Source organism: Onychostruthus taczanowskii, unplaced genomic scaffold (genome assembly GCF_017590055.1).
Source record: "Onychostruthus taczanowskii isolate IOZ18803 unplaced genomic scaffold, ASM1759005v1 scaffold29, whole genome shotgun sequence".
Classification (NCBI taxonomy): Eukaryota; Metazoa; Chordata; class Aves; order Passeriformes; family Passeridae; genus Onychostruthus; species Onychostruthus taczanowskii.
The window spans coordinates 5,585,731-5,729,909 of NW_024500239.1; the positions used below are offsets into that span (position 1 = coordinate 5,585,731).

The following is a 144,179-nucleotide window of genomic DNA, read 5'->3' on the forward strand; positions in this document are numbered from 1 at the left end:
TCAAACAGTCCTCAGGTTTACACTTGCCATGAAGTATTACCAGAAGGAACCCAGAACCCTTTGTTCTTCTTTTATGACTCTTTGTGTCACCACATATAGATGTGTTTTTATCAGGTCTTTCACGGATCACCCTATTTTTCCCATTCTAGTGGTGACTTGCTTTGTTAAACTCTAAAACCAGAGAGGCAAGACACGGATTTGTAAAAATTAAAATTTTAACGGGACAAGTATATGAGGAGAAATGAATCATATTATCATAGCCAGAAAATAAAGGCAAACCCCTTTTTTAACATAAGAAATAGATTTTGTCTGCTGAAGTTCCATAAGACTGGAGTGTTTCCATTTCTAGGATGGAGCAGTAGCTTCTGTGCTTATACAGTACAGCTGCAGAGTCAGTGTAACATCCTTGGGTGGGCTATGGGCCTTCCCTCTGACAGTGAGATTGTGTGTGATAAAAGGTTAAGAGATGAAATTTAGAGGCTTAGAGTTTTACAAAACTGGTTTGGTGTGAAAGTCTCAGGAGACAATATTTGCAGATGATGTTAAAAGTAGGCAGAAATTATTAACGACTATAGCACATCTATTTGTATCTTTGAAAAGAACTTTTCTTTCTTACTTCATTAAATATGTACTAAAAAAAAGGTATAAAAACTTAAGAAGATGTTTCCAGCCTATTTTACAAAGTCACCTGAACCACAATAATATCTGAATTTTTATGACTGTCTGCTCTTACCTCTGTAGTTAACAAAGAAACAGTCAAGGAGAAAGAGTATCTTACTCTCATGGGTCTATCTGTACTGAGAATTTAGATTATCATACTTACTGGAGCACAAGACAGACTTACCTTCTCTTTACAAGACAATAAGGAAAAGATGCACCTGAATTGGAGGTAAGCCTGCACAATCTTGTTAAGTCAATGGTCATATTAAGAAGCACAGATTCATTTCCTTGGTGGTGATCCTGTGAATAAAATATCAGTTTATTAGACTTGTGCTATACCTGTATGTTAGGTATAATGCTGTTGTTTAGGTATTTATAAAAAGTTACGGGCCTTGATACTCAAGATGGATATCAAGGGCAAACTTTTCATTTTACTTACTGATTCTCATGTCTGATTGTAATGCTGTGACATTCAAATGCAAATCCATGTGGGAATACAGTCTCTCAAACACAAAATGTGTTGCTGAAGTGATTTTTAATGCATAAGAACAACTGCAATGGCCCTGACTCCCAGGGCGTATTTTTCTAGTGGTCATATTGGTATGAATCCCAAACTGGAAGCAGAGCTGTTTCTATTAAACAGGCAGTCCTGCGAACACCTGATCTCAGGAGTCCTGCTTGCTTTCAGAGGGATCTCCCTGCCAAGGTGCAATCAACAGAGACACACTCTGATGGAAAACTGGGTTCCCTGGCATCTAATAAAGTACGAATTCCAGATGAAATTTCCCTAAAGTTGTATCTCTCTCCTTTCTCACCTGCTTTCTTCAAATGTACTGAAAACTTGCACATTTGAAACATCTTCTTCTTGAGATACAGTGGCACAGAGTCCTTGGCTGTGACGTGTATTTAGAGGTCGTTAGGGAGAAGGTGAAATGTGTACTCAAGCAGTGTCACATACTCTGTATTCATTCACTGGAGGCAGTGTAGAGTGACATGGGCTTTGCTGTCACACATGTGAGCGCAAGAGTTAGCTCTTAGGGCCAGGATGTCAATGTATTTAAATGTTCACTGACTTCACAGTACATGTGGTGTTTCATACAAGTCAGAAACTTCGACCCCTGTATTTACAAAGTGCAAACTCATTTAATTCAGTTGATCTGAGAAACACTCCAGATTAAAAAGACTTTATTAGGGATAGCTGTTCATTATGCATATCCACAGCTTCCCAGAGAAACTCATTCTCAGCATCCTGCTGTGACAGAGATTAGTCATTATGCAGTAAAGCTGTACTGCTGGGACCACATTTGCATTATTAAATGAATTAGAGTATTACTTACAAAAAAAGCAGTCCCATAGCAGTGATCACCACCCCCAAACCTAGGCAAATGTGTCCAGGAAATGTTACAGGACACATCTCACCATTTGGGAGGAGGACTGCGTCCTCAGTCATCTGTCACAGTCAACCAGACTTACACTGGCATCTATAAAACACAATAGAAGGGAAACCTCATAGAAACTTCACATTAATAGCCAAGTGCCTACTATCAAAAGCAAAGCTTCAGTAGATACAGCTCGTAAAATACTGCAAGAGTGAGGGGGGGTTTCTCCCTCACTGCACAAAGCCTGCAGCACCACTGAAACACAGCTACATCCAAGCTTTACACAGACCTTTCTTCCAGGGCACTGCCTGACCCACTGCTGCCCTGGCCACTTCAGCAGAGAACTGGGTATGGCTCAGCCAGCCAGGAGCAGCTAGCAGCTGAGAAGCAGGCAAGAAAAGCTTTTAAGTGACCATTTTCCAGGCATCTCCTCTCTCTGAAGTTCCCTTCTCACCTTAGAGCAAGTTTAAGTAGGTGTGTGGAAAGCATCTTTTTGAGTTTTAACTAAAGTGAACTAGAAGGACTCATGCAGTCCAGCTTTGTTGTGGGAGAACACAAAAATGAGCTGAGGGCATTTCACTTTTTTGAATGGCCTCCTGACCATCCTAGGACACCTAAGCTTTTTCCAGCCCTTTTCAAGGCAATTTTAAACACAGCTTTATTAAGGTAATGTGTTTCACTTTGAACCTTGGTGAATTAGGAAACTCCACATGTGGTGCAATTAAAAATAAATCCTTATTTCTGTGCAGCTATAGACTGCCAACTTTTAGCTTCTGTTTCTGCCTGACTTATTCAAGCCACACAGCATGCAGAGCCTGGGTCCTGGCCATCTTTAGAAATGGGGCTGCTCTTTCCTCTGCTCTGAACCACATCCTCAAGGAGCTAAGCCAGTGTGCACCACGGTTCAGGGCTGGTAATGTAGCTGGATAGTAAATGAGGGTATATGCTTCTATTTAGGTAAAGGTCTAGCAGTTCAGACATCATGTGCCACAATTCAGGCAGCCTGGAAAACCACGTGAGAAAAACCAGGAAGGAAAATTGACCTGCCAGCACGTCCTGGCCATCCAACTGAATGAGAAATGGATGGTAGCCAAATGCAACGAGCTGGTGCACTTTAGAGTACAAATACCAAACTCAGTAACATTTTGGAAAAAAAGGCCAAAATCATGCACTCTGGAAGCACACAGTCCCTCTCTGAAATGAAGACAGCTTTTTACCCCCTGCAGTAGCTATTACTGCAAGCTGTGAGCAAACTGGTGTCTTGAACTCGGTTTGTATTTGCAAAGTTATCACCACAATCATAATTCCACAGAACCAAACACAATAAAGTGTAGATCCTAGCTGTTACCAAACTCTTTGAAAAGCAAATCAAAAAGGAACTTACCAGTCTAGAAGAAAAAAAATCACAAGCCTAAACATTTTATTAAATTTGTGCCCAAAACCTTGGACTCTGGAGGCTTTGGGCTGTTGCGAATCTATTGTAGGACTCCAAGGGTCCAGTCAGACTACACAGGCTGAACTGATCCATCAGCCCAGGGCTGCTAAAAGAAACAGTTCTTCTCCCTCCCCTCCTTTTTGTCACCTTCTTAACCTCCTTCTTACTCTTACTTCACTGATCCCCAGCACTTCCCTGGGGTAACCTAACCTTTCAAGGAGGCGGCTGAGCTCATGAAAGTGGTAGAAATTGAGATTGAAAAAAAACCCAAAAAACGAGAGAGAGAAGGAATTATTTTTTAGACATAGCAAGCTATGAAGTGAAGTCAGCTCAGTCAGCTCAGCCATCTCATCTGATTGTACCTTCAGACCTGCTGAGTATAAAACAAGAAAACACTGGCTGCTCTTGAAAAAAATCTGCTGAGTTTTTCAAATACCAACATATGGCCTTATTCATCCTACAAAATTTTATGAAGGTGCCAGACAATAGAGTCTGACTCAAAGTCTGTAGAGTTCCTTTGTGCTAATTAGAAGTGGCTTTTCGTTGTACCAGTTCCAAGATGTTGCCTGAATTTTCAAGTGTTTCTGGAGACAGCTGCAATTTCTCTACTTGAAAGTTAGGGTCAACAGCTTAATATTTAACCTGTAGCTATTGTCAGCTATTTAACCTTGTCCAGAAGTGAAAGAGTAATTCCCTTTTGCTAACAAAAGTGTAAAAAATACCTTAAAATGACCTTGTGCTGAGTTTATAGTGAAAAGTCACACTTCAGTAAAGCCACACAGTGAGTAACAGTGTTGACCTTTTGTTCTTGGCCATCTGAGGACATTAAAACATGACTGAAACCTGATTATACCATCTTAGACTCAAAGTGCTTAAATAAAACAAGGGACAGTGGTAGGGAGGACCAGCCAGGCTGAGGCAGAGCGAGCTGAGCCCTGCTCCAGGCAGCGTTGAGGAAGAGCTGTACTAATTTTACCTCACTGATTCTTGGCTGGTTTTAAAAATTTTGTTATCAGAATAGACTTCTTTATTTGGACAAAAGCTGACTAAGAAGGGGGGATTTATTCACATTAACAGGCAGTCAGTATTAATGACTCATTAGCATATGATCAGAGAGGGTTTATAACCCTGCAGGCCTGTGAGCGGGGCTGAGAGAATCAATAGAAGGAGAATAAACAATGATGAGTTAGCATTTGAAAGTTTTAGGAAAATAATCCAGATAAGAGGGTCATCAGTTATTAAGAAACTAGACTGGCTAGTGGATATTCCTATTCAAGGAATGAACATATTAAGATTTCTCAAACTGTAGTGTCTGTGTAGTCTTATGAAACTTAGACTAAGCTGCCAGCAAAAGGCAAAGAACCTTACTCATGATCCATAGAGCAGTCTGGGGCTCTTGATGTCTTGGAGATGTCAGCCTAGTTACTCACACATCTGGAAGAAACAGAAGATTTTGTAAAAATCTTCTCAAGCTCATCAAGCTTGGTTCACATCCCTGAAGGGTGAAACATGTCTTTTCATTTCATTCTGTGAGAGTGGGATCTACCTGATGTAGCCCTGTGAAAGCTAAAAGGGGAAATTTGGACATTAGCCCACTGCTCTGCTACAGCCTCTTGGTACTCTTTAGCACAATCAGGCTCATCTGGAGAAGAAATCCCACTTCTTATGAGTCTTAGTAATGAACTTTCCACTCAATGCCAACCATGCAACACCTTGCTTCTCCAAAGAAAAAGCTGTGCAGCTCTCTACAGGGAAAATCCCGCTGCCTTCTGACTCAGCCATCTTAAAAAAAAAAACCCAAACATTTGCTTTGATGCAAAATTGTTCCTGAATGCACATAAACAGGCAGGGTTTGAAATTTCGGTGCAGAATTTGTCTTCTGGGTGCAGTTTACTGTCTCTGCCATAATTATGTTTTGAAATGCTTGATTTCATTTGTACTTCTTCCAAATGAGCTCCTATCCTCTTCCCCTGTAACCAAGCGGATCTCACAATAATTGTCACCAGAGTGGTGGCTTCTCATTTTGAAAAGAGAGAAGGTGTACATCACCCTGCATGTCAGAGATTTCCACTGCAGTCTCTTCAAAAGTTTCCAGCAGCCAGAAGCAGGATTACACTGCAATTCCTTCTCCTCCCTGTCACTCATCCAGGGGAAGGACTGCTACAGAAAACAATGTCCCACTCAGCACTGGGGGATGAAGTCTTGGCTCTTTTGCCATGGGCAGCACAAGCTCTCCTGAGTAATAGTCCCAGCCCTGCATTCAGCATTGCCTTTGCAGGCAGCCTGGCTGCCTCCCACCCCTGAGAGAGAGCTGTGGTGCCTCTGCCCACACAGGCACAGCGGGATGGACTGGAAATCAGCGGTCACGGTCCGTTCCACAGGCGCGCTAAATAAACAGAAAATAATGGCTGGGAGTTTTCATCTGCGCATGGGAGATTGAGCGTGGCCTGCTTTGTTTTCAGAGTGCTGGGAGAAATCTGTTCTGATTGCTCAGACTTCAGAGCAGCTGCTGTAAACATGACGTGTCTGAATGTTTCTTCTGGGCAAATGCTGGCAACAATGCAGCTCACAAATTCTGCTAAAACAGATTATCCTCCATCCTCCTGCTCACCCGTTTTAGGGCTAAATGACAAGTCATTAATCCTTGAAAATTTAAGACAGCTATGGGTCTCTTTAATTTGCACCTAGCTTCCTCTAATCTAAACTGATTTTTCCAGCAGCCAAAAATAACTGCTGCACATATCCAGCTGTTCCTTTATTCTGCCAAGGGTGGCCTAAATACCAATGGGGACAAGAGCATGATTTTCTCTTAAATACCTGTGTCCCATCCCATTCCTGCCCCATTGATATGATTTTCTTGGAGCCCATGACTGGCTTTGAAGCTCCTTGTGGCAATGGAGAAAAAATCCCGAATCACAGCAGAAGGGAAAATCAAAACCTACAGGGCACAAGATTGACACTGACCTCAGCTGTTTACTTTAAACTTTCCCAAGGAGGGAAATGCAAAGCTGTTACTGATGATAACATTGCAGTCCAGAAGGTATGTTTTTATCCCATTTCTGGAAGGTCAGCTGTGTTCTAGTTTCCAAGTGAAGACAATGATTCACAGCAAAGATGAGCAGGTGCAAATATACACCAGCAATGATCCATTTTGTAAAACAAAATTTTAATTTGCAGGTCTTTTACAAGCGCCCAGCATTCAGTCTGAAAGCATGTGCCTGTAGACATCATGACTTAATCACAGCCTCATTAAAGACAAAATCAAGCAGCTTTGGTCTTTTGGACACCTCAAGGCTGTAGAACTGTCCTCCCAATTTGCTGTGCCCAAAATCCCCTTTTTATTTTCAAAACCTATTATGCAAATGCAGGAAGCATGCTAACTAGAACAATGAGCTCTGAACATAGGACTTTGCCACCCAGAAGACATTTCCCTGTGACCTCTGAAAAATAAAAGTCTCCCCAGTTCTTTTCTGCCAAGGCAATGCCTGCATTAACAAGTTGTGCAACACCAGTGGAGCAAATCCAACTTTGCAGCCCGCAGTCTGGGGCTGTGGTGATGATCCAGCGTTAACATTTAGTGTTTCAGCTTTGCTCTGCTCTACTGGACTGACAGCCCAGTAGTGGCTGGCACACACAGAGTGCAGTCCTGAAGCATACTGTGTGCTGGAACCAAATGCTTGGTGTGCTTCCATGCTAAAGGAAGGGCTTTTCTAGGGATCTGAGGAAGACCTCATCTACCCGTGTCAAAGATCTCTCTGTGATACAAATAAAAGTGTGGTAAGTGAACAGAATAAGGAGAATCACTTAAAAAGCATAATTTTGATCCAAATGACATCATTAATGACAACATGTTGTGACTGGGCCAATATCTGCCTGGGCTTAGCTAACCACAGGAAGGTTTTAAGGACGATGTCAAAAGAGGGGCAGCTTCTGATGTGCTCAAGTCTGTGAAGACTGATGAGACCCCACAAGGGTCAGCACTCCCTGCTGGCAGAAGAACATTTTTCACTATGGGTGCACTTCATCCTTAATTGTAAGGGACACAGGTTTTTTTTCATTCACTTTTCCAAAGGATAAGGGGAAGGTTGAACCATTCAGTCAAATGCTACAACCATAAGTTTTGCCGGGCAACACCAGTAGGTCAAATCACTTTTTCCAGGCTGTAGTTCAGCCTGAGGAAATGAAATATTAAAAAAAAAAAAAATCTAAACACAAAGCCTAAGAAAAATATGACTTTCTGTTATTCTGAGACTATCCTGAATTACTAGCTTGAAACATAAAGTCATGGGTGTGGAATTGTATTTGAGCCATTGGCTATTGAAGTGTGATGTTTATGCATTTGTAACCCAGTTAGGGAAATGGCATGCAAAAAAAAGGAACCATTCAAAGGCTTCAGGCTTCATGTAGGGCTATATGAACAGAAAATACTTCATGTTATTTGAAGTCTGGCATGTTTTATTGCACATGTTTAGTGAGAACTGTGGGAAGGGCAGAAACATGAAACAAACTGGCCCATATGGATTCCATAATTTCTTTCTTTTTTTCTTTTTTTTTAAGTAGAAGTTTTGCTAGTGCTTTATAGGAGTTTCATAACAGGCTCAGCATCCTATAAATAAAGGAGACCTCCAGCAACTGGGGGTTTTATTGTGTCACTGATATTTTCATCCCCACAGACTACCACACTGAACAAATAAAAGTTACAGCCTTTTTGAGGGAACTGTAAGCAAGCTGGGACCCTTCTGATATTAGAAGACCATATGAGCATTCCAGAGGCCAGACATCCTCTAAAAAACAAACTGACATGGAGCTTTTTGAGGGAACTGTAAACAAGCTGGGACCCTTCTGATATTAGGAGAAAGACCATATGAGCATTCCAGAGGCCAGACATCCTCTAAAAAACAAACTGACATGGAAATTTCTTCTGTTTTCTGAAGACTCAAAACAGTTGAAGGAAGTATGATGAGTGCTCACTCCTAGAGAGACTCCCGAGTAATTTAATTAAATCCTGAACCCCAAATTTCATCTGCTCCTTCATAAACTTCATATGGAAAGGATTTCAGCTGCTTCCTAAGTGTAAGATGTTACCTTATGTGTCTTCCAGAAAAGCTCTAGCTGACTCCCAAGATCTCTAGCTAGAATTGCCTTCTCTAAATTCATTGCTATCCTACCTGTTTAAAATGCCATACACAGTCAAACATGACACCTGTCTGTGGACAGGCACTGAAGATGTGAGTAATTGATTGCTGGTTAAGGTTCCTATGGCCCTCATGAATTGCTGATTTATTGAATTATCTGTATATAATATACAATGGCCAATATATATAATGGCCATGACTTTAAAGATTAAAATAACTCATCTGCAAAACAAGAGGTACCAGCTCACTGTAGAAGAATTCTGCACATATCAAAAAGGGTAAGAGCTTTCCAGTTTTTAATGATGGATTGTCAGACACAGAAGAAAATGTTGAAAAATTCTAGAATTTCTGCTAAGTAACAGCTTATTTTGTTGGTAAGAAAAATGTTGAAGAGACTGTACAACAAGCAATAAAAGTGTGCCAATCAAATAAATCATAATTGTGACATTAGATTATTTAAGATGAAGTGGGTGGCTCATTCTCTAATAACTTGAAAAAAAAAAAGTTTAAAGTAATTTAAAAACAATAATAGCTACTTCTTTTAAAGGACAAAATAAAAACTGATAAAAAGGACATCTTTTTCTCAGTGGCCTCTGATACTTTTGATATCTGTAATTAAATGGTTGCCATAGTATTGCTAATATCAGTTTACAAGGGGGATATTCTACTAGGAATAACAAGAATATATGTTTCTATCTAACTGCTGAAATCATATGGTACATATAACAACATGTATAACATAACCTTTGATTTTAAAGGTATGTAACAAAACTTTCTTGTCACGCTTATTTATGCCCCAAAAAAGCTAGGATTTTCAGGATATGTTTAATTTTGTCAGCAAAATATAAAAGTATTCTGAGGTTTATTTACCAACAATACATTTTATCACTAAAAGGCTTTTAAAAGCTTTCCAGCTTCTGTAAGTCACCTCTGTATGTTAGGTGAAAATTTATCAAATGCAGTCTGTTAATTGGTTCAAGATGGCAAAGGTGTGGATGATGGTAAACCACTTTTGGCAACTGATATGCTGCTTATATTCTTTTATACTGAGCTAAAAGTGTTTTAATGATGTTTAACTTGGAGCAGTTTAATTTTATATACTGAGGTTTCTGAAATGATGTGTTCTCGGCAGAGTAATGACAAAGAACCAATGACAAATTCTTTTGTCATAGCAGTAACTTTTATCTAAGAAATGCATCAAAGAAAAGCACAAGGTGTGCAAGAAGGGATAAATTCAGTAGTATATGTCAGCTCTCAGAAACCTGAGTTTTCAGTTTTGTATAAGTAAACAAATTTTCAGCCACCTCCTATAGAAAAATATCACTTTTTGACATAAGTAGGACTGAAGGGCTGAAATATGACAAAAGGCTGGAATTGGACTGTTTAATAATAATATGTATGAAGAATAATATGTGTTGAGAGATTCAGTAGAGAATTATTCTTCTGAGGAAACTGTGCATGTGCACCTAAAGCTTACAGCATTCCTACTTAAAACACTCCCTGATATTTTTACATTATCCTCTTTCCTTCCACCTCAAGATGATCACATAATTTCAGTTGATCTTCTTAAGTCCAGAGTTTTTAACTCTTGCCTGACAGTTCTACCTACACCATTAAATACAGAATCATCAAAGTTGGAAGAAACCTTCAAGATCATCCAACCATCAACCCAGCACCAGCATAATCACCCATGAACCATAGCCTCAAGTGCCTCATCCAGAAGCCTCTTGAACACTTCCAGAGACAGGGACTCCCCCGCCTCCCTGGGCAACTTATTCCAATATCTAACTAGTCTTTCAGTGAAAAACTTATTTTTCTAATATCCAATCGAAACCTTATCTGGTGCAGTTTAAGGTCCTTCTTCAAATACCCACCACAATGAGCTACTGTTGCATTCCTATTAAATATGGTACTCTGAACTTTGAAGAGATTAGAGGTGGCACACAGAATGGACACAGGGCTCCACCAGTGAGTGGCTCCCTGAATTCTTCCTCAGCAGTATCACCTACCAAGGGCTCTTCAGAAAGTCTGGTGACTATTTCTTGCATATATTTTCCATAGAAAATGTGCTGTCTTCTCTCAACCCAGTGGAATTGCTCTCCAGGCAGCTCATCACAACAAAGCAGGAAACCTTCTTGTCACTCAGGGATGCTCAACCCACCCCATACCCATAAAATAATGCTTGTCCTAAGAAGCTGTTCTCAAATACCAGAAAACCAAAACATGCATATCCAAGAGAAAGAGCATGAGACAGCTGTAAAAAAATAATTCTGCAGCTGTTGGTGTCAGTTCCCAGCTCTCTACCATTCCCCAGCTTACAACAGCTGCTGCATAGACCTTGTGGGCAATTTCCAAAATATTTAACCAAAGCTGTTTTGCCTTATGAGAAAATCACAATTTCATTCCTGTTTCCAGTTTTAGAAGAAAACAGCACCATGTTCTGGGGGATTTAACCCAGAGCCACCTAAATCCTGAGAAAGCTTTCCAAAACCACTTGGAATTTGCCATGGAGGAGGCTGTGTGTTAAGTACAGTGCAACCGCAGCCGTGCAACCCTGAGCAGTGAGGATACAAAGTATAGTGCAGCTAAAACTGCTCAGTTGCATCAATATTGCATTTCCCATACTCTCATGGATGGCAGCCCTTCAAACTACTCAAGTGGGAGGCAAAGTCTGAATACAGGTCAACAGCAATGAACACGGAGTGGAGGACCACTGGATTTCTCTTCGCTGTGCCCTTCATGCAGGCATCTCAGCTAACATGCCTCAGGTTTATCAGGATGGGACAAGAGCAATAGCACTCTCCAGTGATGAGTGATTTCACACTTATTTGCCCTGGTACTTTGAATAGTTCTGTCATCCATTTAACTGACAGCAGCATCAGTCATCAGGGGAAGGAACAACTTAACTGAATCCATAAATTAGTGAGTGCTTGGAAACAGTTGTTTTCTCCTAAGTGTCCCACTGTCTTTGAAATATTTTAAATAACTGGTATCATCTCCCACATCTTAGTACCAAAAAATATTTAAAAAATAATTAAAAAAAGATAGTACCCAGCTGTCTGCTGTAAGGTCTGATTAACTCCTATTCTGTCCCCCCCATGCTCTGTTATGCCTTGTTCTGAGGTTCTCTTCAAATCCACATAACTATTTACATGGGAAAAATAAAGGGGACTGAGAGCAGAGAGAGTGAGTGGAATTTGTTTTGTGAGCTTGAGAACAATAATCTGCCAGTGGCAAATTATGCTCAGATAAAACACTGTAAATTTCAAGTAATGAAGTGACCAGGTCCAAAATACTTGAAAAATAAAATGCTACTGAACAATAGCAAACAGAAGAATGGCAAAATAATCAGTGTAACGAATATTTATTGAACCAATCAACCAATAACACACCCCAAACATGCAAATGAAGGCAACTTTTCTGACTTAACACTGTGCCAGTTCCTAATGTGATGGTTCATTTTAACCTCAAATTTACAGAACATCATACCTGATGAGTGAAACATGGATTCATGAGCTTACTAGGTAGTATCACACAGCACAGAAGTAAAATTCTTCAGAATAGGATTTTACCCATATCTATTAAGGTTTTTCTTGTTTCATGTTGTGGGCTGTGCTCTGTTTCACTGTGAAAAGTGAAAAAAACACTGTGAAAATACACTATCCCCACCCCAAAATGCAAATGCTCTGGAATAACACAGTGTCCTGACTATACCAGCACAGGAAAATGTAGAAACTGGGAAGACTTTGAAGAAAATGAAGAAAATTTAAAAAGCAAAGATAAATACTCTAAACTGAAGAATGATTGGGATGGAATTCTTTTGCTTGCAGCAATGAGAGTGCTGCTTTGCCCAGGCACTGATCCTAAATGTTCTGGGCCCCTTGGGGAGCAGCTTTATACAGAGTACTGCTAGCTTGTTCCAATAGACAAGGCATACTGGCTGCCACAGTCACGGATATGAAATTTATCTTTCTGTAAATTAATTACAGGCTTAGGAAGCCAGCAAGCAGCCAAGCTTCAGAAGACAAAACTGGAATTCAGATTGTCTGAATCATAGAGGACCATTTTGCAAGGTGACCTGCCATTTTATCTCAGACCAAGTGTTCTTACAACATCCCAGCCCAGCTGCTCAGGACCCAGAACTTTCACAAATCTGAAAAATATCTTCTGAAACAGGACTAGCAGTTGAGTGATTCAGAAAGCTATTACTGTTGTGCCCCTACAACCTGTAAAGCTGAAGTCTAAATGAGAGGAAGGTTTTAGGTAGCTGTTCCTGTAAGATATATTTGAGGCCCGAAAGTATTTTATTTTCCAGGAGTATTTCTTAAAACTAAAAATTTGTAGTTCCTGGGAATTCTAATGCTGAAAAATGGATGATAACCAAAATACTGATTTATTAATTTTCAATTAGCAAATTTCAGTTGAGAAATGCAAAACTCCATCATTTTGTCTTGGTTTGAAATCAGCTTGTCCCTCCTCCTTCATTTGGTACTTCAGATGCAAATCATAATCTCATTCTTCTCAGCAGCCTGGGGTTCCCAGGCAAGTTTCTTGTGCCGTTGCCCATGGCCCCTACGTGCACTGTATCCCTTTAATGATGGGAGACACTGCCTTACTTACAATAATTGGAATTAAAAAAAAAAAAAAAAAAGGATTCCAAACTAAGCTGCTTCAATTCAAGACAGACACCCTTGAAATCTCCTAATAAAATAATACATTTTTTTTGGCCTATATATCTTTTATTAAGAAAAGAAATCATGTACAATTTTACTACCCTGGCCTACACTGAGAATGAAATGCATTTCCAGATAGGTGTTTCATTACTGGAGCTTAACAGGAAAGTAAATCTGATAATTTTCCCTTACTCCACTTCCTTTTTCTTTTTTTTCAAAAAGTTATTCAAAGAAATTATAATTTTATTAAGCAGTGGAAATCCAATAATTTAAATATTATCTTTGGAGAATGAATATTTTGTTAAAAATTAGTGATTTAGATCAACTCTGACATAGTTCATATTCATATCCACTGCCTGTTAATTTTTCTCTTTTCATTTTTCTGTCATGTATATTACCCAGTGCAGCTGCCAAGTTCAGCTTAGAGTGTGCTCAACTTTCATGAATTTTTCCTTTTATGTTCCTGCTGAATTTATAAAGCAGTTTATAATGAAAATTCACCATAAGAGAAAAATTTACAAGATATTTTTATGGAGCAGTCATAAGTTTTACAATTTAAACTGGGAAGCATAACTGTGAAGTCATTGCCATACCCATGGTATATTTTAATCATCTGTCTACAATATACATAAGCTGGAAAAAATTTTTTAGAAACTGAAGGAGATTTGCCCCTTCTCAAGAAACAACAGAAACAGGAACAGAACTCTGAGCTTTGGAGACTGTCATTGATACCTACACTCTGTAAAGATAGCAGCAATGGAATGTTACTGAAAGAATTGATTGAAAAGAGTTTGTTGACTCTTTTGTTTTGTACACATGGATAGAAAGGAACCATAATACAAGGACGTAACTGATGACAGTTTCCCCCATGCTCAGAAATCCCTTTCCAAACAGATAACAAAGGCATAGAGAGCACTGCCTCGAGATCCTTCAGCTGAAGTCTCTCACTTGCACATGTCAGTTGAGAGGCAGCATAGTACAGGAGAAAATAACAATCTCATGAATATAAGTTATGGGCCAGCTAGAAATTTGCATATCTAAAGCAACACTTCTGAATCCCCAGGTGTAATCCTCAGCTAGCTGTTGAAAAACAGACAGCACTAGTACACTGGTTCACAGTAAAATATTCCAATTCATGAAGCCTTCCATCTTGTACCAATTTCAGTCTGTCAGTGGCTTGGATTTTGCTGTAGTCCAGCTCTAAGGTGCACAGGCAATATGTAGACGTGCTGGAGGGGATCACCATCACCATTTGATCTGTCCCTAGTTTTACCCAGTACCTAAACCAGCAGATAGGAGAGCAGAAAGCTCAGTCTCACTTGGAAGGACACCTAAAGGAGCAGGGCTCTCAGAAGGAGGAGGGAGAAGGGGAAGCCTTTTTTCTGGGTAACTGCAGGACAGTTATATTGTAAGGACAGTGGTATTCCAGAGAAACACAGGCTGTGGGTGTACTTGCAGTATTTTTTCCAGTGCTTCAAGTTTGAGGAGAACAAGAAGAAAGGGATGCAATTTGCAGAGGTAGAGGTCCAACTTAGAATCATAGAATATCTTGATTTTGAAGGAAATCGCAATGATCATTGAGTCCAAGTGCCAAAACTTACAGAACTAGGATCAAAGGAGAGGTCTGCTGCAGACCTGAATACAGCCTGTGTGACCTGGAAGGAGGGCTGACAGTGAAGTTTGTGCTGCAAAGGGCCAGTACACATCAGGAGCTGAATTCATGCTTTTCCTGGAACCTAATTACAGCAGAACTGAGAGTGTGCCCTTCAATTTAACTTCTTCTGTGAGTGTTTGGGAGACCAGTAAGCCAGAACTGAAGGTTAGGTTTGGGAAGGCTAGCATGGATCCTTGTCCACAGTCTCAGACTCCACAACCATATTCAATGCTTTTAATCAGTTACACCATTTTTGGAACCCTTAACAGAGTGCATTTAAGATAAACTGAACAATAAAAGTTCTCACTATGCTGACATTTTTGGTAATGTGCCAAAATGTAATAGCAAATTAACTAAAGTACTAGTCAGTAACATTTTGTTTTATGTTAATAATTTATCACCCAAAAAGACAACACTTACAAAAATATTTGAAGCCCTCTTGTGAGCCCTTTTGAATGCCTGCACAGAAGAGCAAGGAGCTGCTGTTCTGAATGAGATGGCAAGGAGCTGTTGGTGGACTGATTTATCCTTTTTCTGGGGTGGGCAGAGCAATAAAACACCATGGGCTCATGGGTCAGCGGGCTGGGCTGCATCTCACAGCAGGAGAGGAGGAAATGGACTGTGCCAGGAAAAAGGGTGGTGCAAACCACTTCCCCTCTGCAACAAGGAGGAGGCTTGACCCCGTGAGTCAGAGTTCCCAGGTTGGTTTAGCTGTGCTTCTCCTTTACGTGGCTTGAATTGCTTGGTGGAAAGTCAATGTTCTGGTTTGTTTTAGAGAGAAACAGTTAAATCCTTTTGTAAAAAGTATCTGCCCAGGGTTTCCTTTGGTTTAGGGTGGTAAAGCTTATTCATTGTGTTATACAAGGATTGGTGTGGTTCCCCATGAGATTCAACAATACCAATGTTTGAAGGGTGGTTTCCCATTTAGCACAGTATTACAAAAAGTATAACTAGTATATTAGTCAACTTTCCAATTTCCCTGACGGCGTTTTTTCCCTGAAAAAATGCTGCCAGATCTCAGCCTCTGCGCTTCTTTCCTTGTTATCTGACTCTGCAGAGATCCTCCTTTTTGTAGTTGTGAAATTTTATTAAATGTCTTGGAACTGGTAACTTCTCAAGTATTATGGTTGGTACAGTTTCTCACGTCATTTATGGTAACAATAGTCTGTGTGAAAGTAAACTTGAAGGATCCTCAAGCTTTACTATAAAAAATACACCTGTTAAGGAGACATCTGCTATCTTTGTGTGTATGTAGTGTTTGACATATTTTGCCTCTACAATCAGAATTGTACTCTAGATGTAAACAAAGCCTAACTGTTTCTCATGTAGTGCTCAGGTTCCTAGCTTCACTGAAGCAGTACATTATAATAACTGAAGGGATTTGCTTAAGTGGCAGAGTGTACTGCAGAGCAGCTGAGAAATGCTTTCTGGCAGGACTGGAGTAAAAGGAAATAGGTGGTATGCACAGAAGTACACAGCCAAACTGATGCTGGGTAGAATGGGTGGTGAGATTATGACAACACTTAAAAATACAATCACCAATGACTCAGCTTCTACTTGAGCAGCTCCCTAACTATCCAGAATGCTATCGGTTCAAAACCCATGAGCTATCACATATGTATTGGCAAAAACACACAGTGAGTCTCATGGTTAAAGCAGAGGACAGAAGAACCCAGGCATCTGTTTATGACTTAGCTACAGATTTGCTGTGGAAGTCCAAGTACATTTAACTCTTTATATTCCCCTAACTCAGTTTGCAAACTAGAGAAAGAAAAAAAATTCAGCTAGATATGTTGTAAAACTAAAATCCTGTCTTTAAGGAGTTAAAAGAAAAGCAAATATGTCAAAGTTAGTCCTAAATCACTAACTAATTTTGCTGTAGCTACTAGTAAATTCCTCCCAGTAAGAAATGCCAAAAGGAATTTAAAGTTCAGTCTCTCCTGGAAGTCTCTTGCTTTTGAGAAGGAAGGGAAAGGAAAGGCACCAGCCACATAAAGGCATTCACTTTAGAACTGCAAATGAGCCTGCACAATGTTTTATCCTTCACCAGTCCTCTTTGTCGCCTTCTCTTCTGACTGCATTCTCAGAACATCTTGTACAAGAATTTATAAGACTATTTGTTTTATTGCCGCCTTTTTAACTGCATAGACCACATTGCAGTCTGAGAAATAGATTTGAAAAGAATGATGAACTGTGTTATTTTGGTTAAAAACAGTTCTTGGTAAAACCAAAAGCCATGTTTTTCTCACATTAGAATTAAAAAAAAATACTTTGTCAGAATTAGGACATGAAAGGTACCTGAAAATTTGAACTGTGTAAACACTGAAATGCTATCAAGAAGAGTTTCATTAGAAAATATGGGATGCAGCATCACTTATAAGTACTCATGTGTTTTGCATATTTAAAATACACAAAAGTCACCTCAGTTTTGTGGCATTAGCAGCTTTTCTGACTTGATTAAAATACTTGAACACAGTATACCTGTTGACAAACAGAATTAAAATCAATCAGAAGTATTTAGAATTTGAGTACTGTTTTTATTAAAGCCAAGCTGGAAGCCATAAGCTGTGCCTGGAAGAGAGTGCATATGGGAATCAGCCCTACACCACGGTGCAAATAGCCCTTTGCAGGTAAGATCCCTTCAGGTGTCTAACTTCAGAAGGAAGCAGCACGGCTCATCTGCCAGAAGTGAGGGATGTGCTGCTTTCCTGATTATCAGAGCAGTGGCAGGGGATGGAAGGGCTGCAGATCCTGCTCCTCCAGCCATTATTTTGCACCAGCTAATATTTCAGATAAAATGGGTAAATTTCATTTCATGGAAAAGGTGACAAATGTCAGCAAACTAATCTGAGTACAGAGATTTCATCAGCAGGCTTTTGGTTACTGCAGAGTGTGTTATTGGATGACTGGATCCGTGAACTATATGGTAAATATTAAAGAAATGTTCAAAATTATATCATTAAAATGATGACAAAATAGAGTCTGCTTGTTTCAATCATTCAAAGTCCCTTGAGATAAATGACATAGACAATGACTACAGGGAAGTAATACAGGCTAGACACATGTGATGAAAGAAAGTAAGTTAAGGGGTGTTAAAATACATTTAGGAAAAATTAATAGGGAAGGCAAGCTTAGAGGCTACAGGCTTATACTTCATTACATAAAGACATATTTATTTAACAACGTCATTCCTAATCTGTAACAAAAAAAAGTCCATGGGAATGGCATTTTTTAATGAGAGGATACAAAATCTGTTGAAAATAGTATCGGATACATTTTTTTCCCCATAAGTATTTAAAATAATTCAATGAATCAATTTTATGCATTACTTTCTACACTCATTCATTTGAATGGTACCATCTGTGATATGTTTGCATAAAATGAATTTCAGTTTCACTACCAAACATTTGTTGAAAAATAATTCTGAATTTACTTTGGAAAATATTCACTGTAGAAATCTGATGAAAGCTCTGTATTCAACCAAGTAAAAGAAATTACCAGTGAATCTATAACCAATGATGTTGGCCTCATTTTTAGCTTTCTAATAACAAATAACACAATATGAGAAATAAAAGAACATTTTGTTTTACGTTTTCCAGTAAAGCCTACACTGGAAAAAAAAATTGAATTAAATTATGCTCGTTGCATCAGGCTGTTAGAAATTATATGAAAAGCTGTCAGAAAACAAGACTAGTGCTCTTTATAGCTGTCTCCAAGAGATCACAGCTGCCTGGAACATATTACTGGTGCACAAGTAAATGCTGCTGCACAAGGACTCTTCCAGTTTTATGTAATTGCTCATTCAGGTTTTCCTTACGATGACTAATATATGGTTCCTGAGTCTTTCAAATGCAAAGGCATTTTCAGGAACTACCAGTGTTGTGACAGATATTGTAGCTTAATCCAGTATCCCTTTATTTTGTTGAACTAAGATCTGCTACATACCTATGAACATTAGGGAACAACATTCAAGGAGTATCTTCAAGCTTAGCTTGTTAAAGGATTTCAGATTCCTGTTCTAATCTCTGATTTAGTGATCAACAGCTTTCTCCAAGTATTTCAGTATTAGGTCAGAAACAGCTGAAGGTTCCAAGCTCTGCATTATAATAGAGCAACAGGTTCCACCTATACTCAACTTGGAGTTTAGCAAAATGTGTTAGAGAAATTGTCCTAAAAAAGAAAGCTGTGTCTAACAAGCCTGCTGAGCCTGTCAGCCTCGCCTGCCCCCTGTGCTTTAGTGCTGTGGAACAGAGGAGGCTCAGCCATCTCCATTTGCCAACAGGCTTTGATTTTAAACGTTCCTCTGAAAACATGGAACGTCTCCACGAAGTTATATTAAAGTTGGCTGAAGAATTCCTTCTCAGATGGAACGGCTATGAATGTACTAGTTAGTGCCTAACAGCTGCATGGTTGGAAAATTATGAATTGAAATGCCCATGTACGGGTATTTTTTATATGGGACCTAAACTGAATGACTTAGCACAAAGAGAGGCAGCCTATGAATTGAAATGCCCATGTTGGATTGTACTGGTATTTTTTATATGGGACCTAAACTGAATGACTTAGCACAAAGAGAGGCAGCTATTAACAATAAGAGTTTGACCTCAAATAAAAAAAATTGAAAGGAGTGGCCTAAACTTAGCCTTTTTATCCTTGATTATAGTTCCTGGCATTGTCTTCTTTCAAGGCTGAACTTAATACAGTCCTACTTTCCCACCTAAAAAATCTCTTCTAAGCTACCCTTCAATTAACAGTTTCAAAATTTTGTCTGTCATCCACTGGAAAGGGATAAAAGTTTACACAGCAACATGTCTCATCAAGAAATCATTAAAACACCTACTCAGCTAAATCATGCAAATAATTTTTTTTTTTTTTTGGAGTAGTATGAGGTCCTGTGGAACAATAAGACCCCTTGTTACTTTGTTACTTTTTCTGCTTCTCCAAGATGCTCTCCAAGGCTGGGATCTATAGAAAGTAAAAGCCAGGGAATTTAATACACCAATTCTCCTAGCAGCCTCACATAAATAATCCAGAAAAGAGAACACTAACTATGGTTGGATCATCTCTCGGTACATTCTTAGGATCAAAGGGAAATCTCTTACAAAAATCCCCAGAAAAATCAGTGACTGATTCTTCTGAAGGAAAATTGCCAAGGAAGAAAAAGAAGGCAGTACCTTCTTGCTGGGAACAAATGTAATTCTGCTCTGAGTTTGTCACTGATCTTTGACTAGAGAAGTCTGTATCTCTGAAAAACAGAGGAATAACTAATGATAGGTATCATTAGAAGGTGAATTCACCATTAGAAGGTGAATTCAACTACTGGGATACTTGATGATCACTACTGTTCAGGGTCACCTTATCAAAGATCAGGGAAGGAATTCCTCCCCTTCCTCCTCCCCTCCCTCCCAATTTGCATCTGTCACATTAGACAGGAAATAAATGTAAAAAGAGATGAGTAAATAGGGATAAACTGTCTCTGACTATCAACTCTAGAACAGGACAAAAATAGAGTCATGACAACTATAAATATTGTAAGGTTTAATAGGTGCATGTTCCTTGAGCCTAATTCCTGCTAGAAATATTTCCACATTAGTCTGCCAAAAACTGAGAACATTCATAGTGCTGAGCATAGGATAAGTAAGAAAAGTTATCAGGTGGTGGGAAGCCAGAACACAACCTTCTTCTGGCCAGAGCTTGGGCTGTGTAAGTGGGAATTCACAAACGTGCCTTTTATTGACCTGCGCCTGACCCAGAGGATGCAGGAGATGACAGCTGACTTCCACTGGAACAGTTTTAGGCCAGTGTCTGAAGGGTTTTGACTATCACCAATGAATTTCCTTCAGTGAAATCCTAATAGTAGTATAAGGCAACAAAACAGTTCGTAGGGTTTTATCCTTCCTTGCTAGAGGATTGTGACCAAGTATAACAGAACCAACTATAAGCAGGCTTGCTGTATTCAAATGAGGAATATGACAAACTACTGATTCTAATCTTATGAATATTTTGATCTGTAAAAATTGGGGGAAAATATCCTAAGGGATTAAAAATGCAGGATTTAAATGAGGAGAATGTTAACTGGAAAGGAGTTGTGAAAAGAGATATAAAAGTAACAGACTAATTCAAATTGCATGGCTATAGTACAGTTCCATCATGAACATTAAGTCTATTGGGATCAGCACATATACACAAAATCCCTGTCTGAATACAGCTGCTTATGCCTTTTATAAAGTGCCCTTGGAACACTGAACTTTCTCTGAAACTCGTATTTAATATGTGACTTCTTTTTAAGAAAGTTGTAAGAGGAAGAAGCAAAATGATGCATGATTTAGGAGTCAAATGTATTAATTCATTTTCCATGATGAAGGCTTTGGAGGGAAATGTCTTAAAGCACCTTCAGATACTGAAAAGAACATTAAGAAGAACAAAAGAAACTTATGTTTAAAACTTTTAAGTGGACTCTACCGTTCTTTGTTTGGGATGAAAGGTAAACCGTCAGGAACATTGCTAAACATAGTATGAATTGCTCCAGATGACACTTTTAAGTCCTAACTCTACTTTGAAATAAAAAGAGCAGTAAATCATAAGTAAAATGTTAAGACTGAAGAGATACTATTGGTTTTTTTTCTCCTGAATTTAGGTTAAGAATTAATTGTGGGGAACATAGCAGTTTCTGTTTTGTATCCGAATGAAGATGAAGCCTGACTGAGATTTTCTTCAAAAAAAAGACACCACTTTGAATCATCCATAGCTAAACACACAGGTGGGAAGTGGGAATTTAGTTTCAAGACCACGATCTGAAGCTGGCTAAGCAGGGATTTAAATTGGGTTATGAAAGCTACATGTGTGACCTGTACACCAGGCTACACTAATCTAAGTGGATTTTCACTTTATGTCTTGCCTCTGCTGTGCCCATTTTTTTTAAAAATGTGAATCTTAATCATCTATCTTTCAAAGTCAAGGATAAGTTCTGCTAGAGCTAAAAGAATATAATCATTTGCTGTATTCCCTCAGCACCTTGATCATAACTTTTGAGAAGGACACAGAGATAAAATACACTTGCTGCAGTTTCTGCTGGAAGGGCTGAGATTTCCTACCTGATGTGTACCAGTATTTGAGCATGACAGACAGAGTAGGGAGCAATTCCATCAGGATGCAATTATAAATTATATATCACTCTATAATATTTTAAGTCTCAAAAGGTACACTGTTTTAAAGTAGAGTGATATTTTTCTAATTATGCTGCTTGGTAAGATACACAGTACTGTGAGAAATCAAAAAGGGTACATATAGAGGCATAGACAGTAAATGAGGTCTTGAGAATCCTGAAGCAACTTGTAGGCTAAACACCTGGCATGAATCCTGGAACTGAAAACACAAACTGTCTCCCATTGATTGGTTTCTCCTCTTTTCAGAAAAGCAGGGGTTTTGCCAACCTTTATGGCAGGATCAAAGAAACATTGATTAGGAAACCATTTTCTCCTTATCCAAAGCCCACAATTAGATTTCACATTCTGATTGCTAGAATAGACCAACTGTCAAAGAAGAAAGCTTGAACTTTTAAGTGCTTTCCACCTGTGATCTGCAAACTTTCTCCTGCTGAGGAACACGAACAGTGTCCTGAGCACACCTGAACGTGCAGTCCTCAGGTGGCACCACTCCAAAGTACGTCAATGGAAGAGTTGCCAGGTCAGGACTACTGTTAGGAAGTACAGCAAAAATCCATTCTGTCAATGTTCTCCTTGCACTGCAGCACCTCATTTTGCTTTCAAAACTTTTGCCTATTAGGACCTGTCTACAGTAGGATGTTTTCCAAAAATGGCTGATATTGCCCTGGCAATTCAGTACAGATGTCAGGTTCTAAGAAATGCTTTTAGTACTTTGAACATGACTGAAAAAGAGAGACTTCTAAATGTTCAGTTATTTACATTATGCTTTCTGGAACTTTTAGTATTTAGTATAAACTCACTGAATGTACTTATTTCAAAAATCCTTTTGCTCCCTTGGCAATAGCTTGCTGCTTCCCCTTCCATTTCAGCTGCACTTACAATTTTCTGCTCCAATTCTGATACTTCAGCATGTACTCTCCTGCTGCCAGAAACAGAATTGAATCCTACCAGCTGCCTGCAAGGGGTTAGCAACAATATCTTTTAGCATTGGAAGTATTTTGTTAGTAATCTGTATTAGTAATGTCTTCATTGGGCTTAAGTTGGTTTGTTAACTGAGAAACTACAACCCATGTTTTAAAAAGAACATACACTGAAACAAAGTGGGGTTTAGTACCCTGTTAATAAGGAATTTTAATGCTATGAACACAAGTTATAAGCTGCTCATTATTTTAGAACAGATCCAGGTTAATTTAACAATTCCTTAACAGATGATAATGGTTTGGAGGTTAGGGCGGTCTGGAAGATGCAGTGTCCTTAGATATCCCCAGGTTCTTTCCTTTAAGGAGATTTAAAAAAAAGGAGGAAAACAGCAACTGGGATAACTGATACTCAATAAAGTATATTCTTAGATGTTGCAAAGACTTACGCATGATAATCATCTAAATAGAACCCATGTGCATTAGCATCTGTGTAATTTTCCCCTACTATCTCATTAACATCACAAAATGCAGACCAACAGGCTTTTGATAGCCAGCCAGCTCATGCATGTTGCAATTATGCTTCCTCTCACATAATTCCCATACTTTCCTCACATATCTGAGCAAACTAACACAGTATCTGTGGTTTAAATCATTAACATCTATAAGCAGTATCTATATTATCACACTTTTCAAGGAGTGTGGTATTTATTGCAGGACTAAGTTAGCAAATGCACATTTGAAAAAGAAAATAGCTTCTAATCTAAGTATTCATTTGCTGATGAATTAAAATCACCAAGTTATTCAGCACAATTCAAAATGAAAAAGCTGACATATCATTTATTGCAAAGGCCACAGCTATAATGGGAACATCATTGTTTCCCTTTCTGCTGGTCTCACACATTCTTTTTAATCTTCATTATTTGTCACCCTGTTAGGGACTTCTTATGGTAATGAAATCTTTTGTCAGTGATGTAACCAGAGCCTTTTGCTGCATTTTTCCTTCCTACATAAGTTACAATTGCAGTTATAAACACTGTGGAGGTTTTTTCTGAATCACACAATTGCAGATTGTTTGAAGGAAACACACATTCCTGGCTGTTGCTAGGTGGCAAATGCTCTTAAAGACTTTGCAGGCTAGAGATTTCTTCAAACCTTTAATCCTCCATATTGATTTTATAACCCATAGGAACTGTTAAAAAAACCAACAAAATAGCACTGAGTGCTAGGATGATTGTAGATTTGAAAGCGATAAGAGATTTGGCATCAAAAGCTTATTCCCAATCCTAGCTACAGGTCAGTTTAAAGCTTTCATGAGGGCTGATTATCCTGTATCTGCATAGTGCAAGGCTGCTCATGCCTCCTTCTAAAACTGGTGTTAGCTCCTGTTTAGAACAAGGTTCTTGATGTAATGAATAAGACTCAGCCACAGTCCTTTGAAAAATATGTACATGCAAAAGAAGAACTTCACAGACTGCAAGGAAAGAAGGTAAAACTTTTGCTTAACATCTGGGAACTGATCATCTGGGGGATTTTGCCTGATGTTACAGCAGCACTGCGTTTCAAAGAGTATAGCAATGCATTGATAAATCTATATGTGCTTGTCTGAAAAGAATCCTTCACTCTACTGTTCCTAGGGTATGATTTAAAAAAATTGCACATTCATTCCTACTTACAGGTCATGTTGAAACTGTATTTTCAGATGTCCTTTTGAAATAAGGCCAAATTCACAGCTGAAGCTAAACTGATGAGACTTTCCACCTCCAAAAGCTGTCACACCAATGTCACTGTTAGACTCAAGTCTATATATCAGTAATATGTATTAAAGGAGAGCACAAGGAAGCTCTAAATACAGGGAAAAAAACCAACAAAACTCCCCCAGGCTTTATTACAGAGCAGCTTCAGCTTCTTCTGCAGTATATACTACCTATTTTAAGGCTCAGCATATTCATATTCAACCAAAAGCATGGGTCTTACAATGGAAATTGTGGGTAACTTTAGCAGTATCCATTAGATATTATCCACTACATCTTTCCTTGCCAATAAAGTCTCATATTCTCATTAAAAAAGCAAATTTTTGCAGGATTGAAAATTGTTCCCTTGCTCTTCCCTACCTCAGACACACATCTACCACTGCAGGTGGCTGTGGTAGGAAACACCAGTGAAAATGTGGGATACAGCCTTCAGATCCTGACTTTAATGTTCTTTCTTTAATTTTGATTTGTTGATTAAAGCTTCTGTGCTCTTTGTGTTCAGCATGATACAGGAAACATGTTTTGTGCCTAGATGTGTTTTCAAAAACTGCTACTTATTACAGAAGTCTCTTGATGGAGCTGGGATAGATGAAAAATACTGAGTTCTTAGACTTCCTGGAGAACTAGCACAGGTGACTGTATTCTTTTGAGCCATATAAAAGAGGCAGTGAAGCCATGGTGGGCTTTCAGCCTCTGACCATCAAACAAGGTTCCTCATTTTCCTCAGACAAAGGGGACAGAAGCGTTTTGGAGGTGTATCACATTTGGTAGCATGGCCAAATAGCTGTTACTTGCTGAAGATTTTGACAACTACCACCTTGTAAATGCAAAGGAAAAGAGAGCTTGAAATCACCCTCTGGCTGTATGGGCACAGATATTATATATATATTGAATATATATATTATTATTATTATTATTATATCAGTACTCTGGAAAACCTTCAGATAAAAATAGACACGTGCTTGTAGTCCTTTAGATACATCTATCCATTATTTTTATATCCCCTCTTCTTCATAGTTTTTGTAATAACTGTTGCAATCCCACTGTGAAACTAGTAAATTCACAAAATGACAAATATAGTTATTGTAGAGTCACATAAAATGCTCTCTATGTAAAGAAAAAAAGAAAAGCAGTCTTTTTCCTATGGGGCATGAAGCAAGCATAAAAGATTGATTGTTTTTATAAAGAAGTAATGCACTTTGGAGTTAATAACCACTAATAATCAGGATTAGACATTTCACGCAATGCTTGTCTCCCATCTTTTGACATTTCTCAAAAGCCTAAATTTTTTAGCCGTCTTTAAAATTACTGATTTCACAAGCTGCCTGCAAAACATCCCCACTGAAAAAAAAAAGAAATATGACTTTGTCAAATTTTAGAGGAAACTAGAGGCAATCGAGGGAAAAGCTTAATCTTAAAGTGGATTTCTAAATTTCATCTGGAAGGATGATTGATGTGCTTTCCCCTCCCACACTGTTATAACTTTAATCTCACCTGGAGGAAAAAGAAAGGGAGCAATCTGACACTTAGCCCACTCAGCTCTGCTTCCCAGACTGCAGCTGGGAGATAAGGAAGCAATGGAGGCACTGCTTCCTCTCACCTCTGGATATTTGGGATGCTCTCTGTGGGAGGATAAAGACCAATTACCCTTTGGAATTCATCCTCAAAGTGTTAATAATTTAGCTAATTCCTATGTCTTATTCATTATAAGTATGTGTTGAAAAGCACTCATTATTAAAATTGACTAAAAAGCCCTCTGATCCCATCAGCTGGCCTTTGCTATTATTTCCCGGTTCTCCCTGCAGTTTGTGCTTCCTAGGCCAACTGCTCTGTGTGGACAGAAACTGCTAAGCTCCTCTTCGCAGCTCACAAGTTCAAACCCGTCTTCGCTGGTTAAATGGCATCTGCTTTGCTGCATGTGCCTCAACAGCACATATGGAACAGCTATAACCTGCTTCCCAAGGAAGGTTTCTCCATGTGGAAAAGGCTTCTGTGTTCACTGCTGAACCTTATGCTGGTCAAAATCACCAGATTAGCAAGAGCATAATTTAAACCGTTTAAGTGTTTCTGATCTCGTTTTGCTTTGAACAGGCCAGGGAACACACACATCTTAGCTAAGGTGCCAGCTGCTCCATCAAACTGAGGCTGACTGACAGCTTCTTCAAGCAAGCCATGGCACAGGTAGTGTAAGATGTGCTTAGTATGCTCATTAGAATGTTTCATATAATTCTCATCAAAGCTAAGAGGTCAGCATCCACAGTGAGAGGCTTAACTACACATAAAGGCTCAAAACAGCCATCCCTGACAGAATGTCAGAGTGTGGGGAGCAGCACTTTTGTCTGAGAACTTTGGCACAGCACCGTGCTAGGTAGTAATGCTGTCTCCCACAAAAGCTACCTCAGGAACAATTAAAGTGAAGAGCTGGATGAGGGAAAGCTGGTTTATATTCTGTGTAGGAACCTGTCACCAGTCATAGGACCTAAGCTCATGGGAGATCATGGACAGAGAAGCAAGTGTCACCTCCTCGAGTGAAGTCTGGAAACAACACAAGGAGGACCAAATTGACATGTTCATAATGCTGTGAGGATATGAATCACTTCCTTCCCCTTGGCCACTGACTAAGTTATGAAGTTAGAAATACAGTGCATTAGGCATTTCTCCTGTCCTCCATACTTCAAGTGCTTTACAGGTTCAAAGGCAGAGTTGAACAGTGGTAACTGAAGTGATAACTCAAGTGGGAACATGAGACTGCCATGGCCAGTGGGTGGTCCTCACGCCCTGCAGCCACCAGGGATGTTCTTTGTGGGGTGATGGGCTACTGCTTTTGCGGGCTGATGATGATTGTACACAAAATGTTCTACTGCTGTGGATTGCACAGTGCGCTCCCTCAGAGGTATGTGTTGGCGTGCCAAAGGTGTGGTTGCAATCTATCATACTGGCTCATTCAAATTGTCTTAACATAATTAAAAAGCACAATTAAGCTCCAGGCTATGATGTTTGACGAACTCCTCAAGGTGTCTTTAAAGAAGTTAGTCCGCAGCATGCTAGTGTGGTGTTATATTAAAAACATTACAGCATGCTCTCTGTTTGCCTAGCACAGGATTACAGAAGCAGAGCAGTAGTTTCCACACTTCAGACTGGAAGCACCTGAGGAGGAGAATTGGGAGAGCTAGACAGTGTTGTCACTAGCACCACCCACTAATGCTGCTTCTCAAGTGAAAGCAAAATGCAAGCAGCAAAACAAAGTGGTAGCTTGGGAGCAGGACTTCTGTCTGCAGAAAGGCATTGCAAAGCTCACACGATTTGTCCACTAAGTGTAAGAAATTATCTTTAAACTATTTTTGCCACTTTTAAACTCAGTGTTTCTTTTTTTTTTTTTTTAAAAAAAAAAAAAAAGCTACAGTCTTCAACATTAATCATTAACCTCTGTTACTAACGCTGCTTCGAATGAGAAAATGTCATTCCTGGAATGTCTGATCTGTTATTCTGTTGAAGACAACAGGCAGCTGTCTTTGAAATTAAGTGACACAAATTGTCAAATTATAAACAAATTATTATATAAACGTGTGCATCCAAGTGTTCATGTCCTTCTAGTGCATTTCTGACATGAATAATGGATTTGTATCTGTAGATGCTGACGACAGTTAATTTGCATTACAGCAATATTCATAAAATAGTCAATAAGTTGGAATAACAGGGGGGAAGAGGGAAAAGGAATGCACTCCTCTTTGGTATTACAAATTTGGTGGATGTTTCTGCTCATGATCCAGAACTCTTCTGTAGCAGTGTAGAGTCTTGGGGAGGCTGCAACCATATCTGCCCTCAGTACTCTATCAAAATGTAAAAGAAAGCAATTGTTGCCAGAACTTAGAATATGGCTATTGAGAAGAAAAAGAAAAACATATTACCTGAAAAAGAACAAAAGATGTTGTAAGAAAATGAAAAGTTTGGGAGAAAAACAGAACAAGGAATCTCAAGTGTGCTGTACACCACTTTAATCAAGCATGACTAGCATTTATTTCAAGTCTACACCATCATTCAGATGTTTTTGTACCATGGCAGGTTTAAACCTTCAGTTCTCTCCTGAAACACTTGATGTTATATAAGATGTCATTTTAGAAAATATGAGACCATGTTGGAAACCAATTTCCTGAAGAGCTAGGAATAGGGTCATATCGTTATCTAGTGTTATACTTGCAGCTCTGGCAATTTTCTTTTTTTAATAAATATGGATAAGTCCATAGGACTCTAAAGGACAAAAATATTGTCCTTTATCTCACGTCTGTGTTTCAAAATGATGGAAAAGATGCTATGTGCAAAAAGGGTCAGAAATCTTTTAGAAGACATAAAATGATACAAAGTCCCTGATCTAAAACATAAAAAGAGCCAAAGACACTATTACAGGGTTGTGTTGTGCGAGAGCTGAGCAGTTTTGACCAGGAAATGAAGCAGTTCCGTGGAAGTTGGAAGTGATTTTCTGTCAGACCCTACACCGGCTCGCTGGCTCCCGCAGGCATCGCACGGAGCGGCCCCAGCGCCGGCTGGAGCTGCTGGGCACCTTGGTGGTTTGGATAGCAGCCAGAAGAGCTCCGTTCCCTGCCCACAGTCATGGGCAGACAAACCTGTGCAAGAATCAGCCGTACCAAATACAAGCCAAATGGGACCTGTAAGCATCCACGTGCGGATACTTTTCAAGTGCAGGTTACTAAATAAAGTGGAGAAATGAATTTAGCCCATAACAAACCCCACAGCACAAACCAAAACACTTTTATTTCTTTGAATGACTTTTCCCTTCTCTTGGCTAGATCAATCACAGATGTTCTTGCTTTAGCACCAGGGCTGGGGAAACCCGGATAAGCACGATAGCGGCTCTCTAAGAGTGGCCAGGTACGGAATACAAATCACCCAAAGCCAGAAAAAAAGCCTTTTTCCCCCTTCGCCGTGAGGTTTCTAAGAGAGAAGGCGATGGCGTTTAGTTTGAGACACCTCATCAGCCCCCCGGATACCAAAAGTAGGCGAATCGTGACTGCAGCCCTTCCGAAGAAATGAGCGGCTCCCCGGCTGCCTCTGCCTGGCCCCCACACCGGCGCCCCGCTCTTCCCGACCGAGATCCCCCTTCCCGGGCCAGCCGCTGCCGCTGCAGCCCAGCGCCGGTCACCGGCCCGGACTGCCGCCTCCCCGGGGCCACCCGAGCCCCTCAGCCACCGCCTGCTCCGGCTTCCCCCCTTCGGGCAGGGACCTTCCCCCGCCCCAAGCGAGACAGGAGGGGAAACTCTGGGTGGGAGCGGTGGTGGCAGGACCACTCCCGGTTCCCTTCCTCCGCCGGCTGCGGGGTGGAGACGGGGGGGCAGTAGGCGCGGGAAAGGAGCGGCAGGCGAGGGTAGGCGGCAAGCCCCGGCGCGGGCTGCGTGGCGGGGCGGGAGGCGAGCGGGCGGGAGCTGCCGCTTTAAATCCGTCCCGTCCCGAGGGGCGGGGAAGGGGCCGCTGAGGGAGGGAGGGCTGGGCGCGCGCGCGCGGCATCGCCCGGTGCGGGAGCGCGGCGGCGACGGCGCGGCTGGAGGGGGTCCCGGCCCGGCTGCCCCGCTATGGCCACGTCCCCGTGCAGCAGCAGCGGCGTCTCCTCGTCGTCCTCGTCGGGGCTGGGCGCGGACGCGGGGCTGGAGATCCGCACGCGCTCCGTGGAGCAGACGCTGGTGCCGCTGGTGTCGCAGGTAGGAAAACCGCCGCGGGAGAACGATTTCCCACCCCCTTCCCCCCGCAACCTCCGGGAGGCTCTGCCCGCCCGGGACGGAGCTCGGCCGCCGGCGAAGTTTGCGCGCTCGGGTCGCGGCGCTCCGTAGCCCCCCTGTCTCCGGTGCTCTGAGCCGCGCCCCCTCCCGCCCGTCCCGGGGTCCCGCCGTTCGCGGGCGGCTGCCGGAGCCGGTGCCGTGCGGGTGATGCTGCTCGCACGTCCGTCCCCGAGAAAGACTCCGAAGTTCCCCGCAAGGTCGCGGGGGAGCGTTGCGTAACGGCGGGCGCTGCGGTGCCGCCGGCGGTCCGAGCCCCGGGACTGCCCCGCCGCCCGAGCGCTCCCGCTTCCCGAGCCTCCCGCCTGCTGGCTGCCCGCGTGGGAGCGCGCTCCTTTCCTCCCAGCTCGGCGCCGGAGAGAGCGCTCGTCTTCCCGGGGCTTTGGCGGAGCTTTGTGTTTTCGCGGTCTGGCCTGAGCGTTGCATTGATTGGAGCTCCTGCTGCACCCCGGGGTAGTGCCCGGTTTTTAAGAGGTTCGATAATGGGCAAACTGTCTTGGTGACCTTTTAGCACGTCCCGCACAGTGCTCAAGAACCTTAAAACCCCCCTAAATCGGGCTTTTCATTGCTCTGCTAAATAATTATATGCCAGTTACTTTGGCGTTGGTGTTTTTGTTGTTGCTGTTGGGGTTTTTATCAGACATTTAGTTACAAAATTGGCGTTTGACGTACTTCTTAGAATTTTGTTTCTTGAAAAATAATGTCTGGAAACAGCACAGTGTTTGCTGTGTAGGATTTTTGTGCTTTAAGCACTGATCAATAAAGTTAGCAAGTCAAGACCTATCTGTACAAAATCTTTAAACAATATGTAACAGCTATACAAAAATAACTAGTCCTGGTGAGGTCAAATTGTGTTTATATATCTTCATAATCTATCTGGAAACAAGCTGTGGTAAGCCTTGTTTTGCATTTCTGTGTCTGGGCTACAGGGAGGTTTTCTGATGGGTGATTGTGTTTCTGTACCCATCATGGTAATGTGTGGGTTTCTTTCTGTTTGGAGACGTCACAGTCAGTACAGCAAAGCCTTTCAAAGGGATTGAACCACTTTTTCCAAGGCAAAGTAAAGTTAAATTAATTTTCTAGTCCTAAAACAACTGAGATGAAATTGAGACCTCTTTTAGGAAGCTTAAGAGCAGTCAGAAACACATCCAGTTGTAAAAGCTGAATTTAGTTGTATGTGCTAAATTTGTACTTTTAACAGATTTATGTTAAGATGTTCTTATTTCTCTGGAGTAGTGTTTAACAACAAATGATCTTATTACCTTTGCAATGAAACCCACAGAGAAGTGTGTCATGTATGATTTTTCATTGTCCACAAAGCCTGTGACAGCACCTTCCAGAAGGGCTGAGCGGCTTTCGCTTCCCTGTATCCCGTGTGTCTGAGCATTTGTGAACACTCAGAGCTCCCTGTTTTCCTTCTGAGGCGCTCCGGACTCGAGACAAGTGTGTTCCTTGAAGCACGAGCGCTGAGCTCTGATCCGATTCAGGCTGAAGTTGCTGATGGAGTCAGCAGTAGCTCCCCACACCTGCCTGGTAAAATGCCCCACTTACCGTAGTGGTTTATCAGTTCTGCCTGTACCGTTCCATCTGGATTGCTCAGTTGAGATCTCGCTGGTTGGCTTTGTTCGGGAAATTTATGCAAAATGGTGTTTATAGAGTACTTCTTAGTCTCAGAATTTGCTTGTAGATTCTGCATAAGCTGTGCATGCAGTAACCCTCAGGACTTTATTTTTCTGCTTGTACCAAATGCACTTGCAAAGGGCTTTGTTCCTACTGTGAAGTTAACTTCACAGTTTACCCCTTTTGTTAAAATCTGAGAAGCGCTATGTGATACTTGTATACTACTGAAAAAATAGTCAGAATGTTCCTGCTGCTTTTCACTACTTATTTTAAGCAGAGGAAACAAAAGGTGCCTTGTCTGACAAACTCACTTTCAGCCTCTCATGTGGGGCTAGATCTTTTCTTTAAGGAAAAAAAACCCGCATTGATTCTTATTTAATGTACTGTACTGCACATCGTAATCATTGTAATATTGTAAACATGTGTTTGCCTGCTTGTTTTTCCTCAGCAATTGTGAGGGTTGGTTTTGTTTGATTCTTTTTTTTAGTTGCATTTTGCAGCTTGGGTTTTTTTTTTCTTATAGACTATGTTGTAACAGAGTACATTTGCTATCAGCAGTGGTATAAGATTCCTATTTTTCCAGCAGGAGAAATTACCCTTAGAGTCATTACTGCATGCACTTATTAAACCAATTAAAATTGGTTTTAAAACTTAGAGTATTTACAGAGTTAAACTAGATCTGTTCAGACCTTGATGTGGCCCATTTTTAAGAGTGTCACAGATGACAAAGACGACAAATTTAAGCCACAGTATTAAGCATATTTGCTAACACTTATTTTTCACTGTATACATAGCTGAACTGTGAAAAAGAATCATTGCACAGTAGTTTGCAAAGCATGTGGCATGCAGTTCAGAAAACGTGGCTTCTGGGGTGAAGCACCACAATTTTCTTTAAAATAAGCAATATTTTCTTCACTGTGATAGGTGTCTTTAGTTCACTTTTCCATGCATAAATACTATAGCATTCTTTAAAATCTAGACATCCTCCTTCACTGCTGCTACCCATTTCCAGTCTAATTATTTTGGGGTTCATTTTTTTTAATGGGGAGTTTTTGGCAACATGCGTCAGGAAGGGTGTTTGAAGTGGTCAGTGCTGACTCATTTAATAACAAGTCATTTAAACAGTTGAGGAAAAGCAGAGACAGGGAAAAAGCTCTTTTCAGGATGTGGCTCCACCAGTGGCTTCCGCAGCTGCCATTCTGTACCTGTTTGCTAGTGTAGGAGCAGTCAGGTACCTTCACAGCTGTAGGGGTTTGTCCGTCTACATCTGTTCTAAGGAAACATTCTGAGAACCAGCAGAAAAGGTATTTGTCAAACTTCACAGTCAGGTACTTGGGAAGAAGAGGGAACTTTGAGATCTATCCGCCTGGAGAAGAGGTGGCTCTGAAGAGACTTGTTGCAGCCTTCTAGTACCTAAAGAGGACCTGCAAGAAAGCTGGAGAGGGACCTTCTTACAAAGGTGTGTAGTGACAGAGCAAGGGCAAATGGCTTTAAGCTGAAAGTAAATATGTTTGGATTAGATGCTAGGAAGAAATTCTTCTCTGTGAGGGTGGTGAGACACTGCAGTGTGTTGTCCAGAGATGCTGGGGGTGCCTCATCCTGGGAAGTGCTCAAGACCGGGTTGGATGGGGCTCTGGGCAACCTGATCTAGTGGAATGTGTCCCAGCCCTTGGCAGAGCCGGAGTGGAACCTCTTAAATGACCATTTACTTGCGTCCCAAATAATCTTGTACTTCTGTATTCCCAAAAGAACAAAGTCACTTTTCATGGTTGAAGGTGACCTGTCCTCCAGCATCTGGAGTGCAGAGCAATGTGATTACAGCTGCTCAACTTCCAGAAAGCCCATTTTGTCATAGGCACTTTGGAGAATGATTGTGTGCCCATATGTTACTGAACATGTTTTTCCCATTTTCTTGGTATAGGAGATCCTGCCAGAGGTTTTGGAATTGACTTGACCTATATAGTAAGAAGTATAAGCTTTTAAGCTTTTCTTTATTTAAGCTACAAAAAGCCCATGATACCAATGCTTCTTGAATGCTGTTGTTGTCAGTCTTAGATTCTACGTGAGTTAACAGTGCCTTGAGCTGAATGAAACAAACCTGTTCTTTACTGTCCTATTGTTTCCTTGCTTTCTCTGAAGCTAGCTAAAATAATTCTCATTTCAGTAAATGTTATATAACATTATGTAATTTTCTGCCAGTGTTCTGTTTTTCCAGAAGTTTCTGTAGTTGTATATTAAATCTCAGAGAACCCTCAGCTGAAGTTTTCCTAATAATGTGAGAAGCTCACTGATGCAGTTTTCAGACTGAAGGTATGGCTTTAGAATAGTCATTGTGCATCAAGCTAGAGGTCTGTATATAATCTGTAAACTTCTTTCTGGCTTTTTTTTTTTTTTTGTTAATTCTCAGGGACTGATATGGAGGCCAGTGCTGTTTAACATCTTTATTAATGATCTGAATGTTGGGTTGAGCATAGACCAGCATGTTCAACAGGCATGTCACCTTCCCTACAGCAAGTTGGGGAGTGTCTGACACTGTGGATGCCAGGGCTGCTAGACAGAGGGACAGGCTGGAAAGAGGATATGACAGGAAGTCTGTGAAGTCCAAGTCATACAGCTGAATCAGGGTAACACCATGCAGCAGTACAGGCTGGGATCAACTGTCCTCAGGAAAACTTTGCATGGGAATCCTGGAGGACAAGTTCAATGGGGGTCAGCAGTGATGGCCAGCTGCACCTGGGGTGGGTAGTATGAACATAACAAAGCAGACTGCAGAAGTGATTCTTTTTTTGTTTGGCACTTGTGAGGCAGCATGAGATACAGTACCATGTTGGGTACTTTCCTCTCTGTAACACTTGAATCTGCATGATTTTTTTTTTTTTTTTTTTTTTTTTTTTTTTTTTTTTTTTTTTTTTTCATGTTGGGTACTTTCCTCTCTGTATCACTTGAATCTGCATGATTTTTTTTAAATTTTTTTTTTTTGTCTGGACATTGGTAGAGTTTACTGCGGTCTACAGCTACCCACCTAATGGCAGGTATGAGACAGACTATTGGCAGAGTTTACTGCAGTACACAGCTACCCACCTAATGGCAGGTATGAGACAGACTGATCCCAGACATGTATGGTGACAGAAGTTGGAACATTGAAAAGTTTAATTACATATAAGAGAAGACCTTTATCAGTGTAAGGAAGGCCAAACACTGGAGGTGTGCAGAGCTCCTACAGAGTCTGCAATTTTGGAGATGTTCAGAATGGATAAGACTATAAACAGCACACTCCAACTGGACATGGTTTGAGCAGGGAATTAGAGAAGATGATCCTGGAAATTGCTTTCATCATAAGCAAGTCAGATTTTTTCATAGATGTCTGTTTTGTAATCAAAAGGTCATGCTGCTGAGGAGTAATGGTCACTCAGACCTAGCTTTCATAAGGAAAGCTAGGATTGTACTTTCCTGTCTGTATCACTTTGATCTGCAGTGATTTTTTTGTTCTGACATTTTGTTCCCTGGTCAGTGCTGCAAGATGTTTCTGCAGTTCTGTAGTCAGTTCTTATCTTTACTGTCCCAAATAAATTGGGATCACCAACAAATCTTCATCATTTTATTACTTGCTTATCTCATCTCTCTCTTTATGATTATATGTAATAATCCATGTTGCAGTAAAGGTTTCTGTGTAACTTTATTACAAGTAAGTAATCATTCCCTTTCTGGTATCCTTCATCTTCCTTCTCATTGTTCTGTCTCTTGATGAGTTCAATATTCATACAAAAGATCTGCTTCTGTTTCTCTCAGTCTTGTCTGATGTCTTTTGAAAACTGTGTCAATATTGTTTCCTAGTTTTTTTTTTCAGTGGAGTGCCTTCTTATCCATGTAATTGGTGAAGTCTGCAGAGAAATCTGGTTGTTTTGTAAGGCAGTAATTCCTTTAAAAACAGCTTTGTTAAATCTTTTCCAGTATGTCGTATTTATTTAGGTGTCCACTACTTATTTTTAACTTTTTGTATTGATGTGACATGTACAAGTGTCAGGGCAACATTTGTACCTCAACTGTTGACCTGGTTTTAAAAAGAAGGAGATTGCATGAGTAAGTTGATACAATCCATTGTATCTTTGAGCCCCTTAAAATCGTAGTGAATAACATCTAATATTGGCAAGTTGTTACAGTTAATTTTATCTAACATTTTCATATATTCTGCATATCACTTTGATTCCACAGAGATTCTCTGAGTATTTCACAGAGGTACATTCTGGAGTAGGGATTGTTTCACTTTCTTTTGCAGTTGAGCACAATTATGAATACTGCTCCGCTCTCTTCTTACTTACTGTCAAAAGAATACCGCAAAACTGTGGTAAGGAAGTAACAGAGTACACCAGGGTTATAACTCCTGAAGAAATGGACTAAAATAGCTGGTACATTGCTGTACCTTTAGTGGAACTGATGTTATTCTCCATGGAATTGAAAAAGCATCTACTGTCCAAGAAAGAGATTTAAGAGAAGTGTAAAACTGCAGACATGGAGTTCAGTGTGCTACTGTCAGTGCTACTGACACCAGCCTTTGGATTTTGTCCGTATGCTAGCAGTGTTTTTGGGGAAGCTGTTTTGTGAATTTGCTGGTTTGGAAGTCAGCTTCTTCAAATACATCAATAACAAAAGAAAAACTAAGGGGAGTGTGAACCTGTTGGTAAATGGAGGCAGGACCCTGGTAACAGAGGAAGCACAGAAGGTAGAGTTACTGAATGCCTTCTTTGCATCAGTCTTCACTGACAACACCAGCCCTCAGGAATCTGTAACTCAGGAAACCAGAGTAAAGGAATGTAAGACTACTGCCTCATCAAGGAAGACTGGGTTAGAGAACATACAGGCAAACTTGACATCCACAAGTCAACGGGCCATGATTGGATGTATCCATGAGTGCTGAGAGAGCTGGCAGACACCACAGCAAGGCTGCTCACAGGTGTCTTTGGAAGGTCTGGGTGGCTGGGAGAGGTACCTGAGGACTGAAGAAATCAAATGTCACCCCGGCCCACAAAAAGGGTAAGAAAGAGGAGCCAGGGAACAACTGGCCAGTCATCCTCACTTTAATCCTTTAAAAGATGGTGGAACACCTCATTCTGGAAGCGATCTCCATCCACATGGATGACAAGAAGGGGTTCACATGGTTTACTAAAAGTAAATCATGCTTGACCAACCCTATTGACTTCTATGATGAAACAGCTTCCTGAATGGATGAGGGGAGAGCAGCGGATCTTCCCTACCTTGACTTCAGCAAGACTTCGGACACTGTTTATTGCAACATACTCATAGGCCATCTCAGGAAGTGTGGACTGGATGAGTGGACAGTGAGGTGGTGTGAGAAGTGACTGAACAGCAGATCCCGGAGGGTTTTTAATCAGTGGCACAGGGTCTGGTGGGAGGCCTGTCACAAGTGGTGTCCCCCAACTTCAATACTGAGCCCAGTATTGTTTGAATTGTTCATCAGTGACTTGGCTGAAGGGACGGGTGCCTCCTCCCTGATGACACAGAGCTGGGAAGAGTGGCTGATCCCCAGAAGGCTGTGTAGCCCTTCAAAAGGACCTTTATAGGTCGGAGAGATTGGAAGAGAGGAGCCTTCTGAAATTCAGTTTTTATCTAACAGCTTTAAAGCAGACAGTCCTATATTAAAAGCAGTGTTAGGCTTCTAATTTATTATCACTAGCTCTTTATTCTTGGAAGTCTACAAAAATGGGGGGAAAACCCCACCACATTATCCCTGTCGTTTTTTCCTCTGCATCATGCATCAGTCTTGTGTATAAGCTAATGTTTGAATGTCTGTAGCCACAGTATTGTATTGCAGTACAGGCTCATTACATACCTACTTTTGAACTTGTTAATCAAATGCATTCTCTTTCTCAATTAGAGTCTAAATAGAAGTGTCTCATATACTCTCTGGACAATATTAGTAATCTTAAGGAATATATGTAGTCTCATTCCCTTCCTGAACTTCAGCCTTCAGTCTAAACTCAGATTCACTTTGACTTATTTGCATTTCCCATGCAGCAGATGAACTGACAGATTTGTTCCAGCAAATCCCTTGGCTGCCTTCTTTCACTGGGCATTTTTTTGGTACCTCTAGGTCTTTCTCTTTCATATGTCTGAGGTGCTGACTTGTTCTTACATTGTTGGCTGGTGCCAGAGCTTGTGCATTGCCCCTTATGGCTCTTTTTGGAGGATGAGAAAATTCTTTTTTGGAAAAAGTAGGATGATCCATATTTGTCTTTAGCTCATTGCATCTGAGGGATAAAAAAGATCTGCATACTCTGCTTTTAAACTGCTTCTTGGGACCATGTCTTTGTTTTTCCGTGCATTAAAAATCCTGGTAACTTGAAAGCTTTGAGAACCTGTTTCTCCTCTTTTGCAGAATTTTCTGTCTTATGAATTAATTTGGTACTCACTTTCAGCTTGAAACTTGGCACTACTGTTGAGTAATAAAACTATGAATTGTGGTGTAAAGGCTTGTGCTGTAACTTGTATGGAGGGAGGCAGACCTGCTAAAGTCAGAAGGGTTACATCCTGTACAGCAGAGAAACTCTGCCGTGGATCATATGCTGTGGCTGCTGTGGGTCCAGGAGCACTTGGTGCTGCCTGGGTACAGAGTTGCACCTCTGTGGTTCCAACTAGTCACTAACTCCGTGCCTCTTCTCCCTGCAGTTCCATAGGTGTTGTGGGTTAAGTTGTGAGCTTCTGGTTTGTGTTAGGCATCTTGCTCTCCATGCAAATTCTTTTTCTGGCAGAAACTCAGCTGTTGCTCAGCCTACACTTGGTGCTCTGTGCCTCTGAAGGAGCCTGATTGTTTCACTTTGATTTATGCAGAAGAGTTAATCTTAGGAGATTGTCATCTGGATGTAGAAAAGGTGATAATTTCAAAGTATCAATTGTATTTCTTGGCTGATGTGGTTGCAGGTTTCCTTTTAACGAGACTAGTTTTTAATTGACAGCTTGTAGTCATTGAAGTTAGGTCATTGTGAAACATTGAAAGAGAAATAGATAATCATTTACAGTTGTGGTTTATAAGGTATGCTGGGGAGCGCAGGAGTACCTTAGAATAACTTAGAGATAAATTAAATTATTTTGTTACATTAATAAATAATGATGTTACTATCACTAATTATATTCCACTTTACATGGAAAATTACACTTGAACATTTTATCACATGAGCAACAGCACTGTGATGAAACAGCTGTGGTTTCAGGCTTTTTTTTTCTGTGAACCTTTGGATAGTAAAATTGGCTTTGAGTTAAGCTTGGCTACTGCTTTATAATGTTCAATATCTTAGTCTTTGATGTGATAAATGAGTCAGACTAACATTTCAAGTGGCTGAAGGAAGATGCTTTTTACTGACATAGCTGAAAATCAATTGCTCTTTTTCAGTATCTTTCATATTTTTGAGATCTGATTAATGAGTTTTCTGCAGATTAAACAAATTTTTGTGGTTCTCCAGTAGAATGAGCATTAAATCAAAACTGCCTCTCTGTGATCATGCACAAGAAGAATTGAAGCAGCTTTCTTGCTGTTCAGCATTGTTAACAGATGGTTTTAGACAGATTAGGTAGGGAAATCCCCAAGGGATGATTTATGAATTAATGATTGCAAACAACTCTGATTATAGTTTAGTAAAACTGTTGTGTGGTACTATGAGCCTGTGGCTTTCTGCATGGATGTATTTTATGTTTCTTAATTCATTAGAAAAGTATAACTCTTGCTAGATAGAACCTTAAAGTCTATTTTTTAGTTATTGAGCTATATTGCATTTCATTAATAGCCTTGTTTAAAACTAATGGGGTAATTGAGAAGTGATATAGACTCTAGAGCCAACATAACTGTTACTCTACTTTAGATACAACTAAGAAATGATCCATTCAGTATGCCTAAAATGAATTGTCAAATGGTAAGATCACTCCTAAGCACAAATCACAAAATTACTTTATGAGCAAATCCCAAAGTTCTTTCAGATGTGCATAGAAAAAATTTAAAAAGTGTTTATTTTGTCTTACAGAATATTTTTTTTTTATTAAACAGAATGAATATAACCATTTCGAAACACACAAATCCTATTTTCAAATAGTAAAGCAAAGTTGTTCTGTAGTAACATAATCTTTTCAGCATGGGGGTTATGATAGTATTGTTGTTTGTTTGTTTATTCACAGACATGAAAAATGTTTACAAGCAGGAGGGTAATACAGTCCAATGTTGCAAGCACTTAACATGTAGGAGGTAGCATGGAGCATTCCCTTTTAATTACCAAAGATTCTGTATTGTAGCTCTATGTTTCATTTAAATATTCTTAAATTTTCCAACTGAATGAGTTTTTATTGCCCTGGAGCTCTTCAAGGAAGCAATCAAAAGAACATACAGGCACTTTAGCATAAATAAGATAATAGTTCCTGGATTATATTAAGTTTTTGTTTTGCACTCCTGTAGGTGGATAGTAGTTGGATTTGCATAGCCTTTCCCAGAGCATACTGTACTTCTCAGTTAATCCCTAGAGCAAGTCTGTGCTTTTCAAAATGGAATACCAGGTGTTGCTCTGAACTGAAGTGGGATATCAAAATGCTGCTAAGGAAGCCCTCTCTGAAAGAGGCTGCAGGAACTCTTCCGTCGGGAAGATGCAGTGAGGATTGAATAGCTGGTATTCATGGCAGGAAAGCAACCTGCTTATGAACTAACAAGGAACATTTTCTGCATCTTCAGGAGCCAATCCAGCTTGAATAGAAAGAATTCTCGGTTGCAGGTGAAATAAATGTGTTGTCCCTGCTACATCTTTTATTACAATGTCTGAGATTTTAGTTCCACAGTAGTGGTGGTTTTTTTGAATAAGCAGCTCAGAGCTGGGTCAGGCATTGTTCACACAATCAGTACAAGGTTAGGTAAGTCAACAACAGCAAGTTAGGGGGAAAAGCCAGAATTACTGTTTGGCAGTCTCTGGTTTTGAGGTTACCTGATTATGTTAGTAAATAGAGTTATTTCTGAGACTTGAATCTCTCTGGTGCTGAAAACATGTCTGTATCTGTTTTGACCACATCTGAAAGTACACTTTAAACAATGAACTTCCCTCTGAGTTGGATTTTCTTAAGCTTAATCCTGTCCAGGCTTTCTAGGTGTGGAATGAAAAGCAGGAATTGCTTTGTTTATAAAATCTAGCTATTTGGGTAAGAAGGTAGTGAGGGGCAACAGGAGGGGAGGAAAATGTACTGCCTGGTATGCCCTGAAACCCAATTATTTGGTCTACTAGACTGTTCTCACCTTTTCTAGCGAGGTAGTTGTACATTTCAAACTTCAAGACAACAGTTGAATTAGAAAGCCAGTTTTACTTCTGAACATATTTTGTAATGGTGAATGCATGTTTTATAATGTCCAGTGTGCTTGTTGATGCATGTATTGTATTATCAGAAGAAGTTAAGTTGGACCTTGTTTGAAAAACTATCTTTGCCAACTTATGTCAAGTTGTTCAAAGGTACAAATTTTGGTGCCAGCTCTGTGAACTTGCATACATCTCTTAAAAAAGAGAAAAAAGGTTGAATTTGAATTGTCTGAAAATGATGATCTTTTCCATGGTCACTCATTGCTGTAGAAATTCTGAAGACTCCTTTTTTGGGTGAATGGTGGGGCAGTCCTCTGACTTGTACACCATGTGGGAATAAGAGTAAACAAGGTACCTTTGATCATTGGTCAAGCCTCGCTAAGGATTTTCCAGGGATTGGTCTCCTCTTCCATGTGTGGGAAAAAAAGAGGATAGCAGCAATGCAGGTTGTTTTTTGTTACTTTTCTGCTTCACCTCTGCAGATCAGTGGGGATCCCTGGTTTTAAGGAGTCTGTGAAAAGAGAACATTAAAAAGAAAGCGTATTTCTCCTCTACAGTAGGGTACTTTAATAACATTAATTCAATCCTCTACATATATCAAGAATCCACAGGCTGCAAAAATAGTGAGCTGGGTTCATTCCTTTTTATTTCCCTCTGATACTCCTTTTCACAATTAAAAAAAAAATGGAAATAATTTAATTCCATGGGGGGAAAAAGTCCTGAAGTTTTCAGAGTTCTTGTTGCTTTGGACAAAAAAAAAACAAAAAACAAACAAAAAAAAAAAAAAAAAACAAAACAAAACCAAAAAAAAAAAAATCCAACAACCAAAATAAAAAAACCGAAGAAAACCTACGATGCAAATCCCCAAACCAAAAATAATCCACAGTGGAGGAAATAAATTGGTGTCATCAAATTGCTGCACTGCATTTGAACAAGTTCATCTGTATCACATTTTAGCTAATAATTTTCTCAATGCTGTTTGGTTTGGAACTTGAAATTTAAAAGTTCCTTGGTTTTCTAGGAACGCTTTCGGCATGAAGAAAGGGTATTCACTGCTGTAATACAGTCTTGTTCTGAGTTGAATCCTTTCTTTTGATCTCTTAAGAATTCCAAGAATGTCTAACATGTATGTAGGAATGGTACTAATAATCTGAGGTGCGTATTTGAATTTGAAATTGTACTCTTTTCTTTCTTGGTGAACATTACAAAGAGTAGATTTTAAGCGTGGATGTGAAGTAGGTGAAGAGTACTGTTTTCACCTCTTCCAGATAATATTTCTAGCTGGTGAAGGTATTGTGCTTATGAGAAGTGTACAATTAGGTATTGTGGTGTCTTAAAATTTAATGTACAGTTTGCAGTTAGCTAGCTGGAAATCTGTTTACAAAGGCATTATAGCTCGTGTTGCATTTGCTTGTTTAACTCTCATGATCTTTTCTAGGCAAGCATGTGGAGGACTGTGGGATATAAGATGTTAGGTGAGGTATCCCAGTGATCTAAGCTGGTAAGGCTGTTCTTGTGGTGCTTGGCAGCTCCTGCTTGTCACTGCAGGTCATGGATTGTTCCTCCTTCCTTTTCAAAGGTGGTTTACCAGCTTGTTAGACACTGCATGTGAAGGATTGCCTGAGGCTCTGCTAAGCCTGTTTGCATTTGCCCACAGATAAGTGAATCAGCCTATAGGTTGTTAAAGTTGTTTATTTAATTTGCTTTCCTGAAGGTTTTTATAAAAGGTGTGTGTAAAACCAATGAGAAGATACTTTTAAAAAGCCTCCAGGTAAAGGTACAGTGCCACAAGTCTCAATGCCACGAGTCCAAGTACTCAGGAGTCTTGGATATGCAGTGCATTTGTACCACTCTTCTAGACACCAGTCCAAAGGGACTATGAGGAAAATTCATAAATTGGAGGTAGCTGGATTATTTCATTTCATGGAATCTTTCTCAAAAGTGTTGACTCAGCATCCTGAATGATGTGTTGAGGTCCATGTGACTTCTGCAAGAAGGGTTGATTGCCCCTTTGCATAATAACACGTTGAAGAAACTGTACTGGTTCAATAACCCATAAAGCAGGGGCAATTGTCAGAAATAATGTTTTAGCATAAAAAAAAATACGGGTTCTTACAGTTAACTTAAGAACTGTAAGTTAACTGTAACTAATGCTAATTATAGCATTAGGAGTTAGCAACCTTTGAAAACTTTCAAAAATAGAGTTTCTGCAAAGTTTATTTGCTTAATTTTTCTACAAAATTAAATATTAATAGAAAGATATGAATTTTCCAATTCCAAAAATCCACACACTAGCTGAACTTTTAAAAAACAATTTAGTGCTTGAAATGGTACAAAATGCTTAAGATTTCCATTAGTGCCTGGACAGGCATCTAATCTTAACAGAATTTTGTCTTCTAGGGCAGGTAAGGAGGTAGTCCTTGTTCACTTCCTACCATCCCTGAGGCTCATCTTGTGATGAGAAGTCTGTGTGGCAGTTCTGCTCGTAGCCCTTATGGACAGGATGTCAAATGCCAGCTGCTGCTTCTCCGCTGTCTCTGACGCATGGCTGTGTTCTGTAGCAGATGTGGGTGTTGGAACAATGTGTGCTGCTGTCTGGCTAAATGAGTCTGAAGACCTGGTCCTCCTCAAGGAGTGTGCAAGACCTGATGAGAGACAGTTCCTAAAATGTAATATTAGAAGATCCTCTCTGCCCCCAAACTTGAGATGAGCTAATGAAAGTACAACCAGTGTGGGAAAGGCCTTTTTGACCAAGATTTCTGTGTTGTATTAAATCCAACTAAATTTACCTTACAGAACTCTTCTTGTAGGGGTTTTAACTTCTTTCCCAGTATGTAGTGCTATTACATTTTCTTAGCAAAGACTGTTCATTCCTGGTATTACTTTTTTTAAGAACCAAATTTTCTACCATTATAAACTTAATGGAAGGTAGAAAGCAGAAAATACACAAAATGGAAGAGGAGCTTTTACTGTAAGGCAGCTAATCCTCATTGTGTAGAGATAAGATCTTGAATTTTTTCTAGCAGGAATGCTGGTCAATATAAAATTAAAGAATCAATGGCCTGAGTTGGAAGGGATCTTAAAGGTCATCTAGTTCCAATCCCCCCCCCCCCCCCCCCCCCCCCTCCCCCAACACACGGCCTTACATCTTCCAACAGATCAGGTTGCTCAGAGCCCCATCCAGCCTGGCCTCAAACACTTCCAGGGATAGGGCATCCACTTCTCTGGGCAACCTGTTCCAGTGCCTCACTGTGCTGAGAGTCAAGATTTTTTTTTTTTCCTAATAGCTAATCTAAACATATTCTCTTTCAGTTTGAACCCATCCCCCCTTGTGCTGTCACTGCATGCCCTTGTAATAGACCCTCTCCATCTTTCCTATAGGCTCTTGTCAGACACTGGAAGGCTGCAGTGAGGTCACTCAAAGCCTTCACTTTTCCAGGGTGAATAGGAGTGTCTTGGGTTTGTGTGGCAAGGCTTTAGTAGTGGGGAGGCTACAGTGGTGGCTTTTGTGAGAAGCTGCCAGAAGCTTCCCCCATGTCTGACAGGGCCAATGTCAGATGGCTCCAAGATGGACCCACTGGCCAAGGCCGATGATGGGTCTGTCTTGGAGTCAGGGATGGTGGTAACGCCTCTGGGAGAATGTGTTTAAGAGCAGAGAAAAGGTATTGTGCAGAAGTAATTGCAACAGAGAAGAGAGGAGTGGTAATATGAGACAAACAATTCTACTGACACCAAAGTTGGTGCTCCAGTTGCAGGACTAGAGATTCCCTTGCAGCCTGTGGTGCAGACTGTTGTGAAGCAGTCGTCCCCCTGCAGCCCATGCAGGTTCACGGGGATGCAGAGATCCATGCTGGAGCAGGTAGGTATCTGAAGGAGCCTGTGACCCTGTGGGAAGCCTGCGCTGGAGTGGCTCCTTGCAGGACCTGTGGAGATGAGCTGATGTTGGAGCAGGTTTCCTGACAGGACTTGTGATCCCAAGGAGCATGCTTGAGCAGCCTGCTCTTGAAGGACTGGAGCCTGTGGGAGGGACCCGTGCTGGAGCAGTTTGTGAGGAACTGCAGCCTATGGTAAGGACATGTGTGAGAAGTTCATGGAGGACTGTCTTCCATGTTGGAGTGGGAGAAGGAAACCTCTTGCTGAGGAGGAAGCAGCAGCAGAAACAGTGTGTGACTGATCACAGCCCCCACTCCCTGTCTCCTTGTGCTGCTGGGGGAAAAGAGGTAGAGAACCAGGAATAAAGGCCAGGAGGGAGGGATAGAGGGAAGGTATTTTTAAGATGTGTTTTACTTCTCACAATCCTGCTCTGATTTGATTGCTCATAAATTCATTTCATTTCCCCAAGCAGAGGCTATTTAAGCCGTGACGGTAACTGGTGATCTCTCATCCTTATCTCAGCCCACAAGGCTTTTATTATATTTTCTCTCCCTTTCCCTACTGAAGAAAGGAATGATAGAATGGCTTTGGTGAGCACCTGGCATCCAGACAGGGTCAACCCACCACACAAGAGGCAGTAACAAATATTACTCTTGAGAGTCTAAATCATCCTGTATACAACGTGGGTGCTTTCCTAGGGAGGGAGGTAGGCAGGACATATTCCAAACATGACTTGTCAAGTTTAACTCTTGTGTTTGTAGCAGGGGGTGTGAAATAGCTATGTTTCCTCTGGTTTTATTTATAGATGTCTATAAATACTTCCTGAAACCCAGTCTCTTCAAGTATCACTTAATTCTGTCATGCAAGACTTAATTACACTGACAATAAATAGACATTAGAATATTTTTAGCTAAGCGTGCTGTCATGATGCTTCCTGAGCATGAAGCATATAATGACTTAAATGTCAGTATCTGAAGGCCCTCAAAAAGATCTGAAAACAGCTGCTCAAAAATTGCCACAACTGAGCTAGTTTCCTTAAATATGAAGTACATCTTGATGCACTATGGCTATATCTGTTAGTTTTGGTAAAGTTTTTGAGAAAAGGCCATTATTTTTCTGTGGCTTCTCATAACAAGTCAAAAAAGAATGTAGCTGACAGATTCTTGAGGCACTCCTTAAACCGATTGTCTGAAATCTAAGATAAACATTCCATGGAAATAATGTGAGAGCTCTCATTAAACAGAGGGTGAGTGCCATCAAAAGGACTGTTTCCTTTCTAGGACCTGATCAGTAAATCCTTAGGTAAACAGTGTGTAACGTATTGCTCCTGTTCAAAGAGACTTGCGGGTCTCTTTTCAGCTGCTAACTCCTGTCCAAACATCACAGATGTTGGTGACTGGGAAATATATGATCAGAATATAACACGTTAAATATTTGGGAGGTGTTAAGCTTGATAGAGGCCTTAGATGATGTTCTTGGACTTGGCTGGTGTTTCCTTCATAAAAAAAAAAAATGGAAATAGTTCTAGTCTGGTTCCAACTGGATGGACTGCAGGGGAAAAGCAATTTCTTGTAATCTGAAACATCTTAAATGTTGCAAGTATTACTAGTTCAGTTTTTTATAGACTCTTAGGGTTTCTTTGGTTGGTTGTTACAGAGAAAATTCCTTGTTAAGTTACTTCTGGGTCTTTCCTTTTCTCCATTTAACTTGTCTAATTTTTTATCTTTGTTTTAAACATTGCTTAAAAGTAAGGAGCAAAACCTTTGCTTATTCTTTATTTTAGAAGTCTTTTTTATTGGGCTGTTAATGCTCCCTGCTGTATTTGTGTTCTGAGGCAATTATTTAGTGCTGGAATGGTTAAATAATCTTTGCTGCTTATTAGCATCACAGTTTCCTTCAGTTTGTCACTCAACGTACTAGTGAAATTCCTCTCCTTGCTAAGTTATGATCTTATTCTTTTTTTAACCCTGACTGTTAATTACAAGCTTAATTAAGTCTTGAAAAAGAGTCCTATACTGCAGTTGCCATTACCTCTGCTTTTTCGAAACTTTACTTGACATGGAGGATGTACCTGTCACTCTTAGCATTCTGTGAGGGAACAAGAATGCATAATTCTGAAAAATTCTTCTCATTGTTTGTAGAGCAGTATTTTCTGCAGGTGGCAGGTTATGAGGAGCCCGTCTTGTAGTCTGAGCAGCTTTCCTCATGCCTTTGACATAATTACATTTGGTTTATGTACAACTCATGTTTCTAGAACCAAACCCAGCCCTTTTTTCTTTAACTGATCAATATTTCATATCTTTCTTTTATCATGACCTACCTACTCCTGTTTCAGGGCTGTTTGTTACTTAGTTTTTTATAGGAAACATTTTGTACAAATCTGATATCAGTATAGGCTGCATTTGCTACATAATGTTGATCACACTTGAAAGAGGTGTTACATGAAGCAGTTTGCTGTGATGTGTCAAACTTCTTGACCAACTTCTGTTTTGGTTCTCTCACAATGGTTGCTTTTAACTGTCAATCCATACAGTTTTTTGACTTATCTGAAAAAAGTTTGGAGTTCAACCAACTTTCCTCCCTTCCAATGTTAAATATAGTTACTATACTGGCCCCAAGTTAGCCAGTCTGAGAAGAAATTGTATTACCCAGCTAAAAGTTCATTATTCCAGGAGGTATTTTCAAAGCCTCTGCTGCTGTGTATAACTATAGGTTGAGTTTAATCTTCATATACAAGCTACTCAAGTGGGTGTCTAGAGTAGATCATAGAATCAGAGAGGGGTTTGGGTTAAAAGGGGACTTTCAAGACCATCTAGTTCTACCCTCCTGCTGTGGGTAGGGATACCTTCCACTAGACCAGGTTGCTCAAAGTCCCAGGTTCTTCAAACTACTTGGTCTTGAACTCTTAAAATGATAGGGCTTCCACAGCTCAGGGAAGTTGTTCCAGTGCCTCATCACCTTCATGGTAAAAAAATTCCCTCCTTAAATCCAATCAGAATCTACCCTCTTTTAGTTTAAAAATGTCAACCTCTCCACTACAGGCCTTGGTAAAAAGTCTTTCCTAATCTTCTAAGCCACGTTTGTATGTTAAAAGGCTGCTGTAAGGTCTCCTTGGAGCCTTCTGAACCACCCCAGCTCTCTCTGCCTGTCATGGTCAGAGGGTGCTCCATGCCTCTGACCATCTTCATGGCCCTCCTCTGAGCTGTCTTCAACAGGACCATGTCCTTCTTCTGTTGGGGATCCCAGAGCTGTACACCCCTCTCCAGCTGGGGTATCACCAGAGCAGAGTGGAGGGGCAAAATCCCCTCTCTCAGCCTGCTGGCCACGCTGCTTTTGAGGAGCCCAGGATACAAGCACGTTGTTGACTCAAGTCCAATTTTTCTTGCACCAGTACCCCCAAGTAATTTTCTGCTTGGTTTTCTGATTGGTTCCAAATCCATTCATCCCCCAGCCTGCATTGGTACCACAGATTGTCCCAGCGCCAGTGTAAGACCTTGTGTTTAGCCTTGTTGAACTTCATGAGGTTGAGATGACACTGGTGATAAGACCGGTCAAAACAGCTGCTTATTCTTGCTTAACCTTGGCAGGGGGAATAGAGGGGTTGTTTTTTGCTGCAAGAACTTTGATGCCCTCTGAAGAGAGTGCAGAAGAAATGATAGAAATATAAAAGGCACTCGTGTTCCTGAGAGTGTTTTATGAGACTTCAGTAGAGGAATTTAGGCTGTGATATCTTCATGGTTTTTATTATTTGCATACCTCTGCAGTAACATGGGAATTAAAATAAATGCCCTTGATGATTTGTAAGAGACAGTGGGATTCCTTTCACTCTGCAGTGTTATTTGCATATGCATTTTTTTCAGGGTTATGCAGAACATGTTTAAACTTCTACTGGTGTAAAATGTTGTGGGAGGTAAACTTGCAGGCAGTATGTAAACTTGAAGTTTGTTTTAGGACAGTGTTATTTTATATATACTACTGAGAAGTCAGTGAATGTAATATTAATCCATTAATCCATGTAATATTGTTGGGTTGCTGTTTATTTGGGTTGCTGTTTACTTAAAAACCAGTTGGAAAAACAAAGTTGAGACCCTCTATCACTTTGGTTTTCTTCAGCCTTTGAACTGATGCTCTCAGTTGGCTTGCTAGCCATGCCTATTCAAGAATTCACCAGCTAGCACTATTAAATCAGCTGCTGACAGGTATTTTTAAAATTCTGTATACCTGAAGTGCCTACAGTGCAAGAATTCAGGAGAGCTGCATAGTGCTGTTCATGGTTTATACCTTGAATTTCATGTTGGTCTGAATTTCCATTTAAGTGATCGTAATTTTGTGCTTTGAGGAATGTCATTCCTCATTCATAAAATGAATTTGAACATGTTTGGATGTTTCCTCAGTTTACTCTCTATTAAGACTCTGTTTTCATCATAAGAAGATCTTTTCACTGGAATGGTGTCCAAGGTTCATAGGCTTTGGAGTTGAAGTTTGGTGGTCCAGGGATCTCTTACAGGGACAAATTTGTTGTATGAGCTATAGAAAGCAGCCTTCCTTTAGACCTTGTGGCTTAGATACAAATTGGAAAAGTAGGGTGTATATAAGAAGACTGTGGGCAGACAATGCATTTCTGTACTGATGTTTTGTACCAGAGCAAAATATTCTTCCATCTCATAGCAGTGCTTCCATAGAGGCCAGCACAATTCTTAGGTATTTTGGCTTTTTTATTTTTCTTGTGTGTGCAGAGTGCTCTATGAAATGTTGATATTTCCCATTGCAAGGAGTTTAATACTGGAAACTTGGCTAAACCAGCTCCTGGCATTCAAAATCAGCCTCAGCAAGGTGTTAAACAACACCACTCTTTTTTTTTTTTTCTCCAGAAAGATGACTCAATGGTATCTGAAGGGTAAACCTTGGGCATTGATCAAATCATGAAGCAGAACAGTTCCTACATTGCTTCCTGCTATGTCCTTGAATTTGTAGTGAGAATTACAGGTACAGCTTGTATGCTCCTGTCCCACCACAGGCTTGACTGGTGGGAGAATGAGTGAATGAAGATTTGTCTTTTTGAGGAGCAGCAAAGACACCTGTTACCAAGCTGATAGAGCTGAGATGTTCAGACATTTAAGTAATTCCTGTAATTTTGAGATTCTCTAAACAGACATCTTTGAGCTCCTGGGGATGTGGCTTACAGTGGAGTTCTGTGGCCATTTTAAACTATACTCCCGCTGAAAGGAGCGCTCCTGCCCATCTTTCCTCAGGCTGCACTGTTTCCCTTCTGTCACCAAAAATATTCATGAAGCTGTGCAGTCAGCCAGACTGGCGACCTGATTATGGGGGAAAAATAAAACAACAAGCATCACCTCCACAGCTGAGGTTTAACCCACATTAGATAAATTCATTGCAAACAAGACTGGGAGACAAGGACAAGCAGGGTTATTTTTGTTGGGTTTTTATGCTGGTTTAGGATGTTTGAAACTATGGAGTTTAATTTCTCTCCTGCTTCTCACTAGAAAAGAATTGTAGCAAAAAATGTAAAGGTCATGTTTGTAATGCAGTTTACAGTTACTTGATTGTGTGTTGCAGGATTGCTTACTGTTCTCATGTTTACCTGATGCCTTGGTTCAGAAGGTGCTTCTGCAATCCTGCCTTTCTCCTCTGTGAGGGGAAAGGATCTCTTTGTTTTCTCTTGTTTGTTTTGGACATATCTTCAGTCTCCTGCAGCCTGCATGCAGCTGATCTCCAGTCCGTGTGATCCGTGAGGGAATGTATAGCACTTTGCAGTGGGCAGAAGAGCCATGTCAGGAGTTCAAAATAGGAATGTCCTCACAAATTGTTTTATTGATAACTTGTATCAAAATAGCACCCTTTTTCTAAATTCTAGGAAACACATGTAATTGATGGATGTTTAAGTTATGAGTATGGTGCATATTTTCATGGGGCAAGGGCTACGTGTGTAGTGTGAAAGGCTGTTGAGACCCAGGGCAGCTTATTTTAATACTGCAAATGGGAGTGGAATAAAAATAAAAAATCCTCTTTTAATTTGAGATAAACTGAGCAGATGAGCAACCTTAATTATACTTCAATGTTTTTTTATTCTCTAAGAAGTTAAATGATACCTCATAACAGCGCAAAACTGAATCTTACTAGTGAAATACTGTAGAAATCTATTTTATTGAGTTCAATTCAAAACTTACCTTCAGTACTAAAGTAAAAATGTTCTAATAAATAATTATTCCTGTTTGCAGATAACTACTCTTATTAATCATAAGGATAAACCGAAGCGTTCAGACAAGACTCTGCAAGCAATCCAGCGAGTGGGCCAAGCCGTGAACCTGGCAGTCGGCAGGTTTGTTACTGTGGGTGAAGCCATAGCCAACGAAAACCATGAACTGAAGGAGGAAATGAGTGTTGCTTGCATCGAGGCAAGGAGAGCAGGTATGTAGTTACTCATGAAATTGTACTTGTGCCATTTTTGGCACACTATTTTTAGTGTCAGGCATAATGTAGGAACTTCAGTATTTAATTGCTTAACCTTCCTCTGCTGGTTCATTCAAGGCCTGATCTGTTACCTGATTTTGTCACTTACTTAAATTGCTGTCATCTTACGAATAGGGAATGGAATTGTGTGTTGGCTTTGATTTTTATAGGATCATTTACCTCAAGGAATTACCTGACTGCTCTTTTTTTATGATGTTATTACAGACAAAGAGCAGTGTTGGGAATACAACTTTAGAGTTTATTGCTGCCAAGTTAAAACAGTGGAGTATTTTAAGTTATTTGAGTGTTATGCTATTGAGGTCACTGCATTCCAAATCTCAGTGTCTGAATGAAGGTCAGTGTCAACCCATATTTCATCAGGACTCAGTAAGATGACTCACATCAGTCATCTGATGACTCCCCTCACTAGAATGAAAATCATATTGTGCTTGCCTTTTTGCTGGATTCAAGTTTTGTTGCAAACTTGCTGTGCGTATGAATTGAATGTGAAGTGTGGATAATTGAGTTGCCTGCTGTCACACTCCTTCCCCCAGAAGACTGTCTAGGCAAATAGAGGGTTGCATTCTCTGATGCTGTAGGAGACTGTCAGTGTCATGCTAAAAACTGCTTTCCTAAATACTAAATACTACTCCTTGCATAGTATTTCAGTGGCCCTCAGTGAATGCATATTCTTAGATCTGCAGTGAAGGCTTCAGTGTGACATCTAGTAGAATGTTCCTTTTGTTGTTAGTGGGGCAGGTTTTGTTTTTGCTTTCAAATACTTCTGGGTTATGGGAAATTCTACTTGAAGCTTTCCCAGTTTGAGCATGTGGATGAACCTGCAAGTGTGATAGACATTCTCCTTGCTGTGGCTTCAGGGAGACAATCTTGAACTTCTGTTGTTTATTTGTGGGAACAAATAAATGACACTTCCACAACCCTTCAACACTAATGTCTTGATTACTGCAGGGTGGGTCAGTATTCTACTCCAGGATGTAGGTTACTTGAAACTGATCTCTTAAGTTAAAAAGGGGGCTTGGGTGGCTGTTTGGTTTTTATCTTTGAAGTGACCTCAGAGTCCTGAGGACCTTGTCTTTGCTGTCCTAACTGGTGTATGTTTTGTTGGATCGCTGTTCTGGCCTCAGATTTTGGGGATGCAGTTCATACTATTGTTTGTGATTAAACGAAGAAAGAAGCTTAGAAATTGGGCATGGTGCTGTAAGAAATCCTCTGAAAATCTCTCAACAATGAGTCACAATGTCTAGAAACACGCTGCTGATGAATGATTGTTCTTGTTATTTGAAGGACCATTCTGAATAAACTTTAGACTGAAAATTCCTAGTTGCTCCAGTAAACTTGGCTGCAAACAGAAATGTCCTAATTTAAAAACATTCCATTTGTTATGTGAAGCATGTGTTTTCTCTTCAGAGATCCATGTAAAATGCTGACAAGGCAAAATTGCCAAAGTTCACATCAATAATCTCAGCTGCTGGAAGAGCAGTGCAGTCTGAATCTCTGTTTCTTGACTTTCCAGTTACACTGTGGTTAAGTATTTTTTTCTCCCTATCACCGTATGCAGGAGCAGCTCAGAACCTAAAAATAGTCTGCGATACTTCATCCCAGCAAAAGACTATAGTTCTTTTGTATTGAAAGTTTTATTTCCTGTTATGCAGTAATAGCCTCAGTCTAGAGGAGTGAAGATATGGCCTGTTTACATTTCTGTCAGCCTCTCGTTTACTTTGGCATGGCTCAGTTGTTCCCGGCATTTGAGATCTAACTTACGGCTTACATGGGAAATTCAGTATAGCAAACATGTTTGCTCCTGGGCATTTGTTTGATGGAGGGTTTTTGTGCCAGTAATATTTCTGTGGACTGTTCAGTGTTGGACGAAGTAACGTAGTCCTTTGAGTGGATAAATGTTGTCTGAACTCAGTTTCTGAACATGGTTACTCAAGTGCCATTTTTAATAACTTTGGTGTTCCCAAGTGAGCCAAAAAAATTTCCTGGACAATTATAGCCAGGAATATTGTCCGTATTAATGAACCCTATGTTCTGAGGGCATAGGCAGCAGAAAGCCTTTGCTCTTTAGGGCAGGGAATCTGGTAGAGCTGTTCATATTCTTTTTAGCCAATAAATTAGATTGTGTCTTAGGAATGGAGATTTTACAAGGCATAAAAGATTTCAACACAAAAGGATTTAGAACATTAAGCATCTCAATTTCTGAGAAAAGTAGGGAGTCTTTAAATCAATTGCATATTCTGCAGAGGCTTTGAAGGATGACAGATGTTGTATCTGTTTCTTGAGAAGGGTATAATCAGTGATTTGAAGTGTTTCAGACTTGTTATGACTATTTCCTTGTAATAAACCTTGTAATTTGATTGACTCAAAATAGAATCCTAAAACACAGCAGAGGGTCATGTAGCAGATTTGGGGTAACATTATTCTTGCACTGTGTCAATGTTTACAGCGACAGTATAGTAGTGGAATGTGACTTACAGAAGCACATTTTAGATGCCCATCTGTGATTTTTTTTTTGTTGTCTTTTTCTCTCTAAAAACTAGGAAAGACTGGCTAATTTAAAAGAGAAAACACATGTCAGGAATAAGTGTCATAGCTTTTCCAGTATTCTCTGCCAGTTGATTACGTATCCCTAAAGGAAGACGTGGAGTAAAATAAAAGCAATAAATAGCTCTCTCCTATTTTTGCTTTGGTTTTAGTACAAAGGGCTAAATTAAGAAGGCTGAAAAATGGAAATTTAAATGGATAAATGGAATCACAGAATAACTGAAGTTGTAAGGATTATTTTAACTCCCAAGAATGGAGATCATGCAATTTCTTGTACACTGCTCATTTCTTACTTCTTTTTTCTGCCCTTATGTAAGGGTGTTTGACCACCTTTGGTGTGGCAAAAGTATTTTCTTACATCTTGTTCCATCGCCATACCTACTAGGATCAGTCTGTCTGTGTCTCTCCATACCTGCCCCCTAGAAGGATAGATGTAGAGCGCAGAAAACTCTGCCACTGACCTCCTCTTCTTGGGGCAGAATAAACTTCCCCCCTTCAAGCTCTTCCCTTATGTCACTTGCTCCTCTGTGTCAGCTGAGGTGTTGAGGAGCCCAGAAGTGGACATGGTACTCCAGATGCTGCTTCACAAGTGCCAAAAGGAAGGGAAGAATCATTTCTGCAGCTTTCCATATGCAACTGACCATTGCTGCTGACTCCAACTCTTTGTTGGTCCTCCTTGTCTTTCCCCACGAAAATTCCTTGTTGACATCTGATCTCAGCATGTAGGGCTGAGTGGTGTTACCCTAGCCCAGATGTGGTATTTACTGCCCTTGTTGGACTTCACAGATTTTCTATCAGATAATTTTTTTTCAGCCTGTTCCTCTATCTAGCAGCCCTGCCCTCTGCAGTATCAGACACTCACCCACTTTGGTATTGTTCACGCACTTGCTGAGCATGCTGAGTAATCATCCAGGGAATAGTTTTGATGACTCTTGTCAGTCCCAGAGGTACAGCACTGGAAGTTGACTGCCCAGTGAATTTTGTACCTGTTATCAGCATCCCCAAGCCCAACAGTCAGGTTCATTTTCTACCCACCTTTTTGTTCACTTACTCCATATCCCTAGATGAAGTTATAAGGAAACTAGGGGAGATAGTGGCAGGGGCCATGCTGAAGCAGAGATGCACAGCATTTTCTTTGACATGGATGTGGCAGTTGTCTTTCTATCATTGGAAATACCACCCAATTGTCATAATCTCTCAGTCATGATAGCATGCTCAGATGTGTTTTATGGACTGGTGTGCACCCAGCTGGGTATAGCTTCCCTAGCTCCATCTCTTTACCATAACAGTCTTGTTCCTCATAGCTTACTCTCAGGGCTAAATTCCTGTTCCTGTAGTTGCGGATCTATAGGCAGAGAAGGAAGCCTTTGTTCTGTTACCAGAAGTCTTGAGTTTCTGTGGCTGTCTGAAGCTTTTGACAGGCTGATGTTGCAGGTGTTTCAGTGTTCTCTGATAAGTCTTTGTATGACTAGCTGCTTCACCTATGACTTTATTCATCCTCAAGAAGGTGAATCCCATAGCATAAAAAATGGGATAATCATATGCGTCCTTTCTTGGCTGCCAGAAGAACTTTGCATCTGTTTTAATTGTTCTCTGTGTGATTCTACAGCATTTTATGTTCTTACAGATGTTGTTAGGTCCCTGAAATAGGTTAATCTGCTGACAAAGGTGAAAAAGCAGAGGCTGGTGTGTAGTGAAATGAATTTGACTGTGGAGAAAGCTGTGGCCAATGTGTTTTACTGTCAAATGGTCTCCTCACCTAACTGGAGACTTGTCCTACAGCTTCACTGGAAGTGCCTCTGGCTGCCCCTCACTCTTTGAGCTGCAGTTGTACTTTCATAAGTCCTCTTGCTTCTATCCATTTCCAGGGCCTTCAGCTCTGGAACTCACTGTCTCAGACTGTACTATAGTACAGTATATTTGGGTGACTCTCTGATTATTTGGAACATGCCTTTTGTGACCTGGCCGGGTCCCAGCAAATGTACTGGAAGTTCCTTTCCATAATGCAATACTATTTAGGCAGCTTAAGAACCCAAGGGATTACAATTATCAGAGGAAAGAAGCACTATGAAATGTGGAGCTCTGTTGTTTGAAGGACTGTCAGGCCTTCCTTGTTCTACAGTGTGTGGTATTTCTGGAGTACTAGAATAATGCAGATTTTTCAAATGGGAGTACTGGCTTTATCAGGCTTTTTGAGTATTTTGTCTGCTTAGGTGAATTACCTTCATTGAAGTTTTGAAGATGAGTCATAGGGAATTTGATTAAATCTCCTAAATTTTATCCTTAAGGACGATCTATAGGTCAGCTGTAGGTTGATCATCTTGTTTTGCAAGCTAACCAAAATCATGTCTCAGAGCTTGCCTGAGCTCTGTCTCCCAGCAGTCTTCCTCTTGTTACAGATTGCTCTGCCTTTCCTGTATGGCACTACTATCTAGGGTACTCCAGAAGAGTCAATTGGATATGGTCTGTGTTTCTTCCTCAGATAAGGAAATCCAGCAGCAGCAGTGGATGTAGAGTTTTTACCTGCATAAAAAATAAAAGTGGTCAATTAAGCCTTTTTGAACTATCTAATTAATTAAATCCAAGTTGAATAAAAAGATGGTGATGAGCCAAAAATCAGTGCTTCCTTGCCTTTTTTTTTCCCTCTCCTGTCTCTGACAGTGCCCTGTTTAGTGGCCCTCCTTTGAATGTAAAGTGCAGCAGTCTGTAGTCTCACTGTAATGCTTCGGTCCTCCAAGCTGTAAAGTTACTGTTTGGAATCTATTATTCATGCCTGGAGACTTCTACAGGAATAAGAAACCTATAAATTATGGGAATGCTAATTGAAATTTGCAAAGTGGAGGGGAGTTTATAGCTCTTTCTTCCTTGCTGCATCCCGCTCTTTCAGTGGATTGATGCTGCAAGTGTGGATACTGGCGTGACTTTGGCTATTAAAATCAGAATAATACCTCCCATGAATGTTTTCTCCCTCCACACTCCCTAATTCTGCCCATCACTCCCCCATCAAATAGCTGTAGATGACTGTGAGGAAATTAATGTATGTTACAGATGGAAGAATAAGGTAGTAGTGAGTAGTAATCCACATTTAAATATGGAGAGGGTGCCACCAGCAGTCAGTCAAAGGAAGTAAAGTGAAATAAAAAAGAGTTGTAGATAGCTCTGAAATTTTCTTATCCCTCAAAGGTAAAAGTTAAGAATGCTTGATATCCCAGTATCTTTCTTCTAAATATGGAAAGTCACTTTATTTCTTTTTTCCTTCTAGGTGAAACAATTGCGCAGCTTACAGATGTGGCAAGCTTGGATCATCCAGAATCTGATAGCCACATAACAATCTTTACGGACAAAACGGGTGTGGTGAAAGCTGCAAGGATGTTGCTTTCTTCTGTCACAAAGGTGTTGGTGTTAGCAGACAGAATTGTTATTAAGCAAATTATAACTTCCAGGAATAAGGTATTGTAGCTTCTTTTCTGTTCTGTTTAACTGATACCTGTAGTCAGTGCAAACGAGTGGTGATAAATATGATATTGTCATTGTCTCTCTGGAGGAATTATAAAATAAAGAGATAAAAATGAATGTCTTACACATACTTGTTTACTTACCAGGTATCTGAAAGGGGATGGCTCTGAGCCAGTAGGATTAAAATAACAGTTTTCAGTGATTCTGCATTTTATGTCAACCACATTGCTTTATTCACTTGTTATGTTGGAGAAGATGCTGTGTTACTGCTTATTTAACTTTAAATTTGCTGTGAGGTGAAAAGTGTATCTGTTGGTTGAATGGTCAATAAATCTTCTATTTGCTAATGACAGGATGTTTGTACTGTCAGGATCAAGACAAGGAGAGCATTACGGGATCTAGGCAAAAAGCAGTGAGGAATGCACATAAATGTCTGTGCCAGTGAAGTGAGGTTTACAGATTAAAAGCTTTTTGTGCAGTTTAACTTAGGTCTTGAAACTTAGGATGAAACTACTTGGTTGGTTTAAATAATCTATGAAGGCCCATTTAACCTCAAATATAATCTGTTTCATGCAGTGCAGACTTCACTGTCTTGCCTGTAGGACATTCTTCCATTTTTTTCTTCACAATGTACTAAAACAAAAATAGAAAAATCCTGTATTTGAAAAATGAGAACCTGGTAAGGCCTGGGGGTTTCCATTAATTTTGAGCTTGTAATCCAGAGCAGTGCCCCTCTTTCCACTTTTGACTTCTTATGCTGTCTCTATTCCTTTGTCCTGGTTTACTTTCCAGACCCACTGGACTCTATTTTGCAGCACCCAGATCCAAGGCACTTAGCTCAGTCCAGGATTCAAAACCAGTGAAATTACCTGCTTCTCTCTGGCTTTAGACTTGGCAGCACTGATCTGCTGTCTTTGTGCTCATTTCTTCTCCCAGCAGCTGATTCAGTTGGCAGCAGTGTTATCAATACCAGTTTGCTGAAGTTTCTTGCAGCAATGGTCTTTTTTTGCACAGAAGACCAGAATGGTGCATTTAATACCTTTTGCTGCTTTTCTGCTGTCATCTGTGGCCTGTGGAGGAACTGTGCAAATGCACATGTCATGAAAGGATAAGGAGGGTTATATCCTTTCAGGAGCAGGCTAGGTTTCTGATAATTTTAAATGTATATGAAAATATTGTCATATATACACCGATGTGAATATAGTAAGCATAAGTGCAACATTTAATTTTGAAAGTGTTTCAAGCAATCTTATGGTCCAGAGTATGTGTGTGTGATTCTGACTGCCATAGACATAGAATTGTAAAATATCCTGAGTTGAAGAGGCCCAAGTCCAACACCTGGCCCTGCACAGGACACCCCAAAAGTAACACCATGTGCCCAAGAGCATTGTACAAATGCTTCTTGTCAGGCTTGGTGCTGTGACCACTTCCCTGGAGAACCTGTTCCAGTGCCCAACCTTCACCTCTGGGTGAAGAACCTTTTCCTGATACCCAGTCTAAAAACTCCCCATATAAAACTTCAGGCCATTCCTTCAGGTCCTGTCACAGAAGAGATCAGTGCCTGCTGCTTCTCTTCCCCTCACAAGAAAGTTGTAACTGCAATGAGGTCTCCCCTAAGTCTCCTCTTCTCCTGAACAGACCAAGTGACCTCAGCCACTCCTCATACAGCTTCCCCTCAAGGCCCTTCACCATCTTTGTAGCCCCCCTTTGGACACTCACTAATGGCTTAATAATATCCTTATATTTTGGCACCCAAAACTGCCCCCAGCACTCAAGGTGAGGCTGCCCCAGTGCAGAGCAGAGTGGGATGGTGCCCTCCCATCCCCAGCTGTCAATGCTGTGCCTGATGCACCCCAGGACACAGCTAGTCTTTGTCGTCTCTTGGATTTTATTGGATTCTCCTTTGTGTGCATAGTGCACGTGTCTGGGAAAGTCTGCTTTTGTCTGTGGTGCCAGTAGACAGTTCAGGACCAGATTAAACAAATCTCCAGGACCAGATTAAACAAATGATGGTGCAGGCCTAATATTTATACATGCTCTAATTTTTATTGTAAGTACACTCCTGAAAATTGTGTAGAGATGCTGCTATGAAGAGACACTGCTATGATAGATAACAAAGAGGTTCTTGCTGTAGAAGACTTTGTGGTATAGGGATGATACAGGCAGGGTTTTAAGAAGTGCACACAAGTACTCTGAAACAGTGTAGTATAATATGGCAAAGAGGATAGAAAGGTAGGAAGAGGATCATCAGTGCTGCCAACTGGAGAAGATTCTGCCTTCTTGAAATGCATCACTGTTCCAGAAGATCTCAGCTCCATTTTTATCTTAGAGACTGAATGCCTTTTTTATCTTAGAGACTGAGAATGTTAAACTTCTATTGCCTTTTTTTTTTTTTGCCTATTTCTGAACACCTTTTTCCACTGTCATCATCTTCCTCATGTGATTAAAGAGTCAATCAAGGGCAAAGGACAGAAAAACAGATGAGTGGTTGGACATCCAATCCCTCAGACAAATGAAGTGATTGAGATCTTCCAGAATAGTGATCTGTTCTGGAATCCAGTGCCTGGCTGATGATCCTGTCCCTGCTTTCACATTCTCTGCACCTTATATGCTGTCCTTGTGTTCTTGGTTTGCGTACATTTTCTTCCATACCTGCCCACATCTTTCCTACCGCACAAAATCAGTTTCATCGTCCATCAGTCTTAGTCACTGCATCGGTGAGCTGAAGGTTTTGCTCCACTCGCTGTCACCAGTCAGGTTAGGAGAGCCAGAACAATAAGCAGGGAAGTGACAGATAGTGGGGGAGTTGCTGCATTGTTCATTTTGGATCAAAATATGGATGTGCCCCGAAGTGATGTCAGCCTACGACTGCTGTTTGCAAGGTGACATTCATCCTGCAGCAGTAGCTGTGCAATACCTAGTGCTAATTTAGATGTTAATAAGAATGTAAAACCTTGGGTTTTTAAAAGTTTTTTTAACCTTTTATTTGAAAGATGTATGTCTTCATTACTATCTGAATGTTTCTTGTTGAAGAAGCTTTAAAACAAAGAATTATGAAGACACCACAGGTATTTTGCATTGTATTGGCATCTTGAATAAGCTTTAGACAAATTTAGAGCTGTCTATACATTTTTTGGATTGTCAGCTCTGCCTGGGATGTCTAGAATTATTTAATGTAATGGAAATGCATGTGCTTTCACTATAATTTTTATTTGACAAGGAATTTGTCATGAGAGAAACACAGAAAACTGTAACAGAGTTGTTTGCAACCAAGGTCAGACTCATAAAGTACAACGTCTGATTAAACCTAGAATGGTTGAGCATCGTTAATATTTCTTTATCTATTCTTAGAAGAGAAAGTTGGACCTTAGCTTCTATGTTTTCCTTTTTTATCCACATTTACTTTTCTACATCCTCACTTTCCCAGTCCTGTGGTTCTGTCCTTCTTCCACTCTCATACTGCTCTTTTCACATCTTTATGCATCTTCCTTCCAAGTCCTTCATACTCCAGCCTTTTTCATACATCAACAGCCCAATCAGGAAAACTCCTTCCTTCTTCAGCCTTTATGGAACTGGTTGCCCAACATAATATACTCAGACAGATTGCTGCAGTCTAAAATTGCTCGATAAAGCTGTGAATTCCACAGCAGTCGCAGTGGGACATTTGCTTTACTTAGGTTACAGCTGAGATTGAGTGGCTGCTCTGCCACAAACAAATGGGTGCTTCTAGGAGAGTTTGCCAGGGTTGCAAGGAAGGGGGAGTTTGTCATAATCAGGTGAGCACACTGTTTTTGTAGCTGTGGGGAGATATTTTTGGCATAGAAAAGGAAAAATCATTTGAAGTTTCTTCCTTTCAAGTATAGTCTGTTAAATTTTCATGTGGTGTTTTATCTCCAGTCTGAAAGACAATATAGAACTGCTTTGAGTGTTTTCCCTTCTGAAGACATTTAGTGGATTTGAAAGATCACTTTGAGATTAGCAAGTATATGTCTAACCTGAAAAATGCAGATGTTAATTTCTGTTGTAATCCATAATGTAGTGACTTCACAGGATACCTTCAGTAATCAGTAATTTATAAGCTCTGTGATAGTCTTTGCTGAGTGTTTAAAAAAATGCTGATTTTACATGCTTTTATGTATCTTGAGTAAGAACTTGGTACAGCTTGGGTTTATTTAGTTCTTTGTTTTAATAATAGAAGTCTCCAGAGTTAGAGTAGGTTGTTACAGAAAGTGCAAAACTATGTATTCACTTATTTTTCACCTTTTCATTTCAATTTTGTTGAATTCTGTTGCTTTTTTTTTTAATATACAGAGCCACCAAAACACGTCTGTGCAACTGTGACTTTAGACTTTAAAAGTTAGCCATCTGAAATGGAGAGTTACAACACAGGAGTATAATCTGCACTTGTTACTGTCATATTAAATTTAAAACCAAATTTTTTCCTGAATCTGGAAGCTGAATCCATCAATACTGTTACTCTTCATATTGTGAGGAGCAAGGAAAATGTTTTGGGAGGGCTGACAACAAATGACTCACTTTGAATGAATAATTCACGATAATTAACTTACATTTGATTTCTGGCTGTTGAGTTATTACTGCTTAAATAGTGACAAAATATATACATTTGAAACTACACACCTTAGGAGTGTCAGTAAATAAAAGTGCTCCTAGTTCAATTATAATGTTTTTTGTTCAGTCAGCATCTTGATAATCTACTTATTTTCCCTTATCTTGCAGGTTCTTGCAACAATGGAACAACTAGAAAAAGTCAGTAGTTTCCAGGAGTTTGTACAGATATTCAGCCAGTTTGGAAATGAAATGGTGGAGTTTGCCCATTTAACTGGAGATCGGCAAAATGTAAGTATTAGTAAAAGGTTGTAAGAGATGTTGCACAGTATCATCCTCATCTTATTACCAGGAACATATGAGTTCTTCTGGGATGATAAAAGAAAACAAAACAATTGCTGGTGTCCTGTCTGTGGATTCTGCCCTCTCCTTGCTCCACCCAAAACACGTCTTCTGATTTTAAAGCTCAGCCTGAGAAATATGGCTGCATTGTTTGCCCTACATATCTTCCAGAAGCCTGGGTGTGTGTTATTTTCATTGTCTTTTGGCTTCAGTCACTTTCTTTTGGCTCTAACTTTTCTGGCTCGTTACTCTGGTAGAGAGTATGTCTGTTGTTATTTGACAGAAATATTTGATGTTTGCATGTAGTGAAAGGACTTCATTATCTTAAAAAACTCCAAAGGAATTCTAATAAAGCATCTGCTTGGTGGCTTGTTAGAGTTTTGTTTGGTTTTTTTGTGTTTTTTTTTTTGTTTTTGTTTTGTTTTTTTTTTGTTTTTTTTCTTTTTTTTTTTTTATTATTGTTATTCTGAAATATTTTTCTAGGTGTAGGTTGAAACCTTCTTATGTTAGGGCAATGAATTTTAGTTCTCACAGGCAGCTACGATTTCAAAGCCTTTCATTCATACTGGAGGCTTTTTTCCCACTACTTCCATGTAAATTTAAGGGTTTGCTGAGGCTTAAGACATCTGCTGTGAGCTCTAGTTGCTTTCTCTTGATAATCCAGTCCTCTGTTCAGAACTAAACCAGGGTTTGGTATAGAGAGTCAGCAAAATTCAGAATTACGCTTGTATAAACAAATTGGCCAACATCATGTGTTTCCTTTTACTGTTGATGTGTGCATGCTTGGTGTCAAAAAACCATTACTGGGAAAGCTACTTAAAATGAAAGGAAATACCTGCCTAGAAGTGAACTTTTTTTTTTTTTTTTTTTTTTTTTTTTTTTTATTATTGTTATTCTGAAATATTTTTCTAGGTGTAGGTTGAAACCTTCTTATGTTAGGGCAATGAATTTTAGTTCTCACAGGCAGCTACGATTTCAAAGCCTTTCATTCATACTGGAGGCTTTTTTCCCACTACTTCCATGTAAATTTAAGGGTTTGCTGAGGCTTAAGACATCTGCTGTGAGCTCTAGTTGCTTTCTCTTGATAATCCAGTCCTCTGTTCAGAACTAAACCAGGGTTTGGTATAGAGAGTCCCTAATGTTCAGCAAAATTCAGAATTCCGCTTGTATAAACAAATAGGCCAACATCATGTGTTTCCTTTTATTGATGTGTGCATGCTTGGTGTCAAAAAACCATTACTGGGAAAGCTACTTAAAATGAAAGGAAATACCTGCCTAGAAGTGAACTTTTTTTTTTTTTTTTTTTTTTTTTTTTTATTAGTGAAGTATTTTTTCCCTGAAGCAGTTGTTTCTTTGAAGGGGAAACATGCATTATTAGGAAGTTGTAGTCACTTTTCAACCATGTTGAATTTTCAGTGTTGAGTGGTCTTCTGCTCTCCCCTCCTTGCCTACTTGACTCTTTTGGCAAGAGTGCTACATTACTACTTCTTCACTTGTGTCAGGACTTTCTTGATGTGCTCAGTTTACAGTGTGAAGACTGCTATGTGGCATTACTGGTTTTATGGGGAGGAAGCATTCCCTCACAGTATTTATAAGTGTGCCATAAATTCTTGAGTGCCATCAGATTTATCAGAGTGTAATATCAGAATTTCAGAAATCAACTGTTTTCTTGTTTGGTTGTTGGTTTTATTTTTAATTTAATTTTGATCTTAAAGATTTTCTGTAGTTGCTAAGTACAGGCACTATAAAAATGTCAAAACAGGCTGCTGCTGTGATTTATCTGGGTGTTTTTGTTAATCTAGGGTATATTAGGATTAATTACATCCTGTAAAGCTTCAGCTCATCCCATTCAGTTGCCTGTTTGACACTCAGATAGCACTCAGCTGTCTTTGTGAGCAGTGAGAAGACTGTAGTTGTAGCTTTCTAAGTTCTTCCCCTTGTTAGACCCTCTTGCATGCTGAGGGATTCTTGCCTTGCCCTCTTCCCCCACATCCTGGTGTGGATGAACTGATCCCCCACATCTGTTTTGATGAACTTTGCTGGGGGTATAGTTCAGTTTTGCAGGTGTATCCATCTTTCCCTGGAAAGTTTCTGTACTCAGAGCAGAGAAATACCAAGGTATTGCTTTTTCAGCCTGTTAAGACTTTTTTTATTACTGGTGTGTAGCAAATATAACACTCAAGTAGAGAAAATATTTAGTTTACATTTCCTCCACTGCAGTATAGTGAAAAGCAGGTGTTCTCTGTTACTATCTTACCCTCCCCTCCATTTCAGAAAATACTTCTTGTCAGCTATTCTTTTCACCTCATTTTTCTGTTTTATGAATAATGCCATATGATAAAGGTATCAAAATTAGCAACAGTTTACATAATGTGCTCTGTATCTTGGAGATTTTCCTTCTTTGAAATCTGAGTTGAATAGAGCCAAGAATAAATGCATAAATTGAAGTCTGTCTGAAAAGTAAGTTCTAGATCATGACTTAGGCTGAAAATAGCAGTTGTCAGAAATTAGAAAGCTTTCTCACAACCCATTCACCTGCAAGAGTTCTTTTTCCAGTCTCACAAGTAAATATTTTAGATACTGTGTAATATTTGGGTCTTTTTTTTTTCTTTTGATGTTTAGGATTTGAAGGACGAGAAGAAAAAGGCTAGAATGGCAGCATCTAGGGCTGTTCTTGAGAAGTGCACTATGATGCTCCTGACTGCTTCAAAGGTGAGTGAGTTTGTGCACCCTTACATAACTTGGCTAAATCACAAAGCATGGCATCGTCCAGGAGAGCTGACTCTCCTCTCTCAGCCCCACTTTAGATTTCATCCTAAAGAAGGGTATAAGTGTACAGAAAGAGGAAAGAAAATCTTTATATTCTGAGTAACGGTGTGAATTCGACTTAACAGCAGTTCAACAGAAAGAATTCACCATATTCTAAACACATTTTTTAGACTTGCCTTAGCAGGAAGCATTCATTTCAATATACTGCATGTGTACTCTTTCATAATAGTTACTCTGCTTTCTTTAAAAAGACTTGTCTGAGGCATCCAGACTGTGAGTCTGCTCGTATTAACAAAGATGGAGTTTTTCATCGGATGAGACTAGCTTTGGAACAGGTGATAGAAATTGTAACTGACTCTAGACCAAATGGAGAGAATGAAATGGCCCCCATCAGCATATATTCTGGCATCAAAGAATTCAAGGTAAGAGTAGAAATAATGCTGTTTTCTACAGCCAATAAAGTACCTCTTAGCTGGGATTTTGAGGGAAAAAAAGTGGTATTAGGTTTGAGATCATGGAGCTGCATCTCTTCAGAGGTATTGACTTAAATAACTGTCCCAAAATGTTAAAGAATCTGTCAAGAGGTGACTATAATTTAATTGTCATTGCCAAAATACACCCCTCTTTCTGAATCAGTATGCATTCAGAACTCTAATATTTTGTTGAGGTGATGCATTGACACTGAATAAACTGAAGTATCAGGATCTGATCAGACCTTCATTAAAATAGTTGCTGTTTGAGAATTCTTACTTTTTAAGTGTTAATGTTTTTAAAACTGCACCTTAAAATATTAATACAGACATTTAAAAGAGCAAATTCAAAAGAAATGTTCTGAATTGAAATTGTATCCTGTAGCTCAATGGACTTTTTTCCTCATAAAGGCTTTTCTAAATTTCATACTCCATTAAGAACAGTTAATGAGCAACCATGGCTTACTGCTTTTGGCCTGGCCCTTTGATTCAATTTATTTGTTTATCCATTTCCCCTCTTTGAATTTCCACTGAAATTTTTTGAGAGTGCCCCAAAGTATTCAATTTACTACATACACATTTTTAGAAAACTACTCAAAATGGATTACATGGATGTGGAAGGATCAAACAAAATTGGAACATATATTTAATTTCTGAAACTTCTTGAAGTTTGAAACTTTGTATTGACAGCAGTAGAACAATGATGTATTTGCTGTTATTCCTTACAAGGAATACAATGATGTATTTGCTGCTATTCCTGAGAAGGTGCTAGTAAACTGCTGATTGTATTATCACTTTTAAGAAACATCCCAAACCCCAAACTGCAGGTCTGGACACAAGCAAATTGTTGAATCGCTTTGAAAATAAGGGAGTAATTTAAAAAAGCATTAAGGAGAAAAATAAAACGTAAAATGATAGATCTGCTTTCTGCATTTGCGTCACAACTAAATCACATAAATTCTCAAGGAAATTATGTGCTTCTTTTTCAGAACAAGGTTGAAGGTCTCCGTGAGAATCTTTATTTTCTCTCAAAAGAGAACCTTTCAACAATGCTGGAAGTTATCCTGGAACATACAGAAGACTTCACAGACTCTGCCTATACAAGTCATGAGCACAGAGAGCACATTTTGGAGCTGTCTAAACAAGCTAAAATGGAACTAGAGCAGCTGGTTTCAGTGTGGATGCAAGCTGTAAGAGCTTTTTAGCAAAGTAAATCTTTTCATCTCTACTTTGAGAAGAAATTTTGAATGCAGTCTTTCTTCTGGTCTAGGAAGAGAGAACTTCCGGGTGTATTCCTCACAGTGGGAGCTGATCAAGGAAGCCACAGTTCATTCTGTGCTTTTGCAGCTTCCATATGTTCTGTCCTCCCCCTACCCCAGTGGTATTGCTTCATTGATTCTTTGATGGCTAAATTAGGCTACTGATGGCAGTAGACTAATTTAATGAAGATGTGAGTGGAAACAAGTCAGTGAACAGAAGTATCACTGCACAGTCTTAAACAGTGAAGTCTTTTGGTGGAGTAGTTCAGAGATTTCAACTGTCTTGATCCCATAGCTGTGACGGCAGTTTTGTTTCTTGTTTCCAATGGAAACAGTGAAACTGTTGGAAAGGGAAACGTAAAAAATTGCCTGGGTTTTCAATATTATGGAGAGAGAAGAGAAACAATAAGACAGGCTATTTTCGTTTGTCCTTTTTTACATTATTTAAATGATGAAGAAAAGAATCATGTTTAGAAAAAGCTTTTACAAAAGAATCATGTTAAGCCTGCCTCTAGCATTTGTCTTACTTGTTCCTTGAAAATTATAGAAGATGCGTGCAAAAGAGGTAGCGAAAGCAGAGATGGAAAATGCAGCTTCTGGTTTTGATGCTGACTTGCTTTCAGTCTTGCTCCTGGGGATATGTATAGCACAGAGTGTTATCAACACTCTGAAATATGGCAGATGTGTCCTGGTATAGGATATTTACTTAACTGAGTGTATTTCTTATGAGAAAGTATTTTTGTTCCCTTTTTCCTCTTTGAATCAGGTACTGCCATCAGGTGTTTTTAATGCAGTAGTGTAGTTTGAAGGGCATATAAATCTTACTGATAATACAGAATATTGTTATGAAAAACAAGACACATACAGAGTATCGATTGCATATAGGAGCTAAGCCTGTGTTTAGCTTGGTGTTGGTGGTTAGCCCTGGTAGGCAGCTGTGCAAACACTGCTCAGCAATCACTAACACCGTGTTGTTAACACTGACTTTATCACAAATCCAAAGCAGCAGCATGCCAGATTTATAAAGAAAGTTAATTCTATCCTAGCCAAAACCAGGATACATGGTTATTTTTAAGCTCTATTACTGGTGGAAAATAGTCACCTCTAAATAATTTACAGGCTACATTTCAAGAGATAGAAATAAGAGCCTAGTACGAGATTATGCATATACATGGTCTGTGAAAATACTTGGACATGCACATGTGTGCTTATGCATTAAAAATTTTCATTAATAAATAACCCAGCCTAGTTGTGACTAAAGACACAGTAGCAAGTAAAATAATAACAGCTCACTGAGGTGGATATTTGGTTTCAGCTCAACAGTTTCATTGCAAGGTGAATGTTCTGAAGAATCAATCTTATAATTCAATATAAAACATTTGGTATTTTTAGGTACCACTTTATTTTAAAAGGATGTTTCTATTAAAAAAACCTGCCTTAAATGCTTGTTTTACTTTAGGATGGCCAGGTAGATTTCTGGCAGATGTCATGGAAACCCTTTTCCTGAAAAAAGCTAAGTGATGTTTAGAAATAAATTCCTGTTGAACACAAGCAGTCAACCAGATTGTCTTACAAGTGGTTTTAGATTTAAATTGGTGATAACTGTTTCTATAAAAGAATTTTTCTAGTAGAATATACACAGGCTGCATAAGTGAGAGCATTTCATCTGGAAAGAAAAGGCTGTCTTCTAAAGCTTCTTGAGCTAATAGCATATGATGTCACAGTGGGGTTTGCAGGGTTTTTTGTGTAATGTCTTGTTGGTTTCTTTCTTTTGTTTGTAGCAAAATCAAAAGACAAAGGATCTCGTGGAAGACTTGGAAGTAGCCATTTTAAAAACGTGCCAGTGCATGAATGAACTTAAAAGAGAGGTAAGTGCAGCTTGAGCAAGATAAGGTGAATACAAGTTTGAATTTCATACTTTTCAAACATGAGGTTGTAAAATGGGATCCTGTACCCAAGAAGACTGTTGCCTGCTAATAGACAAGAGTAACCAAATCAGAATTGCATCATGGAGCTAGCTACATCACCTTTGTCCTTACTGATTAGTTGGCTGCATAGGTTCATTGCTGACCCAAAAAAGAAGTGTTTGGAAGCAAGTACTATGTATGTAATCATTATTTTAAATGTAAAGGCAAACTTCCCTTGGGGATGCATACATCACTGTTTGTAAATACATTTTCTTCTAGTGTGTGTCTGGATTAATAAATTATATTTGCAGTTTATTTGTATTTAACATTTCCTATTGATTTCCTTAGCAGAAATATGTTATGACAGTACTCAGGGCTTTTTTTTCTCAGCAGTTGTGAGATGTGTATGTGTCTGTAGTAAATCATTATTCTTTCCCTCAGTGCAAGTATGCTGGGTCAGCTTGCATACACGCATGGAATAGCTGCCTCATTTGGTACATGGGATGGACTGCACTTGCTGCTCAGGGTCTTCACCCTTCCTAGAAAGGATAGCATTGCTGCCTTGTCTGTTCCACAGAATTGAAGCAAATACAGAATCTGATTTCTGGCAGCTTCCTAAATATTTGCACATGATTCATTTATCTTCTCAACTGCTTCAAATTGCTGTTCTTTTAAACAGATGGAGAAATGAAGATTAAGAACAGTGAGTTTCAACACAGAGCAGTGCAAAGATGTTAGAGATGTGTGGTGAACTTGCTTAGGCTGAGCTGTCAGCTGCTGTAACTGGAAAATCTCAACTGCTGAAAAAATGCTCCCCTTTTTTACCATAGGCAGAATAGAAATTTTATCTTCTGGACTATAGTTCCTGCAGCTGTCCTGAAGATTTGAACAGTGCTTTCAATCTGTTTCAGTTCACTGCTGTCAGGCAGAGTGTTGGGCTCCAGAAAGTGGGGGATGCATAATTTTTGCACTTGGATTATGTGCTGGTTTGTAATTTGATCATCATTATGGAGGAAATTGGTAGCAGAGCTTTTCCAAAGTGACTTTCACTTTGGAATGTATGCACTTCGCAGTGCTGTGAGATTATCCTTTCTGAATAACATTGTTCCCAGGTGCTGAATGAGGTGGAATAGTTCCCAGTCAAATTAGGATGTGACTATTTAATTGCATAGATCATAAAGCCACAGGTGGCTGGAATGTGTTGTGTGAAAGAAAGGAATCATACTCTTAGAAGCCAGTTCAGAGAATTATGTTGTTTTTGTTGCTCTCTGTGTAGTGACTGAATTGATCCCAGAGTGGCCATGCTTCTGTACATGGCTGGAGGCTGTCCTGTCAGTCTGACTTGGGGTGCCACAGGGTATCAGTCAGGATTTCTACTGGTTAAATTAAAATACTGTGACTCTAATTAAAATGTTTTTGAGAGCCTGAGTGGCTGAGAACAAGAGACAGCCTTGTTAAAGTAGTTAACTCTCTGTCTTTTTATGGAAGAAACAGAAGTTGTATTCCTTTCTTGAGATGATTTTACTGTTAATGATCAGAGACAGCATTACGTAGAAGTATATTTCTATTTTGGATCAGGATGAAAAGAATCTCTAATGAAAAGGTGATCCCTACGTAGTCTACATATAAATGAGAATTGCCAGTTCCTACTCCAACATTCCAAGCCTTTCAGATATCCTTTCTTCAGAGCTTTGACTTCATTTCTGGGATTAGTGATTTGTGCTAATTTTTAATGCCATGTGAGCAATGTTGTATAAATAGTTTATAACAGGTTGTCTTACCTCATTTTTCCTCCTCTAAAAAACAATTGCAGCAGGTTTTGAGGCAATAATTCAGTTGTCTTGTCTTTTATGAAATTAAAAAAACAAATCCAGAAGAACTTAATTCGGATGCACAGGAAGTACTGCCAGAGGAAGGGGGTAAAAGTGGAGTCCAGTGAATTAAAAACCCAAACATACCATGCCAGTAAACACTCTTCTCTATGGAATGAGTTCCAAGCTCATTGGATTCATAAGAGCTGGAAAAATACTTCCTCTTGAACACCAAGTTTGTTCTGTACTCAGTCTAGTCTAGCAAAGTGAGTGCAATATTACAAGACTCACAGTAGTCCTATGAGTATATTCTGCTGTTTCTAAAGAGGCTGCTATTTTGGTTTTAGCAATGTTCTTAAGATGGGGCTGATTGCAGGGTGCAGGTAACCTAGTGACTAGTTACTAGAACTAGCAGCAGCTGTCACTGATACCTGTTTTCAATCAGGGTCCTTCACAGGACAGTTTCTGAGTGCGTGTCTCTGTTTAGACATGTGTTTAAATGAGAAGCTTCTCCTTGCTTGTTGGGAGTGTAGGGAGATTGAGATTTCTTCAAGACCCATCTCCTTGTAGAAAAGGTGCTTTATACTTTCCTAAGGCTGTGTCACAAGCTGACTATATTCAAGCTTTTCTTTGCATCACTGATAATTCTAATTTCTAATACATTATAAGTTCAGTTTAGCGTGGCTTCAGTCTGATTTGCACAGTTCAATGTGTAAATCAGACTGAAGGAGGAGAAGTGGAATAGCCATTGTGCTTTGCTTCTGCTGAACTTGGTGATCCACAGATTCATGCACCTGGTTTTTCTCCAGCTGTAACATAATCAGAAAGCAGCGGTGTGATAACTTCATGGCTTCATTTTACCCAGCTGCTCTTTTGTTTCTCTCCATATTTGCTTGTGAAGTTGTTTATTCTTGTTTGTGGGGAGAGTTTTTTGGCTTCTTGGTTTTTTTTTTAATTGCAGTGGATTTTATCTTTGTTCTTTGAATAGTAATTGAAGAACTAAAACTCCAGATAATAAGCAAGCTGTATATGAGCTTTCATGCCAGTAAAGTTTTTGCTTCTTGAAAAATTAATCTGTCTCTTAAGCTTGTTTGACTTGGTACTGGATAGATTTTTTTTTCTATTCCATGGTTTATCTCTCCTTCTTTTAATGCTATTCAAGGTCCACAGTGCAGCAACATCTCTGGCAGCAGATCTTCTAAAATACCATACAGATCATATGGTTCTCAAAGCATTAAAAATCACAGGAGTAGAAGGAAATCTTGAAGCTGTAGCAGAATATACTTGCAAGCTATCAGAGCAGAAAGAACAGCTTGTTGAGGTGAGTTCACACCTGCTTTCATTGTATAGGACACTTAGAAAATGAGTGGCTGGATTTGCATCGGTCTGTTCTTTAGGAAGGCTTTGGTCTGTGTTTTTGCAGTTTTACTTTATTTTCCTAGTATGCTGTTGAATTTTGGATTGTTCTTGTCAGGGTCTGAGCCAGATATGTGTCTGTGGCATGCAAGTGTTGTAGAAGGGCATATTTCTGCCCAATTCTCCTCATGGATCTAAACTCAATCTGTATGTAGACATTTGGCCTAAAATATTAATTTAAAAAGTAAGTTTCTAGGTCCAAGAGGAAATTATCACCCCTTTCTTTCAAGCAGCAGGCATCCAGTTATAGCTGAATCCAGGTATAAAAGAATGCTGAAGATACACACTAAAGCTTCTTAATGCAGTGAGTTTGATTTTTTGAAGATTAGTCAAGAGGGCCACTGAAAATCTTCCTCCTCTGTGAAAAGCAGTGTGTGGAGGGGATGTCAGCCACGTGTACCTTGTTGCTGTCTCTCTCACAGATGAGCAGAGGCACTCATGCCAGCAGAGACATACCAATATACATCACTTTGATCTGAAATACGGTGATGCCCACAGCTGTACTTGCATGGTATCCAATACTCATTTCTAAAAAATTATGAAATACAGCCCTTGAGGATTCCTCCCAGAACTATGAACGTACAGAAGCAACACCCTTCAACTTCCAGGACTGGCAGAACAATGCTTTGAATTTTTAATTTCAACTTTAATGTCCCCTTGATCTGTGGCTATTTAGTGTTCTAGTGAGACATCAAAATTTTTTTCAGGCATAACCAGAAGACTAAATAGTGCTTGTGTGTGAGACCTTGCAGCATATCTGATGATGTGCAATAAGTTTCATACGTGCTGTCTCTGTCTTACAAATTCCTTTTGATCTGAAAACTTTCATGTTCCTTTCAACCCAAAGTTCACTCTTAATCTTCCTAGAAAAAAGATGAAGGGAACAGTATTACTTGCCTAAACTAATTTGACACTGATTTGCTCAAAGATAATTTAGTCCATTGGATGATGAAAGCCTAAATTTTCCACATGGTTGCTTATTGCTGAATAAGCCTGTTCTGATGAAGTTATTTATTCTACAGTTTTTCCAAGTTCTATATGTGTGTGTTTACTTTCAGTTTTATTCAGTCATAAATATGTGAAATTGTTTTTGTTTTACTTTAATTTAGTTATTAAGATTTTCCTTTCTCTCAGTGGTTTTCCACACCTTTCAAGTCAGGATTTAGCCCCATTTTTATTATTAATTCTCCCTGAGAAGCACCCAGCTGTGCAGTCCCCAGGAAATATTTGAAAGGACAATGAATAACTTTGTGTTTGTTTGTACACCTTATTTATGTATGTACACCTTTTCTCACTACTAATAGATGCACATTTTTTACAATTCTTTTCATTTTTTAAAATAATTCAGATGTGCCGCTTACTGAGGCATGTTTCTGGAACTGAGCCCCTTGAGATAACTTGCATACATGCAGAAGATACCTTTCAGGTCACTGGCCCACAGGTATGTTCAGCTTTTAACTGGCCTCTTTTACTACACATAAATCAATAAAAAATACTTGTGTGAATTTTTAGGAGACCAAATGTTTACCTGTTCAAAGCATTCATTTCTAAGAAGGAATTTTGCTCTAGTGTTGGGTGGTAGCTAAAAGAATGCACAAGAAAGATCATCAAGCCTGCAGTTGTCAGATGAATACACTACGAAGACGTAACAGTAGCAGTTTAATTTTGTGTTTTGCCTGGGGAGGCATTTGTGAATTCATGTGGAGCACTATGTACTAGGACTTGCAGTAGCAAATGCTTTGTTCTTCGTCCAGATAATTTCTGCTGCAGAAACCCTGGCATTACATCCATCTAGCAAGATTGCAAAAGAAAATCTTGAGGTGTTTTGCGAGGCCTGGGAGTCTCAACTGAGTGACATGTCTCTTTTGTTAAGAGAAATCAACGATGTGTTTGAAGGAAGAAGAGGTAAGAAGGCTGTGTAGAAATAGAAAAATGTAACTTCAAATCTAAGAATTTTAAGTGTGATTTAGGAAATTCTGTTTTCTTAAGAGTGGAGTGCAGTAAACAGCTCCACATCCTGTGGGATCTAGGTAGTAATACACAAATATGTTGGGTTTGTATAGGTGTCAAATCAGGCTGCTTATTGAATTTTTTCAAATAAAAGCAACCAAATATTTAAAGGCCTGATTTACCTAAGATTAGCTATGTTTAATCTTCTGCACTGGGATTAAAGTTCTAGCAAAATCGAATGGAACTGTTCAAAGGACACAAAAGTGTTTGACACAGCTCTTTGCCGGCAGTGTCCGAATACGAGGGGTAGTAGGGCTTGGCTTTCATCCACCCCTTCTTTTGTCTTGGACATATCATCAGTTCATGACAGTCAAGATACAACTTGAATTGTGACATGTTTAATTAATGTCCTGTATTGTTGGAAAATACATATATACATATATGTTCTATACTGTCAGCTTGCCTTGTATTCACTTCATAATGTAGTGAATGTAGTTATTTGATTTTTAAACTGCTGTCCTTTCTCCTGGATGGAATTTCTGACGACTCTGCACAATCTTGGGATATTTTCTCTGGTTGGTAAGTTTATTGGTATTTGTACAACATGTAGAAGAAAAGCTTGGAATCTTAAGGAAAAAAAATTCTGTGTCTACTTTTAGCATAGGGTAATTTACCTTTAAAACGAAAGGCATTTTGGTTTTCATTTTTATACCACATAATTTTGTTTCAGATTATGTCTTTAATGTAGGCTGTCACACTTCTTATAGCCATGTCTTTGTTTCAGTCTTTAAGGTATAATTGCATACAGATAGAATGTAATATATAATAATACTGAATGTCTTGTATTTTTAAGAAAATTGCTCAGGTTTGAAAGCTTAGACTTAGCTAAATACGGGCACTTAATTTTTTGTATCTAAGATACAGAAAATGTAAATCCTTATTCAGGTTAGATGACACTTTATCAATGATACAATACTTCATCTTGCTATTGAGACTCTTTTCATTTTCAGACTTGATTTTGTAGTTTAAATTTCTGTTCTTGATTTTTTGTGTAAGCAGTTCTTTACTGCCAGCATTTTGAGCAGAGTAGCAGCCAATCATGGGGTGTAATATCTTAAATTGTTGCTGCTGGTTGGTGAATGAGTGTGTGCCTGAGCCTCAAGACTTGTAAAAAGAAAACATATGTTGAAAATCTGAGGGGGTTTACAGTAATTGTGTGTACTTCAGGTTATTGGCAGTTTGTGACTTTTGAGAAAAACGTGATTGTTATCCCAGCTGTTCTTTCACCTTGGTCTGAAATACACATAAATATGTGCAGAGAGCCTGTTTATGAGCCAGCAGATCTTTTTATCTGTTTGTTTTGGGAGCCAGGGCCAAACTCACTATCCTTAAAAATAATATTTTATAAAATGAAACTTAAATTATGCTATTATACTATTGTTAATTTGTTGAAATAAATTTGGAATCTTTAGGGCTGATCATGCAGTATCTGATTTTTTTTCATATTCATACAATGATCTTTAGACCATTTAGATTTATATCTATCTGTGTGTGTGCATACATATATATATAGAGAGAGAGATTGCTGTATTTAAAAATAATAGAATGAGAATCATGCAACCACAGCAAAGCATATCCTTGGCTCTCCAAACAAATTGTTCTCGATATCAGATGCCCAGCCTCCTCTGTAGTTAATAACTTTCTCTTGGGGCTGGCTGATGGCAGATAACACGTATTCCATAAGTGGTATTTTCCACTTTCTTGAAAGCATCATTTCACAATGTCCTTGCTTGAAGGAGGGAAAGGAGAATGGGTAGGTGGTCCTGAGTGATGCAGTGAAGACTTCTCTTGTTTGGCATAACCACACAAGTGTGTTCTTGTTAGTGGCTCTCATTTCCGCAGTCTTTCTTTCAGCATAAAGTGTTCTGATACCACCACTGGTAAGATATGAAGCATTGCTTGTGTTCCCTCTGTGGCCTTGGGTGTGTTAGATCTTGTATTGCCAAAACACTGTTAAGAAATCTCTGTTTTCCTTGTCACGTGGCCCAGCCTAGTTAGAGGCTTTCCTCTGAATCAGGATTGTTTCCAGGATTATGACCTTAGAAGTAATTTGGTCTCTTATATCCACCTGTCTTCTACAAAGTTTTCCTCTCTATTGTGGGCTAATTTGGTTTTGTTTGTTTTCTCTTGTTGGATTTCAGAGTGACTCTTGTAATTAAAAAAAAAAGGGACGGAAAAAATCTCACCCAAATACCGCCCCACCTTTTTCCTACTAGAAAATACCCTGAAGTTACTTTGCCACTTCCAACACTTTTTTTGTCTGAGAAAACACAACTGATGATCCAGTAAATAAATGAAACTAACATATTTACTTGCTAAGAGATTGTAGGAGTAGCATTCACAAAACTTTTGCCTCTAAACACAATGGAGTTCCACAATATTTGATAAGGCTTTATTCTTCTCGTAATTCATGACACTTGTCTTAATGTTGAGGTTGGTAAAAGTGTCTTTATTTTACAGACTAAAATTTATCAAGTGCTTTTATTCATAGTAAAATTGTGACTGTATGTAAGAAGAGATAGAATTACAGTAAGAGGTATATTTTTTTTTCTCCTCAGTTTAAAATCTTGTATTTTTGTACTACCAATTTAAATGTTTGGCTTTGTTAGAGAGTTCGGAATACAGCTTAAGATGCAAAAATTGAATGGTGACTAAATGTGCTGGACACATCAAATAAAAGAAGCATTTTTCGGATTACACTAGATGCACATTGTTTATACTCATTTCTTTAATTTTACGAGCAATTGCATAACTCCTTATCCAGTGGTTTTTTTCATAACATAAAATGAGGTATTTCTCATGGTGAAGTTCCAAATGCATGTGGGAGGAGCTGGATTTAGCTTGAAAGAGAGTATTTTACTCAGTTTTAATGAAATTATACCAGAAGATGCCCAAATTGCAGAGGGCTTCTCCAGAGTAGCAGGATTCATAGGCACAACGGGGTGGAGGAGGTTGGTGAGCACAGCCCAGTAACCCTCATTTTTATTTTAGAAATATTCCTGTGCTGTGCAGAATTGTACAGCAAGGTAGAGTTGTCCTTCTTTTGCTCAATCCTAAACCACTTTTTAATCCAGTGGTGAGGAGGCCCGTTCTCCGCAGTGTTGGTGTGTCCAGGTTGGGATGAGGAGGATGGCAGGCTCCTTGAGAGGATAACCCTTCCCTCCTGCCAGGCATGGGAAGTTTGATTCTGCCCGTAGAGGGATTGTTTGATTAATTTCCATTTAATGCTTAACTCTGAGGCTCTTGCACTTTGAGATGAACCACCTGACAAAAGTACCTTTCATCAATCCAAGCTGCTGGATGTCAGCCAAGCTCTTTTTTCTAATGTTTTGGTTTGAACATGGTGGAGAAGAATGTGAATAAATGATCCTCTGATTTGCTGCCTTGTAACCTGGGGTAAGAAGTGAGAACAGTTTCTGAAGATAACCTACTTCTCTGCTCTCCTCTTTTGTTTTACCCACTTGATTTGAGAGGAGTTGAATGACCATGAGATTTCTGAAGGACTGTAGGTGATACAGGTCAGAATAGGAAGCTCAAATTCAAGTGTCCTGGGTTGACTCCCTGAACGAAGACATCTAGGAAGAAGAGTGAAGCAGGCATGCTGCCATACTCTCAGAAAAGAAGGGACATCAAAAGTGAGAATTTAAAGTTGAAGTAGGGATATTATGGAGGGAAAACCAGGATTGGAACTAGTAGAAAGCAGAAAATTGGAAGACAGAGAATGAAATAATGAAAATTAATTTTAAGTAAAAAAAATTTAAAAAGGAAAAACATGTTTAAGAAAACACATTAGGAAAAACAAAGGCAGAGTAAAATAAAAAGAAGATCATAATATGGTGAAAAAAGCCTTTTGATATAATAGCAAAGATCAGACACACAAACTAAGGAAATTAAATACCTAAAAAATTACATATGTATATTGTTAATGTAATCAAATAAAAGTTCTGTGATTACACTGATGGAATTAAGTATTTTCTGATTAAGTAGGATTATCTCTGACCTGAGTTGATCTGCTCCTTTGAAAGGTTTGGTATCTGTGAGTCTGGTGAAGTGTGTTTTTTGTGTGCGTATTTTGTGATCTTTTTGTGGGTTTTTTAAAATGTTCCAAGAAATAAATAGTTAGATCTTTCTTCTTGTTGAATATGGTGAGCAACAAAACCTTGCTAAGCCAAATAATGGGAATTACTAGAAGAGCAAAGGCAATTTTTATTTTCTTACTTCTGTTTGTCACCACTTTCTATTTGGTTTCTGTAATTTGAATGCCTGCCTTGTGTGTGCAAGTACTGTGTCATTGCAGTGAGTATTTTTATTACATTTGTTATGTCAAAGCTTTCTGTGTTTGAACTTTTTAACAAGACACAACAAGTTTTTACATAGCTCCAAGGAGATCTTTTATGCTGCAGTGTTTAAAATTGCAAGTTCACTTTTGTTCTTGGTATGTCTTACATGCCCTTTAGCTGATGTTTTGATGTGTAGGATGTTGTAAATGACTTCTCATAATTTGTATTGGTCTTTAGGGAGAAATCTTGCTTGGATACATGTTTGGGCAATTAATATCCGAATAACACTGAATTCTGAAAAAAAAATGGTTATGCAGTTTGTGCCCTGTTAGCTCATTCATCTTTTGCAAAACTGCATAGGGAAAGGAAAAGGTGATCTTAGAAAGGAAGGTTCCATTTTCCTTATTTTTCAAGAGGGTTGAAGGACACTTGTTGGCATCCTAAAAGTGTAGGAATCAGTTGCCTAGATACAGAGATTATGATCTTCCTGTTGTGTCAGGAGATAAAGGGCATGCTTTCAAAAAATCCTGAATGCACAAAAGAACTGTCTTCTGAGGACTCAGAATGGAATTTCTCTAGGAGTTGATGCAAGAGGAGGAATTAGCAATTGTAGAGGGGTTTGTTGGTTGTCCTTTGCTGCTATGCATCTATGTAAACCTGTACTGACATCCATTGTAGTAGCCCTTGGGTTTTAGTTAGTGGGGATTTTTTGATTGTTTCTGGGGTTTTTGGTAATAACAAGTTCTTAGTAGCTCTTAATTTTTTTACTTACTTTAATTTGGTTTAGCAGACTTTCCTCTCCTGAATCTATTGTAATAAATGTAAGTCTTCATAGACTATTATGTCTTCTGGTAATTGAAACTCTAATCTTAGGCTGTTAGCCTAGGCAGTGATCCTTCTTGAAAATAAATTCTTCTTAGCAACTTTTAGGTAACACCCAAAAATATTTTTTTCTTTCTTAATTTGTTTTGCTCAGACTTGGAATATTTTAGGCTCCTGGCCATACAAGAAACAATTCAATAAGTGTGTAAAATGCTGTAGAACTTCCTTCTTCATAAAATACAGCACACATGGGATACATATAGTACAGTACAACATGAGAGTTTTATTTGTATTACTTTGGAAAACCTGCCTAGGTATTTCTCACTAGTGCCACTGTCTACTCCAAATTTCAGACCATTCAACCCATGCCAAGAAAAGCCATACATGGAGCTGCAATTTTATGTTCTGTATTCTGCAACAAAATGAGTGCATGTAGTTAGTGAATCATTGGAGAGAGTTGCTTTACTTCCTTGTGAAATACAGAAGGCTAGGAATATTACTGAGGGAAATGTTCAGGGAAGCTTTCTTACTTGCCAGCTGCTAAAATCTGAGCAGTACAGAGCTCTTGGCCTGTCTCTGAAAGCATGATACAGAGGATCTTCTGCAGTACTCAGAGAGGAGGAATTACAGGTAAGTAATTTGCTTTTATAGTACTGCAGTTTAAGGAAGGATGAAGTAAGGCATTTGATCCCACTGATTAAAATCTGCATACAAATTTTGGTATAAACCTGTGTGTTCTTCATAGGAGAGAAGCGAGTCTACCTATCACTGCCCAGACCAGGGGTAAGTTGCTTTTGGGTTTGTTGTGTTTACTTTGTATCTGCTGTTCTCCGTTTGATTTCTTTCCCTGTCACAACTCGATGGGGACCTAACAATATCTTGGTAACACACATCCTGACTGAATGGCTGACAGTAAAATATCAAAGTTTGTCCATTTATAAAAGTGAATAATAAACAGAGTGAAGACAAATCTAACTAGTTATGTTATGTGCTTTAATCACTTTGATTGTACATAAACTTTAATTCCTGCTCATTAATTTTTTACCATATACTCTACTTTCATGTTATATAATAAAAAGTGCATTGTTGCTATTAAAACAGCAGGAATATGCTGCAATATACTGAAAATTAAAAGAAAAAATAAATTATACTGCCAAGACTTAACGTTGTAGCCTGAGTTAACCTATTTGGAACAAGGGTTCATGTTCGAGCCTGTTGTAGCCTCTTTAAATAATGGGTTCTTGTTTCCTTCTTTGATCTTAAGTGTGTTTAATGTAGAGAAAAAAGTTATACCAAATGCCCAGTTTTCAGGTGTGAGGTGTTTAATATCCTTAGCTGATTATAATTGATATGACACTGTTTCTGAGAGTGTCTGTGTGTTAGGAAGCCTCCAAAACCTTGTTAGTGTCATGTAATTAATCATTTGATTCACTTGCTGTAAACTGAATCTTTCCATGGGTAGGAAAAAAGGAAAGAATGGTCTCAAAACGTGCATTAAGTTCTAGCTTGTTTCTTTCTCTCCTTGGCTTTCTTTCCTTAACCTGTAGAGGAATTTGAGTTTGAAATGGTCCTCTGTCTCCATGACTTCTGTTGTGCACTTCTACAGCTTCAAACACAATACAACTTCTGACCCTTAATGAAAAGATAGAAGCTTTATAAATCCAATATTTATAAAAAAGTTTTACAAAGCCAATCTGCAGATTTAAATAGAGTATGTTAGGCTGCATGAGCATGGGTGAATTTCACAGTTATGGAACTAAATATTGAAACTTTGGATAGGGTTTCTGTCCCTGACCAGTTTGACTAAGACACATAGCTTCTGGATGTCATAACTTAGAGATTAAATGTTTGAAGTCAGAGTCCCACTTATGGATTCATATGTTTGTAAAAATACTTCCATAAAAATTTTTAAACAGTTTAAACTGTTAATTAAAACAGTTCTGCCTTGTTATTGTTTGAAAGGTTGCTGCCTTCTTTTTGAGTTTTGCAAGATACTTAACACTGTGGGCAGTTACAAATGCACAGTTTGAAAGCAGACAGGAAATGTAGATTGCATCCACAGGACACCAGAGTTTCTTCACAGAGTGATTTTTTTTGCCTAGCTGATGCTCTGAGCTTTGGAACTGCCTCTCTTCCCGGTGCTGTTCCTCTCAGCAGAGCCTCTCCTCCCCCTGCTGCCACCAGAGATCTGCTGTGCCTGGCTGGCACCCACGCTGTCCCTGCACAGAGGCCACACTGTTCCTGCCAATCTAATTAGATCACATTTTTGTTACATCTGTTTAATTGCCACTCTGCTGTTTGCTGGTAATGAGTGGCACCCTAGACCATGCTGTAGATGAGGACCAGAGCAGCAGTGATGCATGTGTGTACTTAATGCATATTTTTTCTCTATAGTTTAAAGTGTCAAATCATGTTTTAAAAGCAGAATAATGTATCTACTGATCTGACTTTTAATAATAGTACTATTAAAATAATGCAAGGGAACACTAGAGTAGAGAAAACTGCAAAAACATTCTGAGCTTTCTTTAGTTATTTGTGAATGGAAAAACTTATTTGTTGTAACCAGTGCTGGTTTTCTTGAATACCTTTCCTTGACTCTGCAGCTTAAATATTTGCCATACCTTCGAGACCAAAATTTGTGCTTAGAAACAAATCTAGTTTGGTTTTGTCTTCCTTTCTTCTTTTAAGACACTGCCTTGAAAGCAGCATTTCTGAAATTGCATTTCTAATATGCAGTATAGTCAAATCACTATTAGGAGTTCAGTCCTTTGTGCTATATGTTTCAATATGAGATCAGCATTTCTAATACATAGGCAGAATTGCAGTGTCTAATCTGGGTAGACATTCATAAGATTCAGAATATTTAAACATTTTTGGATGGGAAAAGAGAGATGGCAGAAAATTAAATTGAGCACTAAATTGCACTAGGAACTTCAGTATGAGTAATTTTGCTCAGATTCTTGAAGAAATGGAAATGGGACCAGAATCTCATTTCTGATGCTGTTCACAATGAACAGTGTTGTTTCTTGGTGGGCTTTTTTTTTCCCTGCATGCATAACTGAACCTAATTTGCCCAAGTACTCCCACGAATGAATAGCAGCAGGTTTTTTCCAGAGTTTTTCAGAATCTCAGACAAGGCTCTCAGTTGGGCACTGACATTATCCAGCTCCCTCCTGTGCCTAACACCTCTCCAAATTATGACACCAACTTTGTACTACTACTACTCTGCAGTCCAGTGGTTTCTGAATGTGGACTGTGCCTCCCATGTCTGGTGGTTTTGCTGTCTTTGAACAGTGACAGCACCAGCACATGAAATTAAAGGCAAGAACAGCAAAGAATTATGAAATAAATTGTGAATTACTGCCTAAGTGTGTCATGCAGTTGGCAAGCACTGCCTTACCAGGTAGTCCACTCACATCAGTGCCACTAATTATTGTTTAATATGAGCTAATATTTGGCTTGCAGCCAGACTTATATTTTGGATAGTTTATGACTTAAAAAAAAAGAAGGAAACCCATGAAAAGATCAGTGTCAGTATTTGCTTACAGCTGCTTCTCCAGAGTGACACAGAATTATGGGCTGTCTCCTCACACCAGCATTCATATGGGTTGTAACCTACATCAGCTTGCTATTAGCCAAATCAGCATCCCTGTTATATCAGTACCATCACTGACAGAAAAATCAGTGCAGGAGTACTTGCTTCAGACTGTTTAGTCCTGAGTATTATTGAGGATTTACAGGGTGAAGGGAAGAGACTGTACTGCATTAGGAAGTGAATCCTGAGAACTGTGGAAGATGTCTTTCCAGTGCAATTTCAGGGCATCTGCACCTGCCATTTCAGGACAGACAGATCAGAACAGGTTCTCAGTGTCTGCTGAGAAGTTTGAACCTCTGGAACTCTCCTGCAAAGTCTTTTTCTGAATATAGAGCTACCTCTTTAAGATTTGCTAGTAAAATGATTACCAATTCCTTTAATTTAAAAATATTATTTTTTGTTTGAAACAGAAGCATAATGCAAATCTGAAAGCATTAAAGCCAGTCAAACTAGATACTGAGGTAAGATGCCATCATTTTAGTAAAAAAACTCCTTTCATATTTTTATCTTATCTAAAGAAAGTGTTTCTAAATGCCATAAATATGGTTACCATTTATAGGAACAGGCGAAAATTGCAAAACTTGGATTAGAATTGCATCTGCTAACATCTGATGTGGATTCTGAGACAGAGAAATGGGAGGATCAGGAGAATGAGATTGTGCAACATGGGCAGGGCATGTCAAGTATGGCCTACTCCATGTATTTATTTACCAGGTAATTACACTGCACGTGACAAATTTTGGTCAGAAAAAGAGCATTAACATAAGAAAGAACAAATTTTCTTTTTCAGGGCATAATAATTGGGACCCATTTAGAAAGGAACTTGACTCTGTCTGTAGGCTTTATAAATTTTTGTAAATTTCTAAACTGTTTAAAAAAACCCTAGTTTTAAACCCCACTTTATTTTTAAAGGGCTTAACATCTGTTTAATTGGAGGGCATCTATTTAAATGTCTCTTGGGTATGGAAAACATTTTAAGATGTATGTTCATAAATACTTTGAAAATTAAGGGAATTAAAGCACAAGTATATACCTGTAGATGAGATACAATTGTAGATGAGAATTACTGATCCTTGCACTGAAAAGTGTTTATCTGAAATTTGCCTGTGCAATGTCAGCTTTCTTACATGAAGAATTTGGGTTTGCTTGGGGTTTTTTTACCAGAGATTTTTTCTTTTGTTACCTACTAGTCCAATAATACTCAGTATGCCAGAGATGTGGATTTCTAGTCTTGTGCAGCTTATGAGAACTGAGCCATTGTTAATTCCCCAAGAGTGCTGTAGCTACTGTAGCTACTTGAGGTGTTTGTGTAGTATTTTTTAACTCAGATATTGTGGGTAGTTGTGTCTAGTATCTTCTAAAGACCGATATTTACAGTTCACTGGTGTGAACTGTAAAATGTTCAGTGGTGAGACTATAATTTTTGTAAGTAGCAAGCAAAATAATCGGCAGTCTATAAATGGCATATCTTCTGCTTTTGTTATTTCTCACAGAGGAGAAGGACTTCTGAAAACTACTCAAGATTTATTTCATCAGGCAGAGGTAATGTATTTTTAACAACATAGCATGTAGACAAACTGTGAGTGAAGCCAAACAGAAACTTCAGTGTCTTGATTCCTAAGTACAGTGTGCCATGAATTGACTGGCAGCTGTAGACTTTGAGCAGCCTAACTGATACATATTCTGAAAGTGATACATATTCCCAGTGTTCCAGTAGTAGCTTCAGACAGAATCATTACACTGACAGATTCCAGCTAGGAGCAAGGACAGCAAACTGGCATTATGGCAAATAGACGATTTCAGCACATCTGTAATATTTGTTGTGTCACAGCTCAGTCCCTGGTAGTGTTAACAGATAGTAAATCCTAGTCTGAACAGCAGGATTTTCATGGGAAAAAACTTGCCCAATATACACAGAAGGGCCCAAATGAAGGGATGTGGGATGCTGTTTCTAGGACGCATACCTGTGTGTTACAGGAGACTGGTTAGCAGCAGGATTTTCATGGGAAAGAAAGATGTAAAAACTTGCCCAATATACACAGAAGGGCCCAAATGAAGGGATGTGGGATGCTGTTTCTAGGACGCATACCTGTGTGTTACAGGAGACTGGTTACCTTTGAAAGGACAATAAACAAACAGGGCAGGTGTCATCACAAAACATTTGTGAGCTGCCACGGTGCAAAAAAAATAATTGGAAGTTGGGGGTTTTGTTTTATCTAAAGGGAAAGCCTTTAAACTCTGCTTATCTGTGAGGATGGCAGTTTGTAGTCTAGCTTGTTGTTTCAGAAGTCACTGCAAACCGCTGACTTGTGAATTGTAGATGTATACATTTATTACAAGTTTTTCCTGCTACCTTTTTACTTAAAAGCACACTATTAACAAGGAGGGAAAAAGCCTTACCTTCTGTTGTGATTTGTTTTGTTACATGCTTTCTCCTGCTTTCAGATTTTTGCCACAGAGGGCACAAAGCTTGCTTCATCTCTTCATGCTCTTTCTGATCAGGTGATGTATCTTATGACATCAGTGACACTGCTTAGAAGTTGCTTGTGCTGTCTTCTCACTTAACTTGATGTTGGAGTCTTTAACACAGAGTTATTTTGTCTTCCTGGATGACGTACCAGGTACGTGACGATGACAAGCCTTTGCTTCTCTTGGAGGCTGAAAAACTCATCTCTATGTGCAAGCAGCTGCAGGCAACAGCTAAAGCTTCTGCTCAGGGTAAAAGTGCTACATTTACAAAGGTAAGGTAAAAAATTATATTTATTTCTCAAAGTAACACCTAACTTGTTTTGAAATAAAGTAATTTACTCATTTATGCTCCTGTTAAAATATGGAACTAGGTTGCAGTAGTACTCTAATCCACTAGAATTCCATTCAGATAAACAGGAACTGTAATTAAGTGTACCTCAGTATGCATTTCAGGGATCAAAATTTTAATGACAGTAATATGTATTTGCACAACTGTAATAATTACTGTTATTACTGTTACTGATGCTTAACATAAATGTAACAAATTCCAAACCCCCAACTCCACTACTGAAACACATTTGCTTCTCAGCAGGCAGCATCTACCCTGGACAGCACAGATTTTTTTCTGATATTCATATTTGCTATAAATATGAATTTACATAGACAGCTGCCATGAAAGTTTCAACACTGTTAACACAAGAAGTAGATCTGCAAAGATCAGAGGGGATCACTATCCCTGAGCCAGCAGTGATCAGTGTGAGCAAGACCATTTCCATGAAGCTGGATGTTTGTTTGCAATTGGCTGTGGAAAAGGAGTTTCAGTTTTACAGCAGGGTGTGAAACTGGCTGAAGCATGCAAGCCACTCAGAACCAAACTGAGCACCTTGGGGCTACTGCATGGTTTGTTTTACACCCTCTAAATTAAATGGGAACTTCAGTCTGTTTGTACAGTGGTGTATCAGTACACAGCAGTAACAAGTTCTCAAATTAATACCTGAGGGCTCAGACTTGTGACCTGTGCTGAGTGTTAAGATTTAAGACAACTTTTAGTGTAACAACAAAGTAAGGCTTCAATGATGCATGGCTCTCTAAATCATGCTGGCAAGAGGAAAAACATGAAGAATTGTGATGATTCATGCTTAGATCATAACAGCTCCTTTCTAAGAGACTTCTGTTACTGTTTATAATATTATTAGTACTTCATTCTCTTGGGATGTGTCTGCTCAAGTTGTGCTTAACAGAAGGGATGCTCTTGTTTTACATTACTATACAGAGAGGTTTAAAAAAAAGTAGGCAAACCCATTTGATTAGGAGATATTTTAACAGGAAAAGTATTACTTAACCCAGCTCAAAACAGATCATCTCATGCGAAAAAACAACTGCCTAACACAAGTACTGAGTAATAGGTATTACTCTACTGTTAATTGTCTTGTTTAGGTTGATGCATGCATTCTGAAAACAAGGAATGTGATGACCTTGTTATGTCAACTTCTTCCACTTTGCTGCAAATTACTGAGAAAGGTGAGTACTAGCTTATTCTGCACTATGTAAAACTTGTGGGGGTTGTTTGCTTGGCTTGGTTGTTGTTTTTAAGAAATCTTTCTTATATACATACACAGAATAAAGCGGGAAATGGTTGTCTTAAGCCTGCTCCACCATGGAAAGAAGACAGAATACGAACTGGTACAAATGCACGTACTCCAGAAAGAAGAGTGGAGACATTGGGCATCAAGTCTTTAGAAAATCATGTAACAAACATGACGTTTTTAGAGAGCAAGTAATCATAGCACTGAGAAATGCAGGAATTCCCATTTGAAAATAACACTTGCTGAAGTTTCAATACTGCTTTCATTTGTGGAAAGTCAAGCCAGGTTAATTTGATATAAAACTGTTGACCTTTGTCACATCTAATAGATGTCCCATTACTTAGCCATTAAAACACAAGCTAGTCTAAATGTTCTGTATTTTTATAATGTGAATGCCTTTCCTATGCTTGCTATTGATACCGATTTTGTAATTAATGCTTCTGAATGTCTTAATGGATGTGTCAACCCAAAGATGCTGCTAACAGACATTTTACATAAAGACCCCTGTGCTGCCTACGCTACATGTAACACTACTGCTGAAGTCTGTAAACTCATCTCTGGCCTATTTCGGTCTATGTATTTGATAAAGCAGAATCAGGAATATAGTCTGAAAGGCTGTGGCCTGAAGCACTGAAATGATACCTTAGTTACAGGTTATACCTGCAATGAAGTAGCTATAGGGAAAAAAAAAACCCTCTTTCAAGAGATGCACCTCTGAATTTTAATCTTGACATGATTCATCTCCACAAAAAGTGTATTTCTAAGTGATTAATAGTTCTGACTCAAACCCTTTTTCTTTTACTCTATTTGTAGATGGCAGTTGTTGCTTTCTTTTTTATTAGAACTTACTGAGCAGAACTTGAGTTGTCTGTAGAACCACTGAAGTATTATGCAGACTTGACATTATGCCATTTAAAGCTGAAGAAAATAGATACTGATTATTACAAAACTCTGTACAAAGGGCATTATTTGACTTCAGGATACCATGAAAATACAACTTGGTGTAAAATACGTATTTTCAAGTTCATCTTCTCTTTGTACAGGCTTTTGTTGCATTCTTATTTTCCATTCACCTGTGTCAAACTCCATATTGCATTAGTTTAGCTCAATTACATGACAGCTAAATGCTATGATTTTTCTATATGTACTATGCTTGCATTAAGCAGAAGCAAAGCTGATTGTGGAACATAAATAATCTCCAACATGTCATTCTGAGCTTATTTAAAAACCTGTAGTGATAGAATTCTGAGGAAAAGAAACATTTTATGTAAAGTTTTTACAGAAATTGTAATATACAAATTATTTGAACTGGTTTATTCTTTTACGAATCAAGGAGTTTAGTTCCACTTTTACAAAACTGGCACTGGGCCTTTTCCATACTATAAAACTCACAGTGTACAATAAAAGTCACTTATTTAGTATCAAACACAGAAGGAAGTGTAGAATTGATTTCATGAAGCAGAACTGCGGCGTTTCATCAAGACTTCCTCGTACTCCTTTTGCGTCAGAAGTCCCTGAGTTATACTCTTGCTTTCTTCAAATTTGGGTAGAACCACTGCAATGTACCCCTCAGTTGATGGCTAAAAAGCAAGACTGAAGTTAGCAGTGAAATAAAAGCTGAAAAATAAAGAACAAGAAAGTGTCTTACCTTTTCTTGCAGAAGAGCAGGATTACTAAGGATGTTCTCATTCACTTCAATCAGCCGCCCTCGTATGCAACTGCAAAAGTGTTCAGATTCTGTAGATGTGTGGGGTATGTCAAGGTAAGAAAGAATGGGAAAAACCTTACCTGTAAATGGTGTATTCCTCTCCATCTGATGAAGATATCCTGCACAGAGGGGCAAGTTCTGTTAAAAACTGAGCTCCCTGCATTTGAAAAACAAATAAACATGTCTGTAGTTTTAATTACACAAGACCTGTAAAAGTATTACCATCAGCAGTGTCTAAAAGGAAGGACGTGTGATAGTTACGGGTCATTCCAAGTCACAGAGCTGTGCTTCCCTACAGAAGGGAAGATGCCAACTTAGTTATGTGCACAAATCAAACAGAAGCTTGTTACAAGCTTACAGATTTAGTGATAATTAAGTTTCCTGCAGATTAGCAAACTTGTACTTTGATGACACTGAAGTCAGGGAAGAGAGGAGAGGAACAGCACCATTGATTCTGGTGTAAGCAAGTTAAACTGCACCTTCAAAAACCCACCGTGCTGAACTGGCCCGTCTACTATCTAGTCTCCAAATCCTTCACATCTTGGAAATAAATTTTTATTATTTCAGGGATGTTTATGTCCCTCTGTACGCTACCAAAAAAAATTACTGGAAGCAAGCGTGTTTGAGCAACACTAGAAACCAGCAGTGCTGTAGGAGCACTGCAAGACCCTGGCTGGGCCAGGCAAACAGGCACCTCTTAAGAAAGTCTAAATTCTTCAAGTGCAGAGAGGCTGGTTTTAAGGGAAATACAAAAGTAACCTGCTGGGTTTGTCTCCAAGAAAGGACAGAAAGATCTCAGTGTGAGAGATTAAAATGAAAACTAAGGAAATCAAAAAGCCATACCCTTTTTGATTTCCCAGAGACTTTATTCTGAAGTCTGCTACAGTTTGCACTAATTTGGTAATTAATGTTTTTAATTGTTTTCCCACTTTGAAGAAGAGGGTGGGCTTCTGCCAAGGTGATGACACAGATTCTGCAAAAAAAAAGAATATAATTATTCCACTGTAGTTGTAAGAAGCCACAGCTTTGTGCTCTAAGCATGTCCCACAACCTTCTCTGCCTATCTTGTTTGACACCTGCTGTACCAAACTGAACAAAAATGGCATTCTGACCTAAAGCCACTCCCATGGAAAATGCCTCATTTTGAGATATCAGACTGGAATGTCAAAAGCCCTATACTTCTTACTGAAAGAAAACCACTGCTTTTAAATAAGCCAGTGCTGTTCTATCTGTTGTGCCCCATGAGAGCAATGGTTGGTCCATTTCAGCCGGCAGCTGAAGTAGGTACTCACGTTAAGATAAACAAGTAAAACACGGTGTACTTTTGTTACAAAAAAAAACACAAAGGAGTGTTTCTCAACAGCTAAAGGCCCTACGCAGTGAGGAATCCGGAGGAATAGTTAAGATAAACAAGTAAAACACAGTGTACTTTTGTTACAAAAAAAACCACAGTGTTTCTCAACAGCTAAAGGCCCTACGCAGTGAGGAATCCGGAGGAATCCTTTGCTGATCTGGGCCTTAGTTAACTTGCTGCTTACATTTCATTTTTGCTAATGGAGGGTTTCTTACCATGACACTAGACAGCTTGAGACGAGCCCAGCTGAAGAGACTAGGCTTGCCTGGCCTAGAACCATGGCATTTCATTTTTGCTAATGGAGGGTTATTTCTTACCATGACACTAGACAGCTTGAGACGAGCCCAGCTGAAGAGACTAGGCTTGCCTGGCCTAGAACCATGCTAAATGCACAAGCATGAACTTGTCAGTAAATAGAGAGAGTGGAAGCTGTTCTGTCTGAGAGTATAAAACCTACAGCAAGCACCAGAATCAACGGAAGAGTGACTGCAGAGAAAAGCAGGGCACAGAACCAGATCTCTCCCTGTGGATGCTGTATCCACCTCCCCACTCTCCTCCTGGGGAGCTGTGGCTGCACAGCTCCCACAAGAGGGAGCTGGATCCTGGTGAATGCATGCAGCATGTCCTAGCAGCAAAGCTACCTCCCTTCACCCCAGCCTCCTTCTAAGGGGAAGATGATAAATTATCTTTGACTGTCACCTGAAGGAGCTGAGACCTCATAAAACAAAAAATCAAGAGACAACTTCACACTGCCTAGAAACAGCAAACTGAACTACAGCCCCACATATAATAATGGTAAAATACTTTACAGAACATCTGGCTAAGCTGCTGTGGAATCCAAGGGTCCTGATATTTCAGAATTCAAAGCAGCAGAGCAGTCATACAGACAATTGAACAAATCAGTGGGATTTAAACTTGTTTATATCAGACACCTGAGATTAGTAACCTTTCATTCAGTATTCAGTACAAATGGAAGGGTGTCCTTCCTTGCTGTAACTGTCACACCTGTTATTTGAAGGTACTGTGGTTTCCCTTTTGAAAGAACGGAGAAACAACTGCAGGAAAAAGCCACAGAGAAGCTGCAACTCCAAAGGCTGCAGCGAGGTGATGGTTCTGCCCTGTGCCAAGCATATCCTTCCTTTCACTCTGGATGCCTAGAGCAGGCAACTCACTGGGAACACAAATTCTGCCTCACCTTCTTCCCTCAACCCATGAGCCACTGGCCCTGGGTTTTTGTGTGGACAGTAGTTGGGTTCTGTTCTTCCCTCTGGGACTGAACACCCCAGAAATGCTCCTGATGCCCTAAGAGGCTGCAGCAGGGGGAGGTCAGGTATGGAAGGAGACTCCACATCAGGTACAGGTTGATTGACTCCAAATAACTGGATATCCAGCTACATCCAAGCAGAAGCAAGACACTTTCCTACCTTGCCTTCATCATCTATTAGTGCACAAATGTACAGGAAAAGCAATTAGGCTTTATCTAGAAAAAGCTGAATGTTTGTTCAAACTGAAGGATTTCTAAATCAAGTTAAACAGACTCCTTCAAAATGCCATTATGCAAAGGCCTTTTGGAACGTTCCTCTTCTGCTACTGATGATCACAGAATCAATTAGGTTAGAAAAGAGCTGTCAGATCGAGTCCAGCCTATGACCGAACACCACCGTGCCAACTAGAGCATGGCACTGAGCGCCACGTCCGGTCTTTCCATGAACACGCCTAGGGACGGTGTTTGGGGCCCTTTCAGCAGGAAGGGAGCGAGGGCAGCACCGCGGACACCGCTGAGCAGCACGAGGGGGTGTTGGGGGCCGTCGGGGGGAAGAGGCCAAGCCTCCCTGTTTCTCACTGGAGCAGAAATTAAAGGATGGGGAGGCCGATTTGTCACTCTCCCATCCTCCCACCTTCCCGGTGCTGTGTCCCAGGCCAACCCTGCCTGTCCCGGCTGCGGCAGCGCCCTGGCCGAACGCAGCCCGGGTCCTCCCGAGCGCCGGCGCCCGCGGGCAGAGGCGGACCCGGACTCCCACTCGCCTGTTGGAGTGCTGCAGCACGCAGAAGTCCTCGCACGGCCGCCCCTTCACGTCTGCAAGAAGGGCACAAAGAGGAGTCAGGGCCCCGCCGCCACCCCGGCCCGGCCCGGCCCGGCCCGGCCCCCGGCGGTACCTGGCTTGTACCAGCGTGTGAAGTAGCGCTCGGCGCCGCCCGGCCCCGCCGCCCCCTCAGCCATGCCCGGCCCGGCCCGGCCCGGCCCGCCGGCGCGCAGCGATGACGGCGGGAGGGCGGCTCCGGTCCCGGCCCGGCCCTCGCCCCGCCCCGGCACGGGAAACCCGAAGGAAACACAGTATTTACTACCCGTTGGGTTTTTTCTCGAGGCTCCAACATTTTTCGCCGTATCTGCATCATTGAGAAAAACGCTCAGACGCCTGCGGTTTGGTTCAGTGGTTTATTTTCTCTAGCACACAGCAGTACAGCAACAGCTACAGTGACCATATATACACACACCAGAAACGTACTTTAAATTAAAAAAAAAAAAAAGGCCCGGCCCCCGGCGGTACCTGGCTTGTACCAGCGTGTGAAGTAGCGCTCGGCGCCGCCCGGCCCCGCCGCCCCCTCAGCCATGCCCGGCCCGGCCCGGCCCGGCCCGCCGGCGCGCAGCGACTTTAAATTAAAAAAAAAAAAACCCAAACAAACAAAAACAACCCACATTCCATTAAAACATCTTTTTGTTTTCTGCTCGTGGAAAACAGAACGACCCAGTTTTCTCACAGATTTTAACTGCACTGGTGTCTCCGTTCAGGCAGCAGGAGGGCCTCTGTGAATTCTATTTCAGCCTTTGAATTCACAGCCTGGGCTGTGTTTTTTATACACATAAAGGAGTTGCATTCCCACAGCACACGTGGCATCACATTTAGGCACAAAGGATGCAGAGAAACCGTACCAGCACCTGATCCCCACAGGCCAGGCAGGAGAGAACTTGGAGAACCTCCACACCTTTGCTCTGACTCCTGCTGCCCAAAGTAACATGACACAAACACAGGCCAAAACCATTAGAATATGTTACAGAAAAAACCCAAACCAAAATAGGTTCCAGCACTGTTTGCCTATTCTGTTTACCTGCATCTAGCACAGGCACTAAAGGCAGCTGTAACAGCAAAAAAATTAAGGTCTGTACCATTATTATGCTACAGACGGACACACAAAGCAGACACTTGCATTTATTATCCAGAGTAGCCAGGCACATTAAAAACTGCTGCAGAAAAATATACACATAAAAATAAAGGGCTACTTAGAGGCTCTGCCCCACCAGTTTGCCAAACCTTGAGTATTTCCAACACAAGTACACTGCAACAGATGCAGATTCTACTTTGTAAGGCAAACAAAGATAAACAACAACAACTCAAAACAAACAAAAAGAACAACCAACATTTTGTCATCCTGCTGATACAAAACTACATCAAGTTTTAGTCTGTAGCCTTCTCAGTTATCAATTTGGACAGCTGCCTGTCATGGATGTTTCTCCATCAATGACTAAAGAGCACTGAATGGGTGGAATATGTTTGTGTACAGGATAGAGACATTTCTGCCCACATGCTCTAAAGGCAATTAATTTTTTTTATTCCTAAATTAGCAAGGGGTTTTGATACGTGGATATTTTAATGTCAGTCAAGTACATCATAAGCCAGCCAAGAACCCACTGGAAACACGGAAATTTAAATTTGTAGATTTATTGCCATCATTTAGTCATTAATCTTAAAATCTCTTGAACAACAGTAGGCTACCTGCCCCCTTCCTGTGTCATATCCAGACAAGAGAAATCCAACTGAACTGGCAGCTACTATGGCTGTACGCTAACAGAAACCAGCAGTGAAAAATTCAAAGCAAACTGAGCTCATCCAAGTCTGAAATGCCTCAGGACTACAGAGATGCCTGATTTCTGTAGCAGCCAGGATTGCGGTGCAGAAAGTGGAAGCCCCACAGGCTGAAGTGCACTGTATTTATGGAGTTTTCCCACACCACAGGTAAAAACCATGCCCAAGCCCTAAAAAGCCCACTAGGACACAGGGATGCATTAGGAGAGCTGGAGGAAGTACACCTTTCTCAACCCCTGGCTTCCAAGGAGGCACAGAACAGGATTTCATCACTGTGAGCAAAAAGTAAATATCAACTATTGCTAACCTGAGGAAAGGCTGAAGGAAGAGAAGCTAACAGTCCACTGGCTGCAAAAACTCATGTGGTACCCATTTCTCAACTCCTAAAAGATCCTCAAACCTCTCAATTAATCGAAAACATCTGTTTTTGAGGTGACAGAATGGTTCCTGGCTTTCACTGTATGACAGACCAACAAACTGTTTTAACCTGTCATACACGGTATTATCAAACATTTATCTTGTTGTTCAAGCTTTTTATTCAGCTGATGATCTGAAGCAGTGGATCAGAAATAGGTTCTAATTGTTTTATTTCTGGGATTTTTACAGCTAGCTAGTTAGACAGCATAATTCTGTTATTTATTCATCATTAAAGAACTTTGACATGTTCACCTTCCCTGCTAATGCAGAATTTATTTTGCTGGGTTTTTTTTCAACCTTCTTCCTTCACAAGGAAGGTGAAACATATTAAGGGGTGGTTAAACATATTAAGACTGTAGGCTTAAACTACATACTTAAGCATACACTTATCTTTAACACCTTGCTTCTCTAGATATGTTACCAAAGAAATTTTCTTATTTTGGCTTTCTCAGCTTTAGTTCTTTTAAAAAATATAGCACAGGTTTGTGTGCAATCACACTGAACTAGAAGTAGGCAGCTCTCCCACTCAGCTCATTTTCCCAAAGTAAATCAACACTTTACTTCAGGAAGCTTTTGTAGGAAATGACTGTTTATCTCAGCCTGTAGCACTCCTCCTCCTTGATATCAAACAGGCTTTAATACACCTTTGTCACTTCAGGCAGTGTAAGTGGGATACAGCACTGCTTTTAAAGTCTTTTTGATGGAATTCTTAAAGCTTTTTGGCAATTTAAGAGCTGGACTTTTGTTGCTGATTTGAGAAACCAGTGAAGAGCATCTCATATCACAATGGATGAAACAAGTTAAACATTTGATGTAAACACTTAGAACATGGTTTTACATCAATTTGTTTGGAGTAGAAACCAACTGGAATAAGACACAGGAATCCACAAACTACTGAGAGAACCAGCATCACCACAAAGGATGGAATGGTCTTACCTGCCTTTCTGTATAAACCAGCTGGATGCAGAAGAGGTGAGTTTTTACCAATAAACACATGCTAACCACTACATGTCTTGTTCTTGTTTTACTTTGCTCACTGTGCTTTGTATCCACTGATTTGAATTGTGCTAAAATAAAAACCACTGTTGTTTTACCTCTTTAAACCAGCACAACCACTGAAGTAAAAAACATTACATATAATTTACAGTAAATAAATTCAGTAAAAAAACAACCTAACCCCTCAAAAAATACAGACAATAAAAATAATATAGATTTGGCCATGTTTTACTAAGTACCACTTTCCAAGTACCATAAGCAATGCTAAATCCCAAGTAAAAAAAAAAACACAAAACCAACCAAACAAACAAAACCCCAACAAACCCCAAACTTTACAGTGTTCCTTTCTATCAGGCAAGAAGGGAGGGAAGTACAAAACAACAAAGCACACCAACAAAAATATCTAGTCTACATCAAATGTACCTTTCCAATAAGGAAATTCGTAGAAAAAAACCCTACCACTTATAATTTAACACCAAGGTGTCTTCCTGGCAACCAGGATTACAAGTTTATGCTGAATACAATCTTATGTTCAAATACTGAGATAAGCAGCATTATCCCAAACCCCAGGAGAATCCCAGCATTCTGTAACAGGAAGTATCCCCACCGGCTACATCCATGGTCACTGGCATCGTTGTGGAGCATTTCAGGTACCTAATCAAACAAGGAGGTGTTAAATACCTTCAAAAGAAACACTTGCTTCAAATCATTAATTCTTAAGCTGTGTTATACAAAATTCAAGTAGGTGTAGGCACTTACCATATCCACAAGAGCCACATACATGAACAAGCCAGCAGTAAGTGCAAATATCCACATTGAAACGTTGTCTGCATAATGACCAATAAGGATCCCAGTTGCCATACCAAGATAGGCCAGCATAGCTGACAGAGCATTATAAAGCACAGCTTGCTTGACAGTCATACCAGCTTTTAGAAGGACAGCAAAATCTCCTATAACAGGGGAAAAAAAAAAGCCAAGGCAGAGTTTTCATTCTTGGGTAAGTACTGCAGTGCTGTCTTATTTACAGTTCTCTTACTTACAGGATTACTAAGCTACTTTTATGCTGGTGTTTGCCTTATTTTTTTTTGCCTTCATAAAATCAGAAACCACTGAGAGACAGAAATTTAAAGGGTGCACATGAACAACAACACACTAGCAAATACTGTAAGTTTATAACTTTAAAGTCTTTGCCTGAGAGCATTGTCCAATCACTCCTTGAACGCTCAGACTTGGTGCTGTGACCACTTCCCTGGAGAGCCTGTTCCAGTGCCCAACCACCCTCTGGGTGAAAACCCTTTTCCCAATATCCAACCTAAACCTTCCTGACACAACTTCAGGCCATTCCCTTGGGTCCTGTCACAGGACAGAAGAGATGGGTGCCTGCCCCTTGTCTTCCCCTCGTGAGAAAGTTGTGGAGTGCAATGAGGTCTCCCCTCAGTCTCCTCCAGGCTGAATAGACCAAGTGACCTCAGCTGCTCCTCAAATGGGTTCCCCTCAAGGCCCTTCCCCATCTCTGTACCCCTCCTTTGGATGGTCTCTAACAGCTTCATATCCTCAAGCAGTTGGAATTTAAACCAACACTGTAAAATGCTGCAGTACCTGATATGCCTGAGTGTTCCTACAGTAAAATATTCCCACTCAGTTGCATATTCCATTTATTATCCTGTAACTGCTCCTTGTACTTTTAATCTGTTTTATAAATTTGAAGTGATTTCTTTATTAATTTCTGTAAATGATCCTTATTTTTACTTGACGGAATGATAGACCACCAGCCAGAAACAGATTTTCTGTAATTCAGAAAATATTTTTTCTAAACCAGAGTAATATAAGCTTATTATTTGAAAATAAAATGGGTTCTTTATAAGTTATCTCCAATTAAAGTAAACAAAAGCGATTTTCAAAGCTGATTTGAGTAATTTATTAGAACAGCTTTTCCTACAAGCTATTTCAATTAAGATGAACTGGTATATTAAAAAACATTGTTTAGCATTGACAACAATGGTACCATTTTATTCCCAGCTAACCTCAACTAGTCTCATTTTTTTTAATGTTCCTATAGCACTTCATGTCCTCTAGTAAAGAAGGTATTTTCTATCAAGTTTTCTGTTCTGATTAAAGAAGTATGATTTAAATTTTAAAAGATTTTTCTATTTCTAAAACCAAGAGAACAGATTAATCTAAAATTATCAGGTTCCTAAGATGAATTTACTTCCTATATCTGAAGTAACAACATTTAGTATGTGTAATTAATACAAGTTCCATGATTAGTATGAACAAGACTCAATTCCTCCCAACCCACAAAATCAGGTATATTTTCTCCACAATAACATATTTCTGTATAACATTACTGTACAAATATATTAAACTGTTTATATAGAGAGTTTAACATTTACACATACTGATTTACAAGCTCCATTAAATGAAACTGAATGTTCTTCCCTCTGGGGAATTAAACCTTAAAAAAAGTGAAAGCAAACTCTTCTTTCTTTATTCTATACACCAAGTGTGTGACTGTGACCATGACAGCTGAGAAATAAACACCAGTTGCACATCCAAAACGATTTGACAACTGGAAATATCAGCTTTGTCTCAAGTTCAACTAAGCACATCCATCCTGTTCTCACCAGCTGCCCTTCAAAAGGGCCAAATACTCAACTCATATCGTAAGACACGACAATAATCTCTCATGGGACTACGCACAAATTTAAATCACTTGAGCTTGAAAGACAAACTGTTTCCAGAAAGATTTCCAAGTAGTTTCAAGTTTAATTTAGGGCTACACCAGTCCTTTGCAAGACTTAATGAAAAAGCAGCAAATGTTATGCGGAAAGTACTTTGACTAATCGTGACCTTCCTTTTAGCAGCACAAGCACGAGAATAAAATTAAGGAGAGATGTGAGAAAAGCAAATTCTGTCATGCATTCTCCTGCAATTCACAACTTATGTTATATACATGGAGAATAAAAACTACAACTAAAGTAGACAGAAAAAGCTGTAACTGCAAGAGACAGTTTTAACCAGAGTAGCTGAAATATTTAGATTTTTAAACTATTCATTCAATTTAGAAATTGTTAAACGGTCTTTAAGTAAATCAGAAGTATCACTGAATAGAGAACCTGACACAGATAAAGTTGTCTGATCAAATTTTTTTCTCCCACATGCACCTGTAAGTACATACACATGCAGCATATGGAAATGCTGGGGTCTTACCTAGCTCATGAGGTAATTCATGGCAAAATACAGCCACAGAAGTGCTTAAACCACTAGATAACCCTTCAGTAAAGGCTGCTCCTATGAAGAGACAGGAAAAAAAAAAAGGCAAACAAAACATTACTACATATTCAGACATCAAGTGCAGAAGCACTGTTGCACATGCTTGTGTCATATTAGGACATATATTTCACTCAAATTTTTCTTTCTGGAAGCATTTAAACTTTAACTGAACAGTTGTTTATGATCCTTAAGTCGCAAAATTCTTCTTCAGAATCTTGCTGTTAAAGTAAATCACGTTTCATTATCTTATTTCTGAACTAAGCCAAATACATTCCAGCATCACAACCCTTCCCAAAAAAATGCAATAAATGGAAATACCATCCAAAAATACTTTTTTTTTTTTAAAGACACAAAGGGAACAAAGCAGCTCAACTGCACCTGAGAGTCAGACACCTTAAGAAAGGAAAGTCAGGACAACAGTAAGAGGCTACAAAACCAACAGAGACAGATCGACTTCTAAGCAGCTTGCTTTAAGGTAAATACCACAGCAGGTTGCTTTTAAGTGGAGAAAAAAAAGCCCCAAAACCACAAAAATCCCTTAAACTTGTCCAACAGTCCTCATCTTTCTTGTCTTCTCTGCTCCTCCTGCTGCTTGCCATTTTTCTCGTTTGCCAGTAGCTCAGGAGGACGCAGCACACTGCAGAGCTGCAGCACAGCTCACACACAGCATGTCAAGTCCCCAGCTGCATGGAGAGCCTCTCCAAGGGCGCACAGCCACATCCAGCTTCCTCTTCAGCTGCTACCAGGAGCCTGCCAGCAAACAAGATGGTGCCAACAAGCAAAGAGGCACAAAGCCATGTCACAGTGGCTGGCACACAATGGACCAGGAAGCACTACAATGGCAATGACTCCACTGGAGACAATCCCTTCCTTTCACTGGGGAAGCTACATGCTGACCTAACTCTTGAGGGAGACACGGCTATCCAGGTCTTCAAGTGCAAGAGATGACTGATGTTCCTCCCTGAAGTGATGACAGCAGCTGCTGTCATCCCATTATGTCTGGGATGTGTGCTGTGGCTTCCAGGCAAGAGGATGCAGGATGTGGTGAGCAGGCACCTTTGTGTAACAAACGGGATTGAGAGAGTCTTCAGAAGAAGCTCTACAGAGGCAAAAGGCAAAGTCCAGTAGACTACAGAGGAAGGCAAGACCAAAGTAGCCCTGGAACAGGAAACATGAACTCTGAGATGAGTAACATTTGAAAACAGTGAAGTCTGGCAACAGGAAGAATCTTCTGTCCCCACTGCAGCTCACTGATCTGAAGAACGTGGGCATGACCCTGGCAGCAGCAAGAGGATAAGTGAGTCCTGCGTTGCCCAGCAGTTCAGTACATCAGATTAGAAGTACAAAATGAAAGATTTTTTTTTTAGTGATAGGAGATTCCCTCCCATGCAAGACAAAGACAGACCTGCTGACCTGTTGCCAAGGGAAGTCCATGGGTTGCAAAGAGCCTGCCTGAATGATGCTGTGGAGACACCACCAAAGCTTGTCTAGGATACATACCATGCCTACAGGGACAGAATAAAATTCACTTTGGGTTTTTTTGGCTACCTTCATAAAGGGATTCCTTGACCACAGAGAGCTCCAGTATAAAAGTATGTGTGAATTGTGGTTCCATGTGTCTATTCAGTCTCTTGGTCAATCAGAGTAACATTAGGAATAAGGTTACAAATCATCTAACCAAGGAAAGGTGATGGATAAGCCTGCCTATGAACATAGGACATCACCATTCACACAAGGCGTCTTCAGCTGTGGAGGTAACAGTGCTGGGCACACAAACCAGGATGTTCCTTAATTGTATTGGTAATGGTTTCCTACTATAGATGACACAAAAGCCAACGAGGATTAGCATTGTAAACTGACCTGCTGCTCAAAAACAGGGAAAAAACTGATGACAAATAGAGCAAAAAATGACATCTTGTGAGCATGAGGTAACTGAGTTCAGGACGTCGGAGGAGGCTGGAAGATGAAGAAGCAAAATTAAGACTCTAGGCTTTAATGAAGCAGACTTTGACTTATTTAAGGAATTGCAGTGTAGGGAATCAGTCAGAAGAGATAATGCCCAGAAGGGGTGGCCAGTTTGTAGAACACAGAGATACACAAACAAACAAGCCTGTTTGTGCAGAAACTCTTGCAGAAGATGTGCCCAGCTAAGCAGTGTGTCCTAGTAAATTAAGATTCAAAAAGGAAGCACACAAGAAAGAGGAAAAAAGACTGGCAACTTAGCAAAGAAGCTAAAAGCAGTGGAACAAAAGGGAGGAAGACCAAAGCCCAGCTTGATCTAAAACTAACAAGACTCCAAGGATAACAAGAAACAGTTCTACAAGAATGTTAGCTGAGAAACAGAGTTCATCAAAAATTCACAACTGTTGATAACTGAGGAAGGGAAACAAGCAGTAGACATAACAAGAGGCAAAGCACCAGCTCACCCTTCATCTCAGTCTTTGTCAACAAAGCCAGATCCCAGTTCCATTCCAGAAAGAAAGAGACAGCAAACCACAGAAGCAACAGTTCAGAGAAATGCAGAAAAATCTGGAAATGCTCAGGTGCATCCCAGGATGGGACTCACCTGAAGATACTGACAGAGTTACTAGCATGACTAAAAAGCTGCTGTCAATCATGTGTGGAAAACCATGGCTATAGAAGGCCCCACTGGAACTCTGGGAAAAGGATAACATTATTCCCATCTTTAAGAAAGGGCTCAGGAGTGGTCAATGTCATCTCAGTTTCTGAAAAGATCACGTGGAATATCTTCTTAAAATCCCTCTCCAAAAGCTGCATCCAGCTTGAGGAAATAATTGCTCATACAGATGGTAAGTACAATAGAACTTTAGTAGGATTTCTGACACTATCTCCTATAGCAGTCTTATCTGGGCAAAGAGGAAATATGGGCTTGCACGCTGACTGGACTGCTGGGCCAACAGGGCTTGGTGGCTGGTAACAAACAGCTCACCAGGACAAAAACTGCAACCCATTTTCTTCAGTATCTGCACTAATGATCTGGATAAAACAGATGGCACCAACAGCAAATTTAGGGGAAAGCAGGGAGAAAGTAAGGGCTGCGGTGACACACAAAGCACTAACTTTAGACAAGACCATAGCAAACTTAATTCTTATGAAGTTCAAAGAGAAAAAATAAGAAGTAATTAAAGTACAAGCTTAAAGATCAAGAATATTTCTTTTTACTTTTTCACTGCTAAAAAGAAGTCCTGAAATGTTAACAAATTGAAGATGAAATTAATATATCTGGCATTATCCCCTCTCAAGACGCTGATTAATCTTAAAATGTATTTTTAAGACATGACTTCTCTCAAAAGCTGAAGAAAAAAATATCTATGCAAGACTAGTATAAAAATAGTGTTCTGCATTTTACTTATTTAGTTGTAATTACACATAAAAGTTCAAATCACAGATGATCCTTTTGCACAAATGAGTCAGATGCAACAGTTCCACGCCTTAATAAAAAAATAAGCACTTTTAAATCTTGTTCCTACATAATTAGCACAACAGATTTGAGGAAAAAAATAACTGATGGAACTTATGAACAACAAATCACATGAAGTGAATGAACTTAAATGAAGGGTTATGCTGGCTAAAGTTATCCTTACAGAAGCGTGCACATCTTCTTTAAAATACAGATGAACTACTACACAAGTAGCACTGGCATTTTCATACACCATCAAATGGATGTTTTCCCATAATACTTTTAAAGACATACAGAACTGAAAGAAACCCATATTTCCATTAGCCTGAACAAGCTACACAGCAGGACTTCTGAAAGCTATTGCTCTCACTTGTTCAATAAGCCTTTATTAACCTTTCTCATACTTTTCCCTTCATAACTATAAAGTCATAGCTTCTTCCCAAATCTCCCTAATGCCAAGAGGTAATTGATTCTGAGTCATTTGTATGCAAATCTTCCTTCTACCATATTTTTCACTACTGATCCGCTCAAAAATTTACATTTCATGCTTCAACTTTCATCAAAAATGAGATTAAATCAGAAAGTCTCTTTTCACATTACACTTTGAATTGACTGAATCTGAACAACTGCAAATATTGCTGTGAGAAAATAGTTATTATTAGGTTTCCTTTTCAAACAAGAATGAATTTTTTTCTACAATAAAATTTACAGAAAGACTGATACTGCTGAACTGCCTCCAGTATGCTAAACAGCCTGGAAATGAATCCAATACCTGTAAAGATTAGTCTTAAACACAATAGTCAAGATCAGGAAAGATTAGCACAAGTACTGAAGATTATTGATTTGACTACACTTTCTGTGACTTACTTTAACCTTTTAAATTCAATATACCTGTAATCTAGTTCTCCTTCTAAGAAAAACATGAGAGAGTTCCCAAACCTGACCTCCCAGAGAGAAGTCCAAAACAAAATATTCAATCTACTATTTTTGTGATAAAGAAATATTTTCACTGAAGCATTATCAGGAAAGATTGAGCAACTACACGCATTAAGGGAAAAATAGGGGCATGAACTAAGCAGAAACAAAAAGATAAATGTTTTGTTTACAAGTAAAATAACTGTTTATACCTGTTCAACTTTTTAAAAAATGGACTATTATGCTCAACTTTAGGAACAAGGTTTTGAGTATAGTACGACCACTGTTTCAGAAAACAAAACTTTCAGGCTACAACAGACTGAAACCAGCCTCATCTCCCTATCCATCAGTGCTCTGGAGGAACACTGACATGTAACGAGGGCCCAGTACAGGCAGGCAGGCAGACATGCCAAGTATAGAACCTGACCCTGCTGCATCACAAGAGAAGATGAAAGAGAAAAATAAGTAAATCAAGCAACGGTGCCAGTGGCCTGATGGCAGTGAAAAAACCACAGTTACTTTGTTAAAAAATACAAGCTTGTCCTAAAAACAATTACAATTTTAAAAAATTGCTGAGCATTTACAGGCACTAACTGAATCTTAAATATTTTTGTAAGCCTAGCTTTAGTTTTGAAACACGTTAGCTTTAACTCTCCAAAGGCAGGAAATGAAGCTCAGTTTATGGATTTTCTAAAGAAACACGGCTGCAAACACATAATTTCTGTTTCATATATCACTTACCTCCAGGTTGTTAAGCTGGAGATTTTTCCCACTTATTAAGATGATGGTCTCAAAAAAAAGTTTAGACTTTAAAGATCCTGTGCTAATTAGCTACATCCCTAACAGAGGTAAGAGACAGCTAGAAGACTTCACTGCCTTCACATCCAAGGCTGCAGCACCCGAGTTAGCACTTACCAATTGCCAGTCCATCACTAAAATTGTGCAGTCCATCTCCCATGATCACCATCCAGGCCAGAGTCGCTATCCCTGCGTCCTTCAGCTCTTCGCGCGAGTAGCGCTGACTGTGACTGTGGGGATGATGGTTCTGGTGGTGATGGTGGTGCAGAATGTGATGGTAGTCGTGGTGATGGTGACTCAGATGATCTGTCTGTCCGAGAGTATCATGCAAGTGAGAGTGGCATTTGTTTCTACAGCCCCTGGACACATATTCGTTGTCAACCTCCTCTTGATGAGAGTGAGCTATCATCACTTCTTCTTCCTCTTGTACAGTTGGCTGCTGAGAAATGAAGGTTGATGGATCTTGAGAGTCTGTCCCTAGATAGCCCTCAGGCCCTGTTACAGAAACCCAGAGTACAATGTTACACATTTTTAAAATCACCTAAGAAGCAAAGACACAATAAACAGTCTGGCTATGTGAAGCAGTAAAGAAGTTTAGAAGTTGAGACTGATAATCTAATTCCGTGAACCAGAAGATTTTTTGGAAATATTTCCACAACTTATTCAGATTTTAGAGATAATTCCCAATAGCTCAAAATACGTAAAACTTTTAGTTTCTGTCCCCTACTGCTGAAGCAGCCCTTACATTATGGACAAAAATGCTTCCTAAAAGGCAAAAAATCTTTTCGTCTAAGAGTCACTGCAATTTAAACAACAGCAAAAGGCCCCAAGTCCCAATTTCACAGCATGGAGACTGTTAGTTAATTGCTTCAGAAAAAAACAAGTATCTGAGAAGCATGTGCCATTCAGTTATCTCAGGGCTGAAGAAAAAGGACACAACACAAAGAGATTGTGTTATAGATAATTTTGGAAACGCCTATATTTCAAAACAAATACAAGCACTTAACACCTGGAAAATAAACACTAAAAAACAAAAGTCATCAATATAGACCATGAAATACGCTCATATAAACACTGCTGACACAACACAGTTGGTTCTTTTAACTAATTGCTGAAACTTGAAAATTCTTCCTCTGCAATTAAATGAATAAATATATTTTTTTCCTACATTACAGACAAGTATTTCATTATTTATAAAATTACTCTGGAAAACAGAACATCTCTTTTATCAACAACAGCTAACAAGTAACTATTCTGGTGTGTTTTGGCTTAAAGCATGATCTTTGGGATAACATGGTCATTTGCATTCCTGAATGTTGAACTTCAGGTATTGTCTACAATTTTGTAACATTACCCTTATAAACAGATAATCAAACTAACAAAAGCTAGAAATCTAAATAATGAGTCATGCATATAACATCCAGCAGTGTAAAGAGAAGTGTAGAAACTGTAGCTGTATTGCAACTTTCACAGAAAGACTTCAAATTCTGCTAATAAATCCAGAATTAAAAGGCTTAAAGTTCCAAAACTGTGAATTCACTACTTCTAACCCACTGATCCTTTTCAAAGAAAGCAGCAAATAGACCTAGTGCTCCACATATCAGCAGACAGACAGGTTTTGCTTTGAAAATAATTCAAATAGGCAGTGATCCAACCCACAGTAAGAAGCAGATCTACGAGCTGCCGTCAATCAGGTGTTTTTTAAACAGTGCTGCCACAAATCAACAACTGTGTGATATTAATGAGACTTACGATCATCTGTATCCAACTTTTCTTCATTTGCTGAAAACTTCTTACTTTCTCCATCATCTTCATTTTTTTTCTTATTCCAAAAGAAAACACTGCAGTTATGAATATTTTACTTATTTTTCAGGATATACATGAGCAACATTATATTCACAACATTTATGCAGCCTGCACAGAAAGAGGACAACATGGAAGCCACATAAAGAGTGCAGAAGAGGAATATTAGAAACCTATTAAAGTAAGATGACAAAGGTTCCTCAGGCTCCATAGGGGGGAACAAAAAACACAACAAAACAAAACAAAGAAGATGATAAACAAACAAAACAACCCACACACACAAATGCCCTACACATTTTTCACAAGAAATAAGCAGAAGGTTTTCATATGAGAAGTTAAATGCATCAAATGGTGACTAATTTATTCCACTAATTCTTTTCCATCAAAGAAAATAATTATTTATTTTCTACATGTCAATATAATGTTTTTTTTTAATAATGTCCAGAAGGAAAACCAAGTAAGATCTCTCCTCCTTGCCCACTGAGGTCTGTATCACAACAATTTATCACTAGTGACTCAGTATCTAGGAAGGCATAATTAGTCTAACAGGAAATACATTCCTTATGGCTGGGAGGAGACAAAATTCTTGCTTTGCTTGAAAGGCTTCATGTTCTTTCCTGTCAAACAAATTTAACTAGAGATAGGGAAATCTCACAGTTAGTTTAGCTTCAGTATAAACCACATCCTCCCATGATCAAAGAGCTTACATTGCATCTTCCCCTTAATGACCAATTTAATGAGAAAACTATACAGAGATTATCAGTCTTTGAGGTAGCCCAGAAATCAGCTATTTTTAAACTAAGTAATTAGCATTTACTAACTTTCTTCAAGCAAGGCTTAGGATTGGTTGGAACCCGATGACCTTTAAGATACCTTCCAACTCAAACCACTCCATGATTCTATTGTACCACCAACTTCTGCTTAATTTTTCTTACTGAGTGAATTTTGATATTATTCTTTATTCCTGGCTACACAGGTCTTTAAAAAACTGTTACAAGTAATGGGCAAGTTACCAACACAAATGACCTGCCAAAATTCAGTTATTTATCTTACCCATAAAAATCAACATAACAATCTAAGAGCTGCATTTTTGATGGAGAGAAGGGAAAGCACCAAAGGACTTGACAGACTGTTTCCTCATGGAATGCTATTCCATAAAGTCACTTTCTAGAGCATACTTGGATGCTTATTTATGTAAGCACTTACTGCCAACCCTTACCTGTCTGCTCAAGTGCCCTCCTTAATAACAATACAATAACTGTACAATGCAAACTTATTGCATCCAGGATTGGAATTAAAATAATAAAAAAATCAGTTCAAATGGTTACAAATGTCTCAAGACATCAGAAGGAAGTCAGTAATGAAGTGAGTTCGTAAATCACTCTGTTAAAACTAAAGATGCAACTGGACATCTTATTAAACAATTCGCTGCAATGTCAAACCCTACACTATATTGTCTGATTATGGAAATAGCAAAGAACCCTTAATAAAAGGTTTAGAAGTGTATGTGTCCCTAATAAAAATGACATTCTAACACTAATCCAGTCAGCCATTGCTATGAAATAGAAAGATATATGATATTCATGGGAGATTTTTTTAGTGTTTTCAGAAATGTAATGCAATAGAGCTTCAGAGTAATAGTCTCCCTACCTTTTTCTTCTTGTCTTTAAATTGTTTTATTAAAGTGATCAAATGCTCCACTAGAAACATAAAGTACAAGCCTCCAAGTGCTGTAAGTCCTTTCCATGTAGAATCCAGGTAAGCATTCTCCTCTGTACTTTGAAAAACAAGATGTTTGTACATAGAACTTTTTTGGTCAAGCAGAGGCTTTTCGTGGTGATGGTGATGGTTTCCATGAGACTAAGGGGAGAACAAAAAGGGGAAAGTAATTTTATTCAAAAAAATGTAATGAAAGAAACATAAAAAGTATTCTTCATATAATTTTCCTCGTGTCTGGAGTCCAGACTTGACAATTTTCACAGGGCAAACACTCTGCTTACAGACTCAAACAATTACAACGGAATCCCTTGATTGGAAATTTGTTGATAGGAAGAAACATTGGAAGGACTGAGAACAGCCTGGCACTGCCCCACACGCTGAAGCTGCATGGACACTGCTCAATCCAAGGTGTACAGCTGTCCCCACACAAACTCCTGACACCATCAAGGAATCCACATTTTAAGCAGTGGTCACAGCCAGAACACCAGTTAGCTTCCCATCTAAGAAAACTCATAGATGTAAAACCATTTTTTGTACAAGGAAGTTGGCTGTAATTTCTTTCTTTAAAGAAAGTCTGATACTTTCTCTGTCCTTACATGATCAGGTATGATCAGAAATAAAAAACCTTTTTGCATATCTCATTCACACGTGTTTTGATTTACATAACCTTACACAGCAAATGAAAAATTAACTAAAGGGAAGAAGAACCACCTGGTGGATTACAGGCAGGACTGGGAAACTACAGAATCTGCAGTCACTTTTATCCACTTTATTTGGAAGCTGAAACAAGTTACTTTTGTGGGGGGAAAATGTCTGTTTAAGAACCTCAAGAAAGGCAGAAATTTAGCAATCATATTCCCATTTAATTGTCCCTATTACATGACAGCAATTCCAAAATCTATCAAGTAGTATTTTCTCCAGGACTTCAGAAATGATAGAATCTAGTTAAAAAAAAAAATCACAATGGGTAAGCCATCAACATAAGTGGCTTGTGACAAAAAATAGTTGATTATTCATTTCACATTTAAATTGTTCAGTGAGCAATTTCCACAATCTCTAAAGTCCATTAAACTGGGGGGGAAAAAAAGGGGGGCAGCACTGCAACAAACCACTAAGAAAATTTGTGCAAAATTCTTGTATTCAAGAAACAATAAAGGGACATGGTAGCACATATGACTAAGAACAGGAAATAGAGAGTGGGATAATGCTATGAAGATCTTGAACTTTTAAAGACTGCAAAATGATTAATACAGATGCTCCAAATGGAAAACCTTTCCATCAAACAACCTGCATAACAGAGTTGAGAAATGACTCATCAAATGGGTATGAACTAATAGGGCACTAATACATACAGCTGTCAAGTTCTCGGCTTTGAGATAATGAATGAAACAGTAATTAATACTTACATGTGGAAGGAGGTGTAAGAAAGCATCTCCACTCAAGGTCCCCACAGCCAGTGCCACAAGGAAACTCAGAAGAAATTTGAAAAATACTCGATTCATCAGTGGTACCAATATAACACCCAGCAAGGAAAGAAAGCTGATGACGGAGATGGATATAAAGCCACCAATCCAAGCTGGCAAAAAAAAAAATAGTAACAACAGTAAATAACAGCTGTATGTGATTTTGTTTGCTTAACATTTCTGTTATCAAACACACCTAATCATTCAATTAATCAGATGTTAACAAAAGGTATGCCACAAAGATTTCTCTCTAATCTTGGTGAAGTACCAAAAGAAAACTACACTTCTCACAACTGTAGGTTGTAAGAAGGAAATAAATAGTTTTCTTAGATTTATAACCAACATAAACATTTTTCCATTAAGCTTTGATGTTACAAAAAAAAAACCAAAAAAAAAAAAAAAAAAAAAAACCAAACCAAAACCAAACAAACCCAGCCTACCTATTTGCAGAGAAAAACTTTTTGGAGGAGTTTCAGCTTTTTCACTAGTAGCATGGACTATGCAGTACTTGCCATCAATCTGGTTAATAAGAGCTGGACAGAGATAACTAAATTCTGTAGCAGTCAACAATACTTGAGTGCCTATTCCATGCGACTGCATCAGTTTGGATGCATTGGAGCACTGTGGAAAGAGACAAGTTAAAGATTAACCAGATGCAAAACACCACAATACATCTTAAAAGGACTGCACATCCCACCTTAATGGAAATGCAGCGGCACCACATGAAAACAGCTAAAACAACACAACTCAAAAACTGGTAACAAACCCATTTAGTAAAAAATGTACTTCCACTCTAATCCTGCCCCAGAAAGCTGGTTTGGGAGTCTGGGTAGATGACATGTAATTATTACTCATTCTCAGCACAAATGGGTCAGATGCTTTGATGTACAAACAGAAAAAGCCTAACACTTTTCAGTCAGTTTTAAAGGCCACATAAGGAAGCGTTAACAAGGTCAAATGCCTTTTTATAGCAGTGACTGCTGTGGAATGTCTTGCGCAGAGCATGTTTTACATACACTCCCTCGAGTAAACAGCTCCCCACTGTACAACCTACACAGTCTCCGTGGGTTTAAGGAACAGCAGTACTTGTGCTTCGACAGTGCAGAACACAGCAACAGCTTCTGAATTCAGCACCTCCCATGACATGCCACACAACACCCACTCTGAGTTACCTGGCATGGCTGCAAACATTAAGATCCTACTTGCTTTTCAAAGCCTTTAATGAAAAAGGATCTGACTGTTTAAGAAAAATCTCTACAACACAACTATACGCTTTATCAGTGCTAATTTTATACTATTTTAAAGTAACACATGACATCTTGCCAAAATCCTTTTCAGAGCTGTTTACATATAGTTGTCAGATGGGGAGGGAAGGTGTTAAGAGGACTACCACAATGTGAGACAGCTTTGATAAGAATCACAGTACCTTAACTGGATTTTTTTACTTTCACTCCATTAATAGGAAAACAAGACAGATTCCTGATCTAAGGCAGAACTGCAAGTTTAAAACTGTAGATGTTTTTCAGGTTTAGTTCATTTAATATTTAGTAAAAGTTAAATATATAAATCATAAATGCATTAAACCAAGTGCACGTTTATACTTCATTTTCCTCTGAGCTTGTGAACGTAACACCATATTCCCTGAAAATGTTAAGTTCCAAAGAAAGTTGTTTGCACGTGTTTGGCTATGGGTATTGTTACACCACAAAACTTGCACCCAGGTAAACAATAAGCACCTGAAAAATAAGCCATGACAACATTCCTGCTGGATCTGGATTCCTGAGAAAACAACAGAACCAGCCTCACCTCTTGAGTGCTTTGTTTTTTCAGTTTAGAATAGAGGTAGCCGCCTCTCTCCAACTCCTTCGGAGAAGCACGAGACTCGTTTGCCTTTGCGGCACCCAGCCAGGTGCCATTGCGGCCCCCTGTGACATTGAGGGCACCAGGGCCAGCCGCACCCACACGAACAACCGCCTTGGCTTCTCCGGGCTGCACGTTCTGGAGCTCGGCGTGGCCGCCGGCGGAAGCGGTGATGACGGACGCCGTGATCTCGTGCACCGCGTTCTTGCTGCGCACGAAGTTCTGCTGCCGCTCCACGCTCTCGGCTTTATGAGGCTCCTTCGCGTGGCTGTTCCTGCGGTCTTTGCTGGCATCAGATTCGTGGTTTGGACACGCGGTCTTCTCAGAGCCTTTACTCAACGAAACATGATTATGGTGAGAGTGATGGTCATGGTCGTGATGGTCGTGATTGTGGACATGATCATGGTCATGATCGTGGTCATGATCATGGTCATGATCGTGGCTTATTTTAATCCTTTTCATTTTGTCTATGCCTATGTTCTGTAGCAGTTTTCTAAACCCATCGATTGACAGAGAGTTGTTTTCTCCATAACGATTAAAAAGTTCTTGAAGGTGCAACTTCTGTATTAGTCCTGCCAAGTCAGTATTAACACCCACTGTCTTTTCTGGAAAAGCTCTCTCTGATGTATGCACAACAGTGGCCGTCTCCACTCCATGGTGATAACTTTCACACAGCAGTATGGAAAACGATACAAGGAAAATAAACGATACCGTACTCTCCATTGCAGTTCCTTTTCAGCAGTGAAAATAATCTGGAAAAAGAGGAAAAATTAAATAGCTTGCACAAAACCAATCACATTATCCTCTGTAACACACAAAAAAAAAAAAACACCACAACAAACAAAACCAAGCCCTACTCGAAATACCAATGCAGCAAGAGACATTTAAATTTCTTACACATTCAGCACTTCTCCCAGATGTGTTGCCTTGGGCAACAGAAGCTGAATACCACAGTGAGGTCACTGGCCATGAACACCTCCCCAGGTGCCAGCTTGCCTTTGTTTAGATCTGCCTGAGTCACTGCTAACATGAGAGCGCTCAGGGGTGCACCAACTTAAGTTCTGGGTTAGGGTTTTCCCGTGCTTAAAAGAAGCCCCGTAATTTCTGTTTGAGCAATAAGTCATACAAATTACACATTCCTGCTGAAAAGTCGAAATTCCCAACCCTTCATCACTGGATTTCCCGGAGGTTTTGGCAAACCAGCTGGGCAAGTGTTTCCAGCACTACACAGAAATTTGGCTTTTTATGCTGTCACGTTCTGCCTTTGTTTTAACATTAGCGTCGCACAGCTCCTTTCTCTAGGCAGGCAGGCCTTTGCTGCGGACCAGATGCTCGCAAGCGTGAGAGTTTGTATGTTTCATTCCATAAATACTCCAGCAGGGCTGCGAATTAACTGCTATGGAGACTGCCTGCAGGGCTATGCTGCCTCAGCCCTTTTCCAGAGCAGTAAGGAGAATCTCCATTTCCAAAAATATTAGTCAGCCTGGAAAACCCCACACCGCCCCTGGAAAGAGACGAGAGACCTAGGCCACCGTCCATAAGTAACTGAAGGAGGAATGCCAGAGGATGTATCCCAGCTCTTCCCGGTGGTGCTCAGCAATGGGACAAGAGGCAAGGCGCAGAAACTGATGCACAGGGAGCGGCCCCGGAATATGAGAAAGAACTTTACTGTGCGGGCGACCGAGCACTGGAACAGACTATCCAGAGAGGGTGTGGAGTCTCCCTCACTGGGGAAATTCAAGAACCGTCTGGGCACAATCCCGTGCCACGTGCTCCGGGATGACCCTCCTGCAGCAGCGCGGCAGGACCAGACTTTCCACCCAACAGGTCCCTCCAAACAAACCTGTCCCACTCCGTGGCTCCGTGGCCCGCAGGAGCCGCTCAGCGCCCACGGCCCCCGCTGCCACCCCGCACGGGCGGAGGCGGCCCGCTGAGCGCGGCGGCTGCGGCGGGGCCCGGGCTCGGCGCACACCGCACCACGAGCGGCCGCCGCAGGAAGAGGAGTGAGGAGGGGGAGGAAAAGAAGCCCGAGGTTACCTCTCCCGCCGCCGGGCCGGGCTCAGCCGCACCGCCGCCGCTGCCTGCCTGCCTGCCTGCCCGCCCGCGCCGCGCCGCGCCGCGCCTCCTTCGCTTCCCTTCCCTTTCCTTTTCCGGGTACGGCGGCCGCCGCGCGCCGCTCCGGGGGAGGCGGGGCCGCCTCATGTGCGGCCCGAGCGGCCGCGGCCTCGACGGAGCCGGCCGGGAGGGGTCCCAGCACTCCTGTCCGCGGCCAGGGCCGGGGCAGCGTCAGCAGCAGGGAGGAGGTGGCCCGGGAGGAAAGCTGGATCCCGAGGGGCTCCCTGTTTCAGAAAACACTGATGTTTGGATGTAGGGTTTCGCGATAGGTGTGAATAATCCCCAAAGAGTTGAAAGGATGAGAGTCAGAGAGGTCTTGTCCTCCCAGAGAACGCGAGTCGTTCAGGGCTGGCAGCGTTGGTTTGGATGATGGCGCTGGGTGCGGTAGCATTCCCTGGGGGCTTGGAAAGGGTTTTGTACAAGGACTCCCGGTCTTAAAAAGAGTGCGTGTGTGGGCAAGCCAGGGCCGGAATTGGGCTGGCCGGCTGTGGGCAAAGGGTGTGGGTAAATGGCGAGGGATGTCGGGTTTCCACGGCACCCACAGGGCCTTTGCGGTGAGCGCTGTTTGGTCAAACCTGTCATTATAATTAATGATCTGGCAGAAGAATCACTCTGTGCACGAGTGGACAAAGAGACAGTAAGAAAGGACTGGGTCACCATGGAGAAAGGCTTGAAACTTGCTGAAACCATGTTGCATGTTGCTTTCTTCTGAAAAAACATACTGTATTTTTCAAATTTGCTTTGCTGTACCATTTAACTGGTCTTGTGCCCTTCACCACTCTGAGTCCCAGGCACAGGGTCTCTTACACTTCCAGTTTCTTTCTCCAACATTTCCAGAGTTTTTCTCTCTATCACCACATGATTAATATTGCTGGTAAAGTGGGTGCACTTGTGCTTACCCATGCCCACAGCCTCTGAATTTGGCCTCTCCTGTGTGATCAGTTGCCAAGGTTTTTCAGCTTGCTAGAGTGTGAAGGCAGCACTGAATCCTGCCCTAGTATCTGGCTTTACTGATGACTTCTGAATGTTATGACAATGACTTAGCATCCAAACCATTCTCAGCCATTTTTCTCCTGCTGCCTGCACTCCTGACAGTGCCACCTTGCTCACCAGTCAGGAGGTGACAGATGTCTCTTCTTTATGTCTAATACCTCCCACTCGCTGACTGAATTAAACCTCTTTGTTCATGAGTTCAGCTGACTGAAGGACAAAAGGGAAGTATGCATTGTGAAAAACTTCAGAAATAGAACACATCAGAAGGTTATGGATTTGTTCCATGCACTTGCTTTTGAAGTATTGAAAAAAAATTGTGTCATTCAACCCTACTCTTTTTTTTTTCCCAAAGGAAGAGAGGGAGGCTATAAATACAGGAGTGGGTAGGGTTAGAGTGTTTAGATTCTTTCTGTTTAATGCTAGTTGATTTTGCATGAATATTATTTACCAGATGCCTTTCTATTATTTCAGTTACCCAACATTTATGCCTAAGATGCTAATGTTAGGCGTTTGTTTGTGGATTGTTTTCTTTTCTTAATCTTTTGAAATTACAGCTGTTACATGATGCAGCCTCTTTTTCTAGCCTCTTGAATGCATTGCCTGTCTCTGTTTCATTGTGTCACATCTGGAGTTTCCCCTCACATCTTTTCAAGGTCATCTACAAACCTAAGTATAGGAGCTTTGAACTGGTCTTCAGTGGTCTTTATATTTTTTATTTAATTTGAGTAGTTAACACACATCAACTAGGCAAAAAAAGAATTCATTACTGTAAAAACAATTCACCTAAAACACTTATTTGCACTAAAACTTGAGGTCAGGTCTATTTTACCTGAACATGTTTATCTTATGGTAAAATTAAACTACTTTAATAGTTTTTCCCCATTCTCTTATTTAGTGTTTTAGTCTGAATACATATCCAGCCGTGGGCTCTGGAGTAGTTGTGATTACATAAAGGTTTTGGTGACCCTTGTGAATGGCTTAATGCATGTATAAAAATCTCTCAGCTTGTGGACAAATGGGAGGCATTCATTAGAGAGTTGGTGGAGAGCAAACCAGGAAGCAGCTTGATTGCTGTCTTAGTCCATCATGGAACTGCAGCTTAATATAGTCTGTAGCTCCAGGCCTGTGTCACAAAAAGTCTGCATTTGGAATTGAAATTATCATCTTCCTTGGGATTTTGGGGGGTTTTTTTGTTTGTTTGTTTTCAAGAGGTGTCAGCCTTTTCAGCATGGAAAATGGATGAGGAAGAAGAGGATGGAAGTGGAAAAGCTTGTGCAATAATACCACATTTTTGACTGACATGATTGTTGTTGCCCAAAAATATCTTGATTGCTGTGCTGAGTGTGTGCCAGTGCAAATGCTTCAAGACTTACCAGTTGGGAACCATTAAGGAGCTGCCTGTTGGTGCAGTTCCAGTCTCTTGGCAAGGCTTTATCACAGCTCTCTTGTGTGAGCTCAACATTCTGCACTTACTGGAGGTGATGATAGGAAAGTGGGCCTGAGCATGATGGTGAGAACCACCCTTAAGTGGTCCTTCTAAGCTTCTACCATGAAACGTTTCTTGTGATTTGGAAAGTTTTTTATTTCCTTGCCTTTTAACTTTTTATGAAGAACAGCTATGTGATTAGATATATTAAATATTTTATAAAGTAAATGAGAACTCTAAAAGTTAAAAAATTTGGGTTTAAACTGCAAAGTTGTTACCATGTAATTTCTGGACAGCTGAAACCTCACACAAAACTCCCATATCTTTCTTTAAGATCTCCAGTAATCCTTTTATTCTATTAACAACGCTTCACAATTATAAAGAAATCCCTGAATCAGGAATTCCTTGTTAGTGTTCCAGTAGGTTCCTCTTTTCAGTACTATGCTGAGCAACAAGTTGCCAATTGCATATTTGATGTTATTGTGTTCTAAGTCCTAAAGGTGCATTTTAATGTAGCAATGTCCTTTGTTTGTTTGCATGTGTGTTCTGTGGTGGTTTTCAAAATCCTTAGAATTCTGTCTGGGAAAAACAAAATTGGTATTGCTGGTCATGTCTCCCAAATGGCTACAGATTTTCTGCAACCTATAAGCTGAGCTCTGGAGGGGAGTTGTGTTTTGGTTTGGTTTGGCTTTTTTAAATTAGCATAGATACATAACAATAATTTCTTAAGTAAAAAAAACCCACATATGAATATATGGCAGTACAGAATTCCTTATGTAAGAATCTCCACGATCTTCTCCTGTGCTCCTGTCTTTCTTTAGTGGCTCATTCTCATGTCAACAAATTATTTTCTGAAGACCTCTCTGAAACAGAGAGGTTTTAGCTGAAGAAATAATTATCTGGAAGCTTCACAGCAAGAGCATTGGTGCCTTTTGTGCTGTGCTTAGCTGCACAGATGTCTGGGGAGGCGCTAACTGCCAGGGTGGGGCTCTGACTTGTATCATACATTTTCTTACAAATCGTGGCTATGGACATGACCTGCTTGCAGATAATTTCTGAAGAATAAGCCATGAAATGATGGAAATAGTAAAGAATAGAAATAAAAAATTAGCTAGGCTATTTCTCCCTGCAGAGGATCTTTTGCCTTTAGCCTAATCCGTCAGTTATTGAAGTCTGTGGAAAAACTCCCTAGGGATTTGAACATATGATCACAGATACTTATAAACCAAAAACTTTGCAGTTTGGGTCTGCTGCAATTTTTGTATTCAGTAATTTTGATTACATTTTGTGTTCTTCAATGCTTGTGATGCATGTAGACTATCAGTATTGAAAAGAATTTGTAAACTGTTAAGCTGTGCTTGGTAATGTAATGATATAACACAGAAAAGTGTCTTGGCATAAGCTGTATGTGGGGTTATCAGAGGCTCATTGCCATGAGTACAGAGGAGCAGTGACTTGAATGGGAAACTCCAGTAACCAAGTCACTGGGTAAGCATGAGGGAATTGCCCTGATCTGCATGTAGGACTGTCAAAGGAGAAGGATCAGCCTTGGGACCAAGTGTGAAATTCACCAGACAAGTTAATGGAAGAAGTTAATGGTGAATGTTAATTCACCAGACAAGTTAATGGCTGGATCATTACAGACATCCCTTCACCCTGAGAGGGATATTGAAGTCATTATGGGATTCAGGGACAGCAATTCTTGGGATTGTGCAAGGCTTATTATAAAATGTTTAGGAGAAGGACCAAGGTGGGTAGAAGGAGGACCAAGGTGATTTGAGGAGGGACAAAGACAAGAAGCTAGGGAAGAGATGACAAATAAGGGCCAGTTGCAAGGCTGCTGGTAAGTAGTTTAACATGGTCTGCTGCTTTTCCAGCCTTGTTACTGAACTCCATTGGTAACTTTGTGGATGAGGGTCTGTGTGTTCTGTGTGGATGGTTAAGTGCCAGTGGCTGAAGAGAACACCAGAAGTTACAGGGAACCTTTCTTCTTATACCAGCAGCTGGAAAGACAAATGTGTGGAGGTCTGAGTGCCAGCAGCTGGACAGGTGACCCTAAGTATGTCATAGGTGTCTGTGTGCTGAAGTGACAGCAACTGGAAAGAATGGAGTGTGTGCATATTGTGTGGGTGTGTACATCATTGTGTGTAATTAATTACTAATGACCATAAAGCTGGAGGTCCAAGCCAGCTGTTGGAAGGACCCATGGAATTAGGGGATGAGGCTGTGCGAGAGCCTGTTTGTACGGGAGGCAAGTGTCAGGCATGGGGATTTGGAGCTGGGTATAGACTGACTAAGCCCAGAGAGAGCCACAGGGTGTGTGTCAGTGTGTGCAAGTGTGCACATGCTCCAGTGGGTCTGGGAGCCAGCAGCCTGTGTGGCTACGGGCCTCAGGGGCTTTTATGTCCAGGTGCCAGCAACTGGAGACACCAGAAGATGAGGCAGCCAGTAACTAGACAGATGGAGTGTCTAAGAGCAGCTGCTGGAGGGATTTGTGCTATATCCATGTATGCATTCCTTGCTCACAGGCTTTCATCCTAATCAGCCATATGGGGAAACAGGATGTGAGTGCTGGTACTGTTGGTGATTGCACAAGGGCTGTGGTTTGGTCTGTGTGTCTGTCTGACTGGCCCTGTGAGGGTACAGTGCACCTCCACCTTTTTTTTTGAGAAAACCAGGTCAGCTTCACTGCTGTGGGAACCAGAGTGGCAACAGCCTGGCCTCTGCTGGGTAATAGTTGTTGTTTGGTGGCATTAGATTTCAGATGCAGAAAGGCTGAGCTTTCAGGAAAAGAGTGTAAGCAGCAGCAAAGTATACTAGAAAAGAATATGGAGAAAATGAGTAAGAAAAAAAAAAGATATAAACACTCCAGAGAAACCTAAAAGTTATATATACACAGTACAATAATATGCAATAATTTCATACATTCTTGTAGGTGCTATTGACTGAAAGATGCTGAAGGAAGAGTGTAACAGCATATATTCATGCATGGCATGCTTTTCAGTAGCAATAAGTTATTATGTATCTTCACAGGAGACTACTGCATAATTAAAAGGTATCCCAGGATGGAGATTCTGTTCCTTTGTGCCATAGAAATATAATAGTTAAAGTGTCTGAATACAGTTTATCATCTGGTGCTTTGGGCTTTTATTTACTTTTAGAAGTTGCCAAAGAGATTCTGCATGGTTTCATGTGTATCTAAAGTGCAGGAGTAGCAATTATTTAATCAGCAACTTTCTGCTTTGTTAGAAAAAGTTATATTTAAAGAACAGAAGCAATAGCCTCCTCATTTGTTTGTTCCTTTTTTGCACATTTGATTGTGTAAATAGAAGCCTGAATTTCAAATGCCCTGGCTCAGTCAGCAAAGGTGGGCTGCCAACTTCACTGGGTTAGCACTGGGCTTTTCAATACTCATTGCCTTCACTTTTTCACCTGAGCCAACCATGCAACACGCACTTGCAATGAGAAAATTCGTGGTAAAGAATGTTTGTGGTAGCAGCATATTCTTCCCAATTTTGGGTGTAGTGCCCTGTAAAAGGGATGTTGCACTAGGATGACCTGTGTTGTGGCTCTTTTATTTGGGCTGAACACAGGACTGGATTTATGGCTGGTCACCCTTCCCTTTGACACAGCCTGCTTCTTTTTTTATACCCTGCTTTACTTTGTCCTAACAGAAAAATTATGCCAATTTAGTTTGTGTATTTTGAAAATGGATTGCAATAATGGAAGTCATAGCTGCTGAAGGTACTGTTGGAATACATTTTTGAAGTTCATGTTCCCTTGCAAAGCTATGGCAGTTAAAAGCTGGATTCAAAAAGCATGTATGGGTGCTGCAATATTTGCTGTATTTTATGTTCTCTGCTGAACACAGAAGATAATTGGAAGGCATGCATTTGGGAAGTTGTCGTCCTAATCCCAAGTTTAAAATCAAAGTTTTCAAGCCCAAATGCCTTTGAAATCACTGAAGCTAATGAGCCTCTCAGAATCTAAGCCTGCTTATTTATATTCTTCAGTCCAGATCCAGTGTTCCCATGCCATTTTAAAAGCCTGTCTTTAATGTAAGCTTGAGTTCTGACCAGTAAAGCTTTGATGAGTGCCATTAAAGTAAAGTAAGAAGTAAACCTGTTCTGACACAAAGGCTGGCTCACAGATAGAGTTGTTTACCACACAATTATACATTAGAAGTATTGCTGTATTTCTCTCTGGCACTTTGTGGAAAGAAATAGCAATGTTGGGTAGCTCTTGGGACATGCCACAGCTGCTTGTTTGCATTCTGCAGAACAGATAGTGTCCAAAGTGTGTTTTACTAATTGTACCTAAGCAGATAAACTCTAAAACTGCATGTAGTACTTATAACACTTCAGATAAGCTACTCCTTTGCAACTACTTGGCATGTGTAGGCCTTCTAAATATCCAGCAGCTCAGCTCTACTCTTCAGGACTTCTCCTAGGAGTAGTAGATTTCTAGTAGTAGGAGACCTGTTCTTGGTCCCAAGACTTGCTTGTTTTGATAAACTGTTACACTGATGTCCTCAACTCTCTTAAATTCTTAAATTGTTATGCTTGTTTCAAAACTATGATGCTAAAGTAACCTCATACAGCAGACAGATGCCACAATATTTAGCATTATTGCCATTATGTTTTTTTTCTGGCTGGTATGTATTAAATTTGGATGGTATAATATCTCTTGTGAAATAGAATACTAGTAGATAACTGGAAAACCTGGCACGGCCAGGTTTTTTTCCCTATCAAACTAATTTCCTTTCAACCTGAAGCAGCATCCATCAGATCTTGTCAGCAGCACAATGAGGCACCTACTGTATATTGTCAGTGGAATACCAATTAGCCTTTAATTTTACCACACGTCCAATCAAAAGAGCTATTGCTTTCACATGATGGCAGAAGGTCATTAAAACAAACGATCTTGCTGCCAGACAATGACAACAAAACCACAGCTCAGTAAGTAGTGTATCTGTTATTGGGCACTGACAGCACACTAAATGCTGTGCTGTACTCACTTTTTCATTCTGCCTTGTTTCAGGTGACCCGATGGCCTGAGAGCTGTTGCTAAAACTCTGTCTCCTAGCTTAAACTTTTCAGATACAATTCTATTTGCCTGAAATGTTCAAGTACACTGGTACTTTTGATGTCATAGCTGTCAAATTCTGTACCTTTTCCTTTGCTTTCAGCTGTGCTTGCTGGTTTAGTTCTTAACAATCTTTTCCAGGAAAAACAGCACCCTGTCCTTTAATGCCCTGAATGGTTTTTCTTCAGCCCTGCGTAGTGAGTGCTGGTGCGTTACTTAAGATGTTACAGTTTGTCTGGGTTGAGTCATCCGGATTCTCTGAGGTGTTACACTTCATATTCTGCTGTGAGGTGTGGGCAGTTCATTTCTCTCTTCTGTTTGAGCAACAAGAGAATTTCCAGGTTTTAGCTTTCTCGTGTTTCTCATCCTACTCACTTTTGAACTTTCCTATTGTAAGGCAGTTGCCTGTTTTTCTTCCTTCAGCTTCAAGAAGAAGAAGAGCAAAGTTCTTCACAAAATTCCATAGTAATACATTTATAACTGTATAACGGGATGGTTATACAGTTATAAATGTATAACCATGGGGATGGTGCGATTCACAGATCTGTGTCAATCACAAAGCTACTAAAATGTATTAATGTTTTTACATTCAAAAAGTAATAAAACACTATGTACTGATAATATATACCAATTCTCCTACAATTTATGCTTTTAAGATGTCTGTGCAAAAGTAAAACAGAGAAACAAAATTGGGATTAAAGCATGACTGACAGTCAAAAGAAATCCTCCTCTGTATGTAAGAATTTCAGTTCAAGTCACTGCAATTTTTTCTGTGCCGAGTTTTTCCACTGATTTTGCTCAACAGTATTATCAACACTGAGAACTCCTGCAGAGCTGCTGCATTGGTAACAATCATAAAAAAATATTTTTACCCTTGCTGCAAAATAGTCTGGGCACCAAGTTTGTAGTCCTTTTCTGACTAAATTAAAAGGAAAAAATTGCACTGATGGTAAATGGTCCTGTGTGAGGTTTTTGACCTGTCTGTAAATCAGGTAGCAAGTGAGCATCCAGAAAATGAGTATTGTATAATCATTGACCCAATGACCACATCTCTTCACCCTCCTCCATAGCTGATAAAAGTTTATTTTCTACAGAGTGTCACTGGAATGTTTTTACCAGGGAAGAAAAAAAAGGGTGTAGCAGTTACACAATCTACAATCTACACTACACAACCTACACTACAATTGTAGTCTCTGAGACTCCTGGAAATAATTCCCTCCTAAGTGGTGTACTGAGAAGGGATGGTGCATTCAGACTGCTTCATTCATCAAATGCAGAGATCAGATGTTTGGGTTGGACACCACAGGTACATGACAAACATTGCCTATCCCATCTGCTGAAGCCAGTCCTGCGTGGGTGTCCCTGATGGAATGGCAACGTGTGCTAATTTAGTGCAGCACATAAAAGCCTTCACATATTCTGTGTGCTCTGTCTCCTAAGCAGTTACAGCTTAAACCATAGAGAGAAATGGAGACATGTAAGAATTTACATTTAATGCTTGTGTTCGGTATAAAAAGCATAATATCTACCTGTTGTGAATTCATGACTCCATATGGAACTTTGTTTTCTGGTGTTTATTTTAAAGCCCTAAGGTACTGCTAATTTAATGTCTTTAGAGATGAATATCAGTGTTAGTGTCTTTAAAGTAACATTTCTAATGCTTGCAGTTCCAGGGGAAAGAAAGAAAACTTGATTCACATGCACTTTAGTATTTCAGAAATGAGCATGGAAAAGAGAAGGACAAATATGACTAATCATAGTTGTTAAAAAACAGTGAGCCTAATGCTGAAAACAGGCCTGAGTGACTAAAAGTCTCCACTGTTTTAAGATTAGGTGAATAATAAAATCTGGCCTCTGATATCAGATGATTCAGCAATCTCTGCTTTCTGGTTTTTTTTGCAAACATGAGCTTGGAAACTCAAAATAGTCTTTTTCAAATAACTCAAAGTTGAACTCCAGATATTTCTGGACCATATTTCACACTTTATCATGTATTTCTGGACTCATGATAAAATCTCCACACTCTCTAGCTCTGCAGTCAGAAGCTGGAGAAGGCTCCTATAGAAAGATAGAAAATGCAGAAAGATCTAATACTGCATTTAGAGTAATGTTTGCTGTATTGTTTTCTGCAGATATTTCATTCATCACTTTGTCTTGTGACCTGCATATTTCTGTCTTCTATTATACCTACTTTATGCTCCTTATACAAAGATGGTGTGAATCTTGGGGTTGTCCTTTGTCAGGGCTCAGACTTTGGAGATTCTTGTGGGTCCTTTCCAGCTCAGGATATTCTGTGATTCTGTGTTTCTTTATCTGAGTTGTTTTGATGCATGGATGGCAGCTCTCTGCTTTCTGAGTAAACAGCACATGAGGCTGCTCTAGTCAAAAAGCCAGGGACCGCATTAGCAATCCACTAAGTCGGAATTTGTCTCTCCAAACTTCTTGAAGAGCTTATTAGATCAGGGTTGGTGCCAGATAGTAATGCAGTCACATCTATGTTTTTAAAACAAGCTTGCATCTGTCCACAAGGTCACACAAAGGTTAAAACTAAACTTCTTTGTAGACAGCCCTTTTCAGGCGCTACAAGCTATGCTCAGTAGGTTTGGGAGCTGAAGCAATTTGAGCAGTCAAATATGTAAGTAAGCAGTCATACATACATATGTGCATACATAAAAATGCTGCTTGGGATGATTTGGTTGAAGGTGTAAAGGTGTGAATTAAGTTGTCAGTATCCTCTTGACTCTAGGTAAGATCTTCCTGTCACCTACATGAGCTGCAAGGGGTTAAACCACTGAGTCATTATTACTGAAAATTTATTCAAGAACCAAAATAATGGAAGCTCTAGTGTTTGATTTTGTGCCTTCTGGCAGCAGAAATTTATCATGTGCCTTAGTCAGGAATCAAAGAGAGGGTAGGGATCAGAGCGTTTACTTAACATAAAATAAGTCGAGAATCTGAAATTAACCTGACTTCTGAATTCTGGCACCTTCTGAACTCTTCCTGGGCCCTACAAGCCCTACATAATTTTGTTCCACAGTCTTTTGAACAAGTCTTTTGTAAACAGGCATATGCTTCCTTAACTTTTGCTCCATGGTGACCACTCAGTTATCTGATGTGTTTCGTTGCCTAACTCACATAACAGCAGGTTCTGGACATTAGTCTTTCTCATATTTACTAAAATAAAGTAATACACAGCATTGTTGCCAAGTGGAAGAGGAAGAAAACTCTGTTGTTCGTGGAATAATGGCAACTGAATGGCATTATTTAATTAGAATATTATTTATGGAATACCCTAGCTTTCCAAATCCTACTTTAAATAACATTGTTAATAATGAAGCAACTCTTAGTTTAAGATGTTAATTTTCACTTTTCTATGGTGATAATTTTGTGCCTGAATGCATACACTCCAAGTCCATGTAAAATAGATATTGTTCATTTGAAGCTGAGGCACAATGTTGGGACAGATTCTCAATAATTATTGTTCTATATATGTGTAGTATTCACTCTAATTATGGACAGCTGCGAGAATGCAGCTGCAAAATCATCATATCATTCAGTTGACTGTCAGTTTTCATTACTGGCAAGGTCTTTTAATTTTTAGAATACAGTATTTTAAGCTCTCTCTCCTCCTTGTATCTCTCCGCAGATGTTTTGAATGTTATTTTCAAAAACTAAATTTTACAGCCTCTGGACACAATATTTTTATATTTAGGGTCCTTTTTGTGGAAAAATAATAATTTTTGAAGAATATGTATGCAAACATTTTAACAAGGCAAAAAGCTTATAATTAGGAACTGACAAGCAGAGAGTTTAAACAACTCTACCATCTTCCTTGAAAATAGATAAGTAGCAAGCAAAACCAGAAAGACTGCTTTAAAAGTTGCTGGGTTTGAAAGCTTTAAAAATGGTAAGATTCTAATGAATTCTTTTGACTGGAAGGTTTGTTTCTGAATAGTGGGGAAAAAAGACATATTGTGCATCAAAGAAAATGAAAAAAAAAAAAAGCTACTGCCAGTCTTTAATATTTTTGATACTATAATCTTGTGGAAGCTTTAGTGGGTCTCCATTGTTAATATCTAAAACTCTGGTTTCTTTTTCTTGTAAGTAAATCTCCTAAAAGCCATTTATCTGTGGTGTCTTTAACCACATTTGCAATACTTACTTTGACTGAAGGCGTCTGCTCTACAGTTATAGGAAAAACATGGCTAATAACTCTTTCTCCTAAAATCATGAGTCCCTTTGCTACTGTTACAACTGTGTAATTTATGACATCTCTGTGCAGAAAGTCTGATGGTTTCAACACTTCATACTCCAAAAGGGACAAAGCAGCATTCTCTTCCTTTCTATCTTTTCTGCTCCCAAGGTAGTTTTGCTTATGGTGTGTGTTGATCCAAATCTGCAACTCTCAATTCATTGGAAATTTTCTCTCCGTAAATTTTTATATACACTGCAGGATTTTTCTTCTACAAAAGGTATGGTTTACTGTTCCCAAAGCTCTTTACTTGAGCTGAAATTCCACTGATTTAAATGAGCAATTGTTAGCATTTTCCATAATTTTATGTAATTAAAAATAGGGTTTGAAGTCACAACAATAAAGGTTTTCATTAATAGGGGTCATTCCAAACTGTAAAATTCACACAATCTGTTATGCAGTGCATATCAGGTTAAGCCTGGAATACTGTGAGGAGAGGGTCTGAAGGAGGGCCAGGAAGATGACCAAAGGATTGGAGAACCTGTCCTCTCAGGAAACACTGGAGTTAGTCACTCCCTGAAGACAAGAGGGCTTGGAGGGATCTCATTGCAGCATTCCAGTACTTAAATGGTGGCTACAAAGAGGATGCCCCCCCCCCCCCCTCTCTTTTTTTTTTTTTTTTTCCCGGAAAAATAAAAGTTCCAGCCTGTCAGAAACTTGTAAGTCTTTGGTAACTTCTGAAACTAAATGTAAGCACTGCATTTTCAGTCTTCAATATAGATAGTGTTTTAGAACCATATAGTCAAAATTTGCAAGAATATTTTTAAAAGTAATTGCTTGACATAATTATTTCATTACCATATAAGTATTATGATAGAAAAAGTAGCAGCCTCTCATGCACTAGTTTGTCTAGTGCTTTCTGTAATAAAATAAAATGGTTATAACTTTTAACAGCTCCACTTCCATCATGATTAGCAGCATATTTTGGGAGCTTGGCAGGAAAGAGTCTTTGAGTCAGAAAGGTGTCTTTTAGTGCCTTTATGAAAATTTCTATAGCATTGGCAGAATTTCAAATTGTCAGGAGTCATAATTTTTCCCACATACTGTATATTGTACAGATTAGAGTTTTGTACTTCCTGCCAAAACCCTTGACATCTGAGAGCGCTGTGTGCATGTCAGGAAGCCATCCTAAATCATCATTCTATGCAGAATTCAGAGACTGAATGGATCATGAACCAAAGGAATCTTTTCCTGTTTAGAAAGGAATCTTTTCCTGTGGGGAATAGGAACTGATCAAGTAATTAATTTATTCTGTACCTTGACTTTTTGTCTTCTGTATGGTCTGTACCTTTGACTCTGCCTGTTAATAAAAATATCTCTTGGTTCACAAAGAATATACATGAGCTTCAGCAAAAAGACATCTAGGACAGATACACAAGCTACCTGTGAAGTTACACAAAGAAAGCATTACTTAGAGATCCTTGGTTGTTTAGCCCACTAAAACAAGACTGGTCAGATATAAATAACCTTTTAAAAAGGAAAAAAAAAACAAGTCAGTCTGGCATGGCTTGGAAATCTTTTTGTGGATGTAATAACTAGTCGTTGTAGGACTCCAGAACACTAGTGATTTAATCTCTCATCTTAAACTAATGACATCACAAACCTCTGCAGATCTCCAAGTTTATATTCCGTTAATATTTATTCCTCCAATACCAAGAGGCTAAGTCAGCTGATGAAAAAATGTCAGAAAAAAAAGATTAAGTGAGATAGCAGGTTATTATAAAACAATCTGACATTTAGAGAAATCTGAGTTACACCAGTCAGTGCATGCACCACAGCCAAAAATTTCTATCCGATAGCATTGCACAATTTTGGTCAATAAACTTGCAGTAACTTGAATATGGAGTGGATTTTCTGAATTATAGGATTTGATTTTTCATAATCATTGTGAAGTTGTCAGAAAACCGTGGAGCTGTCGTAGCAGTAGGGGCTCCTTTCTTGTGCTGATTGTATTTAACATGCAGGATAACTGTAGAGCAGCTGAGGCTGGCTGGCAGAGGAGCTCTGCAGATTAACTCATGGGAGTGCAGCAGCCAGGCTTGAAACCAGGGTTAGAATCACTCACCAGTGGATCACACACCAATCCAGGAGCTGTGGAGTAACATGGTATGGAAATAAACACCATGCATGAATGTAGTAAGCATAGTTCTGGGAGACAGGACTGCTGAAACGATGACTGAGATAATGTAAAATATAGGATGAATTTGTGAAGCATTTTGGATCCCAGAAGCAGCAAGTACATTACAGAACTGCAAAAGATCACAAAAATTTACATGAAATGTGAACAGACAAAAAAACCCCTTTTGTCACAGATTATATTGATAAAGATATGTATCAAATGTTTGAACATTTTTTGTATCAAAATTAATGATTTTCAAACCAAAGCAAATTAAAACTAGTCTAAACCCTTACTTAAACAGACTCAATGTGTCACAAAATCTACACAATTTTTTAGAAGTTAATGAATGAGCTAAACCCAGTTTCCTATCACAAAAAGTCTTAACTCTTGGCCAAAACCTCACCGCATGAGAAATCCTTTCTTGCTCCTACAAAGTTTATTATTTATAAAGACACTTCCAAAAAGATGTAGCTTGCCTTCTACACTGGTGCTTTATTACCTGATATGTTTAACTATTTTTCTTCTGAAATGTCACGTTTGAGGTCACCAGATAATTTTCAGTTTTATTTAATTAAAGTTTGTAATTCTCATTTAGAAGCATGTACTCTGGCCTACAGAGTTGATTATGGATAAATTGCCAATTACTTTTGGACACAGAGAGATGGAAAGTAGTGCAGTGAGTTATTTTTTAAAAGGCTCAAGCAGCTTGGACACTTAATTGATAGAGTTCAATGGGAATGACACAGATAACACAGTGAGGTCCATGTGGAAGTCCAGATATGCCCTTCTCTACTTCTTTGGGCTGAGAGTTTCAAAAACATTGATGTGCTGAAGGGAAATGTGTACTGCTGCACGTATGTGGCCATAACTTTGCAGGAGAGAGTATTGGTCTCCAGACAGCTTGTGACAAGTTCATGCTTCTCCAGAAAATCAGTGCTGTTTCTCATAGAAGATCTGCTTGTATTCTTGTCCAGTCTTAATTTCTATGATCTTTCCTGTACTTAACAGGTGCTGGTTACAACTATATAAAAAAAGAAAAAAAAAAAAAAACATCATATTTCCTTGAACATTTTTAGAGACTTGTTCTTCACCCACTGCATCTTCTCAAAGACTCAAGAAATATATTACAATAATTAAGTTTATTTTCCAGAAATTTAATTTAAATAACCATCCATTTCTCTTTACCAGTAGTGTATCAAACAAATTTTGTAGCAGTTTTGGTAATTAAGACAAATATAAACTTCAGCCAGATTAATATAAAATTTTAATTGCATTCATGTCATTTGTCCTTTGATTCATGGGTTTTGCAGTTTGTATGTATTTGGATTTTAAACATTCTTGAAATACATAAATTAATTTGCATAGGGATATGAGGAAGTGATGTAATCCTTTTGCATCTACAGACATAATTTTCTCCACATTAGTCAAGTTTTAATTACAGTGGTGAAGATTTTTCTTCCTACACATAAGATACTGCACATTTTAATAGATCTTATTTGAAAATGTCTCTTGAAATTCAGCATTTATCACAATTTGACTAACTTCATCATTCACTAAATTAAAAACCCAGTTGTCTTTTTCCTAGGTTTTCTGTTGGTTCAGTTTCAAGAGCTTGAAGTACTAAAGATCCTTCATCTTTTTATTTTTATCTTTAATGTTAAAGTTAAGCAGGCATTTGATTGACCATCTCTGTTTAGCTTTGACCGAGACTAAGAAAAAAGCAGGAGACCAAGGGAGCCTTTAGAGCATTGGCGTTTGAACTTCCAAGGATTATTTGCTTCAGTGAACTGTTTTCAAAAGCTAATTTCTGAAATGTAACTCAAGGAGAAGTATAAGTTATTCTCTGACATTCTCAAAAGGTTAAACTGGAGAGGAAACTGCTCCTGATGTTCTGGTAAATGGTGAGGGGTGACACAGGCTGAAGTAGGAATGCTGCTTCTAGTCAATACATGCTTTAAGTTTTGTAGTGCTTTTGGTAAGAAAAGAGTAAGTGTTCAGAAAAATGTTGCTTTGACTAAATCTGGATTGTGAAGGAGGAAATGTTAAGTAATTATTAGGTGTTTGTAAAGTGACATTGCAGAGAGGACAGAATCATACAGCAATTGTACATGAAGCAATTTTTAAAAAATTAGAATAATTAATTCCAGTGTTACATGGTCAAAATCTGTATAAGCGGAATAAAGTCTGAGGAGGTGACTCAGATCATACAACCCACATTCTTTTTAGTTCTCAGTGCCTATGAATATGTTTACATATCTGACTCCAGTTTAACACCAGCCACTTCCTGCTTACGCAGAAAATAAGACTTCTAAATAGAAATACAATGCATTAGTACTCTTGTAAATCTGATTTTGTTCTTCCCTCTATATTCAAATATCTGTAAAATCAATATTTTCTGCCTTGGTTTTATCTCATTTCAATAAGGTACAATGATTACGAGTCCCTGTTCTGGAGGGTAACAATTTGTTGAAAGGATTTCAAAGACTGAAGACAAAAAGGGATATCTTCAAGTAACTTAACAATTTGTTGAAGGGATTTCACAAAGACTGAAGACAAAAAGGGATATCTTCAAGTAACCTTACTAGTAAATTAGAAGTAAGAGTTTTTAAGCAGTGCAGGGAAAGCAAGTGATAAATGGTCCATTGCAATAAAAATAGCAAGAAGGTGTATTCACAAAAGTCAAATAAGAACTGGTATTAATTTATTGATTCTTTCTTGCAGCTCAGTACTGCATGTGAACCACTCTCTACCTTTTTAGCTTGAATTAAGCATTTCCACTGATGGTTTGTCCAGGCACCTTTTTTGGCTGAATTTTGTTCAACAATGTTGTTCATAGAAGCCAGAAGATTGCCTGAGAGTATAAGCTGTTCACAAATGAATAGAAACTTGATTAATTTTTCTGTTGGTGTTAAAAATAAAATCCTCTTTATTGTTTTCAGTGCTATATCTGCTTTTGTTTTTAATTTCATAGGGGTTTATATGCCTTATGCTTTGAGTCTCAGGTAATATATATCTTATACTTAAAACACGGAAAATAGTCTTATATTGCATTTATTATCCTAGAATGTTTTTTATTCTTTGCCATCACAAAAAAAAAATGTTTACTCATTTATGATTGCAGTGTCATTTTTAAGTATTAAATATACTCAGCTGATACTTTACTTGGCTTACTTTGTCTTTTCATCACATCTGTTTGTAAATCAGCAGTGTTAGGTTTGCACTCAAGTTTTATTTTAGTGCTCCCATGACTTATAAGAAGGTAATCTGGTGAGGTACCTCATTTGTATACATTTTGTATAGTTTTTGCTGCAATCAAATTGCAGATCAGTTGCTCTAGGTTTCAGTTGCATTGGATTCACTGAAGCTTTAACTATCCACCCGAATTATTTAGAGACTATTATGGATAGTTACGACCTTAATTAGTATAGACACAGGCAGAATGATAAGTACAGAAAAATAATGTAGAATTTATAAAATAAAATCAGTGTGTTAATCAAATCACAGAAAAATTGAAAATTTAAAAGATCAACTCTGTATGTCATGAAATTTAATCCTTAGATTTTTTTCCTTCAGTATAGTTTTGAATGCATCCAGTAAAAGGTTTTCCGCTTTTTATTGATGAAAACTATTGTACTACCTGAGAGTTCATAAATCCCATGTACATTTCATTTTTCATCTTTTCACTTGTTGGATAGTGATGTAGGTTGTAAATTAGAAACATTCAAAGCTGACAAAGACTTGGCTTAAGAAATTTTAAACAAAAATGCATCACAAACCTTGAGTTATTCTAAATCATTATAGCCTTGAGGCTCCCTGGATGTGTACTGCAGCATTTCTAAAGACATTCTTGGCAGCAGGAAAATTGCAAATTACCTTCAGGGCTCTCCCCTGAGGTCTCAAAGAAATTATAGGGAGAAAGGTCAGTTCTTCGGAGGGCCTCCACTAGGCATCCATAAACTGGCATTATTCAGAAGTACTCACAAAAAGCAGGTACCAAACTGATTACTCCACAAGAGCTTCTTGTCTGACGGTGCTTTAAATCATCCCTGTTTTCCTGTTTCCCCAGTCTGCCTGAGTGTCCCAGTTACCAGGGTCAGTAAGTTAAAGTACTTTGCTTAAAAATAACAAAGATGATTCCTCTACCCAGAAATGTGGGAAAAGTGGATGCCACTATTTTAGGTAAGGTTTGTAAGAACTTCTGCCTTACAAGCTGACTGAGGCTCCACCAGGACATAGAAACTCATAGCTCACTACATGCTTATTTTGGAGACCTCTCCTCTCTTCTGAGGAGGCTATTTCCCACCTAATTCATAGTCAGTTTTACTGAGGTGTTCAGCAGGAAAGGTGTCACCAGAGTTTACTCAGATTTCTTGCTGCAGCTTCCAACATTGTTTATGACAGAAACTCCTCTGAAGTGAAATCAGAAATTTTAAGGGGATCCTACCTGCATGAAAAAAACAGCTGTCCCCTTTTTTAAACTTTTGTCAAAGTCTACAATTCCACTAAATACAAATTCATATTTGTTGCAATTATTCTTCAAGTGTATCTAGAGAAATCGAGAGAAAGTTTGTTTTGGATAAATATCTCTCTAGTAGTACTTTTCCCTTTGCATGCACAAAGAAATAATGGGGCTCTTTCAGCTTTTTTCATATAACTTGTTTTTGAGAAGGAAAAAGGTTTCTGGTAGGGAACCACTCATTTGAATCAATCTCCTCAAAAAAAAATATATGTATCAGGAGCTTCTCATTGTCAGTTAAACCCAGAGTGTCTTCGACCAGTTAGCCTGTTTCCTCTAAACATAGCACTCAGCTAGGGAATCCAAAGCTGGCTAACTACACAGTTTTTGTCTGAGAAACTTGCAGTGTTTGTTTCTTTACTCCCTGCTTCTACAACTCAATGTTTGTGCCCAAAGTTTGGACTCAGAACGCAAATATACTCATGCTCAAAACATCCAGTTGCATATTGTACATTTAAAGGAACTGACATTTTCACTGGAATTTCATTTCCCACTTTGCGTAATACATTGCTGATCTTTTGCCTCTGGTTTATTCAAGGATTTCTCCTCTGAGGGGATGTAACAGGTTTGCTAGTGACCTAATTTTCACTGGAGTTTCATTTCCCACTTTGCGTAACACATTGCTGATCTTTTGCCTCTGGTGTTTATTCAAGGATTTCTCCTCTGAGGGGATGTAACAGGTTTGCTAGTGACCTGGTTACAGCCTGCTATGGATGTCTGAGTTTCCACTGCAGGCTAGCTCAGAATGAATTTTGGGATCTCATTTCTTACCTTTTGTGCTGTTTTTGAAAGTGAGATAGTTGCATTAGAAATTCATGATTTTCTGTTGGACTTCCTTTATTTTTTTTTTCTGTACACGTGGATCTCTAGCCCACAGATTAGTTGGAACCATGACCTATGTATAACCAAACAATTGTATCTGCCTAAGACGACAGATAGCCTGAAACAGCTGCTTTGAGAGGTGAACTGCATCAGTCATGACAAGGATCAAAAGCCACTTCTTTGACACCTCCCTACTAGAAAATGTGACATGTGACAATCTAAATCTGAACACGAAGGAGCTAAGGTAAAGAAGCTTTCCTGTTTCAGGAAGGGGAGAAGAAACAGCTCATTTTCTTGAGAAGTGTAAATAAGAATGCTTTCACACCTTCTTTTCTGAGCAGGAAAGAGGTGCTCTCTGTCAGAGTCAAAATCTTCCCTGAGAGTATATATACTAGCTATATTCAGTTTGATAAAATTGATCATCTATATTACTGCAATATTTCTTAAGATAAATAAAAGTCCAGTTTCTCTCACAGAGCAAAAACCACATTGAAATTCAATACATCTTTTTCCATTTTTATATCTCTGAGATTTAGTAGAACATGTCTAATTTACAAGCATTACAATTTTTAAGAATAGTTAAACTTTTAGCTCGGTCCTCATAATATATGAGGATTTTAGGCAGATAAACTATTAATACTAATGGGATTAATTCCCTAGGAGCAAGAGAAAAAAATTTCAAGAGCTTTCAGAAAATACCTTCTGCTTTCGTAATGTAATTAAATTGTAGTTAAAGTTGCATTATACATTGCTAATTAAAGGAGAAAGCCATCACTAACATTACCAATTACTCTTTTAAATAATATTAATATGAAGAATGTGTTTGCACTTCAATTTCCTTACACTAAGCATTTCAAACATGATTCTTTCAGGACACAGAAGAGGGCTGTAGGCACAATCCACTTCTCATGCTGTGATCAGGGTAAGAACCACTGAGCCAAATCATGGAAACCACTTTAAGGGCAAGTATGGGATAAGTTTGTGTCTCTGTTATTGAAAAGGAGTGATGTCCTGCTTGTTTTTTTTTACAGCAGCCTAACTTACTCAAAATGTCTTTAAATTTTGGGAGGCTATTTAAATTTTTGAAGGCTAGAGTGTGAACTCTTTCAGGCAGGTATTGCATGCTGCTTACTGTTTACACCACAGCTGCTCTACTGTGAATTCAGGCAGAATACAAATAAACCTTGAAACTTGCCCCAGAGAAGTAGGTTCAGGTTGAGAGAGACACATCATCTCCTGCTGGACAGCCTGAGAAAGCTCCTTTGGGGAGTTCCCCTTTGTTCTGTACACAGATCTGCTTTGTTCTGTACACAGGATCAACTCAGTGGCAAGATGTGCAGCAGCCTCTACAAGGATACAAGCCAGGGGTAGGGCTGGTTTGGTCACTTAGAGTTCTGCACGGCCCCTGACTATGGGAGCCATCTCCATGGCAAATAGTATTATGCCTTTAGTGGATTTGTGGAACAGCTATTGCCTCGTTTCTGGATCTCATACAACTTTGTTTTTGGCTTTGTGACCTGCTTGGTGCCATAGGAGTGTAGCTATTTGCTGGCTGCACTTTATAATGGAGCTGGGGTGGGGATTAACCCATTAATTTAATGGAACATTAAGATGAAAACATTGCAAGCCACAGAAGCTCATCAGGAATCAGTGAAGAAAGGCTAAGTTGTATTTACAATCATAAGCTATTCTCATTAGAAATTCCTATTTATCAAAGCCAAAATTTTCATGTAAATGTATAAGATTTGGAGACATCTCGGTGAGGCAGATTGTATAGGTCTTACATGGAATTTCTGACCTGATGGGTGAAAGTTCAGGTTCTCCTCTTTTCTGAGTCAGCCTGGCTGTTTTTGTTTCTTTGGTTTTTTATCCATATCTGACTTCAGACCATGAATTGGTAAATTCCACCAGTACCAGGGAGGCAGAGGAAACAACAGCTAGGACTAATGTGCTTGCATGGAAAGAAAGAGTGAAATTTCCCAGGCAACCAGACATGAATTAGCACCTCTGTAGATGCAGTCTGGTGTGATGGATTTCTCACTCAGGCTAGCAGGGTATAGGTACACCCTCAGGCTAATGAGTGTGGGATGTGCTCTCCTAAAGCCTCATAGCCAAAATAATTGATGTCTGTCTTATTTATCTTATGTAGGTTTCACCCTACATTTTACATTACTTATGTTTGCCAGGATTCTTTCCATTTTGAGAGACTTCAGCACTTCTATCTAGCTGTCAACACAAGGTGTGTCACACAGAAGGGGAGGTTGGAGCCCACAGTGCATTGAACTCCCCTAGGCTCAGCCAGCAGATCCAGGTGCCTTGTGGCAAAGCAGCCAGCTGTGAACAAGGTGGGAGCCAGCAGGACAGGGAAAATTGCTTCTTCCCTCTCCTCAGCCATTTGTGACGCCACAAAGGGGGCTGGCTCCACCCTTGTGTTCCCTGCCACTGATGGGGCCAGCTGATGGGTCTCCAAAGAGAGTGGAGGAGGGGTTGTAGTGCCCTTGGAAAGGCAGTGCCCCAGGGGTCAGTCATGGGTACTGTGCCATTGAACATCTGGAGGAGGCAATGGAGTTCTTGATCCTCTAGTTTGCTGGTGACACCAAAAGGGGGGACTGGAAGCTGGTGTTCAGATTCCCTTTAGGAACTTGACCAGAGCAGGGAGACCTCCAAAACTGCTCATGGGGCTGGTCCCCACCACTGCAGGGACACACTCAAGATTATGTGGCAAGAGGAAAAAGATTGGTGGTGCAGGGGGAGTTTCTGAGGCCTGGAAAAATGACCTGAGCGTCATTGCAGATAGGCAAAGGGGAGGGATACAAAGTGCATCTCCATGAGCCACACTTCATAGCTGACTCAGCTCAGGAGGTTTGATCAAATGACCAGAAGTGGACTGGCAGGCATCATGAGGTCACCTTTCACCTTTTAGAGGCCAGGAGTTTGTAAACCAGGACTGCCACATTCCCTGTGTCTTGGAGGCAGCCCAGGAGATCTGTAGCTATGGGGCAGCTTCCCAGCTCTCCCTTTTCACCTCTCCCTGGGCTCTGTGCTTTAGTAAAATGGGCAGAAAAGTTTAACTCCTAACTCTTTGCCCTCAACCCATCCCTACTATGTTTTCATAACATGTGTCTTTGGTAGCGTGTCTTATTTGGAGCTGATAATTCCTGTGCAGCTCAAGAGAATCTCTATTTTTTGGTTTTGACCCCAACTGAGTTTCACCCATATGATTTCTAAAGCAAAAATGTGACCCTATCCTTAGATACAGAGAATAGGAAGTGGGGAAAAGAGTGCTGAGTTCAGCTTTTGTTTGTGTTGAATTTAAGGGTTTGTCGGATAAAGATATGGGACACGGGAAAGAACAAAACTATTGTTAGAGAAGAAAAACTGCAAGAAAGTAATTGAAATGGAGACCAAGAGAGGAAACCTGTGGGTGAGGGTGGTGTATCACAAACCAGAAAATAAGATGTTGAAAACAGTCATCATTGAAGCTGCACAAATGAAAAGGTGCCCTAGAGAAGACTGCATGACAGAGGAGCTTGAATGTCTCTGACATTCAGCTTCTATTGCCTTGGACAAATGCGGCAGTGGGACCTTTGCTTGTTATGTTTAGTCTCTGTTGGTTTAAGTGGAAGTTAGTCTCAATTAAAAACAGGTTAAGGAAGATTGGTTGCCTTGGAGATCACAGAGAGAGGCATCACTTGGCTTAAGTGGCTGTTGGGTGATGCTGAAGCAGACTGACTAATGGCTAGAGTCACTGGACTTTGATCTACGAATTTGTACTTGATATTGTAAAGTCCTGACCACCCATTAGAGTATGAGGAGAATTGACCCTGATCAAGAAGTTTATTGAGGAATGTATCTTTCTGGAAAATACAATTTGCACTATAAATTGCTTTAAAATGCCAGGTCCTTAAAAAAAAAAAAAATGAGAAAGGACTCTTAGGTTTTATCTTTTCCTTTGAAAAACAGGGGTAATTTTCCAGAAATAATGCATCTTGATAGCCCATGAAACTAAAAAAAATGAACTTCTGCACATATATTGGATTGAAATTCAGTGCTGAGGAATAATGTTCTGCAAAAGAGAAAATAAGAAAGTGCCTAGGAAGCAAATGCATACATTTAGCATAATACGGTCTACACATAATCTATATCCTAGTCACTTCTTCCCTAAGATTACAGACCTGAAATGTATATTCATAAGCTTTCAGACAGTGCCTAATACAATGAGGTTACAAAGGTACTTGGTTCCTCTGAGTATTACTGCAATGTAAATTTTAAATTGTACAGAGATACTGGTGTGAGAGGACAATTGGATTGAAAAGTCAAATGTCAAAAAATCAGAAAAATACCAAACTCATGCCTTTAAGCCTCCATGTACCTGTTAGGCCTGGCAGAGCAGGAACAGTCTGCATCTTCCTGAGTCCTGGTTTACCATGACCTAGAAGGGAAAGTCAGGAGGTCTCATGGCAAAGGCCACTGAATGCTTCAAAGGAGTAGCTCTGCTTCATGACAGTGAGCTCACAGGGACCAGCAATGGGTGTGCTCTTTGTTGGGGGTTTTAACTATGTGTTTCAAATTCTGCAGGATGCTTAAGTTGGGTATTCTGCATGTTGCTGCCTCATGCTTCTAAACCCAAGTGGCATTTAAAATCAAATACATCAAATAAGCAAACTCTGTGTTAAAGCATTAAACCTTCCTTGTGTGAAATATCCAAAAGAACTTAGTGAGATATTGTTGGACTCTGACAGCATAAAGATCTGGAAATAGTTCAAATGAGGCAATTTCATGCATTATTTAGAAATGCATTGTAGCATCCTGATACCAGATTCTGCCCAGTAACAATAAAGTTGAGAGGTATGGTTGTTTGTATGGTTTTCAGTTGCAATGCAGAACAATGTTCTAGGGCACTTCATTTTTCAGGACTTGAATAAGTAGTAATGGATCATATAAACTCATCAAGATTGGACTCAGTCATAAACTCAGAATTTATAAATCTACACCAATGAAAGTAAGGCCTTTTGTGAAATGCCTGAGAATTAATCAAAGAATTTTTAAGCTAATCCTGTTTAATAACAGTCAAAATGGTTATTCTTTCACTTATGAAGTGTGTGACCAAATGAAATGAAAACCAAATTATGGTTTTCAGGTTGTTGTCCATATACAATCTAAAATGATATCTTTGAGAGCTTCAGACACTTACCTGGGCTAAGAAAGTTATAAAATAAAAATAAAGACTGGATTTCCAAATGGTTATTCCTTTGTACTTTGTTTTGGTTTTTTAAATGACTGTCAGCTAGAATACTCACTTGACCAGGTATCATAAATATCTAAATAAAATTGAATTCATATGAAATAGAATCTTTCTTTGCTTCTTGTCACAATGTCACAAATGCAACCATGGCTTCACAAGCTTTGTTGGAAAAGTATCACATTAGTACAGTAACAACAGCAATTCCTAGTAAATCACATGACAGTTGTGGTATTATGCTTAAAAACTGAGCTGTTGAAAAAAATTTTAGTCCTAGCATTAATAAAAAAGCCCTCCAAGCAGACATCATTAATAAGAATTTTGGGAAGTTGCTTCATAAGTAAGCCCTTTAACCTGACCATTTGGAGTAATCAGCGGCAGAATCTCCTCTCCCATTTCATAGGATATATCAAATGGATCTTTGTTCCCTCTTTTGCTCTGTAGGAAACATCTCCAATTACACTTGTAGTGCTGCCCATATGAATAGCACACATGTATATATTTATATAGGTATTTGTATCTATAGCTGTATCTTTGTCTATATCCATATATATATATATATTATATATCCCCATTCCCACATAGAACAAATGAGCAGTTAAATAATCCATAATATCCAAGTGAATGAGCCCATTGTGATTCTGAGATTTGGCAAGCGACTTTTCAGGTGAGCATATAGTATTTTTTCTCCTTTTCTTGAAAAATCTCATAAATCCAAAGTGGAAATATTCACATGAGCATTCTTGTTTTCTCTAGTTATGAGGCTAATAAACCTGTCAGTTTAAAACAGATTGACTGATGGCCATGGACAAGCAGAAAGTTTCCCCAGCACACTAGAACTCCTGACCAAGGATCGTATGCAAAAGATCTCTATAGTTTCTGTCTTAATGAACGAACTATATTGCAAAGCAAGGTGTTTCTACCTCTGTGTGAAGCAGTTTGATTTCTTTCCATGAGCTCTTCTGAGGCTCAGTCTGTTTTGTTTTCCTTCTGGAGTTACTTATTTTTTCTTAATGGCTTCCCTGGGGCAACCATCCAGTGCTACAGGTTTTTTAACCCATTTTTTTCCTGACATGCTAAAAGTGGGCATTGCTAAAACTTACACATGCTATATTGACCTTCATATTAATTACTCTTTATCCATTAATACTGGTTGAACATAGTTATCCCTCTGTAAGTTAATGTGATGCCTGTTAGCATCTGCCAATGGGCTGCTGATGTAATGGGTATGTGTTTGGCTTAAGTACCAATTGGCTTCGTTATTACTAGAAAAAAATTAATAACAGTTACAACTTACCCATGTTCTCATCTTCTAAGCAGGAAAAATAGTGTTGCTGAAGAACAGCTGATTTTACCCCATCAATTCTATTGTTATGTGAAGAAAGGAATGGCAGATGCTGTGATGGTAAGAAGAAAGTGCCATCTAATTCCTTAATAGTCACTGAGAAGGATTTTGCATTTAATTTGGAGAGAAATTGAATAATCTCAAGTTTTTGTAGAAATGTGTTTATCTAGTTGTGTCTTTTGAACACAGCTCTGTAAAAAAACTGTGAACTGAAAAATAATCTGAAAAATAATTTGTATTATATAATTTGACTGAGGTAAGTCTACTTACACTTTCTGCAATATCATAGTTCTAATGAAATTTGAGAACTATATTTTTCATGCCCAAAAAAATTACAGGGAGACATAAAAGACAAATAAATTCAATGTAGAAATAAATATATTAATTATATACCTGTCAGTTATTTTCTTTAAAACTACACATAAAAAATTAAGTCAGCATATATGATAATAAAGACAGTAAGAAAACTAAAGAGAAGCATAACTTTTTTAAAGCAAAAGAAAACAGAATTATACAACTGACCCTGACCATGTACTAGAGATAAATTCCTGCAGAAGATACATGTTCTCTTTGAAAAATTCTAAAGGAGTTCATTAAAAGATTAATGAGGGTTATTTTAATGAACTTTTCTAAGGAGAGATTAACAGTGGTAGCTTTTAGAAATACAATTTTCTTTGCCTGCAGCAGATGCAGTGCCTGAGCATCACCAAGGAACAGTGAGCATAAGCCTGTGACTTGTGACCAGTCCCTGAACTGTGCCTTCACTGACTGAGAGCCTAGATTTAACATCTTTCTTTTCTTATGCACTGCTGAAAAGGTGAGCAAAATGAACAGTTCCTAATTTGAATTTGTTCTAGGATCTTCCACAGTCAAGAAATGATTGTGTTGCATTGGCAATGACGCCTTATATTTTCCTTTACCAGAAGGGTAAAGCATAGATGCATTTGAGATGCTGGAAGGATTGTCTTCTACATCCGCCAATTCTAGCCCACTTTTCCTTCAAGTATGCCACACTCTGCTGGGCTGAGCAGTGAGTTGTGAAGTTCAGTGCAGTAGTGAACTCCCTGTGGAGTCAACTGCACTGTTTTCTAAGGAGATAAGATGATGTTAGAGGCTTAAACTGCAGATTAACTTCATCCTACATCTTTCACAGCACAGCATTCTCTGTCTTCTTCCCTACCCACTTTTTCCTGCACTGCTTTACAGCCTTCTCCTTCTAAAAGCAGCTGCAGAGGCAACAGAAAGGGGCAATCTACTCTATTTTTTCTGTTCTGCTGAGAGCACCAGCATAGGAAAGAGAATTTTAGGAGTTTTTAGTTGAGGTAGTGGAAGAAAAGCATCTCCTGCACATTCTTCAGTGGGGCTGGTGAGTCTGAGTGAGTATGAAGATTTTAGGGCACATGACATAGCATACCTACCTTTTCAACAGTAAGTGTGATCTGCCTTATTATATAAGTGCTGGGCCATAACCATGAACTACAATACATAGTCATGCCTTACAGTGGTTAAGCAGATCAAAATCCTTTTGGCATTACATGATAAACAGAGGTGTTGAATCTACCTAAGAAAATATATGCAAAGTGTGACTTGTTATATTGCTATACCATATCTGCAGTCTCAATCCTTGGTTCACATTAATTTTTTTTTTTTTACAAGTTTGACAGCACTGATGAAAATTAAGACAATATGGGAGAGGAGAGAAACCTCTATATAATAAGAATTTTAAAAGAGGAATATTGAGCAAGCTCTATATATCAAATACTGTAAAGTAAGGCTTCGGGAACATTGAGAAAGTAACAAAGCAGAACACAAAACATGAAAGCACAATATTTAAAATGGCAAAGGCTATACTGCAGACAACATGAACACTTTGCTACTCATAAATGTAATGGAGTCAAAAAGTCCACAGGCTTTTAAAGGGAATTGCAAAGTTTTACTGTTGTGGCATGGGATTATTATGGCTATGAGAGAAACAGGGTGGACCAGATGCAGTCCATTATATATTTGCTCGTACTTAGGCTGAAAGTGCAAAGAGCATTCACTGCTATTACATTATGTTTACAATATTGCATAATGATATGACATCATCACAAAAGTATAATGTCATTACTGTCTGCCGTAACTGAAACTATAGCCAGGATCTAATCCAAAGTTCACTGAATATCAATAAAAAGACCTTCAATGACATAAGTATGCTTAGGATCAGTCAGGACAGAAATGAGGGAATGGCTTATGCCCCTCCAGCCTCTAATGGCTTATCTAATTAATGCTTTAAATTAAAATTAATGTTTTGCTTGTTTGCAAAGACCTCTTAGAGGTGATTGCAGCAGCTCAAAAACAATCAATATTTCCCGTGCTGTGGAAACATGTCTGGATATACCCAGCCCCTGCCACAATCCTGTGTTGTGACTAAAGGAGTAAAAAAGCAACTAGGTGTTGTCTACTACTGAAGTACCACTAAAGCAACTGTTACAATCCCTGAACATGTTTGAACAGATTCCTCTTCAGTGTTTCCACATATCTTTGAGAGGACATACATAAAACTAAGGTGAAGCCAGCATTTCAGCTCCTACTTGACTAATACCCAACTCCTGAAAAACACCTGGAGCCCAGGCTAAGGCATTGGATGTGATAGCTAAATTCAAGCTGAATTATTTTTTCTGGCCTTTTTGGAGTGTGAATGGACTGCAAGTGAAGTGAGAGGTGTTCAACCCTAAACCACAATACTTCGCAGCACCATCATGAGACAAGGACTAGAAAGGCAACTCTGTTTTGGGATGACTAATGAACGGAAACAAACGGTAAAATACAAAATTTCCTACTAACTTGATTCAATTTCTTTCAAAGCAACAGAAGCTCAATCAAAAATTAGAGGAAATAGCATTGCATAAATAAATGCTAAGTATTCAACATGAAGCACTGGAAGTAACCATAGAATAGCAAAATCATTTAGGCTGAAAAGGACCTGTAAGATTGAATCCAACTGTTAACCCAGCACTGCCAAGTCCACCACAAACCATGTCCCTAAGTGCCACATCCACACGTCTTTAGCCCCCTTCTAGGGATGGTGGCTTCATCACTTTCCTGGGCAGCCTGTTCCAGTGCTTGACCACCCTTTCAGTGAATAAATTTTTCCTAGTATCTAATCCAAACCTTCCCTGCTACAGCTTGAGGCCATTTCTTCTTGTCCTCTTGTTGTTTCTTTGGAGAAGAAGCCGACCCCCACCTGGCCACAGCCTCCTTTCAGGTGGTAAGGTCCCCCTTGAGCTTCCTCTTCTCCAAGCTAAAACCCCCAGCTCCCTCAGCCACTGCTTATCAGACTTGTTCTCCAGAGACACTTCCCCAGCTCCTTGCCCTTCTCTGAACATGCTACAACAGCTCAGGGTCCTTCGTGTAGTGAGGGGCCCAAAGTGGAACACAGGATTCCAGTTGTGCCAAATCCTTCAATGACAGTTCAGACACAGCTACTCTGTTTAGGGAAGAAGAAAGAGTCATCCGGAGATGAAGCACGTTGTGTCATCTGTCCTCATGCTGCCAAAGAATGGTCCTTGGCCCTGTTTTAAAATATGTATCCCCTAAAAATACCAGATTTATCAAAGAAAAATCTGTATGAATAGGTTAGCTGTTTGTAACCTTCAAGAAATGAACTTTATACTGCGGTTGTCAAGTGGCAGAGACTGTATAATGATTAAGAGCACAGAGAAAGCTTTCTTGCTTGCCTACATTAGATTTATTCTACTGCTATGTCATTATGCACATAAGTCTTAGAAATGAGAATTGTGTAAAACTGGTTGAAAATGAGAGCTCAGCAACACTGTCAGAAAGTTCTCACCGCTGCACAGACATGCACCCTTCCCATTGCCTCCAGAAAAGGTTATTACATTTACTGTCATATGGAATGAAAAGCAAGTAGCAGCACTTTAAAGTGTCCATATAGGATATTCTTGGGCAGGAAATGCATGAGGTCTGGCTGTACTTTTAAAGACAAAAATGTGCTTACAAAGGGCTGTGAGTAAGAAAGCCTTGAAAGCATGTGCAAATATGTGTGACGTTTAACTGGCACCTTTTGAGAGATTAGATTCAATATTGTCTTAAATGACACAGTTGGTGTTAGACCTCAGACTGAAATCTACACTGCTGCACCAAATTCTGGATTTGCATATGCGTTAAGGTTAAAAAAAAAATATTCTGTTTCCTTAAGGACCTTTGGAATTTCCCATTTTCCATCACTAAAAGAAGGAAGCAGTTGAAAATGTGCCTACATTTGTCACTTGAAGTGTTGTAATAATTGTTTCATCAGTTTCATCACACTATCTGTCCTGTTTTGTCTCTAATCATGTAGAAAGAAAATATTCTTTATATTCATTAAAAATATTCTAATATGTGTAAACACTAGCAGAGATCTAATTTCCTAGTCTGGGAGTTCAGCATGCTGTGATTTTTAATAAAGCTGGTATAACTGGTGACTTAGTTCTCTCAAGTGTATAATCTTTTCTTTTAAAACATTAATAACGACATCTTTATTGTGAAGGTTCCCCTTCTCCAAAGTCCTACTATTGTTCTCTACAGATCTGAACTATTTGGTGCCATTTTTCATACAGCAGCACTTACAGAGGCAGAAAGGCACATGGGCTGTAAAAGAGCCAGTCTTATCTGGAGGACTCAGGGCTTGCTGCCCAGCATAATGATGGCTCAACATGGCCTGTCTGTTCAAGGGCACCCTCCCACTGGACATTGCTTGCTAACACACCTAATTTGCAGCTGGAATAGTGTCTAAGGTCCTCACTTCCACTTGCTGTATTTTCTCTCCTTGACATGATCAGGGTATCCAAGAGCAGGGCCAGGAGTCACTTCTAGCTGGAAGGAAACACAGAAGTCTCTTAAGCTGCACCAGCCTTGACTTTTAGCTAACCAGCACTGGCCTGCAGGGATTTAGGGTTTCATTGACTCCAAATATGTTGAGCCTAATGTGAAGAGAGTAACCCTTTCTACAACAAAAAAGAAAGTGCAAACCAACATTTTAGTTCAGAGAGCTGTAAACAGAGGGTGTTGCCCATTCTCTTATTCAAAATCTGGAGGAACACCAAAAATGTAATGGTCAGAAGAGAGATGGAAAACAAGAACCCCATGTCCTGCTCTGGCTGACAGTGGGTAACTTGTCTTTTCTATAGCTACAATATTCTCCTTGGCCAGGATGTGTGTCATTGTTCAGTGCAATTTAACCAGTGAGAAACAAAAAGGAGCAAGAAAGTCCTATCCTAGAGGAGTTTGTAGCAAGGTTGCATAGCTGCTCTGCATGGGAGAGGGTGTGGAAGACCCTGACTCCCTGAGCAGTGTTCTAAATACCAGGATGGGTCTGCACTGCTTCAGTTTTGTCCACAGATGAAAGATTTGTTTTCTAAAATGTATATGGAGAATGTATGGGATTCAGAGTTACTTTTATTTCCAGTTAATTAGTCCCCTACATATATGTCTGACAACACCCCAGTGTTA

The 144,179-nt window shown here is 39.5% G+C and overlaps 3 protein-coding genes across 6 annotated transcripts; 1 reads left to right on the forward strand and 2 right to left on the reverse strand.

Annotated features, from left to right (window-relative positions):
- Window positions 1-30,284: 30,284 nt before the first annotated feature.
- CTNNAL1 (catenin alpha like 1) lies at window positions 30,285-87,498 on the forward strand. 4 transcript variants are annotated; one of them, XM_041408034.1, is made up of 21 exons: window positions 30,358-30,484; window positions 42,953-43,015; window positions 50,259-50,373; window positions 51,627-51,816; window positions 57,686-57,873; window positions 62,617-62,736; window positions 65,410-65,499; window positions 65,808-65,978; window positions 67,016-67,216; window positions 69,067-69,153; window positions 72,166-72,324; window positions 73,768-73,860; window positions 74,174-74,324; window positions 80,277-80,314; window positions 83,537-83,587; window positions 83,686-83,840; window positions 84,620-84,668; window positions 85,572-85,628; window positions 85,748-85,867; window positions 87,033-87,116; window positions 87,215-87,498. In XM_041408034.1, exons 4-21 carry the CDS (start codon window positions 51,783-51,785, stop codon window positions 87,374-87,376), a joined length of 2,010 nt encoding a protein of 669 aa, XP_041263968.1. In that variant the 5' UTR covers window positions 30,358-30,484; window positions 42,953-43,015; window positions 50,259-50,373; window positions 51,627-51,782; the 3' UTR covers window positions 87,377-87,498. The 4 variants fall into 4 exon arrangements, with proteins under 4 accessions (XP_041263966.1, XP_041263968.1, XP_041263969.1 ...); XM_041408035.1 differs by lacking the exon at window positions 50,259-50,373; XM_041408033.1 differs by lacking the exon at window positions 50,259-50,373 and having other exon boundaries at window positions 42,953-42,989.
- A 390-nt stretch (window positions 87,499-87,888) lies between these two features.
- Window positions 87,889-92,519, reverse strand: ABITRAM (actin binding transcription modulator). Its single transcript, XM_041408037.1, has 6 exons — window positions 92,401-92,519; window positions 92,269-92,320; window positions 89,733-89,862; window positions 88,970-89,046; window positions 88,830-88,899; window positions 87,889-88,761 (listed from the first exon to the last, which is right to left on the reverse strand). The coding sequence occupies exons 1-6, from the start codon at window positions 92,462-92,464 to the stop codon at window positions 88,633-88,635; spliced, it is 522 nt and encodes a 173-aa protein (XP_041263971.1). The 5' UTR covers window positions 92,465-92,519; the 3' UTR covers window positions 87,889-88,632.
- A 387-nt stretch (window positions 92,520-92,906) lies between these two features.
- Window positions 92,907-112,900, reverse strand: SLC39A6 (solute carrier family 39 member 6). The gene is made up of 10 exons (XM_041408036.1): window positions 112,809-112,900; window positions 110,718-111,523; window positions 109,352-109,532; window positions 108,855-109,024; window positions 107,380-107,589; window positions 105,679-105,748; window positions 104,044-104,421; window positions 98,730-98,810; window positions 96,279-96,469; window positions 92,907-96,173 (listed from the first exon to the last, which is right to left on the reverse strand). Exons 2-10 carry the CDS (start codon window positions 111,492-111,494, stop codon window positions 96,021-96,023), a joined length of 2,211 nt encoding a protein of 736 aa, XP_041263970.1. The 5' UTR covers window positions 111,495-111,523; window positions 112,809-112,900; the 3' UTR covers window positions 92,907-96,020.
- Between the last annotated feature and the right edge of the window lie 31,279 nt (window positions 112,901-144,179).

What these genes read in the sequence shown, in the direction of transcription:
- SLC39A6 (XM_041408036.1), bottom strand. Translation starts at nt 111,494, where the DNA reads ATGGAGAGTACGGTATCGTTTATTTTCCTTGTATCGTTTTCCATACTG. An exon ending in AAGTTTTTCTCTGCAAATAG is followed by an intron (nt 109,025 to 109,351) that starts GTAGGCTGGGTT and finishes TTTTTTTGCCAG; the next exon opens with CTTGGATTGGTGGCTTTATA. An exon ending in ATGTGGCTCTTGTGGATATG is followed by an intron (nt 96,174 to 96,278) that starts GTAAGTGCCTAC and finishes TTGTTTGATTAG; the next exon opens with GTACCTGAAATGCTCCACAA.
- CTNNAL1 (XM_041408032.1), top strand. Translation starts at nt 30,359, where the DNA reads ATGGCCACGTCCCCGTGCAGCAGCAGCGGCGTCTCCTCGTCGTCCTCG. An exon ending in TGGTGCCGCTGGTGTCGCAG is followed by an intron (nt 30,485 to 51,626) that starts GTAGGAAAACCG and finishes TCCTGTTTGCAG; the next exon opens with ATAACTACTCTTATTAATCA. An exon ending in TATCACTGCCCAGACCAGGG is followed by an intron (nt 80,315 to 83,536) that starts GTAAGTTGCTTT and finishes TGTTTGAAACAG; the next exon opens with AAGCATAATGCAAATCTGAA.
- ABITRAM (XM_041408037.1), bottom strand. Translation starts at nt 92,464, where the DNA reads ATGGCTGAGGGGGCGGCGGGGCCGGGCGGCGCCGAGCGCTACTTCACA. An exon ending in CACACGCTGGTACAAGCCAG is followed by an intron (nt 92,321 to 92,400) that starts GTACCGCCGGGG and finishes CCCTTCTTGCAG; the next exon opens with ACGTGAAGGGGCGGCCGTGC. An exon ending in GTGCTGCAGCACTCCAACAG is followed by an intron (nt 89,863 to 92,268) that starts GCGAGTGGGAGT and finishes TTTTTTTTGCAG; the next exon opens with AATCTGTGTCATCACCTTGG.